This window comes from Candoia aspera, chromosome 1 (assembly GCF_035149785.1).
Source record: "Candoia aspera isolate rCanAsp1 chromosome 1, rCanAsp1.hap2, whole genome shotgun sequence".
Taxonomy (NCBI): Eukaryota; Metazoa; Chordata; class Lepidosauria; order Squamata; family Boidae; genus Candoia; species Candoia aspera.
This window is the reverse complement of record NC_086153.1, coordinates 109681589-109825767: the sequence shown is the minus strand read 5'-3', so window position 1 is coordinate 109825767 and position 144179 is coordinate 109681589. Positions and strand designations below refer to the sequence as shown.

Here is a 144179-nt window from a genome sequence, read left to right as displayed (position 1 = left end):
GACAAAAGGAGAATGCAAGAGGAAAGAACTTTGGAAAATGAGAGATTTTACATGGGAAGACAATGAGGAAAGCAAATAAAAAAATGTGGAGGTAAGAAGGGAATGTCCTGATTGTGTAATGTATTGACTTGAATCAAAGAACCATGATGTCACTTTTCTAACATTTAAGAGAATTGGGAAACTGTACTGGTGAATTAGTAGGCAAGCAGCATTAGCGTTTAGAAGGACTGGTAAGACAAGTGGATTTTCCATATAAGATCCTTAAACTGCCATAAACAATGAATTCATTCATTGGCTGTTGTTTGGCAAAATTTTCATAGTGTTTATTTTCAGCAAGGAATGCTGTTCTTCAGCAACCCCATTTAGGCATTTGATTTCAATTAAATAAAAGATGTAAAACATGCTTTTAAATCCATGAGGGCCAAATGTGACAGCAACTAAATAAGCCTGTAAACAAAGCAGTGCTGAGCTTAATTTTAGGATGAATCTTCATTAAAACCAACCTAAGTTAGTTGCAACTAAAATTCTCCCTAAATTTTCTCCCTAAAAGCAAATAAGCAACCTTTACCATCACAGACATATTGCTACAAGAAAAAGGGAAACGAGCAACACATGAATTACCTTAGGATGCAACTCAGCAAGATGGAAGAACATGCCAATTTATATTTTTCCACCATATTCCTATGGAAGACCATGTATGATCATCATACTTAGATTACAGAGTAATTTATAATAGCTACACCACAGTTTTCATCTGAAGAGAAATAAAGGCTGAACAAACATTGCTAAATTACTTTCTGTAAGAGTGTAAATTCATTCTGTAGTGAAATGAGCAATCTTCATTCACTCAGTTAAGTCATGACACATGTCCCCCACACCCACTCAGCCATTCACCCAACCCTGCCCTGCACATAGTCCAAGAACCTCAAACATCCCAACACACATATCCGAGACACCCAAGCAGACAGGAGAGCTCATATTGACTACAGAATCCCAGCTTCAAGGGGTGGGTGAAGAAAGAACCTTGCCTAGGTTTGTCCGACAGGTTCTCCTCACCCTGCCTTTCCAAGTGGAGACCTTTGTTTTGAGACAAAAGGGGAGTAGGTCGCTGAAAGGAAGCCTATCATCTGGGATGAGGCCTAGAAGATAGAGCACTTGGAAGAGACACTGCTGAAAGATGTAACTGAGGTGGAGACTGCAAACAATCACATGGTTTCAGTGAGCTAGGTTCCAGAAAAGAAGAGGAAAATAATGCTGAGTCAGGGGGGTGGGGCAGGCATGGTAGGAGCTCTTGGTTAACAGAGTGGTAGAGTGGCACATGAGTGACCTCAGAACCATGGCAAGACGGAAGCTAAGCTTCTCTGGGACTGGAGGTGAGAAAGGGCACCATGTGGAGCAAATAAATCTTCAGGGAGAAGAGAGAAGATCTGCTTGATCAAGGTGGTGAGGCAGTAACTTTTGGGGAACTGTGTGGACTCCTGAGGCTTTGAGAAGAGCTAAGTGACTCTGGGTTGGAGGTGACAGTAGGCACTGAACTGCAATCTAAACATCTCTTTGGAGCTAAAGGGAAGCGAATGAAGGTTGCAATCTATGGGAGTCAGGGGTTAGCCAGGACAGGCCTGCTGGAGCCACTCCTCTCTGAAGGTGAAGTAAAGGTTCTAGGCCAGGATATATGTTCTGATAACTTTGTTTCAAGATCTACTAGTCTGCTTATGGCTTCTGATATTTTGAATGTGTCTGTTAATTTTTTACAAGGAGTTTGCGTTGTGTTTTTGCAGCATAAATTTATTATCTTTATTGACACTGTTTGTGTATGTCTTCTATCATCTTAAGCTACAGTATCTGAGCCTCAGATCTCACTGATCAGAGCTGTGCCCCAGTCTTCCCATAGCATTCTATGGAAGGCTGATATTTGAGATGCTGTTTGTGATGTTTATCAGTGCTAAGTACCTTATTCCATCCAAAAGTAATTGATTCAGGTATTTGATCACCTAAAGCTAAAAGCTTCTTTCTTATAAAATTAATTTTTAAATGCTATGATTGCTGCCTGTGTTTCATCTCTTTCAAAGCAGAACAAGGCTGTGGCTCTCAGACCACACACCTGAAAACTATTAGGGCCAGGAAGCGATGAGTGGTGCTACAGAATTGTTGTCACTCTTCTTCTCCTTCCTATTGTGATTGTTTATTCCCAATTTATGGGTGTGCAAGTGCTCAGACCACGAGATCTGCTCCTCTCTACAAGCCAGCATTAAGGGGAGGAGCCTGGTCAGGACATTTCCTTTCCCCAGGAAGACGTGTGGTAGCCGCAAGAAGTACTAGATAACTAGTAACCTTGGTGCACCAAGTCAAGCAGGGAGGTGGGGGATGAAGGGCATGTTGAGAAGAAGGAAAATGAGGAGAACTCTCTTGTTACCTTTAGAGACAACTTCTCTAAGGAGTGCCAGAGAGAGAGAGAGAGAGATGAGGGAAAAAACAGTCTGGATTAAGAAAGAATGATGGTTCTTCGTGGTAAAGGATATCCTGCTATTTCTTGTAATAACAGAGGAACACTTTAAGAAATTACAACAATTTATGCAGTATGATTTCGGTATCTATTATAATGTTTCTCTCTATATGGAGAGAGAGAGGGATGAATTAAGGGAGGAGTGACATGGAGTATGATGGATTAAACTGCTGTAGAACATTCAAAACTTCAGCAAATAGCAGTTCTGTTCTATGGTCTTTCTATCAGATGGATTATCCCCAGTTAGAGAACATGGCCTGTTCATTCTAGCAAACTGGCTTCATCTGACTCTGTGAAATTGCTGCAATTTCTCATCTGAAGATTAAAGATTAATTACAGATTAAAAAGTGTGCCTTGGCGCCTCACTTTCAGGTTTGGAATGACATATTTGCCTGCTTGCAGGATTTCATCTGGGAAAAATCAAATATTTAAATCTTTTACTTTCCTTTTGTCTTGCTAGACAGGGCTATAATACTCAATATACCGCAATAATCAGATTAGATGACATTGCTGAAACAGTGTGTTTTCGATAAAACATTTAATATGCTGTAGCCTTACCTTACATGTTAAAAAAAAATACTGAGACTGCTTGAAAATGTAAAAACAAATCCTTGTTAAGAAAGACCTTCAACAAATATATACCTGTTTGTGTCCTTGAAAACCTCGTCTTCTTTCACCGATTTAAGACATTCCCTACTTGCTCTGACTGCGGTGAAGGATAGTTAGGAGGAATACAAGAAATAATCTACATTCTATGGTTTTATGTTACTATATTGCACCATATAGTATACCTACCTTACCTATTATACATCACTTGTATCTTCCATAACTTTCAATCTGGTCACCAGGTCAGTCTCAGAAATGAATCTATAATTATAAAAAGCTGAACTTGTTAGGCTAACGCAATTATATTTTAAGTGACTTGCAAATCAGCACATTACATTTTTTCTATTTATAATTTTCATATGACATCTGAAATGTTTTAGACTACAGAAACAAAATAAAACAAAAAGATCTGGTATTACACTTAGATATAAGCACATGCTGAATAAAAATACTATGAAATACTACATTTTATACTTGCTTACATAGAGAGTAAACTGTTGAATTCATGGGATCTTCCATTTGAATAGATAAGTTTAGCCTGAAAATGTACTTTATTGTCATTATACAGCACCTTGTGGCCCACTTTTGGCCTTTAGGTAGAATGTAAACAGTAAAAAAGATAAAGGGAGAGATATACTGTAACAAAGATAAACCCAAAATACTTCTGAAACCTAGATAAACCCCTTGTATTCTTCATCATTTGTATAAAGAGGATAGCTACAGTGGCTTGAGGTCTCAAGGTCAGACATCCAAATCTATAGCTGGAAGAACTAGAGCTATTCAATAGAGGATACCAAAGAGTGAGCCAGTCTCAGAGGGCCAGTATTCATGAAAAAGTCTGGGTCTTGGTCCAGTTGGGCAAAGTAGCTCACTGATCCAGGGAGACTAGAAATCCCGGGAAATCTCTTGAGTTCAGCTATGCTTATTTCCAGATATGTATATGTGTGTGTGTGTGTACATATACATATACATACATACACAAACATACATACATACATACGTACATGCATAAAAAAAATTCCCTTCTCACCCCTATGGGTGGTATGTGTCTTCTTCAACCTCGGGTCCTCAACCAGAAGCCTGGGAGTTTGAGGGTTCTGCGCAGTATCTTAGCTGTTCCTAGCACTGCACTCTTCTGGACAGAGAGCTCTGATGTTGTTCCTGGGATCTGTTGGAGCCACTCTCCCAGCTTGGGGGCCACAGCCCCAGGTGCCTCTGCCACCACTGGGACCACTTTGGCCTTCACTTTCCACATCCTCTCTAATTCCTCCTTCAGGCCCTGGTACTTCTCCAGCTTCTCATACTCCTTCCTGATGTTGCTTCCACTTGGCACTGCTACATCTATCACCACTGCTGTCTTCTGGTCCTTGTCTACTACCACGATGTCTGGCTGATTGGCCCATACCTGCCTGTCTGTCTGGATCTGGAAGTCCCACAGGATCTTAGCCTTGTCATTCTCCACGACTTTCTATGGAATCTCCCATCTGGACTTGGGAGGGTCTAGCCCATATGCTGTGCAGATCTTCCTTTACACAATGCCAGCTACTTGTTGTGCCGTTCAGTGTATGCTGTTCCTGCCAGCATCTTATAACCTGCCACTATGTGTTCGACTGCCTCTGAGGCCTCTCTGCACAGTCTGCACCTTGGGTCCTGTATAGTGTGGTAGACTGCTGCTTCTATGGATCTGGTGCTTAGTGCCTGTTCTTGTGCTATGATCAGTGCCTCAGTGCTGTCTTTTAGTCCAGCCCTTTCCAGCCATTGGTAGGATTTCCAAATGTCAGCCATCTCAGCTATCTGTCAATGGTATATCCCATGCAGGGTGTTATCTTGCCATGGCACTTCCTCTGCTTGATCTTCCTTCCATGTCTGCTGCTGCCTCAGGCATTCTCTCAACAGCTCATCTGTAGGTGCCATCTTACTGATGTACTCCTGGATGCTCTGGGTCTCGTCCAGGACAGTGGCTTGGACATTCACCAGACCCTGCCCTCCCTCTTTCCACCTGGTATGCAGTCTCTGGGTGTTGGACTTGGGGTGGAAGCCTCCGTACATTGTAAGGAGCTTCTGGGTCAGCTGCCTCCATGTCCTCCTTTGGCCAGCTCACTGTACCGGCAGGGTATCTGATGACTGGCAGGGCATACAAGTTGATTGCGTGGATCTTTTCTTCCCATTGAGCTGGCTCTTCAGGACCTGTCTTATCCTTTGGTGGTACTTGATTGTTGCTGTCTTCCTTGCCTCCTCATTGTGGTTCCCATGTGTCTGTGGGATACCAAGGTACTTGTAGTTGGTCTGTATGTCTGCTATGTGGCCTGCTGGTAGTTCCACCCCATCAGTCTTAACTACCTTGCCTCTCTTTACTACCATCCAGCCACACTTCTCCAGTCTGAATGACATCCCAATGTCCTCACTGTAGATCGGTGTCAAGTGGATCAGTGAGTCAATGTTTCATTCACTCTTAGCATACAGCTTGATGTCATCCATGTAGAGGAGGTGGCTGATGATAGTTCCACTCTTGAACTGGTTTCCATATCCAGTTCTTGTGATAATCTGGCTGAGGGGGTTCAAGCCCATGCAGAACAGCAGTGGGGACAGTGCATCCCCTTGGTATATGCCGCACTTGATGGCCACTTGTACAAGCTGCCTTGAGTTGACTTCCAGTGTTGTCTTCCACAGTCCCATTGAGTTCTTGAGGCAGGTCCTGAGTGTCCTGTTGACCTTGTATAGCACCAGGCATTCACAGATCCATGTATGTGGCATTGAGTCATAGGCTTTCCTGTAGTCAATCCAGGCTGTGCTCAGATTGGTCTGTCTAGACCTTGAGTCTTGGGCGACTGCTCTATCTATGAGCAACTGGTTGTTTGGAGCCTCTGGTGTTGTTCCCAGTGCCCTTCTGAGCTGTGCTCAGGTAATCACCTATATGTCCTGCAGCTTGGCAGCTATGATGCCTGATAGGATTTTCCATGTTGTGGGGAGGCAGGTTATTGGCCAGTAGTTGGATGGTGCTGTTCCCTTGTTGGGGTCTTTCCTGATCAGCACTATCCTACCTTGTGTTAGCCAGCCTTGGTGGGAGTCTGCTGCTAGTAGCTGGTTCATCTGTGCTGCTAGGCATCATGCACTGCTGTTAGTTTCTTTAGCCAGTAGGTGTGGATCATGCCGGGCCAGGTGCTGTCCAGCTCTTCATGTTCTTAACCCACTGTTGGATGTTTGCTACTGTGATGGTGACTGGTTCCTGCTCTGGGAGATTTCTGTGGTCTGCTCTCAGGTCCTGCAGCCACTTTGCACTGGTGTTATGTGTCTTCTCTTCCTCCTATATGTTCTTCCAGTACTGTTCAGTTTCTGCTGTTGGTGGCTCTGCTGTTACTGCGTTCTTGCACTGCAGTTGGGAGAACACCTTGGATAGTTCTTTGGAGAACAGGGCATTTATCTCCTTGTCCTCTGCTTCTCTAGTGTATCTCCTTAGCCTGGTAGGCAGTGCTGTTAGCCTTTGTTTAGCTGGGTTTAGAAAAGGCAGAGGAACTAGAGACCAAATTGCCAATATCCGCTGGATAATGGAAAAAGCCAGGGAGTTTCAGAAAAACATCTATTTCTGTTTTATTGACTATTCTAAAGCCTTTGACTGTGTGGACCATAACAAATTGCGGCAAGTTCTTAGTGGTATGGGGATACCAAGTCATCTTGTATGCCTCCTGAAGAATCTGTATAACGACCAAGTAGCAACAGTAAGAACAGACCACGGAACAACAGACTGGTTTAAGATTGGGAAAGGAGTACGGCAGGGCTGTATCCTCTCACCCTACCTATTCAACTTGTATGCAGAACACATCATGCGACAAGCTGGCCTTGAGGAATCCAAGGCTGGAGTTAAAATCTCTGGAAGAAACATTAACAATCTCAGATATGCAGATGATACCACTTTGATGGCTGAAAGTGAAGAGGAACTGAGGAGCCTTATGATGAAGGTGAAAGAAGAAAGTGCAAAAGCTGGTTTGCAGCTAAACCTCAAAAAAACCAAGATTATGGCAACCAGCTTGATTGATAACTGGCAAATAGAGGGAGAAAATGTAGAAGCAGTGAAAGACTTTGTATTCCTAGGTGCAAAGATTACTGCAGATGCTGACTGCAGTCAGGAAATCAGAAGACGCTTAATCCTTGGAAGAAGAGCAATGACAAATCTCGATAAAATAGTTAAGAGCAGAGACATCACACTGACAACAAAGGCCCGCATAGTTAAAGCAATGGTGTTCCCCGTAGTAACATATGGCTGCGAGAGCTGGACCATAAGGAAAGCTGAGCGAAGGAAGATCGATGCTTTTGAATTGTGGTGTTGGAGGAAAATTCTGAGAGTGCCTTGGACTGCAAGAAGATCCAACCAGTCCATCCTCCAGGAAATAAAGCCAGACTGCTCACTTGAGGGAATGATATTAAAGGCAAAACTGAAATACTTTGGCCACATAATGAGAAGACAGGACACCCTGGAGAAGATGCTGATGCTAGGGAGAGTGGAAGGCAAAAGGAAGAGGGGCCGACCAAGGGCAAGATGGATGGATGATATTCTAGAGGTGACGGACTCGTCCCTGGGGGAGCTGGGGGTGTTGACGACCGACAGGAAGCTCTGGCGTGGGCTGGTCCATGAAGTCACGAAGAGTCGGAAGCGACTAAACGAATAAACAACAACAAAGGGCTTCAGATGAAGTCAGGCCCTTGTATTTTTTCAGTAGCCAAGTCTTATCCTTAATCTCCACACCCTTCTGTAGTTCCACCAGCTGACTAACTTCTCTCTGAGTTGCCTTGATCTCCAACTTCATTTTCCGTGGGGGGGGGAGGCAGTATGTATTCCTGTTCTTCTTGATCATGTAGCCAAGCATCTCCAGGAGTACAGCAGCTGTAGCATATACTAGTTCATTGGTTTGAGGTATGGTGGTAGTAGGGATTGTCGTGAGGGCTCTGTTGGCATCTTCTAGCATACTATCTGATGGTAGTTCTCCACTGAGGCTTGGTGATTGGTCTCAAGGGTTGACTGTAGCTAGTTTATCCATGATCTTATACCTCATATCAGCTGCTCTGCTCTGTAATGGAGGGGGTGGCAGTGATGTTCCAGTTTCAGGTGTTGGCTGCACCTCCTGTTGTTCTTCTGGGTCTTTTTGATGTGTAGTTGGTCTATCTCAAGTTGTGAGAGCAGCTTCCTCTTCACTATGTGCTGTTTCTCAGTGTGGATGCAGGTCTTCGGTCCATCCATAGTTCCCTCATATGTTTCATATATCCCCTCTCATTAGGTCTGCTGTTGTAGTAGCATTCCATCAATTCCAGGTTCTCTTGTCTCGTCCATGTATGGTTTGTTCCAGTAGCCCACTTATCATCAGATTGTCCTGGTTCCCCAACATCTGACGCGGACCTTGTTAATCTGGGTGACGTCCAAGCTGGCATGACTCTCTTATGACATGACATTGTTCATATCACTCTCATATTTGATGTAGGCAGGTGAAGCATTAGGGGGTCTTTGCCCAAGGACCTCTACTGGTAAGGTAGGTACATCTGGGATTTGAACCCCCGTCTCCTGCTCCAAAGGTGGTGTTCTAACCACTACACTATCCAGCCGCTACATATACAAGTACATGTACATATATACACATACAGGATTGCAGCTTTCATGTGTAAAATGCTACTCAATATATGTGACTTTCTAATTGGGACTGAAAGATACAAAATCTTCATCAGGGTCCAGTTAAGCTCCCCCCGTTAGTGCATTCATGCTTCACATATAAAGTGATAGTTTTAAAAACCCCATTGCTACTGTTTCTCTTCTTTTCCCATTCTCTTAAAAACATGCTGTTGTTTTTATTAGTAATGAAAAGAAATATGCTGTAGTGTACTGGGACGGCCATCTTATGCATTTATTCAAATCTAAATCCCACTGGGTTCAAGGATGCTTATTTCCAGGTAAATGTATACAGGATTGCAGCTCTCTTGTGTAAAATGCCACTCGATACTCATCTTGTTCATTGCTGTAATATCCCTATGAAGTAATTTATTAAGATTATTTTGGAGATTGTTTAGGAATGTAATAATATTGACTGTAACAACCTTGTGAAGTAGTTCACTAATCTCCTTTTTACAGATAGTTTATAAATGTTTTGGGATATAATGAACATTCGTAGTACTGTTGTTAGTACTCTAGGGCCTGCAAGGCACATGTTCAAATGCTGTCTCATAAGAAATACTATAAAGACTAATAGAAATGCCTAGATTAGATACCTCTAGCTCATTTCTATTACGCTCAAGATATTCAGAGCTGGTCAGCTTCCAGCTGAAGATTTATTCTCAGCTTTCTGCAAGCTGCAAAGATGGACTAAAGGGCCCTGATGTATTTGAAAACATATAAGAGCTGGAATAGCTGAGATACTTAAGGATATCAACCATCAGGAAAAAAAAAATAATTGGCAATGCAGAGGCAGAAAAGCTCAAGGAACAAAAATTGCTTCCATTTTGTATTCACTTTCCATTTACTGCTCCTAGTTGAAAACTATTACTGTTATTTGTAGTTGTACTTGCATGCAAAGAACCATTTTCTACTATGGGAAGAAGCCATGAATGAACTTCTAGCTGGAGTTTGATATGTGTTCAATAACAGTTGTGTTAGTACAATGAATCCCTTTCTCCATTTTTGAATTATTGTACTAATCAAGGCTAATTCAGACCATTTCTGGCCATCACTTTGCATTATGTGGGATCACTTACATGTCTAAAGGACCACCTTATGCAGTGAATGTATGAATTATGCAAAAGTGGGTTGCCAAAGGAGACATCAAAGTAAAATGTATTTTATTATTTCTTTAGTACAAATATTCAAGAAGGTTCAGCTGCTAGCTATTTGGAATCACTAGGTTGGATTCAGACTACATAGATAGCATGTGGATCCAATGAAATCAAGATGCTTTTAATGGGATCTCAATTTGGCTACATTTACTGCACAACATAATTTAAGTGAGAGATATGGCCCAAATGCTATCCACCTATCTTTGAGTCAGCACATCAGCCTCTCCTATCTCTATTGTCTTTGTTCCCAGACCGGCCAGTCACCTGACTTCCCTCTGTGTCATTTAACAAGGTTGGAATAAGGAGAGAAATAGTACTTTAATATGAGTATAGCTAATGATTTTATAAGGCTGTCTTCACTCATGAGCTGGAGATGAGATTAAGGTAATATCATAGGGACAAGAGATGGTTAGGTACAAATGAGGACATGGCCTTCCTTACTGAGAAGACATGCACAGAATTGCACTGTGATCATTGGTTGCCATTCATAACCATGATGATGGCAACGATGATGCCAGAACTTGAATCCTGAGATCTTGACACAAGCTCCATCTTTTCATATGCTTATCATGACATTGCATGCAATTACTGTACATAAGGAACAGAGTTTGCATCACAAAATCACAATACATATTCTTCACCTTCCCTCCCTTGCCCCCTTCTGTAGATGTCCATGACTGTAATTGGCTTTAATTCATTATATGCTTATCTGGGAAGAAATCCATCTCAATGGGATTGCACTCTTAGTTTGGATTCTACCTACCACATTAAAATTTAGGGCATTCCAAATCTCAGTTATAGTCACTGTTAATTGCACATGCTATAAAATACTCCATCCTGCAGATCACAACTTTCCAGACTAAAATATGTGAGGAGAAAGGTGGGTCTATTCACTGATGCCATACATTGTAAGCGCTGACTGAGAAATATCAGTTAAATAATTTCCACAATGCTGCAGTACGAATGGCTGTTTGTTAGGCAGCTTCCAGACCTGGATATTGCTATGATCTTGTAGCAATTTCATTTGGTGATATGTGGGTCTCATTGCCACTGGGTTTGGAATGCTGAAATTTCTCCTAGTGCACTCTTGTATCATCTTTATGATACCAATAAAAAACAGAAGGGGATTGATGAGCCAATTGTCTGGGGAACCTAGAATATGAGAATCACTTTTCTATTCAGATACAGCAAAACAATTTATTTCCTAGTCATTTTTCTACAATGAAACTAAACAATAAACTGGTATTAACAGAAAAAGATCAGTCCTTTCAAACTCAGGATGGTGAGAGAGTAATTATGAAGTTGCCAGAATGCTGTGAAATTATGATAACATGCACTTAATAACACATTTTGCAAATTTAGCCATTCAGCTGATTTATGTGTACAGGTGCCTGATCAGAATGTAAACCTAGGCAACAGAGAGCAGAACCAACAAAAATATTTACTGCCTTACATCATTCTATGCTTACTTTTTTAAAGTAGGCACATTCGTACTTCAAATGGTCTGGACACTTATTCAATAAACTATTTACTTACTTACCAGTTACATCCATCATATATGCTGGCCATTCATCATATATAGTTAAACATTTCTACATGTTAATATATTTATAGGTGGTGTTGTGTACGTGTGTGTGTGCCTAATGCTTGTTTTGTACATTCTGTACAAAATGCCTTGATATGTAGCATAATCAAGGCTACAAATCTTCCCAGTGCCATCCCACCCACTTTGTGCCATCAAATGTATAATGGGGAAAAGGTAGATGATTCTTGGGTTCTCCTGTAAAGCCTGACAGAGAAAGGAAGCTGGCCAGTATATATTCCACTGATGTGACTGGAATAATATGCTTAAAGTAACAGATAATGAAAGAACAATCAACCAAAAAGTGATAGGGAAAGGAAAGAGCAAGCATTTCATGTTTCACTTTCACTTACGCTCCTGAAGTGATTGTACTGGTCCTCTTCTCCCTCTAATTAAGTTCTTTTGGCAGTTAGAAAAACCTGTAACTCATGACGGCTTCTGACTCTCAGGTTTCCTCCTGAAACCTGAGAGTTTACTGGTGCTGATTTTGTTATGATGATGGAAGATCTGACAGCAGGTCCTTTTCCTTGGAAAATCCCTTAACCCAGCATGAATGCTACTTAGTACAATAAACAACACTGTGTGAACTATTTTTGCAGGTGAGTTCTCCCACTGATGGCCCACCCATAAATCCCATGGCAAGAGAAATAACTAGAACTAGAAGTGTGGAGGGGAAGGAATGAGTTTTACATAGAACCCCCTACTGTTGAAAGGTCATCAGCCTGTAGAGACCAATTGTGTATTAGAATTTATTAGCACAGCATTTCTTATTTAAGCTGGCAGGAACCTCAAAACCTAAGCATATCAGTTCTGAAAAGCTGAGGGAGAACAGTCCTTCACAGAACTAGAGTGCATAAAGGAGAAGGAAGCATGGAATCACTAAAACTACGAGCCGCAGTATCCATTGCTTTCTCATTTTTTTTAATGTTGCTTTTTCTATAATAAGGATTATATACACAAGTATGTATGTATGTATGTATGTCCTAAAGTGATTCAGATGCTCCACAAATGTCATACTCCAATATGAACAATTTGATTCTTTCATGAAATCCAACCACCAAATCTTCTGCTCAGTAAACATAGTTCCAATTCATGTAACGGTAAGCAAGCTATTCCATTTTAATGACTTTTGATCCTCTAATCCTTGTGGGAGCTCAGAGGTGAGCTGACAATTTGTAGAGCTTTTCCACCTTACCAGCATTCTTTTGAAGCTAAAGTGCACACTATTATCAGCAGTGAATCCAAATTACTGAACTAGTATGAAACAATGTGTATAAAACAAACAAAACAACAAAAAGGGGTTCCAAAGATATTCATTAAGTATGCTGACTCATCTGATTTCTTACACTGATTTGCTTTATTTCTAGGACTAAAATGCCTTGAGCTAAAAAAAGAAAACCCTATATTTCTTATTTCAGCAGACACATACTAGCACCAAGATGGAATTTCATAAAGGGCAGAGATATCCATTTTGGAGACACATTCAGAGTTCAGCTAAAGTATGTAAAGCTACTTGTGCTTTGATCCTCAACATACCAATCTGAAAATAAGCCCTGAGTCCCATGTCTTGTTGAAGGCTGAACACTGAATATCAACAAGCCGTTCCTTTAAATGGAACTTCATTCTGAGTACAAATGCTTGGAATCATAGCCATACAGTATATTCTGATCTGATATATTCTGATCATGATTGAATGGGAGCTACAGTCTTTACGTTCATGGAATGCCCTTAACACTGGCTGATATGCTAACAGTGGCATTTGACTCCTGCCCTGGAATTGGCCCAACCAGTTCTATTGATGTTGTTGCCTCAATTTCCCTTTGCTCCATTCATGGTATAAAGGCAAATTGCATGATATTTTGCAGCAAGCTAGTATAGGGCAGAAGCACAGATGGCCAGTTGACTCTACATTTGTTCTTCTGTTAGAAAGATCATTTTATGGAAGGGTTGCCTGGCTGTTGATTTGGACTCCCTTGCCAGAGATCCAACACTACGGCTGTCCATGTGGTGCTTCAGCTGTCATGGCTTAAAAGGATTTTGCTGTGTGACCTCAACTCTTGAGCACACACTAACTTGGTTAGAAGTTCATATAAATTGTGAGGCTCCCTTCCAAGTGTATCAGAGAATAAATCAGCTTAAATCTAAATATTTTGACTTAGCAGGTTGTGGATCAGACTGTACATCTGTTCATGCCAATTCAAATGGTTTTTCTTTATTGGCTGATTTTTTGAGCTGCCCACAGAAATCTTAACATCTTATTTCTCTGTTACAAGGCAAAACATGTTATCATGTCAGATACTTTGGAACTCTGTTGTCACCTGTGTGATTTAAAAATTGATTATCTCCTTGATTATTATTAGCTGTGTTTAATTTCTTGACATTTAGTTTGTCAGGACTATCTATACAACAATCACATTTTAAAGTAAAGTACAGATAGGGCAACATACTTGCTACAATGCTGCCAAACTCCTGAAATTCACATATACACACACAGATTAAGCATGTGGTTAAAACAAAGCAGGGTGCCCTTTTGAGAATACATGGAAATCAGACCCAGAGAATTAATTTACTTAGCTGAAGTGGTTTGCATGCAGTGCCTACTGGATGTGGCAGAGGGAACTATCATAGGAATCATATATAGTCAAAGTGGTTAATGATGGCCACAAGTTTATGAGTTTGATGTGTCACAGAATATGGATCTAACTTTGGCCTGAATGCCTGCTGACAAATCCTAGCCCATGTCCTAGATAAATTCAGCCCCCCTGTCAATGTGCTGACTTGGCACTATTCATTAAGTCATCTCTCTCTCTCTCCCCATACAGATCCGCAAATATTTATATTTATTTATATGCGTATATGTATGTTGGGCTGGAGTCTTGACATTTCATCTCCAAGGTCCCCCATGTTTTGTGAATACAGTGACTCTCAATCCTCAAGTCCTTCTAGCTACAGATTGCCATCAGTGTGGAGAAGAATTCCAGGAAGGTAAATAATAAGGCCCACCCAGTAACTGGTTTAGTTCTTGATGGATCTGAAGCCACAGGAATGGACCCCAAATCTTAAGAAACTGGAGGGATCTACAATATTCTCCCAACCACCTCTTCTTGCAAAAAAAAAACCTGCTGCTGTAAGAAGATGCAGTTACAAATACCTCATTGTAGCATTAGCCTCCATGCTAGTATTAACTATTCAGAGGTTTAGGGTTATGGGCGAATGGGTGACCAAATGTACCCTTGCTCGGATTATGCTTATTAAATAACACCGTAAGTGCTATGTAAAAGAGACTCCCCCATTTTGATCATAGCCCCTGGTGACTGAATGTAGTTTTCTTTGCTACAAGAATTAGTTTGCCATTGCTTTCTTCTGGAATGTTTTTGTTTATTTATTTTGTTTAATTTCTCAATGTATCTTACAGCACTGGGAAATTCTAGTACTTTCCCATCCAAATACTAAGCAGGTGTGACCCTTTTTGCTTTTTTCTGAGACCAGGTCAGATACTGGTTGTCACCTGCTTAGGAAAATACTAAGTTTGGAAAGATCCTTTCTAGTCTCTTCTTTTCTCCATTTCTGTTTAATGATTATTACACCATAAGAAGTTCCTTCTTAATCTACAGTCTGAGAAGTTACATAGATTTAGCTAGGAACAAAGAATTTAACACTGTTAAATTAGTAAATGCAGTCTGAAAGAAAAAGACAAATTCACTTTTTGGAACAGGCATCATCGACTAAACATAGGAAATCCTTAGACAAGATGATATCATTGCAGACATGACAAATTGCTCCCACTTATGGAAGCTTTTCAAAGTATTATTTTATCTACTATATGTTTCATGCAATTGCCCATTGAAATAACAACCACTGTGTTATTGATGATGCTTGGGAAACTGTTCCCATCAGAAGCTTCTTGACACAGTCCACAAAATCACTTGTCTCCTGAAACTACCTCTTCATGTGCCCTGCCTGTAACCAATACTTTAGCCCTAAAAGGGCAATGTTAAAAAGTCATACAAGGCAGCCCTGTATAAACAGAAGTATTTGTATAAGTAACTCCTTCAGACTCTTATATACACACATCTGTCTACAAGGTGTGGGCTTCCTTACCACGGACTGGGAGATTTCAGCTAAAGACATCAGGAGTAAAGAAAGATTAATGCCAGGAAACTTCCACTTAAAAGTACTGTTTGTTTTGTGCTAATTTATTTTATTTTCACAAATTATAATCTGTGGCAGGAGCACTGTAGAAATCTTTGCATTACTACAATTAATTCTTTACATAGCCTTTGCAACAAGGCAGCTTAGAAAAGAAAAGTTGAAGTTTGCAGGTGTTTAAATTTAGACGTCCCAGGATTGCTCTCTAAAGGCAAGGTGGCTGGGAATGATTGGAGCTGAGGTCAAAAAGTTTGGAAGGGCACAAGGCTTGGAAAGGCTGGGCTATACTGATGTACCTTAACAAGAAGACTCACTGTACATATCTTTCTCTTGGGAAGGATTCAAGAATCCTCCCCAAGAATCCAGATGTGGGAGGAACACTTGTAGATCATCAAATCTTTTTCATCAAAGATACTGTTATCTTCTCGATGGTTTTAACAGATATTCCAGTAATTAAAATGCTTTATTATATAATTTATTCTGAGTTTCAGTCTGATTTTGCATTTGCAAAAATTTTCCAAGTGCCAAAATGCACTACCTAGTAAAGTTTTTTCTTTTAATGGGATTGAGACTTTTTTTAAGTTTCAGAAGTCTTTTCATAGATTTTGTTTTTGACATTATGAACCAGTTGTTAAGGCTGTGCATATCCAGCATCTCCCCCAAGTACATGAAGCCTGGATTTTTCTTGATTTGGCCAAATATTATCCTGGAGTATTATAAAACTTGACGAAAGGTGCTTTCAAGGATTTTCTGTGTTAAGCTCTCTGCTCTGTCTTGCAATTGTTTTGCAAATATATATTTGGGTTTGCTGGAGCAATATCAGGTCTTTCATTAAGTTTCCATGTAACTAGTGAAGTTTTGTGGAAGAAGCTCCTTTAGGGGAAAAATATGTAGTGCTATTGACGATCTGCCACTGTGATGTATTGCTGATTCCTTTCGGGGGATAAATTATCTTTTTTTTTTTAGCTGGAACAGTTGCTAACCAGAGAATCCTCCCACCTAAGTCCCACTAAAATGATCATTCATAAATTGCATGGGAATCATTCTTAGCATATGGCCTACTAGGCTTGTTTCCTTTACACTTTAAGCCAATAAATCAAATTCCCTAAAGAAAACTATTTAAGCGGGAACAGCAGATTTAAGAATACAAATGCAGCTAACAGGATCAACACCCTACTGTAATCAGACAATATTTTAAAGAAAGATGGGGCAAGGGTATTATTAACTATGCTGAATATATATCCCACATTTCCTTAGCGAGGTATTCTCCATAATCTTCTTAGTCTCCATTTTGGCAGGAATTATTAGAAGTTCTAATTGAACATACTTGGAGGGCACCAATTTGAGAAGGCTGTTGCAGACAGCACTGTCAGCTCTCATGAAATGCTCTAGAAATGCTCCCATAACTTGCAAAACAACATTTTTAAAAAGAACTACTACCTCCAATTATCTATTAGACTTATACTTAGTATATACACACATTTCAGAGAATCTTTCTGACTTGGTCTACAACTCAGACACAGACTCATACTTTGTATGTAAAAGAACTCAGGGTAATTAGGATAGGATGGGAAAAATCTCTAATGGAAGCCCCAGTTCAATGCAGATTAGAGACAGATAACCTCCAAGTGCTTTAGATTGCAACCCCTATAAGTATCTGACTTTGACCATGCTGCCTGAGGCTGATGACAACAGAATTCCAAAACATCTGGAAGACACCAGGCTGTTCATACCTGATATCGATGATGCTGAACCAAAGGTGGAATTGTCTCAATAAAATAAATGTGACTGCTCTGGAATAAATGGATCCAGAATAAATGGCCCTGATCTAAGCAATATACACAGACACACCTGTATGTGTATACCTATTCATAGACGTTATTTTGCCTGCAGTCTTTTCCATCCAGTTTGCTTAAGAGACCAAAAGGTTTAATTCACAAGACAAGACTAGCCAAGTAATCTCTCCCTCAGCCAGTAGCACGTGTTCAGAGATGACCTAAGCAGCTAGACAAAACTAGTTTTGAAGTTGTCACAACCCTGCTCAATAAACAACATCAACAAAAAGATGTGGTGGCCCAAGTGGAATCAGTACCATCATGATGAAGTTATAGGAACTTACCCATACCCATATCTTAATCATCTATACCCTCTTTGTGTGGGTGGGGGTGGGGGGCAGCAGCAAAAAGCAAGATGGGGACAGAGAGAGAATACTATACCTAGAGAAGTCCCTACAGATGTTGTGGTCATCTGTAGGACTTCATCTCCATTTCAGTAGCAGGAAGAGATGTTTTAATGCTCCATTAATCCTCCCAAACAAGTTTGCACAAAATGGTTGACCAGGAGGAATTAACTTTAGAGAGGCTAAAACCATTCATCTCTATTCTTGTCACTGACATGGTTTGCATGACACACCCATCCCTTGACCTAGCAAGCATATTTTGCCAACAGAAGCAATAAATGCAAGCAAAAAAATGTCTATTTGGATGATTCCTTCTACTGTATTTAACCATGGCACCTTTCTGAGCAGATAAATTTGATGCAGGCATCTGAATTCTTCCACAATAGAAATTCCTTCAAGGTCCAATCAGTATTTTTTTGGGGGGTGGGGGGGAGGCAGCAGTGCAAATTTATAAAATGATCATTTTCCACATAGACACCTCAGTCCCATACAACCTACAAGTCAATTTAATTCTGAAATTACTTTTCTATTTTCTCTATTTCCCAAGCTGCACCATAGCCCATAATCACTTTTTTGTACCATGCCTCTGAAATAGCTCACTCCATTCTTGGCTGTTGTTTTAATCCAGCCTGAAGTGGATGATTACTGAATATTTAAACAGACATAGTTTTCAGTGGTGTCTTTCAGCATTTTCTAATTCTCTTTATTTAACTTCTACAGATTCCTGACTGCCTGATTTGTATTTATAGTCAGATATGGTAATATTTTATAAATGTATCTCAAGAATGTACAGCCTTCCTTGGGTTAAAGGCCACACTTGGTTTTAAGTGGTGTGCCAGGCCCTGAACCCCAAGTGAGCAGGGCTAACAGCAAAACTGAGTTTTATTTTATTTTATTTTTTTTAAAAACCCTAAATACAATTCATATTAATTCCCATTTATGTAATAATTTTCTCCATCTCACCCATTAAAAATTGCAACCCAGGAGTAACTTGGGAAGGGGAGATTTGCATTCTAGGCTTCAGGGAGCTCACACAGCCTCCCCAGTTTATCACCATGAACACAGCCTTTTTGAAATAGAATTTTCATAGAATACTCTTTGTTCTGCTCCAACATGGCACCCATTCCCTTTAACAAATCCAACAGAATGTGGCCTAGGCCCACATAAACCATGAAACATGTTTCCATAAATATTTTCTGTCATGACATCCAATTTAACCTACTTTCCCCCTCTTCACAGGAGGACAAAAGAAGTGCAGCTCCCTCCTGACAAGGAAATCCAGATTTATAGGGTCCTGATAAATTATGTGCTCATCTCCCCTTTCTAATCTTAAAGGCATTGAAGCAACTGTGGTAACAAACATATGCCGATCCAGCAGGCTGGGAAGAGTAAGATATTTCATCCATTCTAAAGACGGGAGCATCATGAATCATTTTCTATGAACAAAACAGACCATGTCAAGACCAATGTGCCATTTGTTTTTCAGTAGACACAAATAGTTGCAGGATGGGATGCATTTCACCCTGGGGGTCATCTGGCTAGTTAGTTATATGAAATTTACATTTGTTTGTTTGTTGATACATTTGTTTTATTGATTAGATTTACACCTCACCTTTCCTCCAAGAGCTCAAGGCAATGCACATAGCACTCACTTGTCCAATTTTTCCCACAACAAGGAACCTGCAGGGTAGGTTAAGCTGAGAAATAGCTACTGGTTCAAGGTCACCCAGTGAGCTTCTGTAACTGAGATGGACTTGAATTGGATCTCTCTGGTTCTACTTCAGTACCCTTGATACTACACCACACAGGCTATATTCTGTATTTCTGTGAGGTTTGAGTCTGACCTTGACTCTGAAAACAAAACTTATCTTGAGCCAGAAGGGGAAAACGAAACTTACCAGGGAAGATCTGGGGAAATAGAAACTAGTAGTGACTCAGCAGAGCAGGAGAATTCAGAGACGTTGATTGGGCAGAATCCGGAGGGAGGTTTGAATCCTCCAATTAGTGCGCGAGAGAGGAGAGCAGAGAAGCGCGCGAAGCAGAAGGAAGCCTGACTGGCTACAGAGGAGAAACAGTGCGAAAAGGATCGCATAAAAAGGCACCAGCACCAGGAGCAAACTGCCAGAGACAACCGTTCTACTGCGCTAACAGCTTTGACAGGAGAATCCTTGCCAGGAAACGGAGCCTTGCCTGTAGCTGACACGGAATCAGTGCCAGCTCCCTCTACTGACGCGGACATACCTCCTTCGCACCCTGATCCAGCCGAGTCCAGCCTTGTCTCCAGACCAGGGCCTGGTCTTGTCACTCCAGCAGAGTCTTGCCTAGCTTCTGTCGCCAAGTCTAGCCTCACCTCTGTGCCGCGTCCTGCAATCAAACCTCAAGCTACCACCTTGCCACGCACTCTGGCCACACCCAGTCTTGCTGCTTCACTGAGAGAGTTAGCCAAGTTCTGTCTTGCTGTGTTGCCACAGTCTCCTTCTACGCTTGACCTGGCAGCCTTGCCCTGTGTTCCTCCATTGCCTGGGTGGACTTGATTGAATTATATTGCCTATTAATAAAGACTCTTTTCTGTTGTAAACAGTTGGTTGTTAATAAAGAACTTCCTTTTGTAATTCTGCCTGGCCGTCTCATAGTCCGAACAGGACAATTTCCACCAAAAAGTGGGGGAAAAGTGGCTTTCAGTAAAATATAAATAAAATAACAAAATCACAGTTAAAGTATTAAAACTCATCAAAAATGAGTTTAAAAATGCCAGAGAAATGAAGGAAAGAGAGAGTAAGAAAGAAAGAAAGAAACTTTTTGCAGACACAGAATGCTCTCATCACAGTATAAAGAGCCTAAGTAAAAGGAAAAAGATTAAAACCTGTCATTGCATTTTTAAAAAAGTTTAAAACTAGACAAGTGGACGCTCTAGGGAACAGTGAAAAGCTATTCTACTCTTGGCACTGCCCAGCTTGAATTTCAATAGTTTGAAATATTGGAACAATCTGATCTCAATAGCAGAGCTATCTCATGGCATTTTGGTCCTGAAAAAAAAAGCATGCAAAATGACAGTGCAAGGACCACTCTAAATTTATTTATTTATTTATTTATTTATTTATTTATTTATTTATTATTTATTTTCCCACCTTTATTATTTTTATAAATAACTCAAGGTGACAAACATACCTAACACGCCCTCCTCCTCCTCTTTTCCCCACAACAACCACCCTGTGAGGTGAATTGGGCTGAGAGAGAGGGACTGGCCCAAGGTCACCCAGACGCCTTTCATGCCTCAGGCGGGACTAGAACTCTCAGTCTCCTGGTTTCTAGCCCAGCACCTTAACCGCTAGACCAAACTGGCTCTCCCAAAAGAATCACTTTTTCCCCTAAAACAACAACAAAATAGAAATTGCAGCTGTGTTTAAGCCACCATGTTCTTTCCAGCTGAATTCTTCACTGATGTGACAATACTTGAGCTTCCAAAATAAGAATTCTCTATTGCACAATAAACACCTGGTATGGAAATGAAGCACAAAAAACTGTACCAAGTTGTCATGAGTGCCGTTGAGCTGAAGACATCAGCGCAATGGCACACATGACAATAACAAGGAAACAGGGGAAGGGGCTCAAGATAAGTAGCCATCAACTTACAAAGACTGAAGGACAAGAGACAATGGCTAAACGGATCACGAGGCACACCCAAGCTGTTAGCGCTAACGCAATGGAGATCGCCCAGCTGACAGCAATCACCAGAGGAATAGGGAAACCGATGATGGGCGATCCCGGAACGCCAGCGGGGCCTCGCAACCCCTCACCTACCGGCAGGACAGCGTGTTGGACAAAGGGGGGTGACGTAACCGCGAGTGAGGGGGCGCTGACCGGCGCGGGGTATTTAAACCCCGCACTGGCGCGCTCCTGTCACTCTCAGCTTTTTTCCTATACTGTATCTACGCTGCGAATAAACCAGAGCCTGTTTCACGGAATCAGCGTCTGTGTATTACTCGGAGGTAGGCAGCGCATGACATAAAGCTGAGAGTCATAAACTCAGCCTCGCCGAGCCCCACCGGACGATAACAAGCCGCGGGAGGAGTAGACGGTGAGAAGACCAGGAAGATGAGGCCGGCGCGACGTGGACAAGGGGGGCGAGCCGCACGGCAAGAAGCAGAGGAGGACCGATCGAGGCCAGAGGCACCGCGGACTCCCGGAGCCATGGACGCCCACCCGACCCAACCCGAGCCTCAGCTCCAACCCCAAGGGGAGATGGCGACGGAGGCAACCCGGCCACGGGAGGGAGCAACATACCTCCCGAGACCAGCGGAGAACCCCGCGCCCCACATCGCACCCCAGCAACGGGCGTGGAGTGGCAGCCCAACGGCGGTAAGCACGGGGGAGGACGAAGAAGCAACCCAGCAGACGGCGGAGGAAGCGGACCAACGGGCGAGAGAGACTGAACCCCACCGGCAACCAACCCCCGCCGACACACCGACGGAACCGGCCCCAGCGGCGGCGCGGATCGGAGACGAGGACGCACAAGCTAGACTCACGGCCATGGAGACCCAACTGAAGGAACTCCGGACCATGCTTCAGTCGCTGATGCCCCCCGCGCCGCCCAACGACGTCCCCGCACAGGTCCACACCCCGAGCGAAGCGCCGAACCCCCACGGGCCAAATGAAGGTCAACAAACGGCCCAGGTGGACGACACCACAGGCCGGGAAGCAAGAGGAAGGGGCGCACAAAACGCCCGGGCCCCAAAGGACTTCCCCATCTTCTTTGATGGGAACCCCGCGAAACTGTCGTTCTTTATCACGAACGCCAGGGAGTTCATGGGGAGGCACGGACACTCCTACGACTCCGAAGCGGACAAGATCGCCGCCGTGGCGATCAAACTACAGGACCGGGCGGCGGACTGGTACGTCCAACTGTACGAGTCCAGCTCCCCCGCCCTCGCCAACTTCCCCGCCTTCATCAACGAGATGAAAAGCTACTTCGAGGACCCACTAGCCAAAGTGAGGGCGAAAAGCGCACTCCAAAGACTTAAACAGGGCGCACGCACTGTCCCGGACTACGCCCTCGAGTTCAAAGCCCTCGCGGGGAAGGTCAACGACTGGTCCGAGACCACCCTGCTGGAAATGTTCAAAAGGGGGCTCAACCGTGACGTACTTCAATGGGCCCTCTACCGCGACGACCCAGAAACTCTACACGGGTGGATCCACCTCGCGGGGAAAGCAGAACACGCGCACCGCACCTTCCTCATGACAACTACGGAAGACACGAACGACACCTGCAAAAAGGTACCCGCACCACACGTGGGGACGGCCGGCCCCACATACCCAAGGAAGAAATTTATTCGTGGGCCCTGCGGGAGGTGTGGAAAACCAGGGCACAAAACGGCAGATTGCTTCGCCAACCGACCGCCGACCAGCGTGCCTAAACCCACCTCGAAAACTAGCCCCAAACCACCTAACCCGCCGCCGCCCCCTCACCGCCGAATGACCGGAGCCACAGCGACACCAGAGGAAGGCTGGGACGCCCACTGGGGGGAAGAGGACGCCGTAGACCCAGACCAGCCAGCGGGAAACGCTCCCCGCCTGCCCTGAAACGCGTTGCGAGGCAGGCGGTGGGACAGCAGCGTGGACCACCTCGACGGAACGGCGAAAGCTCCGTGATAATGGCGGCAATCAAACTCTCTGCCGGCAACGGAGCCACCACAGCCGCGGCACTCGTGGACTCGGGGTGCTCAAAAAACCTCATCCACCCCGACTTAGTCGCCAAACTCGACCTCCGCTGCTTCCCCCTCCCCACGCCGTTGGCATTCCACCAGCTGGACGGCTCAACAGCGGGAGGGAAACCAGCCACGATGCAAACCGAGCCGGTCACCCTGCAAATGGGCACTCACACCGAACGCACATCGTTCGTCGTCACCCACATCGGACGACCCATTGCAGTCCTGGGAATGCCATGGCTCGCGACAAACAACCGCGCATCGACTGGGAGACCCGCACCTTCACATTTGGCGACGGCGAGTATTGGGCACCAGTTCCGGCGGGCAGAACCAACCCCACTGTGGGACGAGCAGAGGCGACTACACAGGACAACGCAGCCACCACAGCAGACCTACCGGAACAATACGCCGACTTCTCCGAGGTCTTCGGAGAGGCGGAAGCTGACCAACTATCCCCCCACCGCAAGACGGACTGTCAGATCGACCTGCTGCCCGACGTCCCCTTACCTAGACCAAAGATCTACTCGATGACCCTGAAGGAGATGGCAACCCTCCGGGAGTTCATCGATAAAAACCTAGAGAGGGGATTCATAGAGCCAGCATGCTCACCGGTCGGAGCCCCCGTCTTATTCCGGGAGAAGAAAGACGGCACCCTACGGCTCTGCACCGACTACCGGGGCCTAAACGCGGCTTCCCTGTCCAACAAATACACCTTACCCCTGGTGAAAGACATGCTCGCCCACCTGTCCACAGGCAAAGTCTTCTCCAAACTGGACCTTCGCGAGGCATATTACCGCATCCGAATCAGGGAGGGGGACGAATGGAAGACTGCGTTCAACTGCCCCCTAGGCGCCTTCCAGTACAAAGTGCTGCCATTCGGACTCGCGGGGGCCCCCGGGGTGTTTATGCAGCTCATCAATGAGGTCCTGCATGAACACCTGTTCAAAGGGGTCCTTGTCTACATAGACGACGTCCTTATCTACACTAAAACGCACAAGGAACATGTGACCCTAGTCAGGCAAGTCCTCGACAAACTCAGAAGGGCGCAGCTCTATGCCAAACCCACAAAGTGCGAATTCCATAAAGCGCGCCTAGACTACCTGGGGTACCGAATCTCCGGAGACGGCATAGAAATGGACCCCACAAAAGTCGAGGCGGTGCTGAACTGGGAACGCCCCCGCAACAGACGCCAACTCCAGAGCTTCCTCGGCTTCGCGAATTTTTACAGGTCATTCGCCCGGGGGTTCGCAGAGATAGCCCTCCCCCTAACGGACCTCCTCAAAACCAAAGGGGTGGGGGACACCCGACGTGCCAAGAACCCGGGCACAGTATTGAATTGGACTCCCGCGTGCCAGACCGCATTCAACAACTGAAAGCGCTGTTCACCACGGAGCCAATCCTCGCGCACCCGGACCCAGAACGGCCGTTCGTGGTCCAAGCCGACGCCTCAGACTTCTCCCTGGGGGCCATCCTACTCCAAAAGGACCCCACAGGACTCCTGAAACCATGCGCCTACCTGTCGAGGAAATTTTCCGAGACAGAAAGGCGATGGCATGTCTGGGAGAAAGAAGCCTTCGCGGTAAAATCGGCGCTAGAAACATGGCGACACCTACTCGAGGGAGCCACCCAACCATTCGAGGTCTGGACCGACCACCGGAACCTCGAGGCCCTCCGAACGCCCAGACGCCTCAGCCCAAAACAGGTCCGATGGGCCCAATTCTTCAGCCGCTTCAACTTCCAGCTGAAGTTCATGCCGGGTAAAAAGAACTTCCTGGCCGACGCCCTTTCCCGACTGCCCCAAGACGAAGAGCCCGCCCCAGACACCATTGGGACGGTCCTATCCGCCTCGCAACTGGGGATGGCCGTGACCACCCGGAGCGGCGCTCGGAGGCAGCTCGACTCTACGGCGCAACCGACGGCGGGACAACCTGTGACCAGACGACGCCAACCGCAACTACCAGGGGGGATACGCACGGACCTCGCCGCCGCCCTCAAAACCGACCCCTGGTTCCTGGCAAACCCCGACAAGGTAACGATGGCACAGGACCTGGCATGGGGGGAAGGCAGAATCTATGTCCCGGACTCGCAACGCCAAGCGATCTTGCATAGATCACACGACGCCAAGCAAGTGGGACACTTTGGGTTCCTTAAGACCCTACACCTAACAAGGCATCAATTCTGGTGGCCCGCGCTAAGACGAGACGTGAAAGCATACGTAGCGTCCTGCCCAACGTGTGCTAGGGCCAAACGGGCACCAGGCAAACCCGCGGGGCTTTTACAACAGGTGGCAGAACCCTCCCGCCCATGGGAGGAAATCTCCATGGATTTTATAGTGGACCTCCCACCCAGCCAGAAGAAAATGGCCATTTGGGTGGTGAAGGATTATTTCTCGAAACAGGCCCACTTCATCCCCTGCACGTCGGTCCCGTCCGCACAACAACTAGCCAAACTCTTCCTCATCCACGTGTACAGGTTACACGGATGTCCCGCACGTGTGGTGACCGACAGGGGCACACAGTTCACTTCTAAATTCTGGCGGGCCTTCCTAAAGCTGACGGGGACCCAACAGGCCCTATCCACTGCCTGGCACCCCCAGACGGACGGAGCCACAGAGGTCCTCAATGCCACCCTAGAGCAATTCATACGCTCATATACCAACTATCATCAAGACGACTGGGCCGAACTGCTCCCGTTCGCCGAAGTCGCATACAACAACGCCGTCCACACGAGCACGGGGAAAACTCCGTTCGAGGTACTCTCGGGGCACGACTTCGTCCCCATACCGGAGCTACCACAACCCCCGGAACCCCAGGTGGACGCTAGCGACTGGGGACGGAAGATTGCGGAATCGTGGCCAATAATCATGGCAGCGCTGAAGGATGCACAGGGGGCCTACAAAGAGCAGGCCGACAAGCACCGGCGCCAACAACCGACGTTCCAGGCGGGGGATATGGTCTACCTATCCACCAAATTCCTAAAGTCACCCCAACCCTCGAAAAAACTGGGGCCTAAGTACATCGGGCCGTTCCAAGTCACGCAGATAGTGAACCCGGTGGCAATACGCTTGGACCTGCCACACAACCTACGGAGACTCCACCCGGTGTTCCACACCAGCCTCCTGAAACCGGCAACCACCTCTCGATGGCACCCAAGCACGCCACTGCCCTCACCGGTGATGATCGACGGGCAACATCACTTTGACGTAAGGGACATACTCGACTCTCGCAGGCAACGGGGAACTTTACACTATTTGGTCAGGTGGAAACACTTCCCCCACCCAGAATGGGTGGCAGCGCACAACGTTAACGCGCCTGACCTGACCCGGGCTTTTCACCGGGCATACCCCGACAAGCCAAAACCAAGACTAGCAAACCGTCACCTGCATAACCCCTCCCCCGCGGGGCCCCCCCGCCTACCGTGCCCCAAGGGAAAGGGCCCCCCCAAGCCCGCGACTTGGGTGGACCTCCCCCCCCGGGACTCACCCCCCCCGCCCCGGGCCCACGAGGCAGTAACAAGCGGTCGCCAGCACCCTCCCCCCGCCCCGGGCCCACGGGGGAGTGGCAAGCAAGTCAACAGGGCATCCTGGGGGCAACGCCCAGGAGCACACATAACAAAGGCGACGCACTTAGAATAAAAAAGAAGGGCCCTACCTGGAGCTGATAAGCACCCGACCAGCCACGCCTCTCTCCTCGTCGAACTGAGCCAAACAAACAGGGTGTGGCCGGAGCATGCGCACGCCCAGGGTGTGACCTGGGCATGCTCACTAAGAACACACCCTAGAGAGGCACGTGGTAGAGGGCGGAACAAAGGGAGGGGCGAAAAATACTCCGGCGGGAAATTCAAAAAAAAAAAAAAAAACCCATTTTGACAGCTCTCCTGGTAAAAAACCAGAAAACCAGGGGGGGGGCACTATTCGGACAGGGGGCAGTATGTCATGAGTGCCGTTGAGCTGAAGACATCAGCGCAATGGCACACATGACAATAACAAGGAAACAGGGGAAGGGGCTCAAGATAAGTAGCCATCAACTTACAAAGACTGAAGGACAAGAGACAATGGCTAAACGGATCGTGAGGCACACCCAAGCTGTTAGCGCTAACGCAACGGAGATCGCCCAGCTGACAGCAATCACCGGAGGAATAGGGAAACCGATGATGGGCGATCCCGGAACGCCAGCGGGGCCTCGCAACCCCTCACCTACCGGCAGGACAGCGTGTTGGACAAAGGGGGGTGACGTAACCACGAGTGAGGGGGCGCTGACCGGCGCGGGGTATTTAAACCCCGCACCGGCGCGCTCCTGTCACTCTCAGCTTTTTTCCTATACTGTATCTACGCTGCGAATAAACCAGAGCCTGTTTCACGGAATCAGCGTCTGTGTATTACTCGGAGGTAGGCAGCGCATGACACAAGTGAAGCAGAAGGCATTTTCCAAGTTCTGACCCAACTATCCACTACTACATTACTCAGCAGGATGGCACTGTCTTCAGTGAAGGTACATTATTACAGGAGCCTTGTGTGGACTTTCAAGAGCCTTGTTATGGTGGGGTGACGCTATTACAAAGATGCCATATATGAGAGAAGTTTCTAGAATACTGCCATGGTGTGTGTCATTGTAAAAGCTTTTGTGGGAATCCATGAAGTCACGTGAGTTGTGGCAATCATAACCGCATCCCTTCACACAGGCAGGTACCCCCATCTCTGGTCTCAAGTCCCGTGGCAGCTCCTTGTATGCTCCCAAGGCACTCACACAGAGAGAGGTATCTAATTCAGTACCTTAATCCGGAAGTTGTCTTAGATGCATTGTAAGAACTCTGGACACCTGCTCAAGAGCATGGATTTGTGAAAGGCCCCACTGTTCTGAATACAGGAAGAAAAGGAGGGATTCTGAGATTTTTCCATAGATGTAACTTAACATTGTCTCTGAGCATACTGAACTAACCAATTCATTTAGTGTGAATCCTCAGTATAGGATATATTTCTACATCATCTCCATCAGTTCCTGTCACTCCTGTATAATGTAGATGAGGATTCTCATGTGAATGCATAAATGGCTGAGAAAATATATGCTATTCTCAATATTCATTACACTCATCTCTATCCAGCCTCCTAACTCCTGGTGACATTCAAAGGTCTGTTGCTTTCACCTATCAGTGAACAACATCAAAGGGGTTAAACCAACCTTTAAAAAGGCAGGAGGGTTCACTGTCAGTAAGAGAATGGCATGACTGAAGTGTATACCATTATGGCGTGTGTGGACAAAGTGTCTAGGGAGACATTTGGCTCTCACACAGTACTAGAACAGTGAAGCTGAATGGTGGAAGGTTCAGCACAGAGAGAATACCTTCACAAAGCCCATACCAAAGCAATGAGATTTCCTACCATGAGATGTATGGATGATCACTGGCTTGGATAGCTTTAAAAGGAGATTACATACTGTACATTCAGGAAGAAGAAGGCTATCCCTGGCTGCTAGTGTGAAAAGCACGCCAGAGACAGTATGCCCCCAACTATCAACTGCTAAGAACAAGAGTGGGAAAGTACTATGCGTCTCATGTCCTGCTTGGAGGCTTCCTGGGGACCAGGATGCTGGGCTCAATTGCCTTTTCATGACCTTTTCATGGACTTTCTTATGGGTCATAGGGAAGGCAATTCAAAGTAATTAAATATCAATACTTCAGGGGAATGACTTTGTATAACCAGTGTGGGCATCACATAGTGTCTCAGCTATGCAGATATGAAACACTAGCCAATATACCAATATTGGTATAAGTCCAATATACCATTGGACTGGTCATTCTTCTTACTAATATCAATTTCTAGGAAGAACATGAATTGTGAGCATAAAAGTAAACTGTTTCACATTTGTCTTTGGTAGCATGCTTCTCAAGTGGGAGTTGGCCAAGCCATAATTCATTATGAATCACAGAGCAAGACAGGTGAGGCTGGGGATCTCTGAATCTGTTTACAATAGGATAGAACATGTATAATATAAATCAGTAAAGAGAAAATACATTGGTGGCATAAGGTAAGATGAGACACGACAAAGCAGAATAGCATGAGGAAGCAGAGAAAGGAAGTGAGCAATGAAGCTGAGCTGGCAACTGTGTTGGTGTGGTTCTAGAAAGAAGAGCCAAGCCATTGGAGGCAGAAGATGCCATCATCGAGTTTGACCAAGTCACCCTCACCCCAGATTAGTAGATCTTCACTGTGGACACATTATACCAGGATAGTGGATAGGGAAAATTTGTACATGCTCACCAGCATTTTTGCTTGATTATTGTGTCAAAGTCCCAGTCCTGAGATGTCCCATTGGAAATAATTACCAGAGTTACACCCTGGTGACCTATGGTTCCAATTAATCCCAGTATAAATCAGTGATAAATGCAGTAGAACTGCACCTTTTTGCTGCCTGCTGTGCCTGCTGCTGCCTGGCTAGAAATAGACATACGTTGGCATTGAGCCAAAGCCCCATGGGGTTGCTATACTCCATCTAAACAATTTCTCTTTAATGCTCACCACCCTCTGCAATGCAAGCGTCAGGTTTCTCCTGTTCATCCTAGGGCCTGAAGAAAATTGCTGCACAAGACTGTTTTCACTATGAATGTTCATGGGTATATCACACTGAATTTAAGTGGCAAGAACAAGTGGGATTTTTAAAAGATAGGTTATATATTGAGCACTTGAGGCACCACAAATATCAAGTTGCTTGTATAGAATGTTATACCATATATCATAGATTGGGTAAGTCTAGACTGACCAGTAGTGACTAGTGATTGCAAGCAGGACGTGTGAACATATAATTCTCTTCTTAAAATCAATGGGCTAAGAAAATTTATTCCAGAGCTGCTTTTCCTGGAGGTAGAGGAAAACCTTTAAAAACAGGCGTTTTGATGTGCACACACTTTGACCTAAAATAAAAGGACATTAAAATAATTAAACATTCAAAAGACAATAGCATATTTTTATGTATATCAGTGTACTGATTTACACTGATCCTCAGGGAAATACAGTCCTAATGATGGTAAAGTTCCACAAAAAGGTTATTAAACTACGCCAGTCCAAAATTATATTTCTAATTACACCATTTTAATTTGAAGTCTTAATGAGAGCTATAGGTTCAGCATACTTACATATTCTGATTTGGAGACTGAAAAATATTTGGGAGGTTGATAAATATTTACTTTCATTTTCAGAGAACTCTCTTCAGCACAAACTAGGAATAACATTTCTGTATAAAACAGAAGTACAGTATGAATTCAGGTTTTGAACTCACCAGCAAATTGCTGGTTAAGCATGAGTTACAAAACCCTCTTAATCCTATCCCCTTCCAACCTCTGAACTCCTTTGGTGCCTTGGAGCCCATCTTTTTTTTTTAATTGTATTTTTTATTTAACATTCTTAACATACATAATTAACAGAACAATCTTTAAACTTAATTTTTTAAAAATTAGAAAAGAGACAACCCCAAAAAAACTAAAAATGCAAACTATGAAAGAGAAGAAAAAAAAAGAGGGAAATCTACCATAAATCTGCTTATATACATCAAAAATATCCCCCCCAAAATCAAATGATCACATGACCATATAATATGGTCAGTGAACCCCCCTAATCCTAATCCTAACATAAGGAGTTATCTTGACTCCAGGTGACTGACTGGACAAGTCCATGCTGTTTCCTTGGCAAGATTTTTGGAAGTGGTTCACCAATGTGTTCTTCCTAGGGTTGAGGGAGAGTGACTGACTTAAAGTCACCCAGCTGTCTTTGCGCTTAAGGCAGGACTAGAACTCATGGACTCCTGACTTCTAGCCTGTTTAGTATAGCCACTATCCCAAACTGGCTCTCTCTGAATCACTACTAGGTCCTCTAAGACTGAAGTCACCATGATGATGTCACACTAGCAAACAGAGGAAATTAAGAGTTTGTTCCTCCTTCCAAGATCAGTCATAGGAATAGATGATTGTGTATCTGATCTGATTTCATGTTAAATCAGATTGGAGTCCCCCTGTTCGGGGGGAGATGGACAGTGATAGAAATTTGAACAACAAACAAACAAACAAACAAATAAATCCAAGAGGACAAGTAAAACTAATTGGTGGCAAAAGGAATACTTCCTAAATAGGTGAGTAGAAAACTATCATGATCCCTTCTCCTAAAAAAGACATTTTTAAAAATTGCTAAGTTGTGTACCTCTTCCAGCACTTCCAAAATATTCTTTTAATTTTGGTGGGAGTGGGAGTTGAGTATAGCTCCAACTGAACATCATTTTTCAGAATATTATCCCTCCAAGCATTTTGTACTTCTATTGTGTACCTTACTTTGTGTCAGTATATCTATATTGGTTATCGTCTGTGGAGTGATCTCTTTCCCTTTGTTGATCTTGCCCAGAGCCACTCCCTCTTTGACCTTTCTTCAGCTTTTCCCAGTATGTGCACAAACAGAGGGATACTTTTCATTTCATTCAGAGCAGCTTATGAAACACAAAGGCGAGAAATGCCTACTGGGAGGAGTGTCACAATTGAAAATAAAAGAAACCACATAAAAATGAAATCTTATGGAGGTCTGGAAAAGAAAACTTTAGCCTTCTTTCTTACTGTTTTCTGAATGACAAAAGATATGGATTAGCAAAGAGAATTATTTAAGGGGAAAGTGCCATAGCAGCCAGAAAGCAAACTAAAGAAAAACAAAGAGAAAGAACAATTGAATGGATGGGATGGGGGATGCGATGCTTTGCTAGCCAGGCAGAATAAATCCAGAACAAACAAAATTGTAGGGTAGTTGGGGTTGTTGGAACTAAAACTGCCTAATCAAAAAAGCAAACGAAACAGCTAACATTTGCATTTCAAAATAATGGTAGGTGGCAGTCATGGTGTGTATTGTCCCTAACCCATCCAGAAAGGAAGGCTGCAAATGGCATACTTGAGAGTCCAAATTCTTTCAGCATTTGAAAAACTGAAGACATTCTCTCCTAAGATGTTTGTTTTTCTTCTTTCTTTCTACATTGTTTTCCAGTAGTACCACACTTGAGGGCTCTTTTCTGCTCAAATGAGTTCTATAATGAAAGAGAGAGAGAAAGAGGGGGGAGGCTATACATAGCAGAATTATACCCTATTGTTGCCTCTAACAGATGCATGGTGCCAGAAGTCCAACAGTTGAAAATATTTTCCACCAATGCAGCACTATGATGGGAAAAAACAGTGCCTGCTTAATTTTGCCTGTTAGAGTGCCATTTCTACTACACAGAAGGTCACTTCTCCCCTGTCAGCTGTAGCCAAGTTTGCTTCAGCCCATTTTTTCATGGGAGGAAGATATGCAGACACTGGCTGGCACGATGCTATTGGCCAACAGCTTGGTTCATTTTAAAAGATATACTAGTCCAAAATCCAGCCATCTCAGGCTGAATCTCCTATTTCTTGGGCCAAGTAGGAGCTTAAGACTGAAGTTTTGTGAGCTTTATGCTTATGATCCAAATGGCTAGAAGAGTAGAACCCTGCTCTATTTTTGCTTCAAAAAGAAGGATGGGAAAGGAACCCACTCCCTCAACATAGACAGACCTGCTCATACAGGCATTTTTCCCTTATAGCATACTCATGGATAGATGGGGAACTCTCAAATGAAATTCCAAGATTGCAATAAAGTCCTTACTAATTGCATGCTTCAGAAGAATATCAGTGCCCATGTTTATCAATAAACTCTAATCTCTTCCTTACCAGTTCAAGATAGGTTATTTTAAGATTACAGTGCCATGAAACTGTTTTTGCAAAGCTGCCACAATTCCATCTAATAAAAACACCAATGTATTCCCAGCTATGCCATTACAATCTGACTGTGGTATCCTTGACTAATATTTCCCAGAAATCAATGATCACATGTGAATTCAGTGCATAATGAAAAAGGAGGAGTGAAAGAAGTCAAGCAATAGGACCATTTCTTTGGTCTAAATGCTGGAAGGAGGCACCTGGCACATTCACTTGCTGGGGTTATTAATCAGACTAAGAGTCCCCCCGTGAGGAGGAGATGGGTGGTGAATAAATTTATAAAATAAATTAAAGAGAGAAAATATAGGAATGGCTGCCCTTTCCCTGAGAACATGGGGTAAGGAAATACGTAGCTAGCATTCTTCAAAAAGTTGGTCAGTGGGGGAACCATCCCTTATCCTCCTCACCTTCTGAGGAGTGGGTAAGAACTCAGATTATGTCAGTGTTGCCTTTTATAGAATAAGGTGAAATACGTCTCATACCATCTATCTCCAGGGAAAAAAAAGATATGTCCTGGGCTATTTAATCAAAGTTGTATGTTTTCACCCACACTGACTTGCATCATGGTAAGGACAAATATCTTACTGTGATACTTACAACCGAAACATTACCCTGCCTGCACTTTGTTCAAATATCAGTAATCCGTTCCTATATTAGGCCACTAGCTGAACTCAATGGTGCAGATATACAGTACTTTGTATGCAGAACGTCCCACAATCAATCCTGGCATCTCTAGATGGGATAAGAAACCCCAAAAATTGCTGCTGGTTAGCATAGGCAGTACTGAACTCTATGGACCAGTGATGTGACTGGTATAAACTGTGTGAAACCTTTGTTGCTGTTAATGATGTTTTAAATTACACACTTTTCCATTTGACAAACTACACTTGTTAGCAGGAGAATGTGTTTAATGATAGCCTGCTCCTGAAACCACTTGAATGGAAGTGCGTGGGTTTAAACCAATTGGTGCCCAGATTCTGAGTACATTAGATGGAGACTGAAATACATCACACTTCCACACACAGTGCAGATAACTGGGCTATTAGTAGCATTATTGACTTCTGTTAGTTTTAATTGATTTAAATCTAAGTGGTGCTTGGACTAGGCACTAATGCAAGTATGTTTATATTCCAATCCTAAATACATTACTGAGACCACAGAAATTTCATTATTGGCTGCTAGAAGTTAAAGTTACAGCCAGGAATGGATTCTGTTTGTTGGAGTACAGATAGTATATTGGAATAAATCCTATGGATTGCAAAATCCTCCTGAATTTTGATATTATAGTTTATAGAGCTATTATGAAAGAAGCAATGAGAACCTTGGCAACCAAAATAATGACCCTAACCTGGTTTTTGAGGATATGGTATTAAGTGTGATTAGAAAGGATTTTACTTCTAAAAGTAAAGTCCTTACTAATTGCGTGCATCCATCAGCTTCAGAAGAATATCAATGCTCATGTTTATCAATAAACTCTAATCTCTTCCTTACCAGTTCAAGATAGGTTATTTTAAGATTACAGTGCCACAGAACTGTTTTTGCAAAGCTGCCACAATTCCGTCTAATAAAAACACAAATGTATTCCCAGCTATGCCGTTACAGTCTGACTATGGTATCCTTGACTAATATTTCCCAGACATCAATGATCACATGTGAATTCAGTGCATAATGAAAAAGGAGGAGTGAAAGAAGTCAAGCAACAGTACAAACAATGCTGCAGAAACAAGCAAGCTTTTTGCACCACCTTTTATATGTTAGCTGTAGAGGAATTTTTCAAGGTGGGGCTCCACAGTGCTTCTAGGATATTTGCCCCTGAGCTCAGACTTGATACTGAAATTGTAAGCTGCTGCCTCCAAGCAATCAGGGAACAGCACAAATCCTAGGATGGAAATTCTTCTTTTAAAATAGGAGTTAAAATTGGTGGTAACTAAAAAGAAAACATAATGACTTCTCTGCCTTTCCCACCTTTGAATCTCCTCCCAGAGGCTTAGAACATCTCCATATTTCTTGGCTCTTGGTTACTTTTTCTTTATATCTTTCTCTTAGAACCTTTCTGTATTGCTGCCTGAGTAAAACAACTCTGTGCACAAGGCTGTAAAAACAAAATGAAACCAAAAACCTTTGGAACTTGTAATTGATTGCCCAAACCTTTAGTTGTCTTAGTTCAAGGCAGGGCCTTGCAGAGATTTATATATGCATCTCTGACTTCATAGATCTGGAGTTATGACAATTTAAGCTGAGACTGGTTATCATGCTGGAGCATTACACAAGATATAGTCTGACAGCAGCCATAAAAAGGGGCATTTGTTACTGCATTCGGTGTTTTGTTCCAGCTAGTGGGGTGTCCACAAATAGTTGCAAACCAAAAATACCAATATTTTAATATGGTGTCAAATAAAAATGATGCCTCTTTTACAAGAAAATACGATCCAGAGCATAAGCAGTAGAATTTCAATGAAAGGTTTTAGGTTTTATAGAGAAAACTAGCATTCTTATTGGATATCTAGAGAGAGAGAGAGAAAGAGAAGTGTATGATCATATCTATTTTTGTAGGAGTTGTTTTCTGAGAAAATGTGATGAGTGGAACTATTAAATGTATGCATTGAAGTAATAGAGGTGTTACTATTTAGGTAGTAGGTCAACCCAATTAATAATTTTGGTCTCCAACTATCTTCCCTCTATGGAAGGCAACAATATCTTTTTTCAGAAAACTAAATGAGAAAGCGCTTAGTGGGAGGTGGGGTGAAGGCATGGAAAAAAAACAGGAAAATGGGGGAAAACACTTTTTTTTCCCCAAAAGGTCTTTTCTGTCTTTTTGTGAAAGGGTAAAGAAGCTTGCCTCAAATTTTCAGAAGTCCATCGAAATGATAAAAGTAAAGGAACAGGAGAAATAGAAATTGCTGATAGTACTTCAGGGTTAGAAAACAAAAACAAATAGAGACAGCAAAATGTATATACTAAACTTTGTTTTCCTCTTTCTTTTTGTCTGTTTCTTTTTGCTAGAGTAAAAGACAAGGATTCCACAACTTGTTTTACTATAGTGTTGATGGTGTCTTCTGTTCTTCTAATTATTATTGCCTGCCTGTTTCTCTTAAATAGACAACAATGAAGAGATTCTGCATTCTTTAGAATTTGGCAGCTTAGAGCTCATTTGAAACAAGAATTCAAACATTTGAAATGTGTTTATAATTCTTTCCTGAATAAATTATACTTTTAAAACTTATATATCAAATGTGTTTTCATGAGCAAACCAAATTATATGCAATACATTTTATAAGGTAACAGAGTGACTTTAGATATGCAAAAGGTACTAAAAATAATTATTTTGATTTTCCCCGTCTTATCGCCATTTTCTCCAAAATATATTTTTCTTTGCTTCAAAGTTTGCTAACCTTTTTACTTCTCTAGGTGTTGTATGCATGATCTCTTACTGTAAGTTCCAAGCAGTCATCAGATCTAAATATATACAACTTGTATGCCATAGCAAGGTTTCTTCTCATCCTGAGATAACCTTGTAAAATTTCATAGCAGGTGCTTATGAACACACAAGCTGTAATTGGTTCTTTCTCAGAAAGAATTGGGGAACCTTTTGCTGTTCAGTGAAAGACTCTCTTATGGATAATTTCTAGCATGCATTAAGGATGTAGCAAAAGGTGAGTGGGTGGAGACACTCATTCTGTCTTGCACATTCCCACTTCTCTCTCAGGACCCTCTTCTCTCTGGGGTAGAGGTAGAGAGCTTTTATCATAAATCTGCACTATTCTCTTGCACTAATAGTTTGAAATTAAGCCAAGCACTGCATGAAATTAATCTGAGGACCTATGTTGTCCAAGGGCTTACAGGTTACCCACCCTGGTAAAGCAGGTAAGAGGTCAGAAGCATGAATACAACCTGATCTAATGCCCTATTCTATATTTTTATTGGTTAATTTTAGAAGAATCCATATGACAATCCTTAGAAGAATCCTTCTAAGTAGCATGCAAATGGACCACCATTTTTTGGATTGCGCCCAATGGCAATGGGTGACCACAGGGAGATTTTTTAAAAAAAAATAAAAATGGCAGGCATGATTAAAACCCCACTTCCTTTTACAGTCTGTTGCATGGATATATAAAAAGGCCCACACTTTCATCACACAGTCCTGTCTACAATTTTGACCTCCACATGCAGATGGCCCTGCCAACAGTCCATGCCAATTAAAGTTAGATGTGCTTAAATCTACTGAAATCAGCTGAGCTAAAATTAATTGCTATTAACTCCTCCCTCTAATTTACATGGGACTTTAAATGGATTGGAGATTCAATCCATTTGAATTTGAATAGTTCTAATCCAGCCAAAAGTATACTGGTGCCATTATATTTATAGCACTCAATTACTTCAACCAACTCTTGTTCCATATTCTGGAACATCCAATAAATATATAAGAAAGTAAGTAAGTGAGATATTTAAGAGAGTCAGATCTCTCCAGAATGCTTGGAAGTTGTTCAAAACCACAATAATAGAAGTTTGCCTTGAACATATACTATCAAGTCCAAGAGACTGCCAATTTGTTTTAAAAAATGCCAAGGAAGTGCTTAGAAAGAAGTATTCCATTAGAAAACAGAAGTCTTGTCTGAGCAATGAATGCAATAAGAGACACAGAAGAAAAGCAAACAAGTGAGAAAACATGCTGAAGACTGGGGTAGAAGGAGACATTTAAGTGGCATATACTGTGGGAGTGGAGAATGTATGTTGGTCAAGGTTGAAATGTTGGGATCTTGGTGTTTGCTGAGCTGGGTTTTCTTGCAAATATTTCATCACCAAACTCAGTAACAGCATCAATGCTTTGACACAAGAGAGTGGGGTTTGTTGGCTTTTTATGTATGCTGGCTTGTCCTACCTGCCTAGATCAGTATTGTTGCAGTTCATGTGCCTGTTTCTGATTGGCCTGCCTGGCTTAGTTGACTGTAATCTATCCATCCATCTATCATATTTCTATAGCAGTCCATCTTACGTATTCTTTCAACTTAGATTGTTCCTGCCTATTGTGTTGGTTCTCCCTGGTCTATGTGTTAAATACTGGGTGTGTGATAAGGGAGGATGTGCCCCAGGTGGTCTGCTTCCTTCTTGGGCCTTTGTTTAGTGTATTACTAGCAATGTAAGGATCAACAATAGCAGGACTTTAAATGGGCTGGAATGGATAGCAAGGGATTTGGAAAGTGTATTACCGGAGGATAGAGCCACTTTCTTACAAGGTTGTTCACTTTCCCCAATAACCTAAATATCTGTAACAACAAAGTTGTTGGGAGTGAGGACCCACTTTCACCCCACCACCCAAGGCTTTGTCAGATTCCTTCCATTTCTCCATTCAGCTATCATGGTTGCAAGGGAACAATTTTCCTCCCAGAGCTACGAGCTCAGTGAACTGAACTAGTCCTCTTGACTTCTGTCCAACAAGCAAACAGTGTGAAATTCTATATCATGGACAGGGTACATAGTCCTGCTGGCATTCTAACTTATTTCTTTATTAAATTTGTATGCTGGCCAACTCCCAACAACTTCATCACTGTTTACCCCACCCCACCCCACCCCACCCCACCCCACCCCACCCCACCCCATTCTTTATTCAGTCAATTACCAGTTATTGGTAATTTTGCTACAGGGAGACTTAGTCTTGTGATATGTTGATAGAAGGAAAGATTTCTCCTGCTTTTTAAAAAAACAGGGATGAATATGCTATCTTCCCCTTCTGCCATCATTCTCCTTGCCCTCTCCACGAGGAGGGAGACTGGCTGCACCAAACAGCCACTGGGATCTCTGAAACCTCTTCTCTCCAACGTGGAGTCTTGCCTCTTCAGAGCAAGGCTAGCAAATCTAGTGGGGTCCATCTGCCAGCAGAATAGATTTCTGCTGCCCACTCTACCACTCACAGTCTTCAAATAGCTTGTCCAGAGGACTGGAAGATTCTCCAGAGCAGTGTTTCTCAACCTTGGCAACTTTAAGATGTGTAGACTTCAACTCCCAGAATTGCTGGCTGGGGAATTCTGGGAGCTGAAGTCCACACATCTTAAAGTTGCCAAAGTTGAGAAACACTGCTCTGGAGAATCTCAGGGCCTGTAGCAATTTGGGGGGCAGGGGAGCAAGCACGCCTCCTGAACAGAATGCTCTAGGTTTTGTTTCCCTGTTCTGCTGCAATTTGAGGTTTCACTCTGTGTTGGATTATAGCTACTGGACATCATCCAGCTAAAAATAAGAGCTTTTAAATTATCACTGGTTTCAATATGAAAGATTTAGTCATGCGGGCAATGCTATCATAAAATGTATTTTGGCTAGGTCATCTATCCATGATCTCTGCCAAATTAAATAAAAAATGAGGTTTGGAACAATAGATGGACAGCTGCAAACCAGAAAATTAAGATAAGAGCAAGATATGGTAGAATTGGAGACACACTACTTGTTTTATGTTTTGCCTTGGGAAATGGTAGAATATACATCCAAATAAAAGCATAAATATTCTTCTGTTGGTTCTTCCAGGCAGTCCCTTTGGCTTTGTTCCCTGAATAAATTTACATTCTCATACTAATATGTAACTCTCACACACGCTTGTAATATCAACATTTAAGAGTCCTCTGCTTCTGGCTTCAAAAGCAGCGGTCATTCTATTATAGTTCCCAAGTAATTCCATCACAATAATTCCCTTAGTACTTGTCATGGTGGAATTTTCCAATCCATTTCTCACAATATCACCTTCTACTGCTCCACTGAGGCTCCTAATTGCTTACTATATTTAAAGAGCTTCTTGAGAATTTGCCCAGAGACAATGAATGAGCCGATTTCTGACTTTTACATTAAGGGAAAGGTGGGGGGTGGGGGGAGAGAATATATGGGTGTGTGTGCTGCTTTTAAATTGTGGAAGTACTTTGAATGGATTTTTTTAAGCTTTGCCAAAATGGCTGGTTGCCATGATATATCATTTTCCCCCTTTCTTCCAGTACGAAAAACTGACCTTTTAAAAATTACCTTTTTGTGTCTTTCCTCAAGACACAGTCCTGCCAGTGATTTTATGGTTTAGCTTCCAACTCAGGTAAACATGACCATGTATGAATTTTCTCCTTGAGGGATGAATCAATTATGATCTACACATGAGGCACTGGGAAATTTAGGAGATTTTCAAAGGAACAAATTCCATTTGAAAATTTTATTCCTATGCCAAGTTGAAATGACTGTAGTCTTTTAAATTGCTTTTCTACTGAAAGGTTTCTTTTTCACTGTTGAGCAGCAATATTTCACTAAATATCAATGTTGTCCTCTGCTCTGTGAAACTAAAAAATGAGGCATTCAGCCAGTTTGGTTATATTGATTTTAAAAGACTGAAACATTCTAGATGCAGAAATATTAGCTTTGTACAGCTGCAAATAAATCTACCAGAAGGAGGGCTGTAATTTTATATAGGAATCTTTATGTGTGGACATAAATACACTGTAATCAATTCTGTTAATGTGGTATTAGCTATGTAATAGAATATATTTTGCTTTGTTACAGAAAAATATGTAACAAGGACTATATTTGCAAGGAATATTGCTTTATCCATTCTTCCGTCACCATGTTTTGTTTTTTCAGGAGAGGAAGAGGGATCCTATCAACCTTGCTTCCTTTCCAGTCTTGGCAGATTATTCCTACAAATCACTTCACGATATTGTTAATTGCCCTGATGCTGAGTAGTATTATTAAAACAAATGGGTATCCCCAATCTCTAATCAGAGCAAAATGGCCAAGACTAAGACTGTTGGTTGTTGACACGAACTACTACTCAACATTAAAGTCTTTTACTTTTGGTTAGATATTTCATATCCATGAATTAGCAGGTGTTGGATTTTTCTGGATGGAAATTAAGTTCCATTTAGTTTAGCAGAAACTGTGTAGGCATGTGAATGTTGATGTATGTTATGGAGAAAAATGTGAAGTTTTAGGATTGCAGACCATTCTTTTAAATTCTGGGATTTTCATTGGACAGAATTGTTTGTTTGGCTAGCAGTTAATGTCTTGAATTAGGACAGGAGATACAGCTGATGAGCACACTATATACTGTATGTAACTAGTGATCTAGTATAAAGGACCTCCAGTAGCCAAATATTGACATTATCAACCAATACTAAACTTCTGTAAGATAGGAAATCCAACACCTGCAGAAGTGTAGCATGGGGATCCAAGATAGTTTCAAAAATGTCAGCAATATCATTATCGCAGCTAGATAAATATTACATGAGGAACACATGGCCATAAACTTAGTAAGATCTCTATTTACGAAGATTAAAGGGGTGGGTAGGAAACATTTGGGTGGAAAAGTAGTTATCTAAAGTCCAAGGGGCTATCTTTCCCCAGCTGGGGAAGTCAATACAAACAGAAGAAAAAGAAAAAAAGGTACAGGGAATAGTGTGATGTTCTAAGGAATTACAAAAATAACTTGGAGCAAAACTCAGCCAATTTTTACTAACTTTCCTCTGCTGTGGCCTATTATTAAAGCTCTTCAAGAAGTGGATTTCAGGTTTGTACTAAATTTACTTTTCAAGATTTCTGTTAAAAACAAGGAGGGTCAAGTGAGCACTTTGTTGTATATATGTAAAAAAAGAGGAGAATTTTCTAAGGTTATCTTAAACAGCCACAGCTCATGTTATTGAAAACAGTATCACTTCCAGCACATTCTTTCAATTCTAAGTAAAACTAAGTAAAAGCACTTTTATTTATGTCTGAGAGTTCCCCGTTTCAAAATCTTACTATATGGATGCTTTCGGAATTAGAAATTCAAACACATTGAAACGATGAACATGACAGATACTAATACACATTTTAAGTGAAACTTGTACCCAGCAAAGGAACTATTCTCTGTAAAATCACATTTTCTTTCATAACAAATGAGTGACAAAGGAAAATTCAAAATTCTCCCCAGGGTGCAGGAAAGACCCAATAGAAGTGTTTGAATGTGTTCAGGCTAGGCTAAAATGGGACTGGGGAGTTTGTGGGCCAGAGTGTTGAAGTAACCCAAACCTTATCTTAGCATATTGAGTGAACTGGGCCATTATATTAAGCCCTAATATAGTTGATTTGAGGGTAGCGTGTTAGCATAACAATTGTTTTGTTATCCCAGGATTAGGGTTTTGCATATTCTATGGACCCAGCCACTGTTTGCTTCTCTCTGCTTTGCATTACCCTAGTGATAAATCTTGGTGCTCAATTGCAACTCGAGGTTTTATTGTTTAGTTGAGAACCCAATTAGAGTCCTGTAAGTACATGGGAGATAACAATAGGACAGAGCTCCTCCATGGCCATTTAAATGTGCAAACCTCAGGGCTGTGTGCTGAACTCAGCATGGATCAAATTTTGTTTTGGGTTTTTACTCAAGAATAACCAGGCAATCTGAAGCAGTAAGATTGAATTCCAGACCTGGAGCTCAATTCCACAGACGAAATCAAGTTTCACAAGAAAAAATGCCAGGGCTGACTACTGAGTCATGTCTGTGCTATTGGACCATAAGACTGCTTCCTGACACAGTATATTCCAATTCTCATAGAAAAGTGCTTTTAAATACTATTGAATTTTTCACTGATAATACTTTCCTTGGTTGGTGACTGGAATATCTGTTATGTATGATACCTCTTTTAATGTAATATAAACTATAAATGGGTTCATGCATATTTTAGATTTTTTTTTTCATGTTACAGTACTACAGTGTTTACTTACTGATTAGGTAAAATTTAGTAAAATGGGACAACTAGTTTGTCTACCCTCTTGGAGTATTGGTTACGTTCTACATGGCTCAACCTTTAAAGTACCTAATAACTTTATTTAAAAAGCGCTTTATGGAAAATAAGAAAAGCTCAAAGTTCAGATGTGTAATATCCCCATCTCTGATGAAAATCTAAGAACAGTTGTAAAAAATGAATCAGTCTTTCAAGGTCCCTACCAAATTAATAGCAGAATTTGAATTGAGCAAGTGTAATGCATGTCTATCAAGTTATGTATGTTGTTTCTACATCATAAAACCAAATGCGCTCATTGCAGAAATTTGTTGACTGAAATATCTAGTCCTAGTTACTGAATAGAACCCCTACTTCTGTTCTCATATAATGAGTCATTTGTTTCCAAATACTCCCATTTATAACATCTTGCTCCACAATAAAAGCATATTTATTTGTCTACTGATAGTATATTTAGCTATATCTCACCTGCCCCTGCATTCCCAGTGAATATAACGAAGTTTCTTTCTGGTTCAAATATTATTCCCTTGCTGCTTTCTCACTGGAAGAGAAGGGGTGTGCCCATCATCCCCCATTCCCCTATGTCAAGGAACCAAGGAGTCTTCTAATTTTAACACTGTGGGTTGCAATTATCCATGCTAGCATGAGAAACATAAGAATGTTGATATGATTATTATTAATGCCCACACATACACAGATTATAAATCAGTTAAGTGATTTTTTCCTCCAAACTTTTTAATTTATCAGCCCAGTATTAAGTGCGGTTTACACAGAACCTCCAGATTTAAATGAAAGTGGTTTTAAAGGTCCAGGTTATTCTAATATAATCTAACCTAATCTAATTTCTAATCTCTAGTTATGGGCAGACAATAAAGAAGTAATCAAGTGATTATTTGTTGGAAATCCTTTCCTAGCAGGGATGGCCTCCTTCGTGGTAACCATCTACGTGCCAACTCTTTAGCTGATTGGGGCACATGGAGAGGATCTCGAGTTCTCAATAATTTTATATAATAAATTTAAGTTCAGCCTAGAAAACATGTAGGATTCAATGCTAATGAAGAAGCATCACCATAATATGATCAAAATGCTCAGTCCCAGTTAACAATCTTCCAGTCATATTTTGGATGAACCAACATGTTCAGACTATTTTTAGAGCCCAATACTATACTGCAACAGTCTAATTCTGAAAATAGTAGTAGTTTTCCCATCTGTAGAATTGATGATAGAATAGCATAGAAAGACCTTGTGAGTTGTAAGGTAATTTGGTAATCAAAACCAGGCATATTGATCTCCCTTATAGAATATCTTCCCTTGAAAGCAGCAAATCAGTTTTGGAAAATACAAAGGATATAGCCACCACCCACAAATACTCAATATTACGGAGATTTTACACAAGCTCTGGAGGAAAGACTGGACAGAACCACCCACAAATGTTCAATGTTATATATATTTTACACAGCTCATCCAATAGGAAACTCACAGAGCAAATAGAGCACATTCAACATGCAAGAAGACATAAGGCCAGCAGCTGTGCTGAATGTTACAGCTAGAAAGTTATAAAAATCCAGCTGATGAGCTTTATAGTCACTTGGCTCTGTGAGCTCAGCTCGGCAGTTTTACTAACTGTAGTATTTCAGTGATGACTGAAGAATGACATAAGACTGATTTATTTTGCTGACACCCCCCTCCCTGTTACTTAAAATCCAGACTCTCCTTGGATATAGTTATGCTACGCCAAACAAGATTTTAAGAAGGAATCTTATGAGAGTGTGCCCCATTGAACTCAATGCTTTTTTTTTAAAATAAAGAAGCATAAAATTTCAGTGAAGACATTCCCCTGGATAAAGAAAATAAAGTCATGCTCTAAAGCTAAAATTCTATGGGCTATGTCTTTATGATCATCTATATATTGCCCAGTTAGTTTAAGTGCTTTAGCAATAATAGGAATAATCTAAAACTGATAATATTTTGAAATTCCTGCAGCAATCTAAAACTTACAGTAAATGCATTCAGGTCTTTTTATCTGAAATATTTTTCAACTTTAAATCCATTAAGTAACTAATAAGCAACTAATGTATGTATGCAATAAACTTAACAGGGTCAAACTGCATACCTAGACGCGTGGTAGCTATGCTCTTTCTTTTTCAAATCAAAACCAGCTAGCAAGACCAGTTTAAATGTTTTATTTCTGAAGGTTGAGGTCCAGAGAACATGTACTACTCTGAGATTACACATTTGCTCTGGCAAGCCCCAACCTCACTGCTGGTTGCCACCTGTGTACACATTTCAGATCCTAGCCACGTATCTTTGCAGCCTTGGAGAATGACTGCTCTTTGAGCAGAAACACATGAGGTCAGAACTTTAACTTTTTCCAACAGTTATGTCTCCCTGTACAGGTCACCTTTTTTCCCTTTCAGCCGAAGTCCATTGTTGCTATATCCTTTTACAAATAAAGGAGGAATGTTCTGAAAGTTCCAAGTGGAACTTTTCCCACATACTTGTGAGAGTGGGAGAAGCAAAAGAAAGGGCAAAAAAGAAGCAGGGGCCTTATATTAGCAGTCAGGAGCATAACAGCAGAGTCAGATTTATATCAGGATAGATCCAGAAATAGCATAATGTGGATAGGGGTCTTTTCCAACACTAGCAGGAGTTCTGTAATAGCTGATGGAGGTGATCTTTGGCCATTCTTTCCATGAGTTCTAGTCCCGCCTTAGGCATGAAAGCCGGCTGGGTGATCCTGGGCCAGTCACTCTCCCTCAGCCCAACTTACCTCACAGGGTGGTTGTTGTGGGGAAAGGAGGAGGAGGAAGGAGTATTAGGTATGTTTGCCACCTTGAGTTATTTATAAAAATAATAAAGGCAGGATAGAAAATAAATAAATAAATAAATAAAGAAAGAAAGAAAGAAAGAAAGAAAGAAAGCTGGCTGGGTAATCTTGGGCCAGTCACTCTGTCTCAGCCCATCTCACCCCACAGGGACGTTGTTGTGGGGAAAAGAGGAGGAGGAGGGAGTATTAGGTATGTTTGCCACCTTGAGTTGATAGATAAATGATGGATGGATGATAGATGGATAGATTGATAGATAATAATAATAATACCCTAGTCACTGTGCAGCTCCTCATGGGACAGGTGTTCTGGGGACTACAGTGGAAGGCGGCTTGGTGGGAATTAGTTTCTCCTTTGCACACTGATACAAGCAATCTGTCTGAAATTCTGTTCAAGAATATTTTGGACAGTGGTAAAAAGGGGTCCAGGGCTTTACTTCCAGCTTCCTAATGTTTCCAGCTTCCTAATGTCAGGTATCTGACCAATTTCTGGTTTGGGGGCAATCAGTTACAAAGCTTTGGATACCACACTGAAGGGTATTTTATCCATGTCGTTGATGAAAGACTGCCAGTGGCCCACAAAGCAATTGAGCCGTTGCTAAATCCTGAACGTTTCTGAATGTTTATAAGTGTGTATCTCTCTCTCTTTCGATCTCTCTCTCTCTCAAGAGCAAAGAGATAACGGAAATGAAAACTTCAACTGAGATCTAGAACCCCCCCCCTTCAAGTTATATCCTTTTTAAAAGGCCAGTATGTGCAAAATAAAAACAAAAAGACAAAGGTTTTTTGTTCAATCTCTAGGCTTTGTCCTCAATAAACTATACTGTGTGCTCACGTTGATATCTGAGCACTTGTTTCCCTTTCCGTTCTCTTTCACCCCTACATCCAGAGCAGATCAGGAGTCACTGAATGTGGGAACAGGAAGAGGAGAAGCAGAGAACATCTGCTGCACCCTTAGAACCTGCTCACAGAGTAGGATGGGTATGACCTAATGCCTGTAGCTCTTGTTGCAATTGGCTAAATGGTTAAAATATGAGCAACTGGAGGTGTGATCACTCTTACTTCTTATACTAGGTGGGAAGACCCCTGATTTGGTAAGTCAAAGAAAGACATTTGGAAGGTATTAAGCTATTGGGCGGGAGAGGTTTGAAATAAAAGTTGCTTGCCAAACACTGCATGTTTTGGCTGCTTTTTAAAACCCATCGTTGTCAGAGAGGTTAACGTTATGATGTTTTCAATTAGTTTAAAAGCTTTTTTTATGGTCCATTTTTATTCTAGTTATTTAGCTATTTTGTAACTCCTATTTGGAATAACTTGAAATGCATTTGATAGTTTTGAAAATACTCAGTATTCTTTTTAGGCAGCTAAAATGGTTGTATGGGATTTTTACAGGGACTAAAGCGTGGGTGTGTATATGTATATGTGAGAGATCTCTATCAACTTTCTCTATCTCTATCTATCTATCTATCTATCTATCATCTATCTATCTATCAAGTATCTTTCTATCACCATTCATCATTTAGCAAAATTGAACCCACTGAGTCTCACTGAGAATTCATTGAATGAATAATTGTTTAAAGTTGAATTTGAATGTTAATCTTAGAATGGATTATTCATTAATTATAAGCCAATTCACCCCTTACTGAATATGTACCACCTAAACTAATACCAAGTCTAATAGGATTTTGGCAAGATATATACTTATCTTAAAAACGTAGCTAGCAGTTTAGCGAAAATTCTGGACCCTGATCCAGTTGGAAGTCAAATGTGGTTGGAAGAAACTTTATCTTTGCCACTTTCTATAATTCCAGTCTGGTTTTGGCTCTTTCACACTTGTGATTTCCTTTGGCCAAAACTTGGTTAATTTATTGCATAGATTATTGGCAATATAGTATGAGGGCCTATATTGTCAATAAGGAGGAATCAAGTAGATCTTTGTCCCATTGTCTTCCTGTCTAGATCTTGTCCTCATGTTTAAATAGCAACAACTTTAAGCAACCCCATCTTTTTCTGGGATCACACAGTTGCCTTCTGCAGCAGCTACAAATTCCCAAGAAAAGATGCTTGAAAAAGTTGCAGACAGCTGTTCATAGACCTGTGCACTTCAAAGCACCTTTTTGGAAATGAATCTGAAGCACTGCACAGTCCTAAGCCTTAATGTAACTGACCTATGGAGATCATTACATAGCACAGATTTTCATAAGTTTGGATACTGAATTAACTTTAACAACTTACTTTTATATTTCACCTAATGAGACACCCATTATTATTTACTTATTTATTCTTCCCAGCCAAGTTTTAGGAGAGTCCTTAGAACAGCCTAACATGACTTCAATACCAACCTAATCAGATCTAATTTGCATGACTGCAGACCAGTTCCATATTCAGTTTTTATTAGAAACTGGAAAAATATACATTCCAATTGAAATTTTTCATTTAAAAATAAAAGAAGACTTCTGTGGAAAATGGCATAGGATTTGCAAAGCAGTCATCTATCATGAGCTAAAAAAAAAAACATTCTGAGCCATCTAGTCATGTGTTGTAGAATCATCATTAGTTTAAATACATCTGAAAAGGATGCAAGGGGAAGAAGTGGTAAAGTCTAGGGTAGTGTTTTTCAAACTGGGCAACTTTAAGATGTGTGGGCTTCAACTCCCAGAATTCTGGGTTTGAAAAACACTGCTGTAGAGCATCCTCAAGCCCCCTTCATTTTTAGTGGTTGATTGGCTGGCTGGCTGGATTTATTTATTTATTTAAAGCCATGAAGGCAGCTTTTTGTCTCTTCAGTGGTGGCTGGGTGATGCTATGAAGATGCTACACATAACCAGTAGGAAAATGGCCTATCTGCTACATTCTTTCCATCTTCTGCAAGATACTGCCACCCAGAGTCACATTGTCATTGCTCAGAGTCATGTTGTTGAATTGATAACCTTATAAATCCAGTAATAAAATAAATACAAATAAAATATCAGCAAAGAGCCCAGCGTTGCTTCTTGGTTTATGCTTTATTGATGTCCTGCTGTTCTTGGAAAGGGGGGAATGATGATGGGATATATTTATTGGTGGCCTTCCATCAGAAGAGCAGTTCCTTAAGTACATCCCAAGTCTGCTGCAGGGGGGCTATCAAGCAAATATGGGAGGCAGGATGAGGTCTGAAGGGCAAAGAGAAGGGGAATGATGCCCACATCTATAAAGTTGGATTGAGCCTGAAGCCAATATTAGCTCTATTTCCTAACAGAAACTCTCACCATAAAATGTAAAAGAAGAAAAAAGTAACAAGGAATGTTTGCTTTACCTAACTAAATAAATCCATCCATTAAAAATGAAGGAGGCCTGAGGATGCACTAGGACAGTTATTATTGCTATCAACTAAGTTTGCCTTTTTGAAAATAATATGTAAAATCCATTGTCAAAAATACAGAACACTATTAATAGTCCAGTGATTCAGAAAATAAAAGGAGGGAGGGAGCCATTCATATCACAGTTATTCTTAAATTGTTAAATTGTTTAGCACGCTTTTTTTACCCCCAGAGAATAAAACATCCATTTGCAGGGCAAAAAATTCCCAAAGGGAGGGGGAGGGAAAAAAGCAAAGGAAGTGGGAAGGGAGAAAGGCCATTACTAAGGAAAGCCATGTGCCATTAATTCAGTTATAAATTATTAGCTGAAAGCAACCTCTCAGCATTTGTATTTGATGGACAAAAATTGATTTTTTCCAAGGGCATTTAAATCCTTTTGATGTTTCCATTTTTTAGTCCACCATGAATCTGAATCCTTAACAAAATGATTATAGCATTATACTAATCCTAAGGGCCAATATTAAAGGATTTGGAAAAGCAACAGAGATCAATAGCTGAAAAAAGAATGTTGTTTTGAGTTGACAGAGCTGTCTAGCCTGATAGCAAAACTGGAAAAATAAGTGGGAACTAAAGTACACAAGCAATCAAGAACTTGGACTAGGAGGAGGGGATGAACCATTTCTCCAAAGGGTTGAAAATGCCATGCAATTTGCACTATTTCCATTGGATTTAAATACAACTAAGGACAACCAAAAGATATTTCACCAACATTCCTTCCTCCATTCTTTTCAGAAATATTTGGAAGTGGAGGGGGAGGCAAAGCTCTTATATATTATTCTGAAAGTTGGGAAGGGAGAGGGTTGCCCAGCAAGGTCAACATTTGTGTTTTGGTATAAAGCCTGAGATTATTTGAACTGGGATTTGAGGTAACATCATTGTCTTCCTTTTTAACTGCTTTTAAATCTCTTATATGGGCCATATTCCAACCCAGAGAAAAAAGTCCCATGCGTTCATCAGCTGGAACATATGCATGATATACTTAGAAGAAATGATAATTTTTACTACGTTACATCTCCAAGAATCAAAGAAATGGCTAGACTTAATAAGCTATCAGTGAGGACTATAGAGTGGTTATTTTGACTGCAGAGGTCTGAGCTAATGTAAATGTCCCTCCAGCAGCTTAAGGATTACCATAAAATTATGTTGTAGAGGCCAAAGTAACAACCATGCAATGTGGAGGATTATTAAAGAAGGATTGCTGCATTAGAGCAAAGAAAGATTTCTTCCTCACTTCCTCAAATATCTAAAAAGAAAACTGGGCTCCTGTAAAGTTTAGCAGACAGTTAACAATTCCCTCAGTGTCCTAAACAACAGATTAACTTGGTAGTATGCCAGTAAAAAATTCAGAGAACTTCATATGCAACATCTGGGCAGCATCCGAAGCAAATGGTGAATGAATGAATAAGTAGTCTTTTTCTTTGGTGAGACATGGGATGATAATTTACAGCATTTAACAAGAGTAGAGAACTAACCATTGACTAATTTTAATCAGTAACTTTCTAAAAATTATATATAAGATAAATTCATAATTCTCAGAAAGCACATGTTTAGTGAAAAGCATACCACAAGCACATCCAGTTAGAGAAGATGTATATAGCAATAAACATTTTTAAGGGCTTTAAAAGTCCTCATAATTCTCAGCAAAAGAACCAGCAAAAAGCACATACTGTACTTTTTAACCTATTGCAGATGATTCTTTTTCTGGCCCATAGTTCTTCTTTTTAAACTTGGCTTAAGTTTTCACATCTGAAAGAGTGGCACAAATTAAATGCACATTAAGACACCATTTCTGAACATTGTGTCAGAACAGACTTAACCCATTTATTTTGAGGCTGTGCATGATAACATATGATCTTTAAACTTGACCTTTATCTCAGGCTATTTAAAATGTTTTGTAACACCTCTTGTCCAAATGAATAAAAAGGAGGATAAGCAGAGGCTTAGATAAATAATAGGTGCTTTTAAATAGGCAGAGAAATGGATAACTCTACAAATGGTAGCCACCTGTAGGAATAAGCTAACAGAAAGGACAAATATTATTTGCAAGGAATGACTGGGAAATTGATGCTAAGAAAAAACATAGGCTTTCCTGGTGCAATCACTAAAATACCACTTATGACACCCCCCCCAAAAAAACCCTGAGAAGTAATACCATAGAACAATACATCCTATATCTCTAGAATTCTTAGATTGTCTCCCAAATATATTTCTAAGAATTTTTAAAGGGAAGACATCCCGAATCAGGAGTAGGCACCAGGTTCATTCTCCCATCTGACTTCCTTTTTTCCCACCTGGATTCTTTTAAGATGATGATGATGATGATGATGATGATGATGATGATGATGATGATAGAATGTTGTCATGCTGCAAAGTGCCAACCTTTAGCATCACCATTATTTACAAGAGTGCCTCTGGATCATACATAGGCCTGATAGATATTCTCAGAAAATTTTAAATGGTGGCCATCCCGTGCTTTGAAAAATAAAAAGCCATCCTGCATCCTGAGAGACAAGAACAAATGCAAGTAGTGAGCAGCAATTGCAAGGTTAGCCTTCATTTGATGAACAGCAGGCCACCATTTATGGGAGTATCCATATATGCACTCTGGGTTCCAAAAGTGTCCACTTATGATCACAAATTATAACTCTGTCCTAAACCAATATCCCATGGGTCCTCTTTCTTTCCAGTTTTTGCTACTGCATCAGATAGTAAGCAATGAAAAGAAGCTGCATTCTCTTTATATTAATAGTGTATAATACATTAATTAACCCGTGTCCCAGCATACAGAGCTCAACCATCCTAAGTATACTGTATGTCAAAGCTAGTATTAGAAATAGAGAGCATTGTAGTAAGGAATTGCTTTCCTTGTAGCAGAGTTTCCAAAAAGGCATGAAAATAAGCCTTTGCCAGAACGTGGTTGAAATGATAGTCCATACTGGTCCATTTTCTATACAGAAGTTTAAGATTCTTTCATCTTGGAGCTTCATTTAGTCAGAACAGGAGTGACGAACAGAATCTACCAGTATAAAAATGGCGCTGAAGGTAGAGCTGGAGGCAGCCAAGTTAAATCATGGATTATCTGAAGAGACTGGAAGAAGTGCCAGTTTCCCCAGTGACACCATTGATGAGGAAACTGGCTTCCCATTTTGGGCCGTGATGATGTCATTCAGCTCACTGTGTGTTAAATGGCTTTTCAGGTGTAATGGCAAATATCAAGGCTGGCTCATTCAGCATTTTCCAGGGGAAAAGAATCACATGTACAGTTGTGTGAGTCTTCTTTATATTGAATGTCCACTGAAATGGTATTTACGGTGTGCATTGCCAATGCTTATGTGTCTCATTTGACATTAACGTTCACAAAATGATGTTTATGAGATACATGTTTCTTCCAAATACACAGACAAGTTGAGGTGTAAGCCTTATAGGGCAGAATGACTTTGGGGATTAGCAATGTTCACGCAGAGTTAAACTAAGAGACATCCTGGCTGCTTCTCACCCATGCCAGAGGCTCCATCCTCTATTTCCTGTAATGTCCAGTTCATACAGTGCATTGTATTCCATCATTCAACATTGCACCTTTTCAGCTATACTTCCTATAACTGCTTGGCAGAGAATCTATAAAAACATGCAGGATGGTAATATTAAGTTGCATGCTGTAAGCAAAAGGAAGCATAGCATCGGTAACAACTATGTGAATCTTTCAGGGGACAGCTAGCAGAAATATGTCAAGCTGCATCTTTATAACACAGCTTTCTGAATTGGCTTAAATGATCATTTTACTGATTTAATAATAATTGCTTATGTATTTATCTTTTTAGTATTCATAATACTATTTGGTTAGTATTTTGGTCAGCCAGCTTGGCTGTCAGTATACAGCATATTTTCAATCCCTTTCCTGGCCAGTTGTAATAAGAGTTTGTAATTGCTGCATTGTATTGATTTTTTCAGTGGGCTATGTACCAGTGTCCTAAGATTTCTTTCAAGGTTAATAATTTCAGCCCCAATTATGCATCTGTGGTTAGTTTTTGTTCATACATTTGTTTATCCTAAGGCAAATCCAATTTTTTAAAAAATAATTCCTCTAAATTTCATATATTACTTTATTGTTTTATCCATGTTCTTTTTCAGAGTTCTTTTTCATCATAAATAAAAATTGCATTTGGAGATGTAACAGTCAAATGAATTATTCTAAAAAACTGTAATATTCCTTTCATGAGATTCTTTTGTTACTGAACATCTGCTGTTGAAAATTGTTTGATATTTGCACTTCTGCTATTTTCTGTTTGAGTTTTCTAAAACTGAGCAATATTTTGAAATATCTGTTCTCCTGGAATGCAGTGCAGATAATTTTTCTGGACCTTATGGTAACAATTTTAAATTTTATATTTAGATTTGGAGATAAAAGCATGTTTCTCTTATATCTAAAAAATACTTCATATAGCAACACATCCGGAAATCAAATATACTACAAAATGCAAAAATTGTGCTCTCAGAGAGCAACTAATTAACAATAGAAACATGCATCTACCCTCTTTGATCTGGGTCAGCAGAGCCTGGTTCTATTTTTATTGGGGGAAATCAGACACCACAGCAATCAGAAGACCTCACAAGTTTTCCCTTTGAACAAACAGAACATCTTATTATCCTATATTTATAGTTATAAAACACTTCTTGCCAATCACAAGTAATGATCCATAATGGCCAAACTGTAAATCAACAGTTTACATTTGAGTCATCAGCAAGATTGATGTTAATAATACCCTTTAAAAACCCATGAAACTTAAAGAACAGAAATAGTGTTGCAGATCTTCTCTTTTAACACAGGGAGATTGGTGAGGTGAGGCCAGACAGTTCCATACTTACTCTGTAATACCCTAAAAAAGTTCAACTTACACACCCACACATTAACTTTCTTATCTCTCTACAGTTGTTCCTTGCAAAACAGACATTCCACCCATAACAGTGGACATTTGGCAAGTTAATATATGGTAGGGTTTGTTTAAAAAAAAACAACCAAATATAAAAGGGGGAAGAATCACAAATCAGTATTGGCACAACCTGATTCATTTTAGTATCCCTGTAAAATTGCTATACATAAATTTTTGTGACAGAGTTAACGTTTTCTAAAAAAATATACCAGTTTTCAGAACTGGGTATCTAGATCTCACTTAGGAATACAAAAGTGCATCACTAAAATTAGGGATAGTTTTGAGGGAGTAGAGTTATTCCAGGAACTGGGATCTCTGTGTGACCATGCAAATTGCAGACAACTGGTGTAGCTCAGTTGACTTATTTGAGAGTAAGTTTCTTTAAATTACTTTAACAAAGCTGGACTCTTAAGTTGGGCTTTTTCAACCTCTCACAATATTTTAAATCAAATCTTCAGTGTTGTGGTAGTTCCAATTCAGAGAGGAAGTATCCACAATTATATTATGAAAATCCTCTGATTTTTATCCAGTAAACTAACGAGGGACTGGAAACAGTTCTACACTAGCTAGTTTTTTCTTTCCTTTCGGGAAATGATGCAGAAGGAGGCTTTCTTGTGGTATATTAATATTCTTTTCCTGGCCAAACAATAGGAAGTGGAAATTAGAACACTGATCCATTCTAGACCTCAAAGAAAACTGAACTTTGGGGAAAAATTTAGTTATATGTGTTTTCTTCCAAATATTTTTTCCCCTAGCATTATTCTATATGTTGAATTTGCTAAAATTGAAATATATGTTATATATACAGGTATGTGCTTCACTTCCAAACAGTGAAAATTTGGATGATGGCATTGTTTATAGTTTGGTGATATGTAGCTTATATACACATGTTTCAGATCTGGGAGGAAAGATTATTTTCTGCTTTAGTACAACTCTTTTTCTAAACATTATACAATTAGTTGTTTGCATTGGTCAGGTTGAACCTTCAGCACACTCTACTCTGTTCAGCTGGGATCTCTTCACCCTTCTACCACCCCAACAATAGGGAAAAAAGGAAGAGAGATGCTTTGAATGATCTTGTCCAAACCCCAGAAAAACAAAATTGAGTGGAACTTTTTGAAAATCCTAAAAACACAGAGGGTAGCTGCATAACATGAAGTTACGGATGTTAGCAAGCCTTCTGTGGAATTCCTTTTTAAAAATGATTCAGTCTAAATGTACAGATGTAAAAAGTAATTTAAGGAGAAAATAGGAAACACAACAACTTCATTCTCACAGAATTTCAAATGCAATCAGTGAAGTCCATTTAGTTTTGCTATTATAAATTATCTCTTTAACCGGATTTTGGATTCAGATCATATTGGGAAGTTTTGTTTCTGAGAAAATGAACTTGTTTTGATGATGCTGGATAGGCTTTGCCTGTAAGCAGAAATCTTGTGTTTTTAGAGAAAATTGACTTCAGTGAAAGTTAGCTCTTAATCAACAGTGACTATTGTTTTGCCCAGTAGCGTGATTACGATAAACTCCAGTTTTGATATTAGAGGTCTAGCCAATAAATCACAAAATCATTTAAAGTAGCTGAGCCTACCTTCTTAACTACCCAACTAGAATTAGAAATGTGGTGATTAATATTACCAGGGCAACTATTTTATATAAGAATTTACATTTTAGGTGGTGGAGGGAAGATGGTGCTGATGAGCTGACAGGACAATCTATCTGCTCTGTGTCTTATTTTATTTTAAAATGTGTATTGGGGAAGAAAAATAAGACCTGGTGTCTGGAAGCATGGGCATCCCCTTATACCATTGTTATAATGCCAGATATTCTAGGGCCTGATGTTGACCTACATCAAGTTGCAGGAGCTTGTTCTAAGACATTCAAGTTAAGCATAAGTTGAACCGTCATAACTGAGGGTCACAAAATGCAGTCAATTCCCTGTTCTCCATCAGATTTTAGGAGAAGCAGTAGTCCCATAGAATTTCCTGTGGGAAAATTAGATCTCTCTCTCTCTCTCTCTCTGCAGATTCAATACAAACTGACTTCCTGCTATGCATTCACTTCACTCACCCGATCTCCATCTGTAGCTTGCCATTCTGGTTCCTATTGAAAACATAATACTGAACTGTTACTGGCAATTAAGTACGCTCTGTCACAAGTTCCAGTATACTGAGGGCCCAAATGAATAATTTAATCCAACAACATGGAATTCTGAAAAAACAAGAGCCAACGTAAGTGTATTTACTGTATCTCTCTCCTTTTCTATGTGTATCTCTCATCAAAGCCATCTATCTAATTTTCTCCAGATTTGGTATTAATAGCATTAAAATTCACAAGAATAATTTGACCAATTAGAACCATCTGTGGTCTGATTTATAACTGCTGTTCCATATTTCAGGCTCAGCATATATTTGCTGTGGTCAAAAGTTTTCTTATTGACATCATGAGGGCTACGGAGTCAAAGCAATTAAAGAATTTCAATGACTTCAGAAGGTGAAGCAGTTCAAGACTTTACTTTCTAAACTCATTAGAATTACTCAGGTATTAAAAATAACAGCATTTTTATCCATTTATTTGGTCAAAGTAAACTCTAGCAACCAAACTGTTATCTTTATGATTACTTTATTACTTTATGATTACTTTTAAGTATGCAATGACCCAGGAGGCATGACTGAGAAATACTTACAATCCTAGTGCTAACACCACGAAATACCACAAAACACAAGAAGTAAAATGTATTGACTTCTCCTTCAGTTGGACATTCTTTTATGGCACTTCATGTACATCTACTCAAGATACATTAAAGCAATAATCCCAGGTATTTAACCTAAAGCTGTCAAATAATGAAACTGACTTTAATAGTTTATCTGATGTCACCTGTAAGATGCAAGTGAGATTTATGAATAGCTGACTAGGGTGTTGCACTGCTGTTCCTAATTAAGTGGGGAAATTTATTTAAATAGATAACATCCAAGCTCTGGATTTCTCAAACCCCCAAACCCTCAAATCTCAGCCTCCTAGTTTATATTCATCATTAGTTTGTGCAGGCTGCCTGTAAATGTCAAATCACTGAGCTGGGTACAAGTAACTTCTCATTTCCTCTAGTGTGCAGCGAACTCTATAATTTATAGTATTGTACAGATGCTAAAGGATATGGATCACCATTCTGTTGCACATAACTTGCACTGTCTGTGGCGAATAAAAAGATAAGTGCAATCCATATTGCAAAAACATCACAGCATGATGGATTTGCAGGCTTTCTCCAGATTATGCATCATTCTGCAGAATTTATATTGGTGTTACAATAATGTCTGGTGGTGTGCACCATGAATAACTTTGTGCTAATTACAGTTGGATTCTGAAGCTGTGACAGTTTATGAAGACAACATTATGGGACCCTTGATTATAACACTAAAATAAATACCTTAAGTGCAGAATCTGGTGAATGATTGCAAAAGCAAATGAAAGCATAAGAATAAAATGAGGCTATCACAACAAGATACATTCATAAAACTTTCTCATCTGCCTTTCACACAACTTCTTTAAAGCAGTATGTTCTGTTAGCAATAAACTAACCAAGCTGAAAACCAATATAATTAAAAAAAAAAAAAAAAAGCACAAACTCTGTAAAAGGAAAACGTACCCATGGAATAACATGGGTTGGGAAAAGCCACAAATCTAGTCATTTGGGCAGTGTTAGGTTGTGGTACTGAATTACATAACAGACCATCTTGGCCCAGAGCCAGCCCACCCTGTTCGATCAAGAGAAGGCAACATAAAGTGACTAAGTGATGGGCCAAAAGGCAAGCCTTCTTGGCTGTGGCCCCAACTCTACGGAACATGTTGTCCTTGGAGATATGCTTGACCTTCATGCCTAACTTATAGAAAACATCTTTAAACTTTCCTTAAATGGGCCTTTGATGTTTTTGTTGCCTAGTAATGAACGATGTCATCTAGTTTTTATTGTTTTATATTAAGTGAAGTATTGTATATTGAAATTGCTTGTCAAGGTTCTTTATACTGCCCAGGATCATGAGATTGGGGCAGGATAGAGGAAGGAAGGAAGGAGTACATACACTCACACTGGGTGTAATTTCTGCTGAATATAGGAGGGTAGACTTCTGAATAAATATTGATTGCATCTCAATATTTGTATGTGCTCAAAAGTTTTGTTGTTGGTTTTGACTTCTTTAAACAGGAATCTTATGCTATGTTCCAATATGTTTTGAAATTCTCCCAAACAGCAACTGAATTGGTATTGCTATGCTTTACAAAATTAATTGGTTTAATGAAGAACATTCTGCATGCTACTTCTGTCCTATCAAATTTTTGGAATTTTATTTTTAGACAAGTATTCGTATTCTGTATGAATACTTGCTTAGAGGTAGAATCTGATGTATATGTATTATGAATTAAATGATGTAACCAACAGAGTGGTCTACAAGCACACACATCATATAAACACTTAAATAATTACTATTGCTGTTGCTGCTGCATCCATTTATTTCAAATGTCTGTATGCCATCTTTAAAGGACAAAACAATTGTAGCAGGTTTACAACTTTACTAAGTACCAGCTAAAAACAAAAATATCCTGTTAGTAATTATAAAATCCCCATAAATAGATAACAGTAGCTGAAATTAAAGATGTGTACTGACAAGCTGATGGTGTTGAAAATATCCAGATGAGGTACGGGACTGTTCCTAAGTTATCCAGCTGGTCTTGAGTTCAAGCCAAACGTTTGTACCTCTTAGCGACTAGCATGGGATATCCAAAAGTGGGAGGACTGTTGCCTTTCTGAGAGAGAGAGAACACAACAATATCAGACTTGTTACTTACCTCTTGGGATTGGAATGACAGTACTCTTTGAAATTCTTTAGTAAGGACAGACAGATCTGGTGCCAATACTGTGGACTGAAACAGGCTGACATTGATGCAGTTCATATCTAGAGACAGGATTGGTGGAATGTGCTCCATGAAGTCCCATCCTTACCATCCCTTAGTATGGTATTCAGATAGTAAAAACTTTTGGTGATCTCATGGAGGTAGTGATGAAGTTGTCTTCACAGCAGTATGGCTACAGTTTGCCATTTGCCTTTTTCTGGGATTTTTTTTCAACTTTCCAGTCTAGTCTACAGCCCTGGAGTTCCCTGCTAGTCTCCCATGCAAATCATCACCAACCCTACCCTGCTTACCTTTTTCTGAGAAGATTCCTAAATGCTACCTCATCTTGTTCATTCAGAAGTCTTGAAAAAATGACAATGCAAGACACCATACTACAGATCCTATACTTGGAACGAGCTCCTTTTGCATCTACAGGTGATAGTGGTAAGTAATAGTTGGGAGAGAGTCATAATATAATCCTTTGGTAGATATAATCAAGAATAATAATGCCGGTTCTGTTTATATTTCAGGAATTGAGGTCAATGCAGTGCTCTTCCAAACCAAATCTTTCCAGTTTATGAGAAAAGGTAATGATAGTGATGAATATGTAATATAACTATGCATAGGTGTCTGTACTGTATGTATGCAACAGTGGTTACTCTAGTATCATCCAGTAATGGTTTAGTATAGTAACAAACAAGACTGGGAAACAGAGTCTCAGTTCATACACTTTCAGAGTACATATGGTACGCTCTCACATAAAATCCCACCCCTGTGCATACTTGCCAGAGAATCAGTCACAGTGAAACAGGGCTGATTTCTAAGTAAAGTAGCATAAAATCACACTGTTAGGGATCCTTTAGCATTCATGAATGCATGATATTTTTCAGAATGAATCTAAAAGCTGGACTAGGGAATAAACAGCTAATTAAAAAGAGGTAGTAAAACTAATTGGTTAAGTCTTTTTTAAAAGTACTTAAGAAGTACTTAAGCAGACTGACATAAAGGAATATGTATTTAAAGAGGGAAAATGAATAATTATAGTCCTAATACTGCATACCAGACCAGCCAATCTGGTCAAGGATGGCCACTCTACCTTCCCCTAGCTCTGTCCCTTCCACAAAGCTCACAGTGCTGAACATCCCACAGAGTTGTACCAATAGATCCATCTCCAAGGTCCAGCTTCTGAATTGAATCTAATTTTCCACCCTTGATTTTAAAACATACAACAAAAGCCAGCAGAGGAAGTGTATACTAGATCCTGTAGGGTATATTGATAACACACATGTACCTATATCAATCCAAATCTATTTTATCTCATTTTGAATTGTAATTGTGCTAATAGAACCAATGTGCAAAATTTAAGAAGGCCCATAGAAATGAAATGACACTTTTTGTGCTTTTGGAAACAATGCTATGATCAATCTATGAGTATCATCCAAATCTTCAACTAAATAATTAAATGGTGGCAATTAACCATGCCTACCATCATATACCCTTTTCTACCTTCTATTTACATTTTAACAATAATGTATTCTAGTTTCTCATTTCATACTTCACACTCAGAAAGAGTGGTACAGGGTATATTTAAACCACAAAGTATACTGCAATTTGCTCTGCTTTATATACTTCCTGTAACTAAAGCCACTGACAAGAGTTTAATCAAATTTTACCTTATATGAAAACAACATGGCAATCTAGGATTTAATTCCTAGAGTGCTGTGTTATGTGTGTAAATAGGTTGCATTAAAAAGTAGAACTTGAGCCCTGTCAGCTGGAACATCTTGTGATCATGACACTTGACATCCTAAGTAACCAATAAGGACAATGTTCTTCTCTTTGTAAACTTTTTAGCTCTTAAGAATAGTGATGCCAACAAAGGCTGTATTAACACAGACAGTGATGTTCTTAAGAAAAGACTTTTAGAGAGATGTCCTGGGCCTTATCAAAGACCTCTAAATGACAGCACCAGGGGTAGCCTCCTCTATTTGCAAGGTGTGTCCATGAGCTATTGTTGATCTAAATTTAATAGAACATTGTTTGTCACCTGCATTTTCCAGAGTTCTTGTGTATCCAGTACAGGCTCCAGAATGTAGTACTCTGAGAAATTAAGACAGTAGACACATTTATTTTTCTTTCTAGATAGCCACTGGAAATGTCATGTAGTGCCTAGGAAGATGGGCTATATAATATCTGACATGATGGCTGGACCCTGGACATAAGACAGGGAACATTTTCCTTCATTGGAGAAAGCAACAGTCAATCTTTCAAAAAAAAAAAAAATCCTGCCTTTCAGTTATCTCCCACATTTGATAGAAATGAGGACAGTACTAAAAGAAAGGAAGAAACAGAAAGAAGGAAAACCTGTTTATGACTATCTAAGCAAGAAGCCCAGATGATCTGTATTCAATAATATGCTCTGCAGCGAATCTTGAACATGGGCTGAAACCCAATTTCATATTCAAGGAGATAATTAGTAACTTGTTCACTAGGCTAAGTGCATTGATTTTGTTTGGAAATCTTGATGTTCTTGTCCTCCCTTATTTTGTTCTGTTTTTCCTTCTATATTTCCTTTTCCCCAATAAATTCCTTTTAAATAAATTCCTTCCTTTCAGCTACACTGACTTAATAAGGGACTTTCTAATTAATTTTTTCTCTATATACAAGAATGGTTAAACAGCTACCCCTTGTGTTTCACAAGTTGCAGAAGATTATGGTAAAGTTCTTTAAAAATTAGGGCTTTGGGTAGGAAGGTCCAAAACATTGTCCTTTTATTTTCCTAAAGGCCAAGTCTAAGATGAAGGAGAAGGCCTTGGTAGACAGGCTAAGAACTCCTCAGGGGGCCAGGAGGGTCAACTTGCCTGCAGAACTCTTCAAATAATGGACTTGCCAGTGAAGTTTTTAATTATATCACCCCCTGGTTGGTAACATCAACCCCATTTGGCTGTTCTAGCTATTTTCTCTTCAGGTCCAAACCATAAGGGGGAAACGTCTGTAGCAAAAAACAAGGCCTTGGGTAAAAGTTTCTCCGTCCTCATTTCTGACCTAACAGCTGGCAACTGCGGCTGGCAGAAAAGAAAAATCAGCTCTGTCAGAGGCCTCGAAGGTTGAAGCGCTCCACTGAAGCTAGGATTATGCTGCCGAAACATTTCAGCAATTAGTGAAGTTAAATTGGTTTAACTTTTTACTAGCTCCTTGATTTATCTCCTGAAGATTCATTATTAAATTGTGCTTTTGACCTTCCCTAACGTTGTATTGCTTTTCTGCTCTATCATTTATGATTAGAGATCCTCTGGCAGAGGTGTTAGAATGAATCTGTGAAAAATGTTAACGTGAAAAGAATTTGACCTTCGTGGATAGAAATGTACACGTGACTTTACAATCTTGGCATGGACAACTAGGTCCATTTTGTGACTTACACAAATCCTGCCTTGCCATTGAGTTTCACACTGAGCAGGGCATTATAGCCACTCACTCTCCATACAATACAAATATAAATGTAGACTTTACTGGAAATTAAAATAAATTCTACCCAGAATCCTTACAGAAGGGAATGTGGACTTTTCTCTTGTGAATCCTGATTTGGATTGGTATTCTAGACAGCATTCCAATTTCCCCTCAGAAAATTTCATGGCTGGGGCTCTATGGGAACTGAGATTATTTTATGAACTCCACAATATCCTGAATGTTGCTTGTGTTGGATACCATGCTGCTGATATAATAAGCTGTCTTCTTTACCTTTTCCCAAATGCACTCTGAAGCCACTAAATTTTGTTTTAAAGGAATAGGATCTAGAAAAGACAAATACACTAAAGAAACCACCAGAAATCCCCACAAAAAAACTGAAAATGGTTTCCTGATGAAATGATACAGTACATTTTGCCAGATCCTTTTGAAAGTTAATTGTGGAATATGTTTAAACCAAACTGTCATATGGAATTACTCCGTGTGATATACATGTGGAGATACACACAGACAGATTCCTCAACCACAGAAGACATATTTGAGTATCTCCCAGACTTGGTATATGATTCCAAAGTAAATATGTAGTTCTGTTCGTGGTGGAGAATCATGAAATAACTAATACCTAACTCACGGTTGACTATTCTGACAACACTACAAAGCAGAAACATATTGTGTTATTCGGATTCCAGATGCCTTAAAGCTTGTTGACATTTGCAGTTTAGCATATTTACTATTGTGCTTTGGAAGACTGATCACAAGAAACAAAGGCTGGTCATTCGAATCAGCTGTTTTTCTTCAATCTGGATGAGCATCCAAAAGATAATCCAGGTACTTGGTTTGTTCTAGATGCGTTTTTTGCACTGGGGGACAAAAAGGCTCAGATGAGATAACCATGAGTTGCTTCCATTTTTGTCATTAGTAATAATCAGATATTAATTCATAATTAGCAATAATCAAGATGGAAAACTACTAGGGATTCTTCCTTCCTTGCCAGCCATGAGCTGCTACTGGAACTATGTCAGATTTTGCTTTAGCATTTCTAAGCCATTCTCAGTTGTTGTTTTCTTAAAAAACAACAGATAAAACAGCTTCTCAAATTCCTCTTAATAGAGTGGGGGGTGCTTTCATTGGCTGTGAGGGGCTGTATCTTCTCCTGTCCAGTAGTTGGCAGCCTCTCTTCCTTCTTAGTCTCAGTGATATCCCAAGGGAAGATAACATGCATTACCAAATAAAATGAAAAGCCTTACCTGTTTAGCATTATGGCTGAAATGCAAATTCTTGTTTGTGTATGCATCACAACTGTACTATAGTGGGATAGCTGCACATGTTTACTCAGTTCAACTGTCACCAAGTAGGCTTCAGGATCAAAACAGATTACTTAGAAATGCTTATTACATTGATTAACTCTCCTGAGTCATACTGGTTGAGCTCCAAATATTTTTTGAGGTCTTGTGATTTGTTGATTTATCAGAACGAATGAATAGCCTTTGGACTACCTCAATGAAGTATGATTGGAATGAAATGAGGTACAGTTAATTCATCCATTGGCATTATCACCTATTCAAATATATGTTATTACTTTGTAAGCTCAAGTGTAGAGGAAAAGCACTGTATGAGGTGTTCATGTGTATCCATTACTGCAATTAACACGATTCTTAGGATTACTTCTATAGCAAGTCATGGGAATCACTGTAATTGTAATCTGAAGCCATCACTCCATTTTGGCCCAAAGTGAAATTTCAAAGCTGTCAGGTTCAGAATGTCCAAGGATTTTGAAGGAGGATTTGTCCTTCATGTCCAAGGATTTTGTCCAAGGATTTTGAAGTGTTTGAATAAGGTACACACTTTCTCAGAAGTGTTTACAGTCATTCAAAGACTTCTGCTCATGCAAGATGATTTTCCCATCCTTAATACTGCATATCCTCCAGATGTTTCCACCCAAAACCTCCAGAAGGCAGGAGAGAACAAGGAGAACTTTGTCTCTGTTATTGTTGTCTATTTTACCAGTAGACCAGCACTTCTGGATAAAACCCAGGATTGTCACATCTTTTCATAATTCTTTAAACAGCTTCTTGGCTTCTAAGGAAGAGCTCATGGTATTGGAAATGCCTAGGCATGAAGGATAAGCTTTTAATTGTGAACAGAATCAAGAGACCAGATTCAGGCTACATACCAATAGCTGTATTTTTTAAAGAAAAAAAAATCTTCACATAATAAATACATCTTATACACACTGACTTCAAATTTACTTCAGAAATCTATGTACAATATAAATAATTATAAATGGGAACAAATTTCAAGATATTAGCAACAAAGCTAAATTGAATTTCCTACATTACATTCCAAAGGAAAACTTGAAATTACAGATGTAACTTGACAAGGGCATTAGAACCCACACATTGCATGTCATTTGTTATGCTGTCAATTTCATATTTTTGTCACTTAGCCGTATCACCACTTTCAGCTTCTGACATACATGGGCTCCAGTCTCACAAGCTGCACAGATATTCTGAAGAGCTGGCATTAGTTTTCCCATCTATTTCAATGCAGAAGGTGTATATGCTCCTTTATGTATGCTCAGATCAGTCCCTTCTATTGAAGTGAAAGGCATGTCTGTGCATGCAAGAGCACTGGAGCACCAAAAGAACAGAGATTATTAATAGGACTTCTCTCTAATTTATTTCCACATAAATAACCTCATATACTGATTCTAAACATGCTTATCTGGAAATAATTCCCTTTAGAATTCATGGGTCCTGTGAGATCAATTAATTTAGAAAGAGACGGTCTGCATTTCAGTAAAAAAGCAAACATAAATGATACCATGGGAAAAGAGAGTGTTCTTAAGTACAGAAATACAATTTAGGCCTTAAAAAAACTTTAATAGCCTTTAGGGAAAAATAAGGAAGTGTCAATACTTAACATAAAAGAACTGTGCATAATTTCTTTTTTTTTTATAATGTAAAACACTGTTCATTTATAATCAGCTTACATATTTGGGTTTTAGGACATTTTTTTCATTTGAAACCTAAGTTACGTGCATTAAAAATAAATAATAGTTTCTTTTTTTAAATAGATTAAATGACTACAATAATAAATGAGCACATTTGCTTTTACTGTTTGAGAAAAGAAGTTAGTGAACAGAGCTGAAAATTTTGATTATTAACCAAATCCTATGCAAACTGAAAGCTATTGATTTCAACAGGTGAAGTATACCTAATTTGGATAGGAGCAGATTCTTTGGTCTGTACTGGACACAGAGTAGAGTTTTCCTATCTTCAGCTTCCCCTGCAGCTCCTGCACACACAGACACCACCAAACCCACTCCTAAAGTTTAGGGGATCTTATGAAATAGAATGGAAATAGAAAGCAGGCTGCCGGAGGAAGAAGGATCCTCATCTACCACCAGCTTTAGCTCTACTTTGCTATCTCTAAGTCAGCTTTCCCCAACATAGTTTCCTCCACATGGGCTGGACTACAATTCCCAAAACTTTCAGTCAAGGCCATGTTAGGTTGGGAGAATTTAGGAGATTATAACTGCAACACAACTCTAGGGCAACGGTTTGGAGCAAGCTGGTCTATATTCCAATGTTGCTCCTTCCAGCCATGAGTAGCACAAGTATGACAAATGCACCAACTTCTTTCACCAATGAGTATATTTCTCCCACCCAAAAGTCCAACAATATATCTTATTTGAGGAAAGCATAGCAAAACTACTTAGGGAAATGGATAGAAATATGGAAAGAATTGCATTCAAGTTCAAGATCCGCAGGAAAACTGAATTTTGAATGTCCTGTTTTAAATTCAAGCTTGAGAGACAGAGATTAATGTGAGGGTCAAAGTTCAACCCATCTATCAATCAAATACAGCAAGGATCCAAAACTCAAATATTCGTTTTGATCTGCCCCTAACATCTCTGGATGAAGACAGTATCATGCTCATGGTTATCCTGCAAAACTTAAGTGCTCCAGAATGGCAGCAGATATTAAAACCAATTGGGAGGGATGAAATCTTAGTGTCAGCACCCAGTTTTTGACAATACACAAAAGTCCATACCAGATGTTTAAAATACAAATTAAAAACAAAGCTCTGAGAACAGGACCAAGCATTTCTACACAAATCCAGTTGAGTCAAGATTCCCTGTATTTTGCAAAAATGCTAGACAGCTGCATATAGTCTGCATTTAGAATTCAACACAAAAGCCTAACTACTGTATGTCAGATTAATGGTTGTTAGTGATCATAATCAGGGAAAGATATTATCTGAACACTTCATTGTGAAGAGATCTAGCTGAGTATTAAGCATGGAGGATTTCCTGAACAACATGAACAGCATTTCAGCTCTCATGCAGATCTGATGGTATGCTACTAAACCTTGACAACTCTTGTGGGATTCTTAGTCTCTGCTTTCATTTTAAAAATCCTTATACTGCAATCAAAATTGTTTATACTTGGAAGTAATAGGTTTAGAATGGGTGTGTTTTACTATCTGGCTGTACATGCAGAATATTTAGATATTGGCAACACACTACACAGAACAGATCCATGCAAGCATAATTGCCTTACCTAGTAGTTATTTATGCAAGCTGAGTAAGAAGGCTGCAGCCTGTAGTTGTACCACATAGAATACAATTCGTTCCATAGTAGCCAAATGTGACAATCTGGACATAAGCTTCTTCTATTTGAGAAATTCGTGATGAGTCTTATTTTGTGTCTGATGCAGACACAATATAATATCGTCTGGAATTTCAATTTCAGAACGTAAAATTATTTTTATTTTTTAATCTTTATAATCATTTTAAGCCTTGCTTTTGGAATGGGGCTGGAAATTATTTTTATTAATTTATACATTAACTCTGAGTAATATTTTCATTATCAGTGCATCAATATGTTGGTGAATGTTGGTGAACTTATGCTACACCAACATTTGCCCTAAAATGTCTTTATTTTCACCATAGGTTCATCTTAAATGTATGCAACATATTGAAACTATGACTTTTCTGCAGAACGTTGTTCTCCACCACACACACAAGTATACATCCTAAGTACAATATTTATGATGAGGTTTTTAATCTTAGTGAGGTCTCAATCTATATTAAATATAGTTAGATTGGCTAGGCCAGCGGGCATGGTTGACTTGCTGTTCCACATTTATTTATTTATTTATTTATTTGGGTAACTGTTTCTCATCTTTGCTGTATATTCCTGCACTGACTGGAGGGTTGGACTTCATGGCCTACATGACCCCTATAGTGTTGTAATTCTTTGAAAATCAGTGAAAAAGCAGGAAAAGTAGCTGAAGATATTATTCTATTCTTGGAGGATACTCCACCTCTGAACAAGTACGTTATTGATTATTAGCTATCAATTCTTGTACTTGGAATCCAAGAGCCATAGGGTACTTCCTGGAAGCAAAGCATTTTTCAACACTCCCAATAGCCTGAGATTAGACCTATGAGACATTTGAGGACTGTTCACACAAGATCAAGCACTGGTCCACATATTGCATTAAGCTTCTCTGTAAAAATTCATCATTGTTCCTATTAGGGGCAGATAGGTGGGAAATGAAGCACAAATATAAATAAATAAATAAAAATAAAATATGGAACAATTTTACTTAGCTTAATTACATCTTAGATTTAAAAAAAAAAAATGGGGTGGGGAAAATATCCAATACAGTACTTTCACAATGTACTGTTATTGTCTTGAGAGGAACCCGTAGGGATTTTCACATTATGCACATTTCTAAATTAAGAGTTCAGGAGGAAAACACTGTTCCTAGAAACAGTGGCAAGAGAGGCAGGATAGGGATTAGCAATGGGGATAATAAATTTTATGTTAGAATGGTTTTCTGTCAACTCAGAGATGGTCAGAGAGCATCCTTGCTTGGTGGGGAAAGACCACAGGTAGTAGCATTGGTCTTAGATCCAGCTTTCTGTCCAAAAAACTATTTAAACTATAACTAAATATTTAAAGTTTTCTATATGCTTCTAGCTACTTAACTTTATGCTGTTCTATGCTGGATCCACATGTTTATCACTTCATTACATAGTCCTTATTTAACTGTGTAATTAAACTAATAATTCCATGTAAACACAGTTTGCAGTAAGTCGTGTTGATTTTAGTAAGACCAACTTCCAACCTTGTGGTTTGGAATGATAACTACAAAGCTAGCCTTCTTCCAGAAGTTTCACTGATTACAACTCATCTTGCTCTTAAATACCTGCTTCTGCAGATACAAAGTTCTACCCTGCTATCACTGAGATTTAGGAAAAACAGATTGGAAGGATTTCATTTTCCTTTGAATAATTCCACATACAAACTTCAAGTTGGAGAACTCTAATCAAGCTGGGATGCAACAACTCTAACAAATAACCTTTGTCAAATACATAGGCATCCGTTCCGAGCCATGAGGATATCAAAATTATGAAATCTGCAATTTCACATCACAAGCTCTGCCTTTTTGTACTTCTGTCACATCACACACAAGTGCATAAAGGATGCAATTTGCATCACAAAGTTGTGGTGCACATTTCATCAATTGCCTCCTTGCAGATGCTTATGCAACCTAGTTTTCTATTAATTTTCTTCTAGCCCATTACATCTCTCTGACAAAGAGTTTTTTAAATTCTTTGTGGAATATCACTCTGTTTTCTTTGGTATTTCCCTCTGGTCAATTTTTCTTTTTTTCTCAAGGGATTCATATATACTTCTGTGTGTGCTAATTTCCAGGTTTCCTTTAGAGCTATAGCAATAATTAACCAAACTTACATGCAGCATTCTATCCTAAAACCTGGATGGGCTAGCAGTGCAGTAAACCTATATTGCCCTTGACCCTTAGACTGGAGAACAAAATGCTGTGGCTCTCCAAATGTTGCTGCATCACTGTGGCTAGCAGATTCACCTAGCATGGCCATTGTTGAGAGTTCAGTGGTACTGTAGTTCAGCAACACTTGGACCTCCACCAGCCTGTGTCCTCCATCACTGTGAAAAATTGCATTAAGTCTTTCCTGTGAGTTACATCCAATTTAACAGATCAATATCTTTTGCAACATGAAGCAAAATGCTGCAATTTAAATACTAAGAGAATGTGACAGCACTGAAAAAGAAGACTATTGTAAGAGGAATACATGAATCCCCTACATAACTGAGTAGCTATAGCACATTTATCAATTACAATATATTTTCTAATTGAATTCCATAAATTTATGTTTACTGATCCCATGGTTATGTCACAAGAGTAAATTACTTGTAACCTTTCAGGCAATCCTGGATTTCAGTTCCAATAAGCCTCAGCTAGCTCATCCATTTGTTGGAGAAGGAAATTTAGTCCAACATCTAGTTCCCCATATCTGTACCATTCATACTGTTATATCTTGTGAAATACACAGCCCAATATAACTGAACAGGTTCTCATGGAGCCTACGCATATTCAACCCTTAGTCTTACCTCACATTACTTTGGAGCAAGCACCACTGAATGACCTTGCCTTTGAGAAGCACACTGAGCACTATGACTTGCAATTCTTATCTTAAGTCTTCATCAAAATCAGTCCTAACCAATTTCCTGAGATCCCTTTGGTGTATTTTCAGATTATTTTGAAACTGAGCATACCAACTCCTGTGTATTATTCTGTTAGCTTTTCCTCCTCTTTTGCTTTTCATTTATAGCATTCTATCTCCTGATGTTTTTCATAACAAGTTGCTCAAGGAAATCTCATCTGGGTTTTTAACCATTTCAACCTATCTACCACTTCTTCACTAGGACTTTCCTAGTTTACCAACAGACAGAACTTCAAAAGTGATCACCTTTCAAAAGTGCCCTTTCCTCTAAACCTATGCAGTTATATCACTTCCAATACACACATTCTCTGCTGATGTTGTTTCTCCCTTGAAATATGGCCTCTACAAACAGCCTTCTTGACAACCTATGTTTGTTGTACAGCATACAAACCTTCACATTCAGCACTTCTATAATTCCATATTAACAGCCTAACTTTTGGCTAGCATTCTTTATAGCCAATGGGGAACTATTAGGGAACATTAAATAACTCAAAATGCTTTGCATTCTCCTTTGTGTGTATGTGTGTGTATTTTACACATGCACATACATACAGTATATATATATATATATATACATACACACACACACACGTACAGTGTGCATATATATATATATAGAGAGAGAGAGAGAGAGTCTGTGTGTGTGTGTGTGCATAGTGGTCTTGTTTTATTAAGGCCTGAAAGACACCAGCAACTTATAAAGATTGTCCTCAGCTATTTCATTATGCATGTCCATGCAAGCAAAACTACTAATTTTGCATAGCAAGAGTGCTCCCAACTTAGATCTCCTTCACAATGTGGTGCTAGCTTTATGGTTTGATTTTGTTTTCTTTACCATAACCTTGAGGGCAATGCATTTGAAACAGTAATTGGGATAAACCAACACTCAACACTGTAAGAACTCTTTCTAGTGCATTGTAACTTATCAAATGCTGGTTGCAACAAGAATTTAAAAATGTATGAGTCTGTGGTTATTACTGCAAAGGTACTTTTCCTAGGACAACCTTAAAAAGGAGTGGGGTGGGGTGGGGAAGAGGCAAAGACCCATCAGCTTCCATTGGTTATTATAACAGATGTCCCCTTGTGTCCCTGTGCTGGATCTTGCTGCATCCGTAGGTGAGATGTCACATCAAAGTGTGATCCATTGCAACCCAAAGAATAGTTCCTAATAGTTTCACTGTCATAAAGGTGCTCCAGAGCAAATCCTGTCAACGTGTAGGCATGCTTATCAAAGTATTGCCTATGGGAAGTGTAATAATTTGGAGAACCTGTGGGATGATGATCCCCTGGAGTCTCATGAGGCGACACTTCTGAATGAAAATAGTCTTTAGCCAAGATCAAGCCTGATTTAGACATTCGATCAGAATTGGGGCTGTTTATTCTAGATAGCGTTGTGGGGCTGTTGTCATAGTCATTCTCCTGGGGGGTCATCAGTTTCCCATCCCGTTGTTGCTGTGTGTGTTCACAAGGAGGTGTAGTGGTGATGCTGGGGACTCGGCAGACTTCTCTCAGCTGTTGCTGTTGGTGCTGGTGGTAGTTCGTGAAACAAACTGAGTGCTTTTTCCCAGCTCCATTAATGGAAACCAGCTGATCAGGAGTGGATTTTCGTAGCTGTAGCCTGTTCTCTTCTTCTTTAATCATTTGCTGAGTTGCTCTAATTAGAGTTTCGATTTTGCTGGGCTCATGGGGGCTGCCCTGATACTGCTCAGAGTGGTATCGGTCCCCTGACTCACTAGCCGAACCAGGATCTGGGGAACTAACCACACTTTCTTCATCCCAGTGCCCTCTTCCTAAAAAGTGAGCAAAACAGAGTATAAATAATGAACACCAAATTGTAAGCAGAGTCCAGCAGATCATTCAGAACTGATGCACTCCTAAAGAGAAAAGAACAATGTTAAGAATTTCAAGCCATTTACAACCACATCAAGCTCCAGCATATAATGTATCTTGGCCCTCATTGACTTATTGCCAATTCTATGTTAGCAGGATTCTCTTGTCAAGTTCAGGGTTAGAGCCGAGGAACCTCTGTCTCCTGATTTTCAGCCTTTTCACTTCGGATTTCTGAGTTCACTCAAAGCCCCACTCCTTCCCCGTTCCTGTTCTGGGATGTCTCTGCATATCGTTACATCTTCCTACTTTGTATACCAATTATAATGCTTACAGAGAAAACCATATGTTACTTGAGAAAGGAGAATGAATATATGTAAATATATGTTTAAAAATATATGCACAGCAGCTAAGGCAAAAGTGACATCTGTAACTCCACATCCGGCATCATCTGCTACTATAATGTAAACCAAGCTAAGATGGGCCTTGGCAGGAAAAGTGTTCCTCATCTCTAATTTAGTCTCTAAGACCTATGGTCTCCTTATCTGTTCACTTCCTTCTTGAAAATATTTCACAGCCTAGATATGATTTTCTCTCTGATATTTCCTTTCTTGAACTCCATGTCTTCACTACCCATCACTTCTTCAAGTTCCTGGGTTTCAAGCCACTAAAAATTTTGGCTCTCTTTCTCTAGATTATCTCTTGATCAGTTTTCCTAGCATTCCTTTCAACCTTCTCCCATAGCAATGAGTCCTTCTAGACTGAAAGCTCTTTTTTGTTTCTGCTTCTCTCTTCATATCTCATTATCCACCACTCCTTCCTTCAGATTCATTGCTTCATTTGCTGCTCATGCAACACCTTTGGTTCTAAATCTGTGATTGCTTTCCAGTCCTCTACCAGTGATAAATTGTCAGTTCGTTTTCCCTTCATTTGCAATGGCTGGATTTGCAAAGTCTTTTCTTCTTCTTTGGGCAACCAAACACTATCATACCATCTCCCTGACTCAGCCAATCCATATCAAAACTTCATCTTCAAATTACAACACAGGACAAAAAGTTAACAGTAAATGCAGTGAGGAATCTGCATTAGGATACGTTCCATGGAATTTAGCTTATGTATCTATCAGGGTGGTTCAATATGAAGCAAACAAAAATGTGTTTTTTTGTCATTGTCATCACTGTTATATTATTATCATTTCTCTGTTTAATTAGAAAAGACAACAGTTCAACTTATAGGAAGATTCAGATTTGCAAACTTTCATCCCCTCTTAGCTCCCAACTGGTCCATGGTTAGCAGGGGCCAGCATAATCTGTGAACTCTCTGCAGCTGGATTCTTGCACAAAGCATAGGAAGAATCATCCCAATCATCTCATCTGCGTTTCCGGTTCCTACATTACTGCCTGTATATCACAGCATGCACAATGCTTCTAGATTTTTTTCCAGTTTTTCCAAGAGTAGCATGCAGTTCAAATAAATATTAGAGTGCTGTTATCCTATGCCATGGGTTAATAAACTGCCTAGTACAAATTCTCCAAAATATATCCTCAATCCCAAAGAAAAGAAAATATTTTCCAACATCTTGCAACATCCCAATATCTCTTAAGATGTTGGCAATCCCACACAAGATCTCATGAGATCTCACATGGGAATATGAAAAGATCACACTATTTCAGGTCTCTGTTAGGAGAGTCTTATGATCTTGCACATGATCTTACGTGTCATGGTTCCTGTTCCAATGTTCCTGGCAAACATCGTAACAGGTTCCCATGCCATGGGGCTGACACGAGTTGCTGTATGGGAGGGGGCTGCTCCTGTTCCTTGTACCAGGCTGTGATGCGAGGAGTGAAGAATGAGGAATGCATGTTTGGGTTATCTCGCCCTGTCAAGGACGTTTCCCGCAGACCGGCAGGAACAGTTAGGGGCACCTGGGGCATGGAATTGTACTGACTTTGTGGGGAGGGATTGGGAGTTGCTTGGGGATTTATTGGGAGACATCCCGCACTTTCACTATTCTCAGCTTTGCTTGTGATCCTGCATACTATTCATTATTAAATCAGATATCCATGAAAGCCTTGTGTGAGTCTGATAGTGATTTTGAATAGGCAATCATTACATTACGTGATTTCTTGACATTTCAGCCTTTTTTTTCTGGTGGCTAGGTAACCACATTGTTGTGTGCTGGTGTATAGGGTCAAAAATATTGCTGACTCCTATACTAATTACCATACAGTTGCATAGTGCACAAAGCACAAATGTGAATAGTGCACAAAGCACAAATGCACTCACATCACAAAAGCACATAAGAAACATAAAAAAGAAATTCAAGTCAAGTGATGTCAGTTAATTTTGTTTGAAATGCTTCTTCATAAGACAGGCAGAGATGCAATATATCTTGTCAACATATATCAGCATTTGCATTCAAAATCAAATGAGAAAAGTTTGTCTACTCATGTTCAGTGTCTCATGGACTGCACAATCAATTGTTGTGGTTGAATAATATTTGGATTGTCCAGTAACCTTTACCAATGAAATTCATTTTTGTAACTTAAATTAATTCATTCTAATTAATTTCCAAAGCCTAATGATATAAAACCTAATGGATCTTAAGAAAAAAAAACCCTGCTAAACTGGATCTACCAACTGTCCATAACAAAATTGGTAGTTCAGGCATTCTAATAGCACCTGAAGCTGATTTTGCAGCCATATAACAAAACTGCTGTACCTTAATCAGAAGGTATAGGGTTATAATGATACAGGGATCACAGTACTTTTTCCTGGCCACTGGTTTTCTGGCACAATATCTCTAATGAAACAGACACTAAATGCTGGAATGTTTTCTATTTTAAAGATATTTAATGCTGCACTTGTAAACATCGAACTCAGTAAAACACGTTGACCAGTGTGTGACTGCTGTGAATGGGGGAAAATTCCACCTTGGGATAGTAACACAAAATTATTAACACTGTAATAATATACAATAAATCTTTTATAAATAAGAGTATCTACCTAACAATAGGTTAAGTAGATTAAAGTTAAATAGGTTAGCATCTACCTAACAATCCTCTGGATATGATAAGACCTTGCTTTTTCTAAGAAGGTCAATCAGGGTCAGGTTCAAAGATTACCCTATTTATTTGTGATTCCCTTAGCAGTTTCTTTCAGTGGACTGGATGCCTACTTATATTGTGCAGCTTTCCATATTACGCAGTGTTTCTACAGTTTTCCAGGTCCCTTATACCAAATGATTGTGCCTGGTGTTTTCAACTCTCTTGAGGGCTCCTTGAAGCTTGCTGTCTAACATCAGTTATGATGCTGGCCTGGCATTAATCAGAGCATCCAAGCCCTTTCTTAATAGGGAGCAATGGCAGCAATTGTCACAGGCCCCATACACGGACAGGACTTCATCAGAACCAAGGTCCAGTCTTGGATTTCTCCATGTACCCTATTGACTTTAATGGACAAAAAATAATTGACATAGGATCCAGTAAAAAGAAGGGAGGGGTCAACAACATTCTTGGCACTTGGTGCCTTTGAAAAAATCCTGAAAGCACCATATATGCAGGGAAAATGAACAGCAATAGTGTTACAATACTTGGGTGCTATTCCATTTTCTCCATGCTTTTTATTCATTCATTCCCCTCTTCTCCACTATGTTGCCATTCATTTGTTAAGGCATCCTATTCATTTTGCAGTTTCATTTCATCCAGTTATATAGCGCACACATCTTGCTCTTTAATTATACATGTTCACCCAGTCTCTGCAGCATAACCCATAAACCTCAACCCAAGTCATTGTTTCTGATGTGGAGACACTGGTTATCATTTCACAAGTATGCCTGTCACTCTCTTTTTTCAAATTTCCTGAATTTTTGTGGGTCTCTGTATAGAATACTTCCCAAAGATCAGTCTTTCAAACTTCTCCATTCTACAGTTCTGTTGTCTCCAGGATTATATACGTCTGAACGACTTTCTGTTCCCTCCTCAACATCTCTCATCTTTCTTGGATTTGGTCAATAATTTTGCCACTAGATTTAGGACTTCTTAGCTGAGTATTTGTATAATCCCATATAGACTACTGCAATGCGCTCTACATGGGGCTACCCTTGAAGAGTATCCGGAAGCTTCAGCTGGTCCAGAATGTGGCTGCACAGGCAGTTATTGGTGCCCCAAGAGTGGCACATGTGACAGCTCTGCTCTACAAGCTGCACCGGCTCCCAGTTTGCTTCCAGGTCCAATTCAAGGTGTTGGTTATGACCTTTAAAGCCCTACATGGCATGGGGCCAGGCTACCTGAGGGACCGCCTCATCCCCAGAACATCGACCCGCCCCACTCGGCAGAGAGGGCATGCTACGGACCCCATCAGCAAAGGAATTTCATCTAGCGGGGTCCAGGAGGCGGCCCTTCTCTACAATGGAATATTCTGCCCCCTGAGGTGAGGTGGACCCTTTTGCTCCCAGCCTTCCAGAAAAATTTGAAGACCTGGCTCTGCCGCCCCGCCTGGGATGGGAAGGGCAATAGTTCTTCCTGGGGGTGCCTGGTGCCGTAGAGTCCTCCCCATTGAATTAGATCTTATCGCTGCTTGGCTTTTATACCTATTTCTATTCTGTATTTATATTTGGCTGTTGGTATTGTATTTATATGTTTATGGTTTTTAATTTTCAATTTTATTGTAAACTGCCCAGAGTCCCCGTTTTGGGGGAGATGGCCGGTGATAAAAATTTGAAAAATAAAATAAAATAAATAAATAATCAATCCAATAAGTAAAGGTACATTTTGAAAATAACATTTCCTAAATTCTGTTCTGTTATTCTCAGAAGGCCAATACAACAGTTCTTAGTTTTACCTGGTTGAGAGGCAATGTGTGTACAGAGCTTCTGATCTGCAAGTAATCCCTGCAACTACATTTTAAAGCATCAAGAACTTATTAACTCTTAGCTGATCCCCAGTGCTTATAAAATCAATTTTATATAGGTTAAAACTGAGGACTAGTGCTAAAAGCTCCACCTAGCTTTTAAAGAATTTCTGGTAGTCATGAAAAAAGAGAACATATATCTGCAACAATATGAGGCCTAAAAACCCTGCTTATAAATGCAGCAATCATAGAACAAATATCTCTGAATTGCATGCAAGCTGAAAAAAATGCCAACAATTTTTTAAAATCTCTGGCTCAGAGTTGCTTTCACAAGCAATAGCTCAGGTTGTTTTACAACTTACCATGAATCCTGTGAATGGATGTTATGTGCGGCATGTTGCTTTCATAGGCTTCTCGGCTCTCAGGAGAAGATTTGGTTAATGGAAGGCCAGATCGAGAACCCCACCATGCTTCCCTTCCAGGCTGTGGTGTGCCAAGGAAGTACCGACCTGCCTCGCACCTGCCCCCTTCACAGGCTTGGGTATGGAAGTGTCTATCATCAGCTAACCTAGAATGCTCAAGTGCAAAACCATAGCAGAGGGCACCACGATCCGAATATTGTCTATAGGCACAGGAAACATCATGATGCTGAGAGTTTGGTCTTTCAGTGGGATCCATTAATTGTGGAGATGCAGTGTCAGTCAGTGGACTTCCACCCCACTGGCTTTCATGATCAGATTCAGATCTTTCTGTATGAAACCCAGAATACTGCTGGATAAAAGAAAGGGGGGAAGAGAAGAAGAAATTAAGGGTAGATAAGAGCTGATCATTAATCTGATTTTCAGGGTGTTTAAGACCAGGTACCAATCAGTGTGGCTAAATTAAGAAAACTAAATCCAGTTATGTGTAATATCACACAAATGGCTTGTGAATCAGGAGGTTTGTTTTCTGATTGTCTGCTCAGTGCATATCCACCTCTATTTCATTCTTCCTGCAAATACTGCAAGTACTTATTATGGAAATCAAATGGAGCTACATTCTCTTTTCAGTTGTAACCTCACTGGAAAAAAAAATCTAACATCTCTTTGCATGCCATCTCCAGCCTTTTTTCTGAATTTTGCAATGGCTTTTCATTACAAAGTGACGATTATCTTGTGAAGCTGCCATGATACATACCAGTGTGTATTCACTTCTGCTGCAGCAAGTTGACTTCTTTAAGTAGCTTACTGTGTCATTAAAGCATTTCATTCTAACTTTCATCAACTGGATGCTTTCAAGATTTGCTGGTCTGCATTTGCCATCATTCTCATTCATGGGAATTTTAGACCAACACATCTCAGGGCACTGAGCTGATGAAGGCATCGTCACTGGAATTATATCCACCAACAAACATCCTGCTTAGTCTGATCTCCCCTTTAGTACAGAAGAACAGATCAGCCTATCCATTCATCAATCCATTCCATCCATTTTACTTGCAACTGAAAACGATCTACAAATATGTTTGTGTGTATGTGTCTGTTTCTAATATACATCTTCTGAAAACATGCATCTCTTACCATATTTTAGCCTAATATGTGCAGTTCTTGTTTGTTTGTTTGTTTTAGAGACTTACATGGCCACCTATCTTATGTGCCATAACGCTGGGCAGCTCCCTCCAACAGCAATAAAAACATAAAATAAAAAAATAAAAACCAGCATCCAAAAAACAACTCCTGGTGCCCTGAAACAACCCTTCCCAATACATAAACAATCACAGTCACTGGGCTTCAGTCGCACCCTATCCCAACAGCTGGGGGGAAAGCCAGCTTTTTAAGGCCTTCAGGAAGGCTAGAAGCGTGGGGACCTGCCAGATCTCAGCAGAGAGGAGGGTGTTCCACAGGTCAGGGGCCATGGAGAACTCCAGGGCCAGGATGGATGGGATCTGTCCATGGCAAGGGACTGATGTTAACATCCCCCAACCCCAGATCACAACACCACTGCACTGAGACAAAAAACAGATCCCTTTAAGCATGTCTGATGTTTTAAAATAACTGCATCACAAAATTCAGAGCAGTGTGAAATCTAAAATATTCCAATCTGCATATTAGTTTGGGAAGTCTGAGTCAAATCTGTTCGTACTGGAATTCATGAATAATGATCAATAATGCTGGTCCAGTGACTTATAAGTTTAGGCTCCTCAAATTAAATATCAGCAAATTAAGATGGTGTTTCCCATCCCAAGCATTAATATATAAACCAGGAACATATTTTGGGACACATTCCGGACTTCTCACGTGCAAGTAATCATTTCTAAATTCCTTTTGTCATACTATGTCTCAGCTTCCATAATGATTAACGAAAAGGTCACTCACTCCAAACGTTCTTCAGGACAAATATTTAGAATTACCTATTTTTAGATTCTAGCATCACTTAATGTTATAGAGCAGTCCTATATATGTACAGTATCTATTCCAATGTTAAGTGCTACTTAATTCATGGTGTTTACTTTTTTGTAGGTGTGTTTAGAACTGCAACTTTAATACCTGCTAGGGGGAGAGGCTGTCAAAAAGTCAGAATAGTGGTTCCAACTGCATGATTGACATCTTGGGGTTCTGACTGTGTGGCTGCAACCACCATTTTGACCTTTTCCCCCCTCCCCTGTGGATGTCCCCTGTGGACATCTCTGCTACTGGGTTGCATCCACTGAAAATGGATCCCTTAAATATTTGCTCTACATACCTGGAAGAAACTTCTCTCTCCACCCAGTGTTTTCACAATTTAGATGGATTTTGCTTTCTTCTGTCAATGAAATACTGACTTATTCTCAAGCAACTCTAGAGGCAGCACATCTATATGGCCACCTTGTTACCAGATATAAGCTGATTTTTATACTGCCTTTGCCTGATTTTCAGTATTTGTCCTATCTTCCCTCAAGTGAAACTGTCTGAATCAGAAACCATTAACACAGGAACAATTCGTTAGGATTTTCACCTCCACAAGCCCACTGAAATTAAAATGTGCAAAAAACAAGCCTTGCTTTGGTTTTTGTGACATTGTGTTACATTTAATAAGTCTTATCTTGACAGGCCTTCTCTAAGAAGAAAGGATGGAGGTACAATACTGAGGAAGAAGAAGACTAAACCAGATGTTTTGAAAAAAGGAGTAACATGAGAACCCAAAATGAATGAACTTAAATTAGAAAGTTGATCTTTGGTCAAAGGACAAACACAAAGAGGTTACCACTCAGCTTCAGATGACATTTGGCAGAGGGGATGCATGGAGACAGGGAAGCTTTTCCAACCATATTTGGAAGTTGCTTCATTTCATTTTTTTTCCCACATCATAATTCCTACAAATTTTAATGTAGCTTGTCTAGTCAAATTACAAGACAAGGGCTGGGGCAAACACTAAGAGTTTACTTGGCCAGGAATTATGCCTGAAATCAATTAGTGCCTTCCCAAACTGAAAGGGCCTCTAGCACTCAAGGAGTTCATATAATCTATTTCTGACCATGTTTAGTCACCAAGTGCTTCCCGGTGCACGAAGATTCCAACAAAGATGGATTTCTAGATGCTGACAAAGATGGACGGACAATTCCCAAAAGATGGGCTGACATTCAGTGCCGATGTCCTAACAGCCAGGAACCACGCTGAGACAAGGAACTGGTCTCTAATGTTTTATTGCTTGTACATAACAGGAATCCTAACAAACTGAAGAAGTGTGGGAAAAACCCAGACATATAAACCCCAAAGGTTAAGGCGGTCCCGATCTGTGTCTCTTTGAATGGCTGCCCAATTCCTCAGTGCTACGCATGCGCTTGACAGCCTGGATGGGAGCCCCCTCCTGCTCGCCATCCTTACTCATGACAGCCATTATTAGAATCCTTAAAGTTCCATTAATCCAAGAAAAACTTCAAGAAGACTTAATTTTAGGGACAAGCTGAAGATAGATCCTAGACTGTATATTTTTTTCTCATTGGTCATGCAAACAGAACCTGTCATTAATAGCTCTGGATAGAATAGATTCTATTCAGTGTATGTAAGTGGCAGTTCATAACCCTCAGGGAAGTTAGTTATGAATTCAAATAAGTGTTTTTAATCCATCCACTTTTGTTTTGAGAAAAAGAAGCCACAGAACTCCGGAATCCATTTGCAGAAAGCAGGTCTTGGGGGCAGCAGCTGAATAGTAGGATTGTCAAAACTTTAGAAGGATTGTCTCAATTTGATGAAGCTTCGATCAAATTACTTTATCAGACAGATCCATGAACCAAAGTGGGGACCTGGTTCAAATCAGCAAAATGAATCACTTAGCTTGGAAGTACTTGGTAGATTTTTTATTTAATGGGGTTTCTGCTGTTTCTGGTATTGTGACAGGCAATGTATAAAGTTGCAACATAGAAGTATTGCATGGCAGCTGCCAACAGGTGTATCAGAGCACCCAACATCCTCTGAAGCTCCCTTTTCCCTTCAACAGGAAACTGCTGCATGACCCTAGTAGGCCTCATTCTCTTGGCAAAGAATAAATGGGGGACAGGCCAAGATAAGCACTGGCTCAAAAGTTCATTGTTTTTAGAATAGTGTGATAAAGTCTATCAATTATACTTGTTCTGTGCCAATCTCTATAACATTGTATCCAATTGTGCCAGTCTGTTTCTGCTGTTTTCCTGCCTCTACTAATTAATCAGATAAGACAGCATTACCAGCAAGTCCTAATCTGGACACATCCGAGTTCTGCCACGGATTATATGATCCTACCCCAAAGAGGCCAAGCTTTACCATGGTGCCCTGCCCAGCCTGGCATCATATCAAAGCCAGTAAGGAAGAGGTTCTTCCCAGACAAAGCCAAGCTTACAAACTTTCTCATCTCCCAGCCCACCCACTCCCCAAGATCCAAAATTCAGACACAGCAAAACTACGCTATCCCACGGGCAATCTTCGGCATTTGACTCTCTAGAAGAGCAAATGGAAAAGTAAGTGCTTACCTTTTTTTTACCAGTTTTTAAACATTTTTATTTTTAAATTGGGTTAGGGCACTTGCTGCATTAATTCAATCAGCTCATCTTAGGCTCTTTTCTGGATAATTTGGAGATTGCTGTGCTGTTCTTTCTTCATCCCTGCTATCTCTGCCTTAAAAGAATGCAGTGGGGATATTTCAAAAATGTAGTACATGAAACCCTTGAAGGTATGCAGATGAAACTTGAGTTATTTTCATCCCATTGTCCAAAAAAAAAAAAAAAATGAAGCAGCCGAAAGCATTTTGATGTTTCCCCCTTATAGCATATGAACTTCTTTTAAAAAAATCAAATCTCAAGGTGGGTGAAATTGAATTGGTTTCCCCTTGGAGCTTGAATCATAAACTTGAATTAAATCATGCTATCTTTAAATCTTGATCTGGAATCAAATCAGATCTGATCTGCGCAGGCCTAGTTTATAGCAATCTGGTGGGAATAAATTCAAGCAAAAGAACCCAAACCCAGGCTCTTGAAACAAATTCTAAATTAATTCCTCACAGCAACTTTTTACTAGGTAAAGGTAAAGGTTTCCCTTGACTTAAAGTCCAGTCGTGTCCGACTCTAGGGGGCGGTGCTCATCTCCGTTTCTAAGCCTTGGAGCCGGCGTTGTCATAGACACTTCCGGGTCATGTGGCCAGCATGACGACTCGGAACGCCGTTACCTTCCCGCCGAAGCAGTACCTATTGATCTACTCACATTTGCATGTTTTCGAACTGCTAGGTGAGCAGGAGCTGGGACGAGCAACGGGAGCTCACCCCGCCGCACGGTTTCAAACCGCCGACCTTCTGATCGGCAGCTCAGCGGTTTAACCCGCAGCGCCACCGCGTCCCTAACTTTTTACTAAGCAGGTTTAATATGCATTATATTGATATGTCCCTCCCTTCTTCCAACAGTTTATAATTGCACACACAGTTCTCCCTCCTCCAGTTTAACCTCATAACAACCCTGTTTGATTGAAAAATAACAACTGACCTGAATCACCAAATGTGTCTCCTAAGTGACGGTGGGTGCCCATAGTTTTTAAATCAACATTTGAGATACCATCACACTAGCTAACTACTAGGAGAGTTCTTATTCAAACCCAAAGTTCCTTCCTAACCATCATTTTTAATGGAGCCATTCTGAAGATTCCTTTTGCCTGTATACCGAACCGGGAAGCTTTGCCTTCACTCTCAGATGCATAATGTCTGATAATTAATTTCTGTGAAACAAAGGCAAAAAAATAATAAGTTGGGCCTACTTACAAATACCCATTCTGGGTAAAATGGATCAGTATCATCAGGGTTGACAGCAGGTTTTGTAACCGTGCCTGCTAATTAAGGCCTACATTATCAATTCTTCTTTAAAAGAAATACCAGATTCTTTCTAAATAAATTTGGCATGGTGGTTAGAATAAAACAAATGGTCACAGAACTCTTTAAACAGTTTCTTGACTGCATTTAAAATGAGGTAAAGTCTCTCATTACCTAAGCTTTATATAAGTAAATTATGGATTACTGCAACATGCTCTACATGGAGTTGCCCTTGACGGCCACCCAGAAGTTACAACTGGTCGAAAATACAGCGACACAAGTAGTGTGGGACGTCCCTAGGTTTACCCACATTACACCCCAGTTGCATGAGCTGCACTGGCTCCAAATTTTCTTTCAGGTTCAATTTAAGGTGGTAGTTATTACTATTTATTTATTTATTTATTTATTAATCAAATTTATCACCGCCCATCTCCCCCTGAGGAGGGACTCTGGGAGGTTAGGGTTTTATAGTACTTACTTGTCTAGTTGCCTACTTTTAAAGCCCTACATGGCATGGGGCCAGGTTAACTGTATGACCAGGTTAACTGTAGGACTGCCTCTCCCTGAGGATAGAGTAGATAGGGTGGGCACACTCCTGGTGCTTTCCCTTAAACATTGGAAGTGTGCCGTTTCCACTGCAGCCCCTGCCCTATGGAACACGCTCCTGCCTGAGACCTGGCAGGCCCCTACCCTTTTATCCTTCCAGACACCACTTAAAAACTGGCTCTTCCCTCAGATATTGGGATAGTTACTTGTGCCCTGGTCACCTCCCAAATGGACTACTGTAACACACTCCACTTGGGGCTGCCCTTGAAGAGTATCCGGAAGCTTCAACTGGTGCAAAGTGTGGTGGCATGGGCAGTTATGTGTACCCCTAGAATGGCACATGTTAAACCTCTGCTCCACGAACCGCACTGGTTACCAGTTTGCTTCCAGGTTCAATTCAAGGTGCTGGTTCTGACCTTAAAGCTCTATGTGGCATGGAGCCAGGTTGTTTGAGGGACCGCCTCTCCCCAGTTACATCTACCTGTCTCATCAGGTGTGGCAGGAGGGGCAATGTTACGGGTCCCGTCTGCTAAAGATTTCCCTCTGACAGGACCTAAGAGATGAATTTTTTCTGAGGTAGCACCCCCTCTTTGGAACACCATTCCCCCTGAGGTGAGATTAGCCCCAACCCTATGAACTTCCAGAAATCTCTTAAAATGTGTTCTTTTTAGCAGGCTTGGGGATTCCATGGTAATAGGGAGACCGTGAGAATGTTGTATTGTTTGTAAGTTTTTGGTGCATTCTCCCATGATCTTATTTATATTTTAATTGTTTTAATGCTTATTTAAGATTTGTTTTAATTGTTTGATTGTACGCCACCCAGAGTCACATTAGTGAGATAAGTAGCTATATAAATATGATAAATAAAGTAATATAATATGTAGGTTAATGAAGAAAGGCTGAAAAAATAGATGGCATGCAGTAGCTTTCAGCTTAGATAGTTAAGTATCAGCTATGTCAGAGTTTATTAAGTACTAAGCATCAGCCTATTTCAGATGTTGGTGTTACTTCACAGATTGTGACATTTGTACTACCTATTGCTATTCCTCCAGCTCCTGATGGGTAAACAATTAGCAGTCTTTATCTCAGTTCCCAAAACATGTCTGGTTATACAAGAGAATCCTTTTATAGCAAAATCTCTCCTGCCATCAAAAACGTCTGTTGCATTGGGCATCTGCAACGTACTTCTTGATTAAACAAGTAGGGGATCACAGATGCAATCTACTTTACCCAGAGAACATATGTGTGCTTTTAAATCACTTTTATCTTTCTTTTTTAACTAATGTAACCCTGAAATATAAAGTATGTTCTGTTATAGGCGGAACAGATGGTGAAAGGCTTCGATTAAAGTAATGCAGCATAACCATTAAAATAACCTCTGCTAATGGTGATTCTGTACCAGTTTTGGATTTGCCTTCAGAATTTTTGTTTAAAAGTTTTCCCCCTTTCTTTCACTTTCAAAGTTGGCAAAGTTTGATGTATGATATGAGAACTAATATATTAAATATTTTATTCAATCTATTTAATTAATGAGACAATGCATCAATTAAGGAAACATAGCTCAATATAGTTTGCTTTTATTTATTTAAAATATTTCTGTCCTCTTTGCTACTAACAAAAATAACTGAAATAAAAACAAACTATCAATATTCATTAACTAGTAATAGCAATTAAATAGTAATAGCATTATTTCAGTGGTACTCATAAGCAGTGCAGTAATTGTCCTTGAAAAACTTGGAGGTTTATTTGTGCAAACAACACTAAAACCACCACTGAACCCAAGTTTAGCAAAGGTGATAGACTTGAATTATAGCTGTTGTTCAAAAGTTGAATCTAATGCAAACCAAATGTTTTATCATAGAAATAGTACTTTTCATGATGTGATCATTTTAAGGAAAGATAAAACTCAGTTGATCTGATCAACAATGCTGCTTATCAATGTGGATTTTGTGGGGGTGTCAATTTTTTAAAAAAAATGTTAGGAGAATAGTTTCCCATGTTTTATATCTTTTCTTTCTGATAATAGATAAAGAATTCATGCTACTTTCCAATTATTTTAAGAGGATGGAAATATATACCATGTTGTAAACAAATGTGCTATCATTGTTTGAGAAAGTGGATCAATCTCCCTTTGCTTACTTCAGAATGATATTCATTGATGTATGCACTTGAGGTCTTTTTTAGAGTGCCCTTATGAAGAATGACAATCCGCATAAATAATGAAGTGGTAGATTACTGTAGATTAGCTTTGTTGCACTGTATTATCCTAAGAAGAAAAATAGAGGTTTGATTTGATGATGATGATGATGAATGATGAATGATATTTAGCACATAGCTCTGAAAAAATGCTCTGATGTGTCATTAACATCATTAACATCATTCGAGTTAAAAAGGAGCATAAGCACTACCAATTGTATCACAATGCTGCAATAAATATTAATAATTACATAGGCTTATGTGCTAGCAAAATATTGATTGATTAGATCATCCAACACTCTACATGGAAAGGGGGATGCCAGATGTTCAAGATGGCTTTAGAGAAGGCTAAGGAACAAGAAACAGTATTGCTGATATATACTGGGTACTTAAGAAAGCCAAACAATACCAAAAAGAAGTCAATATGTACTTTATTGATTATAGAAAAATATTTGATTATGTCAACCATGGCAAGCTATAGAATGTTCTTAGAAAAATGGGAGTCCCAGTACATCTCATTGTCCTCATATAAACCCTAACACAGGACAGGAAGCCACAATCCCAATTAAACATGGCAAAACAGACTGGCTCCAGTTTGGCAATATTGAGGGAGGCTGGATTAGAAGATGAATGTGGTTTTAAAACTGGAGGAAGAAATACCAATAACTTGCACCATGCTGATGACACTATTCTGATAGCCAAAAATGCAAATGAACTGCAAGCTCTAGTAAGGAAAATCAAGGAGCACAGTGAAAAAATGGGATTAAGTTTATACATAAAGAAGACCAAACAAATGGAAACAAAGATAGCAAACTTAGAACTGATAATGAAGTAATGGATAGCTCCTGCTTTTTAGAATCAATGAACAGTAAAGGAACCCGCAGCTGAGAAATATGCCACAAATTAGCACTTGGCAACGTCATAATTAAGAACTTGGAAAAGATGCCATGACATCTCTATACCTACAAAGATCAGAACTGTACAGTCAATGTTTGTTTCTGTGACACTCTGTGGAAGTAAAAGTTGGACTTTGAGGAAGCAACTTTTGAAGAAAGAATATTGACACTTTTGACCTTCGCATTGGAGAAGAGTCCTAAGAATGCTATGGATAACCAAGAAAACAAACAATGGATCACAGAACAAATCAATCCAGAGATCTCACTCAAGGAACATAATCAAAATTATGTAAGCATATGATTTCTGTGAGAGTAAGGATGGTCTGATATGAATAGAGTTACCTCTAGTTTCAAAGTTATGTAATTCTGTAACATGCATAAATTAAGGCTGCATCAAATCTTGAGAAGCAAACTCATGAATTGCTGTACATTTTGTTTATATTCTAGTTGACTTCTTTCCTTTTAGCTTACGGTTTCCACCTCTCACCCCAGAATGTCCAGCTTTTTCTAACCTGGTATTCCTCCATAAATGTTGGACTACAATTCCCATTGTCTTCAAGAGCATAGTCACTGCTTATGCTTGCTGGGAATAGTGAGAATTGTGCAATACATCTAGAGCTATCAAGTTGGGGAAGACCAACATAATCAATCAGGTTGACAACAATATGATTCTGAAGTCACAGAATCCAATTTAGATTGAATGAAATCTTATGAACTGCACATGTGAATGCACAAAAGCCAAGAATTACCTATAGACATAAAATTTAACTTTCTCTTTTTCCTTTGACTATATTCTTTATGTGTGTCATTGATAAGCATTTGCAGTTTTGATTGCTACAAGATTTGCACTATGTCTTCAAAGTAATATAAAATAGCTTCTGGCATGTGGCATATAATAATTAAAATCCTGATGCTATATACATTTCCTTGGACATTCCCTTATTTCAGTACAATTATGTTGCCTAGTATTATCACAGACTAAAAACAATGCCAGCAATTATACAGTTATGCTTCATTGCAAAATATTTTAAGAGAAAACTCATGAATCTCTTCTAAGTGACCTATATGAAATCATGTTGCTCTTACCTGCGGATATGGTGATGTCCTAGATTTGGACTTTGTGCTAGAGAGCCGTGATTTGCTTCCTTTTCTATTGTCAGTTATAGTTGGAATAGAGTTTGCATACGGGAAGGTTGGTTTTGTAGCTGAAACCTGATCAAGGGAGAGTTGAAGTCCTTTGTATTCTGTATCCCTGAATGAAAAGTATAAATTATATTTAATATCATCCCAAACTACTCGTGATTAATTTATACAGCTTTCAGTTCATTCAATATTTAAAATATATATCAAATATGTGCCTTTTTCCAGATAAAAAATTTAAAAAGGAGGAACCAGTACAGGAATAGTAAGTAGAAAACAAACAACCCCTCTACAATTACATTTGAGTGGTTTACTAAGAACCAATGAATTTTGAAATGGAAGATTCAACTTTGGGGCAACTGAAAAAGACCCTACCCAACACATTGCTTCATCTTGAAAGTTTCCTCTTACTGCTCTTCTTTTCCAAGCTGCAGCCAGGAACAATTTTTTATACAAATAGCTGAGATTTCCAAAGCTGCATTATATATTACAGTCTGTGTAAAGTCTGAACTATGCATCCAGATTTGTTCGTACTTTGTAGTGGACTAATATTTAAACTCAGGAAACATGATAAATAAGTGATAAGATGGCAATGAGACTATTTCAGCCATATGAAAGAACCTTTTGTGACGCGTTTCAGTATTATACATTTACTGTTTAAAACGATAAACCATTACTTTCTGAAATATACATCTGCTTTCAGCTTAAAGGCAGAAGTAACATAAGTCACAAAACTGCCCCATAAGTAATTTGATGTTTGAACTTCAAACAGCTTTTGTAATACTCATGTGATAAGCATATCCAGTGGATTTAAGGATTTTTTTTTTCCTAAAAAGAAGGCACCATCACCAACAGTTGTCTTGAGACATGTAACTTCTTGTAAAACAAGCAAGATTATGCTTTTAGTCCAATATCCCATTTCACGAAGTGAGTACCATGCCTACCATTCATAAAGTGAATGTTATAGTATTCTGTGAAGCAGGTACTGGAGGCATGAGTTGTTCACCCTACCCTGATATGGAATTCCTACTGAACCAAGTATATAAATGTCAACAACCAAGAAAAAGGAAAATCAAATCATTTTTAGAGACATGGTAATGATAGCCATTAGAATATAATATCAGATGGACACCAAGGGGAAAATATAACTTGACAGCATTTCTAGCTCAGGTACATTGTACTAATTTTGACCAAGGGCTACTGCAACTTTCCAAAATAAATTTTACAATGAAATGAAAGATTCAGTTGCAAAGTGAAAAGAGTGAACAAAAAAACCAAGGAATATATTAGTTACAACAAGGGGTTTGTTAAAATAAAAGTAACACTATCATAATTAACTGCTACACCTCAAATGATTTCTCCATGAAATCTTGTGGTTTCTAAAGAAGAAAAAACCCTTATGGGTCACATAAGCATCAGTATCAGATAGTAGTAAGCAGAAATTTCATAAAAGAGAAGGACACCAAGAAATTGAAAGACTATAATGTGAGAGATCTTCCACTTGGGAGCTCCATAAATGCAGACACTCTTGTCAAGAGAATCTTCTTCTATCAGCCATCAGTCATAGCAATTGGTGTGGTTTTAAAAGAGAAATAACTGCAAAAGGCTATTGATGGTGGAGAAATACAGTAGTCAGTTAAGGAGCTCTGCTGCTGCTTCTTTTTTTAGTACTAGGAGGAAAAATAATTAGTCTTATCAAACAAGTTGTCTTAATTAAAAAGCTATTCTCAGCATTAATAAATAGATCTGCTACAATAAGGAAGAGAGATTGGCTGGAGATCTGCTACAATGAATTTGGGCCCAAATTAGTTATAACATCTCATAATCTAATCTTTACAGTTTTGAGGTATAACAGAACACATATTTAGCAAGTGACTGCAATATCTTTCCATTTCTGCAGATGTTTGAGTGTGGCATCATGTGTGCAGACTCTAATTGGAGGGAACCCAAATGCTGTCTAAATCAAAGGTAAGGCCCAAGGTGCCCTCAGGATTGGGGCTTTCATCAAAATGATGAAAGTAGCATTGTGCCTTCACGATACAAGCTTTGCCCCCTTTCATACAAGCACATAACATCACAACACCTGCACAAAAGTGAGAGAGCTTGCACCATAACACCACAACTCTGCTTTCATCATTTGTTCCCCCCACCATGGATACTCTAGATAAAGTTATGCCCCTTCTGTTTCTCATGAGGAAAACAACCTTACAAAATAGGTCTTTCCTACACATCTGAATGCATCAAACTAGATGAGGTTTGGGGCAGGGTGGGCTATGTGACCTACACAGGCCTATCCTTCAAGAGTGGGAAATAGGGGATGGAACCTCCAGGAGAAATGCCTGGGAACTGCTCCTGCTTCTTGCTGCCTAGGGCAGCTGCCTTATTCTGCTTAATGGGACTCAGTCCTGACATGGAAGCATAATTAATTGTAAAGAAACATCCTTTCTTATGGTACCTACTTTTGCAGTCTGAAAACTTCCAGAGCAACATAAGTCTCTGGCAAAGGAGGTGAATTACCACTTTATTATTAAAACTTTTAGGGCAGAATGGACTCTTAAGGAAATTCTCTTCTGGCAATGATATTTTAGTATAGCACCTATCATTCTGGAAATTACAGATTTCTGTTTTGTCACATAAGCCTTCCAATAAAGTGTCACACTGAAATATATACCAAGATGTTTAGAAGTAGCATTGATGAATAGCTGGTTGACACAGTGTGGATCTCATGTAAAAAAAAGAACAGCAGCATGTTAGGGATAATGAGAAATGGTATTGAAAAAAGAGATGCCATAATGCCCTTATACAAATCAATGCTGCTACCACATCTGGAATACTGTGCACAGTTGTGGTTGCCGCTTCTCAGAAGGGACGTAGTGGAGCTGGAGAAGATTCAGAGGATGGCAACTAAGATGATCAAGGGTATGGAGCAGCTTCCCTATGAGGAAAGGTTGCAACACTTGGGGCTTTTTAGTCTAGAAAGGAAGCAAATGTGAGGGGACATGGCTGAGATGTACAAATTATGCATGGTGTGAATAAAGTGGACAAGAAGCAGTTATTTTCCCCTTCCCCAAATACTACAACCAGAGGTCACCCAATGAAACTGAATCTTGGAAGAATCAGGATAGACAAAAGGATTTTTTGAAATACTGAACGGTAATTGCATGGGATTGGATTAGTATCCTTAAATGTTGGAAAGTATCCTTGTTTCCACCATTCGGAAATATATCCAGCCAGTTAGTGTCACTGTCCATTAATTAGACGAGAGGAAATAACAAGGTCTTTAGTCCTCCTGTTGGACCTACATGTAAAGAAGAGCTCTCTTCACATTCAAAGACAAAGAAGATAAAATAGGTATACCAAGCCTTTGCAGATGGCTGTGAGTCTATTGGGAACTGGCATTATTTAAGCTAGATAATGAAACAAAGGCCTTGGGATTCCTTTTACTTCCATAACAGCTAGCACTAAATCTTTCTCTCTTACCTAGCAAATGCAATTTATAGGATGAGGATAAGACCAAGTGGACAGGTGAATGCTTGTCACAATTCTATGCAGTTGCTGAAAATATTTTCTTGAAGGTATTCCTTTTTAGCATTTTGACACTCATAATCATTCCAAACATGTAATGGTATTTTCTGGATTAAATTGTCATAATCAAGCTTGAAAACAAGCTTGAAAACCTCACATTTTGTTAATTGTCTGCATTTCCCATATTGCTTTACCCAATTCTTAGTCCATGACTCCAATTACAATACATTATACCAAGATATTTTACTCTGTCCAAGTATTCCCTTTATATCCTCTCTACTAGAAGCAGAATGGTACAGACAAAGTAATAAAAGGGTTAGTAAGTAAAATTTATAAAATATTGATAGAATGTAATTCAGCACAAGAAGGAATGAAATTTAGTTGGAAGAGTGATTTAGGTATTACTATTACAGAAGAGGAATGGTCAAAGATTTGGATGCAAAGAATTATGAAAAAATATGTCTGTTAGAATTAAAGAGAATTGTTATAAGACAATTTGGAAATGGTAAATGACTCCAATAATGTTAGACTACTATAATAGAAGTAACTTAAAAATTGTTGGAAGTATAAAAAAGAAATTGGGAGTTATTTACATTTATGGTGGGAATGTGAAAAGATTAAAAAAAATTGGGAAAAGATTTTTGCTGAGATTAATGAAATACTATCTATTAATTTGCAAATAAGTCCAAAAATTGCATTATTGTTAAATTTTGGAAATATGAAATTAGAGTGGCAAAAGAAAGAGATGATGATAATTTTTGTTACTGCCTTAAGATTAATAATAGTTAAAACATGGAAAGTGGATTATGAGTATGAACTTGAAGATTGGTTTAAAGAAGTATGGAATATTGCTATTAATGATAAATTGTCATGTGAACTAAAATACAAAAACGGTTTGGTGAAGAGGAATGATTTTGATGTTATATGGGGTGAATTTCTGGAATATGTTTTTGTTAAAGGGAAGGGAGTAAAACCAGATCAATATATATTATCTTTTTGGAGAAGAGGGCTTATTAAGAATAAAATTAATAATAAAATTGTGTGATAATAAAAAGTAAAGAGATAAGGAGGGTTATAGGTCCCACGGTGATGGATGCATGTAGGGGGTAAGTTATAAAGTTAAATGTGTTATGTTTTGTTTGTTTGATTGAATTATTTTATGGTTTGTTTGTTACTATTGGTTGTGTGTTTTATAATTTGTATTTTAAATAAAATTAAAAACAAGAAAACAAGTTTGAAAACAATTTATCAACCTCTGTATTTCTGGATTTAAAAAAATACAACAACTTAAGATATAACTCTCAAGTGCCTCACTGATAAATAAATGTAGCTGAACAGGCCATGAATTTTCCTTTCTCCTACTGAAACCCATCTAAAAAAAACAGGGCAAGGGAGTGAGATTAGAAAGGCAAACACTAGGAAATCTGGTTAATAAAATCAGTGACCAGTGATTGCTTTTACATATTCAGCTAACTTCAAAATTGAGAGTACCAGGCAAAGAGAATTAGACTCAGGGGTTCTTGCACCATGAGTCCCATAAAGATATAGCATTTGACATAAGAACAGGAATTCTGAATATATCATATGAAGTTTATTTTGCCTGGAATGTTTGACTCAGCTTTTGTATGTAGAACATATATAACATAGTCTGTATTTTAGCCTTAAATCAACTGAAGAAAAGAATAAATCACCTACCTCCTCCTTTCATGTAGATTTTAACTACACAGATGATAGAAACTGACATAGCCTTGAAGAAAAGGCCTTGACTCTTGAGACCAAGTTTCTAGCAAGCAGAAAATACCATATTTTTCCAGATAAGTTAAAATTCCACATTTCCTTTCCTTTCTGGGAAAGCAGCTGTAGTTGTCTTTATTGGTCTTGGAAAGCGAAAAATGAATGAGTCTCTCATTCCATTTGGTTTTATGAGTGCAACTAATGAGGCTCAAAAAAAAAAGCTTGAATGTCCCAATTCTGCTTCAAGCAGAGGGTCCTGAGATGGCTACTTAAAATTGCATTCTTTATATAACAAATCCTTCTCACAATCTAAAAGGGGTACTTTACAAATTATGCTTTCCAAATGGCACCATCATACCTATTTTATTTCATGAGGGAAAAAATCCTGAAATACATTGTCAGGTAATACCATTAAAAAGTCAGTTTTTAAATTGTTCAGAACTCGACAGAATTGTTCTACCATGAAAGATGCTATAAGAAACAATAGATGAGAAGGAGAAAAGTTAAACAAAGACTTTTCATCTTAGATATAACATATTTTTAGTTTGTGAATTGAGAGTGACTGGATATTATCTCCTACACTTAGGGAGAATATACTTTTTCTTAACACAGTCTTTTCCAGCCTGATGCCCACTCAATATGCACTACATTGCAGTCCTTCACACAGCCATTGTGACCATCTCATGCTGCTTGAGGATATCAGAGTTTATTAAACACTTCAGAGAATATCAGATTGGAGAAGGCTCATCTGGAAAGTACTGCCAGTTTTTATGTTTTGCCATGATCAAGGTTCACTTGATAAGAATAGTATCTGGTCCCATTTTCAGATACTGTACATAAAACTGAAGTTCCAAACAACCAGTTTCAACTACACTCACATACAAGTTGAACTGAATAAATACATTAAGGAACAGAGCATTATACTGTACTAGAGCTGTGTTAGATTAAGTTAAACTTTATCACTTAGAGGAAGTATTGAACAAAGCATTGCCTTGCACCATTTTGCTTCCCTTTGGTCAACATCAGCTTGTTGCACCTGAGGAGAAGACTGAGAGGAGTCTTTTAGGTGAGTGCTGTGGGAGAAGACAGAGGAGCCTCCTCCTGCATCACTTATTGAGGGACCTCTCAGGCTGGGTGGCTCTGGTGTAGATTGTGGGGAATCTTGCAACACATTCCAGAGATGGCCAGCTTGAAGCTCCCTTGGACCAAGGACTTTTCCAGGCTGGGCACCTCTGGTTCAGGCTGTGCACCAAAGGTGGCCATCCCCAAGCCCCTTGGAAAGGTACTAAAGGGACTTTGGGCTACGCCCTTTCAATACATGTTGTGAGAATGCTAGGAATTGTACTCTATCAATATCTAAGAGCAGTATCTTGCTCTAATGCATCAATTCTATAAATAAATAGAAAAATGCACTTAGTAGTGACTCACAAAAAGCATTTAAATGTTAGAAAATGAAATCATTTAATAATGAGAAAGTTGGCTAAGATTAAAAGAAGCTTCCATAAGAACACTTAATAGCATCCTGGATAGATACCAAAATATTAAAAGGAGAAGTTGATTCAGTGTTTTATTTTAAAAGAATAGAGTTTAATCAATGCTGAATCCCATGACATGATCATGTAATGTCAACATTCTGGACATGTTAGTATGTTGATTTATTCCTGATAATATCATTTCTCATTACTTAAAAGTCATAGCTTTTTTTTTAGCAGCATATTGGCCGAGAATGTGCTGAAAACCTATTAGATGAGAGGTAAAACAGCTTGTTTCTCTCCCCCAACTTTTAAAAATGCATCTTCTCAAAGCCAGCCTTTGGACTACATTTCCTCGTTAATATCAGAGCATTTATGCAAAAACAGTATCTCTTATTTATATTAATAGCACAGAAATATAAATCCTCTCATATCAGTAGGACAGCATCTCCCACTATATGCAAAGTTAATAGGGACCCCCGACTGTTTCTCAGACTAGACATTTTCACCTCAATCTTCCATGCAATCTTTTTTACATATTGAAAAAATTGAAACCATTAATGCCAGCAATGTTGGATTTAGTGTCAGAAGAGCCAAGTTCAATTTCTCACTCTACTACAAAAAGTATTTCAGACAACCTTGGGCGTTATTCTCTGTGAAATTTCCAAAAGTACTTGACACAGGAGTCCAGGTTAGTTCTCTCATACTTGATGGTTAAAGCTACTAGCGGGATTTCTAGCATTGTCCTAGATAAAAAATGAACTGAGAGAGAATCCTACATGAAGCATTTCCACTTTATGAAAATATACTGTAAATTGTGAACTCATTTGGAAGCTGCAGCTAAGAAATCTACCTCAGTAATCCTTTTGAAAATATAACTTTTACTATTTATTACATAAAATAACCAGAATAAATCTGCTCACCAGAGATGGATTAAATCTGCAAGTGTAATGAAGTAGATCAGAGCCAGATCTTTCTGTTGTATCATCTAATCTAGAGAGGACTTAAGCTGGGACATTTAAATTGAAAAATAATGCAATACAGTGGCTATATTATTCTTTTAGGAGGATTTTTCAATGGATTGCCTGAGCCTGAGCTTCATTTCCACCTCAGTGAACATCACTATCTCTTGCCAAGTGAGCAGAGGAAATACTGTACCTATCTACCCTGAATACCCTCCATGTTTCCAACATCTGCTCATCCACTAACTGGTCATTTTTGAACTAGCTTCTATTCATCTGTAATATTCATAACTGTAAGTGATTTGTCCTATGCTTAGACTGATGTTGGAATAAGTACATGGTTAGCATCATGTAGTCTGTCCGGACCCTGAACTACGGCAGCATAGATCTGAAAAATATAACCATTAGTCTAATGTCATTGTGTTCAATAAGGCTTTCTCCCCAGTAAGTATATACAGAAGCACTGAAGCTTGGATACCATGATGTTCAAAGAACTTCCCTCGTAAAAAGTATATCAAGCAATTGACCACTAGAAGTGCTGCTTTCCTCAAACTGAAAGAAAGCCAGGAAAGAAAACAAATTTAAAATATTTCGGAGCAAGGGTACCTGCTCTGGAAGTGATAATGCTGGACTACAGTTTTAAAGTCTTTGTCTTTAAAAAAAGGGTAAAAAGGTTGCTTTTTCCACATTGCTCAGTGGCACAGCACATGCTTGGCTTTGCATGCCAAAATACCAAAGGACCTGGATCCATTCTCAGCATCTTCAGATAGGGCTGGAAAAGATTTCTGCTTGAATCCCTGAAGCTGATGGCAGTCAGTGCTAAGTGCTGAGCTAGAAAGAGTGAAGATCTGATGCAGGTAGCTCTTATACAGTACTCCTAATAGTGGAAGATATGGATGAACAGTTCAGCCAATGGCAAGAATATTACATGAGAAAAGTGTAGCTTTTCCCTCAGAACCAGCTTAGTTACAGGATTTTCACATCTCTCAGCCTCAAATGTTCACTGGAGCTCAAGAGTCATCAGCATCATAACATTAAGCCCATTTGTTTGTGTATATTCAAAAATAAGCAGATGATACTTGATATGAATTCAAAATCTTTTTCTATTTAACTTAAACATTGTTTCATTCCCTCTTACACATGTGAAACATGGTTAAACATATTTTGGGTGGTAGTCATTTCTGAAGTTTGTTATTATTACTGTGCAGATATTTCACTACTGCCTATCAGATTCACAGACTGACATTCACGCACAGTACCCGGCATTTCATTGGAGTCATTCAGTTCTAATGTGCTTAAACTATTGATGTAGTAATGGTTGATTAAATAGTTTACAGCTCAGTGGCTTTATTCAAATACAGAGATAAATGAAAGGTGCTTTCTCTGAATATATGTACATGTCACACCATTTTATTATTTTGTGTTTTTTTTATTTATTTATTTTATTTATCAAATTTTATCACTGCCCATCTCCCCCCAAAAGGGGGACTATGGGCGGTTTACAACAAGAACAAAGTTTAAAATTCAGTACCATTAAATACAATAAATATAAATATAATAAAAAGTAAAAAATATAGTTTTTATATTGTTCTTTGATTTTAAATTTTTAAACAATTGTAAACCACCCAGAGTCACTAGGAGTTGGACAGCATATAAATGTAATTTTTATATCTTTGTTGATTGATTGATCGATCGATCATTACCTAATCATGGAGGAAGGAATAATAAATATTACTGGGGGGAATCGACACCTGGTGTTTCCCCAAAGAGGAATTAGCATGAAGGAATTCCATAACAATAAAACATTAAAATATTTAACAGAGTATAGTGTTGTGACAAGGTTTGGACCTGGAGGTCAATGGAAGGAATAACTTAGTACACTTAACTTATACAAAAGAGAACCCAAGAAGCTACAGGAAGAGGTAAGACACATTGTGATGCCAAAGCAGAAAATATATTCCTAAAAGCTTAAAGACAAAAAGATGAATGTAGCTTTCAACACAAGTATCAGGATAGCTAGGATGAGGACCTTGGACAACAAGGACATGAAAAGGCTGAACACAGACCTTCAATGTCAAGGGAGAAAGGACAAGAGAAGGCATCTCAACTGAAAAAAAGAAGAATCATTTTAAGGAGTCCAAAGAAATTACAGGGATAATCATAGAAGATATCCCAAAGAGGTAAAGAAGGTTAAAGAAAGACTGTAGGAAAACCCTTAATAAATATAAATTATGTATGCATTATTTAAACTATCTATAGAGCTGGCCATATCATAGCAGTGACTCAGGGCAGGGAAATTATAGAATGACAGAAATATTTGTAGCGAGAGAAAATATTCGGGACTAACTGCACTAGAAAGTGAGGTATGAGGGGCAATAAACCAGCTGTCAAACAGAAAAACACTAGATACAAATGAAATACCCATAAACTGTTTAAAGCTGCAGAAGAAGCAATTAAAATGTTAACAGCTCTATATACTTTTATAATGAGTTTCTTCTGTTATTAGACTAGGATGACATAGAAATGTTGTTAATAAATACATAAAGATCAACAAATGGAACAAGACTGTATGACTAAGAGAGCAGAAAAGCTCAGTGTATATACCCATAGCAAAGAAGGAAGACATAACATGCCAATTGTCTGACCACTGCACTAATTTCTCACTGAAGCAAAGTTTTGCTGAACATCTTACAAAGAAAAATAGATGCATGGAAAGGGAAATAACAAAGGAACAGGGTGGGTTTTAGAAAAGGTAGAGGGACACAAAATCCAGTAGCTATCATAAGATGGAGAATGAAGAGAATTCAAGAAAGTTTACCTTTGCCTAATTACTACAGCAAGCCTTTTGATTTTATAGATCATGTCAAAATATAAAATATATTAAAGCTAGTGGGAGCCAGAACATCTTATTCTTCTTCTGTGGGTCATTTACAATGAAGAAGAAGCTAACATATAAACTGAGCATGGAGAAACAGAATGGTTCAGAATAAAAAAAGGAGTGAGATAAGGATCCATAATCTCATCATATCTCTTTAACCTATAGAGTCAATACTGTATATTGTAAGAATGGCAGGACTGAAAGAGATGACAGGTGGAATCAAAATGGAAAGTTGAAACAGTAACCATCTGAGATCTGGAGATGATACTCCCTTGTTAGCTGAAAGTAAAGAAGACTGATCATTATGGAAGTAAAAATAGAAAGTAAAAGATCTGGATTAATATTAAATATTAAAAAGAGAAAGGCTACGTCAAACAGCATGCTTGGTGACCAAACAGTTGACAGTAAAGAAATAAATGGGCTGAATCGTTCTGTTTATTTGGGCTCAAGAATACATAAGGGTGCCCATTGTGTTGGAGAAATAAAGAGAACACCTCGGGAGAAATGCAATGACAAGCTTAGAGAAGATTGTGAAGGATAAATATATGTCAGCAGCAACAAAGTTCAGAATAGTTCAAGTAATGAACTTGCTAATCTTAATTTAAAGCTGTGAAAGTTGGCCCCTGAGAAAGAACAAAAGAAAGATGACAGATATATTTGAAATCTGGACTTGGGGATGGTGACTAAAAGTACCATGAACCACAAGAACAAATTAATTACTTTTAGCCAAATAAAGGTGATGGTCAGCAAACAGAAATTTACATAATTTGGGCATGTAATATAAGTGAATGATAAATTAGAAAGGACAATTATGCTTGGCAAGGCTAGGGGATACAGAAGAATGGGAAGACAACAGATGGACATAAGTGGTTGGATGCAGTCAAAGAGATTACATAACATCCTTGAATACTATCACTGGAGACAGTTCAAGATGTGGCATTTGTCCCTACACCAGACAATAATGCTAGAATATAATTCTTTAGCATCAGTTAAGTTTCTTAACATCAGTAAAGGGTCCTTATCATTGGGATAGTAATCATAAAACACACTGAAAGTTCCTCCAGACCAACATTACTAGTAAGGTTATGCATGCATTGAAAATGATTCTGTGCAAGTTTGGAATCTGTGGCCCCAGGCACTTGTTTAAAAAGGTTGATGTAAATATTGCTTAATAGTGATCTTAAAAATAGGGCTTATTTCAAGAAGATATGGCTTCACTGTGTAAGACAGTTACAATACACTGAAAATGTTAACCTTGTGCCTGTAAATAAGTAAACAGATACTAATTTAATAATTGATGCATATCAAGGCACTTCAGTTGGTCCTCAACAGTAACCTAACAGGATGATCTCAGTTGCTCTGATCAAATGTTTTTTCTCTTTTCTATGAAATAAAAGTACTGTGGATCTTATAAACTGTATCTGTACCAGCAATTTGAAGAAAACAGTTGGGACTTTCATTTATGGTATTATGAGTGAGACTTTAATCCATTAAGAACTACTTCCATGTGTTTGTATGTATTAATACTGAACCTATTGGTGTACTTGAATGTGTGTGTGTGTGTGTAGGTATTCTTTATTTATTTGGTTAATAAACAGTTTTTAAGCATTCTTTCATACTGTTATAGAGAACTGGAAAAAGGCATATATAGATGAAGGGAAGAGGCTATACAATTAGGAATGGGGAAACTGCTATGGGAAAAAGAAATCATCGGAAGTATTTCTAAGTAGGGAAACAAGTGAGTATGATTAAATACTGGGGAAAATGTTGGAATTTCATCAGTGTTCACAAATATATGTTTTCCTCAACTGAAAGTTAATAGCTGCCTCCATGGACATATACTGTATGTGGATAATAGCTACTAAGTGGGACAGAACAGGCCCTCAATACTTCAAAATAAAATATTTAGAATCAAAACAGGTCTCATCAAAGTGCTTAGAGTAAATAGAATAGTAACCAGATAGTACTGTAAGGACAGCAGCTCTTCCAAAGAAATCTTAGTCAATTAATTGTATGAGGTTATACTCTATTCATTTACAGTATTAAACTTGCATGGAATGGAAAATATATTTATAAAATCACACTTTTATTAAATTTATCTGGATAAATACAAATAACTTTCTGGCTCTTCAAGCCAACCAACAAAACAGTTGATGTCCTGGTGAAATAATGATCTGTCAAATTGCAGTGGTGGTTTATTTTTTACCAGTGGGGTTTCTGAGATAATTGGATACCATTGAAGGGAGGGAGGGAGGGAGGGAGGAAGAAATGTGGGCAGGCATCCCAGGAGTTTTTTCATACATAACAGTACACTTTGGCTTACAATCTACTGGACATCAATTAGTATTCCGGGCTCTCATTTGAGTATATGCATGGTATTCCCTTTCTTTGACACATACCAGTCATGTTAACACTTAAGATTTTATAAAGACATACATATTGCAATATTTCTCATTCCAGAGTTGCCACAGCCTCTTGATAATTTTGCTAACCCCTTCTGGCACCTCTTACAGTTCTATCACATTCCTTTCAAGATATGATGACTGGAATTGCAAACTGTATTCTAAGTGTAGAATATCTTTGCTTACCATAGCCATTGTAATGCCTATTCCCACAATTTGATTTAAAAAAACCTAAACAACTCTCCACTGTTCCTTTTCATTTTAATGATCCTAATGCTAGATACTTCTAGGATAATCAGCAAAAAAAAATGTAATTAGCTGGGCAACATTAATGAACCAGCATTATTCAGTGTCTTTGCAATCTGAAATTACTCATTCAGTCTAGTAATGGCTGCAGTATCAATGAAGATATATTATTTGCTTTAATCATACAGGTTAGACAGAATTATTCCTCAAAGTCCAGTAAGTAACATGAAGGACTGTATACACTTTATAACAAAGGGGAAAACACAATCCATTCAGAACAATAATGTAATTCTATATACATTTATTGGGAATATGTTCTACTGGGAAAAAATGGAATATATTTCTCAGTAGATACAAAATATATTGTGATGTACGTTTTTGTGTCTTATAAATAATTTCCTGGAGTGTCTCTTGCTAAAAAATCCCCAGTCCAAGCCAGCATGTAGTCCATATGAGAGAATGTTTTCTTAATTTTGAGACTGTACAGAGACAAGGCAATTCCACATCAACAGAATACCTTAGCTGAATTGTTTACCTGCGTTAGCAATTGAGGGGATTTAGGGAGTGACAATGGTGGAAGGAGTTCATTTAAATATATTCCAAATTGGCAAATCCAAATGTCAGGGCTTGGTTGGGAGATCTGACTGAGGAAGGGGCAATTTTATTGGACTCACAAAAGGTTACACAATGCCCAAAAATGCCTATTGAAGAAATAAAAGAGAGGCAAGATCAATGCAAATTCAACCTGAATTGGACAAACTCTGGCCCATCAGCTATGTATGTCCCCTAAATCCCTCTTTCAGCATTCAAGGGTCCCACAAAATCATGCCATTCTAAATTGATGGCAAACTGAATGAGAATAGTGGGATTTTCTCCTGATTCTTAGCAGGAAATCAAAGAAAATAAATGCTTTAATCCTCCAAGAGGTTTAACTCACCAAATACACCAAACTGTTTCACTGCCTGCCCTTTGGAATAACATCCCCAGAGGTCCACACTAACCTGACTCTACAAATTTTTAAACGATCTTTAAAAATTTGGCTCTGGGACAGACTGGTGTCATTCCCATTGGTGTATATTCTGTTATGTTCAATGTTATCCATTTTTCCCTAGTTTTTTAAAGATCTTTTATCATTTTTAACTGTACAGTACCCAGAATCTGTGCTGAGTTGGTCAGCTTTAATAAATCTAAATAAATACATCTGAATGAATGAATGAATGAATGAATGAATGAATGAATGAATGAATGAATAAATAAATAAATAAATAAATAAATAACCCCTAAATTCTATATGCGTTGCCCTCTGGGGCTTTCAACTGCTGATAAATATCATTTTTTTTAAAAATTGGACTCTCCATCTGCAAAGACCTTGCACGCTCCTGGAAAGGAAGTTCATAAATGTTCTTTACCATAGTTCCTGTCATTCCTTACCAATCTTATCTCCATACTAATGTGGGAAAGATGGGAACTGAATATAGCATCACAACTGCAACCGATTAAGCAGGAGGCTTTTTACTTCCCCAATGACTTGAACTACAAATCAATGCTGTAAAGTTGATTTAGTCTCTGTCATTCACTGATATGTACAATATAAAATTCAGCAACAGGACATCACATCCACAAGTTCAGTTAGAGTAACAGAACGCCCACAAGGGATAACAAGAGAACCAAAGAAGTCACTTATATATTTGCACCCCTTGACATACTGTACATACTTTTCAAAAGAGAGCAGATTCTTTACAATTCCAACAAAGAATCAATACCCAAAACTATTTAACTAGGTGTACAAGTTAAACTGCCAACAACCTGCATTCTACTCTAAACCAGGTTTCTTCAAAGTGGTCGATACTGACCCCCAAGCGTTGATGGGACTACCCAAGGGGTTGATGTTGTTGTTGCTGTTATTCATAGTACTATTAGTTAAAGTAGTATTTATTAAATTATTTTCATATAATAAATATTTGGGGTTCAATGAACAACCTGAAACTTCATGAAGAGGACCCCTGCTCTAAACACTTGTTTGAATCACGCCAATAGTATTTTTCATTTAACAGGTAGTTGAACTTATTCACTTATTTTCAATGCTGAAGATGCTTAACCTGGATTGATCAACTGTGAGTAATTATAATTCTAAGAATTTGTAGTATTCAGATATACTGTAGTGAATTGGTCTGCAGCAATCAATAAAAGAAAAATGGGAACAGAAAGAGGAAATCCTCTGGTTTTAAGTAGAAATATTTGATTGTTAAAACAAGTTGTATAGGACAAAAGAAGATTAAATTTATAGGTGTGGTTTGGATAACAACTAGAGAGTGATGTGAAACGTCCCCTGGGCAAGCACCGAGTCATGTCTGACCCTTTGGGGGGACGCCGCTTTTGCAACATTTTCTTGGCAGACTATAGCAGGGTGGTTTGCCATTGCCTTCCCCAGTCGTCACCTTCCCCAGCAAGCCGGGTACTCTTTTTACTGATCTCAGAAGGATGGAAGGCTGAGTCGACCTGAGCTGGCTACCCGAGAATCCAGTTTCTGCTGGGATCGAACTTGGGTCGTGGGGAGAGTTTTTGGTTGCAATACTGCCGTTTACCACTCTGTGCTCTAACTAGAGAACTTTGTGCTATAAAAGGAACAGGACCTTCCCATTTGAAATCTACTGTACTCAATCTTTTGATATCCCCATATTCAGTCAACCCCATTTTGTTCTGCTGCTACTACTTAACCAAGAGTCATTCTGATGCAACTAATGATACAGATTTCCAAATGGGACAGCTTGCATCTATGAATACTAAAATTTAGGACAGGGATGCACAGTTTTATGGGATAAAGAATCCATACACTCCATAGAAAGGATGTAAGGCCAGGCCAAAAAGCCTAAATTTGATTTCTAAATAAATTGAACTAATATTAAAGGGTTAGAGTTAGGGTTAGCATTCTGGCTCCCAGTAGCTTATAACCAAGTTCTTATGATGTTCTCTGCTCATGCATTTAATCCTATTCCCCTTCTATGATGTTAAAAATGACAATTTGATAATGACTTTGAGAGATCTCTGGGGAATCACAACTAAAGCCCTGGGGATGATCCTGAGGCCATCTCTGCCCTGAGATACATCTTCTGTGATAGCTGACTATGCTTGAGACTGCTGCAGTTCTCATTTCTCCTATTTTTAGTTAAAAGTATCCAAGCTATGAAAGTAACAGAAGCTGATGATATCATAGGGTATAAACAGGCAAAGGTGCAGCAGAGTTTTGCTGATATTGGGTAGCTAGTCTGTTTTTCTTTACTCCACTACACATGAAACATCAATCAAGACAGACAATTGGAAGATTAGCAGACATGATGGCTGTCTCTGACAACACCATTAAGCCAGTTACTAAATTAATCCAGGGGAGAGGGCAGGGGAAGGTTTGCCCAAAACATTAGAACATATTTCTCCAATCTCTGCACTAATAATCTGGTTAAGTGAGAAAAGATGGGAGAGTTAAGGAAATCTACAAACTTTACTCTGATTCCACTCAGTTTCAGGTACAACATTTCCTCCTCCACCAGTTGCTGAGAATCTTGCACAGACAGATGCCGTGGTGCTGTCAAGCCTTCTCACCCCTGGAACAGCTTTCCCCCCAGATATCTGGACCGCCCTTTCTTATACAGTTTTTGATTAGCCATAAAAGTGTCGCTCTTCCAGGAGGCATTTGGGAATGAGAGGGAAGATCATGCAGGATAAGCAGGTTGAGTTGGATGCTCTCAGTTCTGTTTGATGGTTTCTCTGTTTTTAATCCTACTTGTATCAGTTGCTGTAAGCCACTCAGACTCTAGAGTGGAGCAGCATATAAGTAAATGTTTGTTTGTTTGTTCGTCATATTTATATAGCTGCCCATCTCACAATCAAGTGACTCTGGGTGGCGTACAACAAAGTTAAAAATGATATATACAAATTAATATTAATATTAAAAACTTTAAAATTATAAAAAGCACAAAACTAAAACAGAATAAAAAAGAGATTGGGCAAAGAGCAGGTGTTAATTACACAGGAGCCATCTCAATATTTCACCAGTCCCCTGGGGTCCCCAGGCCTGCTGACACAACCAGGTCTTGAGGGACCTCTGGAAAGCTAAAAGGGATGAGGCCAGCCTCACTTCAGGAGGAAAGCTGTTCCATAAAGCGGGGGCCACAGCAGAGAAGGCCCGCCACCTAGAACCTGCCAAATGAAGCTCCCTAGATGACAAGACCCACAGCATGCCCTCTCTGCTGGATCTTGTGGCACGGGTAGATGTAATGCCTCAAATAACCTGGTCCCACGCCATGTAGGGCTTTAAAGGTCAAAAACAGCACCTTGGATTGGATCTGGAAACAGACTAGTAACCAGTGTAGCTTGCAGAGCAGAGGTATAATGTGTGTTCTGCTAGAAACATACATAAATGCCCACACTGCTACATTCTCTACCAGCTGAAGCATCCAGATACTCTTCAAGGGTAGGCCCATGTACAGCGCATTACAGTATCCAACCAGGAGGTGACTAGGGCATGAGTGACTGTGAGTAGAGCCCCTGAACTAGGAACAGGCACAACTGTATAAATAACTACTGTAACTAAAGGTCTAACACAAAGTGTGGAGGAGAGGGATTGTGACCATATGGTTACCAGTAACTGAAATCCTGATTAAGATAGAGTACAAAAGCATCAATCAACAAAAAAGTGGATATAATACATGAAAGCAGTTTGGTTGCCACACCAGCCTATATCCCTATGCTCACCTTCCAGGCTGCACTAGCAGAATATCCCCACACACAAATAAACTGAACCACACAAGGACTTTCTGTACCAATTCTATCTTAGTCCTAAGGTGGCAGCAGATCTGGCAAACAATATTCATGTTATAGTGCTGATCTACATAATAGATCTAGAGATGGAAAATTATTATTTTTGTCAGCATCTATGAAGACAAAGATTTCTTTGAGTTGGGCTTGATTGTTGATGACTTCGTGGAGATAACCATATAGCTTTCACAGCAGCACTGCTGCCTTCTAGAATAAATCTTTAGCTTTCCAGGCTAGCTTAAAATCCTAGGGTTTCCTGATGCCTTCCCATCTAAGTACTAATCATTATGAGCCTGCCTTTTGAGGATAAGCCAAGGTCAGCCAGGCTGAGTTTTAGTGACATGTTATAGCACAGTCAGCATCTTTTTCAGACAATGATCATCTGTACAATTTCTCACAGTGCCTGGGCATCAAACTATTAAAAATAAAACTTTTAAAGGAAATACTTTTAATTAAAAGAGTACAAAATGCCCATTTTCTCTTGAAACCTTATGCAAGAACATGGAGGTCTTTGAGATTAAGTTATCCCATGAGGTATGGGCTATTTTTGCTTTTTCAACATATAGTCAGGTGGAGTTTTAATTTGGGGTATCAGTGAGTATCTAGTAGTATCATAGCTGCCATGGTGCCATGGATTATGTGTTGTTGACTCCTACTATATTGTCTGGCTCTCTGTTCACCAACCTGCTTTCAAATCAGAAGTCATGAGTTAGAAAGAAAAAGGGAATCTGGTGTGTTCATTGATCTTTAACAACCTGGATCCAGGGAACAAAGGAGCAATGATGGTTATATAAGAGAGACTTTTGAGAGGGAGAATGTGTGTGTGTGTGAGAGAGAGCTGGGGGGGGGGGGGAGAATTGCATATAATTTCACATTCTTTCTGTAAGTACAACTATGCAGACATTCACTTCTAGCACTGCCTAAGTATTAATAATGATAGGATAGGGAGTATGGGACAAAAATCAACATTTTCATTGCTCTTTCCTCCCCCTGCTTATATTTTTCTCTTACATGTTATGATTTGGCTAACTGAACCCCTTCTAGTCACCCCAACCCTTTCCCTACCCCTTTCTCTCTCCATATAAAGCTCCATCCCTTTGAACAAGAAAGAAATCACAAAGCTTTGATAGATACTCTGGATAAAATTAAGAACTTCAAACTCCCAGGTTCTGACCCCCTTTTTCAGAGAAAAAGAAAAACAGATGTCCTGTTTGTTAAGTATAAATAACTCCGTCCGTTGAAACCTTTCTTTTACGCTGCATTAGATTTTATTTAATGCAGGGTGCCCCTTCAGCTATAAGAAGGCAGAAAGTGAGCAAACATGAGGGGTGACAAAGCCCTAAATCTTGCTCATTTCCCTCTAGGGGAAGAGAAGAAGACAGGAAAGCAAAGCTTTCAGGCAGATGAAAGAACTCCAGATATCCTGGCCAAACTCATAGAAAGGACAGTACTCATGAACTAAAAACTTCAGCCAAAGTGGATTTTGGTGGGAGGGGAGGATTGAAATATTGGTCCTTTTTATGGCCCCGCTTAAAGTGTTCCCATGACAGGCAAAAGAAAAGTAGTTCATTTTTTACGCAATCCAGCTCTGAAGCAACTGCCCCACATGAACTTAATGCCTTCTCAAAACTGGATGCCCAGTGCCTCCGTGCTTCTGCTAGCTGTCAAGTGCCCTCTTTTGAGAAGTATCATGAAGTTTCCAGGACAGGCACTTACGTGAGCACATAGTTGACGCTGACGATGCAATGGGGCCGGGAGGACCGGCTGTTGTGAACGATGGTGGCGTAGCTCTGCACCCAGACCCAGCCACCTTGTTTGGCCAGGAAACGGTAATATTTAGTGGTGACTTGCCCTTTCACTAGCACTGAAAAAGAAAATAGTAGCAGATTTAATTAAGGAAGGGGTGTTGCAGAGTCTGTTCTCTCAAGGCAGAATACCAGCATATAGATCATGATAATTATGATGATTTATATCTTGTTTTTAGGAACATATATTATATTCCTTTCTACAGATTGACCAAATCACCCAGTGAGCTTCCATGACTGAAAGTGGACTTGTGTCTGAATCTACACAGTCCTAGTCCTGTCCCACTACATTATATTGTAAAGGCTCCACTTTATCAATGTTTCATTGACATTTTACTAATATTCAGGACAGCTTGGAGACCTCCAGTTCAAGCCAACTTTTGCTTCTCTGAATCCCTTCACAAGCTTCCACCCAACCAGTCAATAACAGGCTTCATGAAGATAAAAACATTCAGTGTTATCATCTCAATGTTACTCTGGTGCTTCTCCCCAACTACTTAATTACACTGTCACAGGAACCCATTATGGAAAGACCATCAATGCATTCTATACAGCACATAAACTAATATGTTTTTCCAAAAGAGATACTTCTCCAGCTTATTACAACAACCTGTTGTCTGCCTATTTCATATACAGACATGCCCTTTACAATTGCTATCATAGGGATTCTAGGAAGTTAATTCGTTCCATGAAGAGCATGGGAACCAAAAGCACATCCATTATTATTAACAATGTGATCCTACACATGCCTGCTCAGAAGTAAGCCACAGTGGGCTCAATGGGACTCAATCTCATATTTAAAGCAGTACCCACCCCTCAACTTGGTGCTTACCAATTCACTGAGAGTTGCAATCCAATAATACATCTGGAGGGCTCCAAATTCAAGAAGCTAGTATGTAGATGACTGCCTATAGTAGAAGTCTATGTGTCTACTCAAAAATAAATCCCAGCAAGTCTGGTGGAATTTAGTTATATATAATTGGCTATAAGATTGCAGCACCTGACTGCTTTCCAGCTAGATTATTAACCAGTTATGTTACAGAATGCAGTTACTAGAGTTATAGAAATGACAGTTAATTTAAGTATTCAAAGAGCTTTTTTTAAAAAAATCTATTTTTCGTTAATCAATATCATGACTTCAGATTTTATGGTGTCTACAGAACTAAATGGTACTTGACTTTCTTCAGCATGGAACATCAAGACAATAATTTCTATAAGCAGGTGATGTATTTTTTTAATCCTCAATTTTACAGGGTCTTACATGTATAATATAAATATGGACAATCTATCCTGGCCCCAAATTTAATTATAAAATGAAGTATTCAAATGAACCTGGTCTTGCATGATATTTGAAAGGACTAAAATAAGAGTATTTTACAAGTCACTTTGAATCTTCAATACTTAAAACATGATTGAGAGGCATGTACATAGGACTTCAACAATTAAAGCTACAACATACGCATAAAGCAAAAAACCTTGGATGAATTAGTAGTGGCTTCAAACTTGAAGCCTCCTTGTTAATTCTTACATGTGATCACTTTTCCCACATTTGGAGCTGAAACATTAGAAGAGGTTTTACCTTATGCTTATGTTTCTGCTTATGGCAGAAGACAGAAGACACAGAACTCAAGAAGGGTCCAGCAAATTATGGAAAGTAGTGATGCAACTTTCTTTGGAAAAATATATTCTAAGTTTGCTTGAAAAACTATCCTGGACTCATTTACCAGGAGGTTAAGATGAAATCAGTGGTATTATTCTATGTATATGTAGTTATAAAATAGGTTTTAGTCATCAGAGTGAGTTGTAGGAAGGTAAAAATGATCAAAATCCCAAACCTCCCTTGATTTGAATAGTTGTGGACCAACAAAGGATTTCACTGTTGATGTAAATGCCCATTTAGAATTGAGATGTGATTCCATACAGGCCACTTTCAAATCAGTCTTGTGCATTACCCTTAACACATCATAGAACAGAATGAAATCAGGGGCAGGAGAACACATACGTTTATTGCTTGCTAAAATATAAACATTTCTAAGAGGTGGAGTTGATTATTCCATTTCCTTAATAGGCCTCAGGTACTTTTGGGAAACATGTTAAGAAATCCCCTTGGAAATACAGTCTGCCTGCCTGCCTGCCTTTCTTTCTTTCATCTAAAATTCACACTAAGTATTCCTAAAGTCAATCTGTCAGAGATGCTTTCTGAAATATTGCAGAGTGAAATGCAATGTGAGGAAAAACATTCCCCCTGAACTGTATAAACTTTCCCAAATTGGCACCCTCCAGAGATGAATTGGAATTGCAGATTTTCCTGCCACCGAGCATCACCTACCAATGGGAAAAAGAATCAAAGATTGCTTTCTTTAACATGTGCTGGGGGAGGGTTGGGTGAGTAAGTGGGTGCTTTGAATGTGAATTAAGTCACATAGCAAGTTGCCCAACTAACAGGTTAGAGGTACAGAGGTGCCCCTCATCTAAAAACCTGTCAATTGGACTATTTTGGAACACAGTCTAGCATTCTTTTGAAAAAGCATTAAACCCATATCCAAAAATAACCCTGCGGACAAGTTGTAGATATAGAGGAGGGGTAGAGGATGAAGAGGAAGGAGCAACCAATAAGAAGCAAGCTCCATCCTTGACTCGCCAACTGAGTAAGCAGAAATGATGCCTCTGATCTACCACCACCAGTTATAAAAACAGTAAAAAACATGGCCATGCAACCCCCCTTGTGGCCAATTTAAATTGTGCACCACAGAATTAGCACTCCCAAGTTAAAGTATAAAGTATAGCACACTTTCAAAAAAGTGCTACTCTTGTAAATATAAGGATTGAACGGATAGCACCATCATCATCACGTAAAACCCAACAAAGCTTTGGAAAATAGCAGTTAGAAATTACATGGGTATCTGGAGAAGCCAGGTGTCTGGTCTCTCTTACAACATAAACCAAAACTGTGAGCTGCAGATGAGACAAAGAGTCCCCCTTTTGGGGGAGATGGAGATGGGCGGTAGCAAAATTTGAATAATAAATAAATGTCACAAAGACGTGGCATATGAAAATGGTTACTAAAACACTGCTAGGCCACATTTAGGGGATATGACAATGATCCCTCAGTAGCTTTTTGTAGTCAGTCAGAAAACCAATTTGTTGCTAAGATCACTACCTCACAATTGTACATACATACTGTACACATAGGGTATACTGCATACGGCTAGAAGTGAGTCTCATTGAATTCAGTGAGGTTAACTCCCAAGTAAACATTAGATTACTGCTTTTGTCATTTCTGTGGTTGTTAGTTCCCTACTGGTGACTTACAGCATCTTCTAGAGTCATCCATTTGTGTCAAAATAATAGACATGAGGTTAGGCTTTCTGCAGAGGTGCTCCTCATCTATAAACCTGTCAATTGGACTATGTTGTTGGACTTAGCCTTCAACAATGACTGGATGATGCTATGAAGTCAGTATCCCAATGTTCACTGCAGATAGAGAAAAATGGAAGCAAGGGCAAGTCCTAGCATCTACTGCTAGTAACACTACTGGGGAAACATTGTGTAGAAAAGGTAATGTTTCATAGTCATAGAATTGCTTGTTTAATGATTGTGATCACAGCAACACCATTCTTAGAAGATCAAACAGTGCTCCCCTAGACTAAGAACTCATGACTCCTCACTTCTTGTACAAAATATCCTTAAGAGCTGGTGCTTTTCTCCTACAAGATTGCATCTTCAGCCTCTGTTGCCATTCACTCAAAGTGTGGAAGAATGACAAGAGGATATACTCTTTTATAACATATATTGGAAACCGCAGTGTCTACTGAAGAAGGAGGTTTAAAAAGCTGGGAGTCTTAAAGTCCCACCTTGCTGAATGTGCATGCAACATCAAGAGACAAATAAAAGGGACAGGGCTTCACTCGTGTGGTCATGACAACCATCTTGACTTTCTGACTCCCCCCAAGATGCCCCTGATTAGAACCATAGGAGCTATTAGACCATGAAAAGGGCTAGTTATTTGCCTTTTGCAATGTATCCCTTTCTTTCTTTTTTTTCCCTCCCCTCCCTTTTTTCATCAACCTCTTGAAAAATGTATCTTGATTTTGTTATCGCTCTCCTTTCAACTATGTGCTGAGACTGCCTTACTAGCAAAGGTGAGTTCAATTGCTCTTCTGCTTGGAAAAGTCCCAGCTAGCCAGCCCACTTTACTTTGGGAGTAAGTCCCTCTGAACTCAGTGTGACTTACTTCTGAGTAAACAGGGCTCAGCTGAGGGCTTCAAAGGCTCAAAGGGAAGAGGCTCCTTACGCAGGTGGTGAGCGCAGCGCAAATGGAAAGTGTCGCAGCCATGGACATGGTGGTACAGTGTCTTCTCAATCAAGTCCTGAGGTTCATAACCAGTCAGCTCAGCTACCCTGCCAGAAAAAAGAAAAAAGAGACAGAGAGAAAGAGACAGAGAGAGAAAGAGAATGAGATTGGCTTCACACATCATGCCAAGCCAGGTTTTAATCATGGTTTGTTAATAAGCCTCAATAGGCTTGATTTACCAGCAGACTAGATCAAAATCAAAGCAAACCAACCCTATGATGTATTAGAGTGATATGGAAGCCCAGACAGATTAGGAAAAGAAAAGGATAGTCAGCTACCTTATCTTGGTTGTGCTACTGCTGGTCAAAAGGAAGCCTAATTGATGACTTACCGTGAATCGAGGAAGATGAGCTTCATATCCAGGCTGGCCCGAAACATAAACATATTGCTGTGCAGCTTAATCTCCGTCACAGCACTGGGGGGTAGGGAGTGGCCCACCGCCACCAGTCCAACATTTTGGTAGCAGCCATCAAAGGGAGACATGTCCAGGCTGTACTGGCGGATCTTTAGGTAGCCACTGCAGTGAATCACCTGTCAGAGCAAGGAGACAAGAGGCAAAGAGTCAAGTCAATGGGACAAGGGCTCACATCCAAAGTTGAACCTGCCAGTAGGTTCACTCACCAGGACTGTGATCTAAACACATCTACACAATAGCAAGCCCCCTTGCAGGCTTGTGCCACGGCAAATATGCAGAGTATGGTGCTATCAGCACCACATCACAGGGGGATGGTTAACCAGACTTTCCACATGTTGGGCACACTGGCATGACATGCATGTCTGAATGAGGGAATTCCAAAAGGAACATGGATGTCATCTCCTCCCCACACTTTGACACTTCTCAGTGAAAACACCCTGTAGTCTCTTTTATACTTTTTCATTGGTCCTCCCTTCATATATCTATTTATATTTCCAAAGGATCACCTTAATTCTTTGTCCCCCTTGAATGACATTAAATTATATTCACTGCCAGTCTTCATCAATATAGTAACAATCAAGTGGTATGCATCCATGTTCCAGCAGTCCTAATAATGAGCCCTCCACAAGTATGATTTTATCTTCAAGCATGGAATAAGACAATTATCTCTAGTGATAATTCACTGCACAACCCTATGTACACTGACTTGGAAATAAATCCAAATGTTCCATGGAATTTGTATGTAGAATTGCAGCCTTCAACAGTTTCCTTTCTTGGGAACCACAGTGTGTAATAGTGTCATCTCGCCATCACTATAGAAATTCATTGGCTGGATGGTGCTAACGGCACTTCCTCACTAGCAATTTATAGCTCTTCTAAAATCACCCAGCCATTGTTCTGGTAATATAAAGCCTGCTTTCATTCCTGTTGTAACAGCACAGTGATGGTTGGATGATGCTACAAATTGCTATTAATTTCTAATGAAGGAATGGCCTATAAGATGCTATAAATCACTAATGTGAGAATAGTCTTAGGCATACTTCAGCCACAGTGAATGTAAACTGCCTGGAAGGATTTTTCCTATCAGTGGAGAAAGGCATGTTAATATGCAGGAATTCAAAAGGATTACAGCTTTGCAACAGCCTTGTGGACTACACGGGTTTTGAGGCAGGCTACATTAATGGCTGGAAGGACAACATGAAGCAAGAGGAGAGATCCTGGCTCCACAAATAAAAATGTCCCAAACAAGGTTGGCACACAAGCGATCCCAAGAAATGCTGTAGAGCAGACTTCCTCTGTTCCTTTGGAGACAATTCAATTATTTTCATTCAACAAGTAAATTCACTAAGGCCCCTTGAAGCCTTATCTTTTTGTCTGGAAGTATTTCATAGGCTTATTTTCAGATATGAATGTCCTGAAATCAAGGAGGCTGTGAAAAAAAATCTCTTCAGGAATCCTTTTGAAGCTCAACCCTCTATACCTCTACTCAGAAACAAGTCCCACCAAGTAGTGTGACGTTACTGACTACATAATGCATATCAGGTTGTAAAGGTAAAGGTTTCCCTTGACATTAAGTCCAGTCGTGTCCGACTCCAGGGGCCGGTGCTCATCTCCGTTTCAAAGCCGAAGAGCTGGCATTTGTCCGTAGACACTTCCGTGGTCACGTGGCCGGCATGACTACACGGAACTGTTACCTGCCCTCCAAAGTGTTAAGCAAAACCCTAATTTTCCGTTTGCACTGAAAAAAATCCCACCAACAGCATAATTTTCAGCCTTTGCAATTATCTGAGAATATCTGATTTGGAATTCTATAGGAACTCACTTCCAAATAAGGGTCCCTGAAACTGATTCCAATGATTCCAACAGCCAATGATTCTTAGTGTGCAAGCTACACCCATTCAGTGTATTGGGACTTCCTCCATAATTGTAATAAAGAAGGCAAACTTGTTTTCTGTATGCTGGGGATGCATAGATTCCTTTGAATTTAAGCTGAGTGAAATCACAGGGGCTTAAGTGGATTTCAGGGGGCTCGCTCCCAAGTATGCAGAGGATTGCTGCTTTACAAACTAATCTTATGCATGTTTACTCAGCTATAAATTTCACAGTGTGGGACTTCCTCCTAAATAAGTGTGGGTGGCATCGCTGTCTTAATTGGCATTCAGCCTCGGAGGAACGAGCCTCCTGTCCGCAAAACAAGAGCGCAGCCACTGCCATGACCAACAACTTCAAGCCACGTAAGGCAGACGGCTCCAATCTGACCCTTTCCACGTACGTTGGGATTGCAATTCTCGGAGCTGCCAAACTCCAAAGACTGGGATTTGCAATTTCAACGCGAGTGGAGGGCGCCAAGCTGGGGAAGCGGGCGATACTTGAAGTTTTGAGGGCGCCTTTATTTTCACCTTCAGCCCGCCGGGACTCCGGCAGTTCTCAGCCGGCCACGAGTTGGCGCTCGCGCCACCACCTACCTTGTAGCCTCCGCAGGTGAGGCCTGCGTTCCTCTTGGCCAAGACGCACTTCATCCTTAGGAAGAAGGAGCGCTCGATCTCGTACTCTAGGAGAGAAGGGACACAGTGCGCATGTCAGGGAAGGGGCTGCTCGCCCCCGCCGCCGGCTCCCTTCCCTCCCACTCGCCTTCTGCGAGGACGTTACCCTGAACGAAGTGGGAATGATAGGGCTGATGAGCGGTGAGGACGGCGGTCATCTCGTCGTGATCGGCCGGGTGGATGTATTCGTAAATGCTGTTGCCGGTCAGCTCTACCTGAAAGAAAGGAAGCCGAGCGCGGGGAGAAGAGCGCTGCTGCGTCTTGAGGAGCAGGGCTTCCGGTTCGGAGGGGTTTAGCCACCTCGGGTCCGAGACCCAGAGAAGAGGCTTTGACTGGGAAGCACCCAACCCAGGAAGACCCGGATCCGCACAAGGGATAATGAATGGCGCGACGGGTTCCATTCACCCAAAGACTGGATTCGCAGCTCGTGCTCTTTGGTTAGGGTGTAACTGTATTGTGCGAACCCAGCTCCTGTGAACCAGAGTGTGTGCGGAACGCAATGAATGGCCATTGGGCATTTGTTTGCTTTGCGGAGGCATGCAACTAGCAAGCTAACCAACCTTCAGCAACTTGTGGCTCTCCAGACTATGATCCTCAACTTGCTTTGAGGGATGATGGGATGGGATGAGGGATCCCTCCCGATGAAGGGCCACAGCTACAGAAGGCTGTCTTAGACGGAAAGCTTTGGATGGAAACTTAAATGGGAATTTATCCCAGGGTAAAATCCCAGGGTAAGCCATCAAACTAAATGGCTAATCTTGCCATCCCTCTGCTTGGGGGTGGGGGGAGGGGAGGGGAGGGGAGTATCTTTTCACCTAGAGAGCAAGCCGGTCAGGAAAAGACTGGGCCAAAAGACTTGCCTCGCATCAGGTTTTCTGTGTAGAGACAACTTGGTGGAGCAGGAGGGTGGTGGAGTCCTAGCCTCATTTCACTGCTTGTCAGGGGGACCTGAGAAGAAGGCTGTGTGGCCAGAATAGCAGCACTCCTGAGGTTGCAGTTTAGGGGTGTTAAATCAAAACCAACAAATCCCAGTGAGCAGAATGGAATGCACCGTGAAGCTTCAATTCTGCATATTTTCCTGGAGTAACTACCACTGAATCCAAGGCAGCTTCCAAATTGGAGCAGACTGTTAGGACAGCACAATGAAAGAGGCTGAAACTGAAACTCAGACATAATAGTTTCAGCCACCCACCTGCCAGGCATCCTGCATTATCATATATAGGTCCCCAAATGGCAACCTAACCCTGTTGGTGCCCTTCTGGTCATTCTGCTGAGAAGAACCAAAGTCAACCCTGATGGCCTCACCCCACTGGAGTCACCTTCAAGGGGATTTGAAAACATGCCCTTTGGCTTGATTTGGAAGCAGATGGCTTCAAGGCATTCACAAAATGCACATGTCCTACCTAGGAAAGACTTTCAGAAATCACGGCCACTGAACTAATGGGGGGTGAAAACCACCCTATCTTTCTCTTTACTGAATAACCATGTTTTTAATGGGGGTACCTCCCAGGAATCTGTATGCTGGGTTTGATTGATTTGACTAGTAAATGTTCAAGATGGGGTATTTAAAGGGGAGGGGGGAAGCCCAAAACACTGTGTGGTCAACCTAGCTTTGAATGCTGCAAAGAAGCTGGCTGCCCTGTTGACCTCAATTCCGGGATCCTTAACTTACCTGCGACAAACCCAAGTGCACCGAGGCAGTCTCCGAGATATACATGATCTTGCCATCAGGAGCTACCACAAAAATGAAACCGTCCAAAGTCTGAAAGAAAAGGAGAGCAAAGAGCAATCAACTTTCTCTGACCAGTTGGGAGTTCTCCTCCTGGCCCCTTCCGGATTGCTTTGTTAACGGGGAAGAGGGGAACTGCAGGCTCCACCTTTGGCCATTCCCTCCCTGGCAGTTTCTATCTTTACCCACCAATCTCTGTGGAGGTATAAAACCTGTCTATGATTGTCCTGTCTTACCCCAGCAGTGGCTGGATGCTGCTAAAAATTGCAAATGTGGAACAACTTGGTAAGACTAATTCCTCACGACTGATTTTAGGGCACCCAATAAGAGAATGTAGCACCCCATATAACAGTAATGAGACTGGCTTTAGAGTGCTACAAGGGTGGCTGGGTGGCAGTATAACCACTACTAAGAATCTGCATGCAAAGAAGAGGCCCAAGAATGGGTTTATTCCAGGAAAGGGCAAGAGACTGCCTTCTCCTTGCCAAACTAAATCCTAACCACTGAGGGGGCAACTGCAGCCTCAAAGAAGGCTGAAAAACAGGCCCTTCCTTCCGATGGAAAAGGTTGCAATCCTACACCACTAGTCTTTCAGAGTCTGGCCCCCTTCTGTCCGAAGCATCATCATTGCTGAGAATTATCGAGATTAGAGTCCAAAATACCTGGAAGGCACAAAACTGGAGAAGGTGGCTGCCAACAAGTTCCAAGTGAGTAAGGTGGGAGTTTTCCCTTTTTAACAATTAAGTGTATACTTCACTTTTCCATCTAAGATTGTTACCCAACTAGCCAATACAAAAAATAAAATACACCTGAGGGCACTCTATCCTGCCTGCACCTGTGTGAATAGTTAACCCCTGGTCTGTTGATCTTTCATTTCTTGGGGGTTTCTGGAGTCCATGTATGTTTCTTCTGAGGCTGTGATGGTGTTGGATTGTAAGCACATTTTATAAAATGCATACAAATTATTTACACAGTAGTTCCACCAAGTCCGGAGGTTCTACCACCTGATGCTCTCCAGATGGATCAGGCTTCAGCATGGTTCAGAAAAACCACAGACAGTTGGAAAGGTGATGCATCTGCCATCAAGATGCCTGCTTCCCAGATCCTACATGAGGCCACCTGAAACCTCACCGGGCTGAACTGATCCCGCTTGTCCAGCTCGTGAAAGGCTCCTCCGGGTGGCAAAGCCTCCAGCTCCAGTCACTGCTCCTTCGATGCTAGAGAGTCTGTCCTTCAGGCCTGTCCCACCCACCCTGAAGCCTGGCTGGAAAGAGCTGCCCACTCCCCCGCTGCATTCCTACCTGAAGCAGGTGAGATCCCAGCTCCCGCCCCACATTGTCCAGAGGGCTGGCTCGACTTGAGTGGCCCCAGGCCTCCCCGAGTCCTGTGGAGACAAAACGCATCAAAAAAGAGAGATGTGGAGGGAGCCCAAGGCTGTTCCACACCTTTGACAGACCCTAGACATCCAGGGTTGCGGGGTGGGGAAGAATTGCGAAGTTTGGTCAGTGGTTAAAGGAACAGGCTAGAAACCAGACTAGAAACCGGGAGACTGAGAGTTCTAGTCCCGCCTTAGGCAAGGGAGACTGTGAGTTCTAGTCCCACCTTAGGCATGAAAGCCGGCTGGGTGACCTTGAGCCAGTCCCTCTCTCTCAGCCCAACTCACCTCACAGGGTTGTTGTTGTGGGGAAAATTGGAGGAGGAAGCAGTATTAGGTATGTTCGCCACCTTGAGTTACTTATAAAAATAATAAAGGTGAGATAGGAAATAAATTAAATAAATAAAAATAAAATGCTAACAGCGTTTTTCGAGGGACTGTAGTTTGCAACTCAAAGAACAGAAAAGTTTTATAGCATCAATCCTCTTTCTCTTCTCTTTTTAACCTCCTCTCCTCAGTACTACTGTGCATATCTATGCGCTACTTCTCTCTCGGGACTCTATCCCGCGTATCTGAGGAGGAGAACAGTAATCCTCGGCAACCGCTGCTCCAATAAACGCCTTCGCCTTCTAGGTGCCGCAGGCTTCCTTCTCGTCGTAATTTAAGAGAGCGTTTCTGAAATTAGCGGTCCCGGTCGGATCGAACAGACAACTTCTATCGTCCACAGACAGACCGATAGCTGGGGGCGATGGGGATTGTCCCCCTACCCGTTCAGCAGATCCGTCGGCTGGGGAAAATAGTGTTTCCGACGTATGTCATCCTGGTAAACTGCAATCCTTCCACCACCTCAGTCTACAAAAGAACAGATAGTCCCACCCAAACCGCTTCCTTGAAATCCAGGCGGTTTTATTACTGTTTACTCAATAAACTAAGGGTCGACCCTCCCTAGACTAGAATTAATTAATATTTCAAAGAATCGAAACATCTTAGCCACTTGCTCATTTGACAGCTGAAGTCTTAACCGTCCACTTATCCCGAACCAAATCTTTGTGCCACCCTGAATTAGCGTCTGCCGAAACTATACCAAACGAGCCGTTGCGACCCGAAGGCCCTGCAAGCACAACAGGTCTGCAGCGAGGTAGTACCTCAGTTTTCAAGTTCAGGCAAGGCCAGCCAGAGTCGGCTTGGAAAGTTAACCAGCCCGCTTGAAGTCCGAGGGCTCAGGGCTTTGCGGCGCGCATTGCTGATTCCTCGGCTCTAAGCTCCGAAGAGCTGTCCAGCGATTTCCTTAAGCAGCATCCCTGATTCGATTGTTTTCGCTTCAGATCTCTAAAGGGGTTCTCTCGCTGGGGGACGAAAAACTGAGCACGGGGGGGGGGGGGGGCGCCAAAATGAGCGCTGGGGGGTGGGCGCCAAAATGGGCGAGGACTCCATGTTTGCCCCGGGTGACACAGACCCTAGTTGCGGGCCTGCCTATCTGGGGAATAATTCATAAACAACATTGGCCCCAGCCTGCAAGATCCAGGGCAGGCCAATCAGACACCTTTTTGTGGCATCCGCCCCTCACGTCCTCTCCGTTCTTCGCCCCAGTAAAGAAAAGGAGGGATGTGAAAGAATGCAGTTTTGTGCAGTGCCTTTTCTACTGACCGACTTTAACCGAAGAACTTGGACACAACCAGGTACAACTGACTCCGAAGCAGCCTCTAGGGACAATCAACGGGGCTGCTCCCCAAATAAAAAAAGGCGACTTTTAATCTTACTACTAGGGGACAAGGGCAAGAGAGAGGTAGGTGGAGGAAACGGCTACGTTTCGGGAACATCGCGGGGAAGAGGGAGTTTCAAAACGAGTGGAGCCGAGGAGCAGGCTGAGGAATCGGCCTGGACAAGGAGCCGGCCACCCGGCTTCGCCACGCCTCTCCTCGCCTCCTCCTCCACCGGCGTCTCACCTACGTTCTCTCTGAAAGCAGCGCGTCACCCGGACTCGCAGACAAGATCCGCGCTTCCGCTTGTGCCGGCGCAGCTCCATCTCTCCAGCGGCGTTACGCCTGCTCTTCCCGACCGCCGGGCATTCCTATCAGCCGCCACCGCCGCCTTTTCCTTCTTCTCATCCGTGTGTGGATCTCCACCGTTGGTGGCTCACAACTCTTACCAAACTACACTCGCTCCGCCCGTTTCTTTCTCTGGGATCACGCAGTCTAGAAACGGGTATTTTAAAGACTGGTCTAGCGTTGGCTCGCTGCTCATACAGCCGTAGGAAAGGCTGCATGAGTATGAAAACCTTTCTGAAACACACCAACTCTGTATACATCTTTCTCCTCCAACCTCCCATATTCAGGAGTGTCAGCAGAGTAGGTCAAAAAAGTGTGTGACCAAAGCCCTGCCTGGTTTTTATGTGCCTCACTTTGATCACATTGTGGCAGTCACCCACTTGACTTTTTTGCCCAAGCTCAGTTAACACTCCATCCACTTCCTCAGGTACCAGGATGGGATGAATCTGCTTTACTGTCCCTTAGCTGTCCCTTCAGAACAGCCCGGTCTGAAACCCTGATCTTCTAAATGAATGTAGATCTGAGGTGTCTTGCAGACCCACCAGCAAATAAGCTTCAGACTGCAATCCTAAATCCATTTTCCTGGCAGCCAGTCAGTGGAACTTACTTCTGAGTAAGCATGCACACCATCCATGATTTTTATCTGGACATTCCAATGGATAATATTCAAGGTTAGGGAATAACTGTTTTGAAATCTTGGACTGGGTTGTGCAATCAAGGCTTTAGCTTTTCTGCATGCCTTCCTAAGTGGTCTCCAAATGCTGGTACTAGATCCCACTTAGATCTTGCTAGAGCCTAGGAAGTCCAGCAGAAGCTTTGTTTTTTACCATTTCTGGATGATGCTCCCAGGATTCATCCCCCTTTTCCCCAGGAAAACCTTGAAACAGCAAAAATTAGAAGACTGAGAACAAACAATGGTTCATCTGACTTGACTGTATGCAGAACTACTGAGGGTGAACTACTGAAGTACTAGATGTAAATTAGCACTTTCCGTGTATTAGGCAGGGAAGGATAAAAAAACAGGGCATACTGGTTGGAATGTTGAACAGTGCCCCCCTGAGCTGTAAAGCACGCTGGGGAATTTGAGACACTCATTTTAGCTGGGCTTCACCTCTCTCACAGGATTGGTGTGAGGAAGGCTAACATGGAATTGAAGAACAAGGTATGTTACTTTGAGTCCCCTAGAAACAAAGCATATGAATGTAAGAAACAAAGATAGGGGTCTTCCTTCCACACTTGCCCCTAACATGCCTTGTCAGTCTCTTTTCTGCCAACCTCATTGACCCCGCTTTTGTCTCATCCCCAGCCTATAGTTGAGGCAACCTGAAGTCATCCTTAGCTGCTCTGGTTTTAAGCTTAGGCTTTCCCTCTTGTCCTGACACATTTTTGCAATGGATGGGATCTGGCATGCTTCAACCATTTGTCTGCTCAATTCCTGTTTAAGTTGCTGCAGGTGGGCCCCAATCCTCTGGTCACTGGGAACTATCTTGCTTGGGCTGCAGGAACAATCTGACACCCAGAGAGGCATCTGCCAGTGCTTGTCTGATCTTATGCAGGATTCTTACAAACATGAGCTTAGTGCATTTTTGTAAGAATAATAGGCTTGTTTTTTAACAGGGGTTTAGTCTCTTCTGAAAGAGCTCTACTCTTGTGCTGCACAAAAGATCAATTTAAATTGGGAGAGATGGGTTCTGCAGCTATGTGTTGCCAGTTCTGTCTCCACTGGATTCATTACAAGTTTTCCACTCTTCTGTTGAAAGAGGTTTCGCACAGCCATGTTGCTGCTGCTGCTGCTGCTGTTTCTGAAGACCTGCAAATGCCTCTGCAACTGTCTCCCTGACTAGCCAACTGTCCCAGAACCAGACTCATGGAGTTGCAGTGTCTGCAGCTCTTTATGCAACACATCACACTTTTGGTGGTACTGAGCACCATGTTGATAACTGTGCAGGCTGATCACAATTGTGTCAGTCTGGAAGTCTGCTCTAGTGTATTTGTTCTCCGTGGCTTTTCATCAGTACTTCCTGGCTTCCCACCATAAGGTCAGAAATGAATGTATTGGCCACTCCCTGCCAGCACCCTTGCAGCTCTAGTCAATAGCTCCTGTCTTTGGGGTTCCTTGTTTATTCCTAGACTAAAGCCCCATTCCTCTATGCCTGGGATCTGTCAGTTGGCTACTTCTGAACATGGATTTAGCTCTCTTTCAGAAGAGTGTCACAACCTTGCTCAGAAGTAGCCAAATACACACAGAGGAAGGGTTGTGAGGAACATAGAAAAAGCTCCCTCCCACTTCATCTTGTACCCACAACCTGTTAATCAAGAAGCTTGAAAGATGCCTAATCTGCTGTTCTAAGTATCCCAGATGAGAGAGAATGATTGAGAAATCCACCAATCCCTTTCCTTCATTTGACTTGCAATTGGTAGGTAAGGTCAGGGTCATTCACTGACCTCATTACTGTAACAGAACAGGAACCAGCTATAGGGAGGGCATAATTTATGCAGGCATATTTTTCTGCCAGCTGAAGTAATTAGTAGTTTGAGTCAGCTATGAAGAAAAGGCCTTGGGAAATAAGTAAGTGAATAAACACTAAATGGTTCTCTGTGCCTTATCCATACTTTCTTCACATAATACACTTAATCATAAATAAAGGCTAAGATCACCCCATACATTAGGCTAATATTGTGGTTAGCTGTTTGAGGTTCAGGGTGTTGTGACAACTGCTCAGCAACTGTTCTCCAAGGTTTCAACCGGAGGACTTCTCCAGCCCTATCCAGATATTCCATGGCCAGATTGTAGGATCTGCAAGTGGGAAATTCAGTGTCTGATTTTAGATAGGGGTCCTGAGTTCACAAACAGGAAGTGAGCAATACAGCCCCTATGGACTCTATTTCTATGGAAGATGTCTAGGGTGATTTGTGACATTGAGAAGAAAAGATGCCCTTTTTCAGGGAAAATCCAACAGAATGCAGGTATTCTATTGGTATTTCTTCTATGTATCCAAACATCTATGTATCAAACTCATTCTTATACAGAAGTAAGATAATGTTCTCAAGAGATTACTTTTGTAGACTGGAGGAAATTGTCTCACTGACTTGTGTTACACATTGCTCTAAATCACTGCTGAATAAACCATGATCAGCTGGCTCATGTATTATGCTAAGCCAAGCTACAATAGAAAGTTGCAGTCATAATAGCTCCTACAGACTGACCTGAAGCAAAAATCATACATATCACATTGTGGCTTAGCTAGTTGTGAGAACTAGAGCTCTAAGTCCAAGAACACTTAGCCTTCTGAAAGCCAAATGCAAGGTTGTCAGTCTGGTCCAAGTTTCCTTGAAAGGAAATTCTCTATTTGCTCTATCAGAGATCCAGAGTAACCTGGAATACGTCAAGCTTTTGATAAAAATGATTTGATTAAAAAAGCAAAGGAAGGCAAAATAAGGAGGGATAATTGTAATTTGAAAGGAAGCCAGTGTGATATAAGGCACTGGACAAGGAGTAAAGGGTGACAGGTTCAAGTCCATCCTTAGATGTACTGTAGAAACTCAACAAGCAGGAGAAACTAGTCTCTCTCTCAGCCCAATCTATCACATGGGGTTTTGTTGTGGTTTAAAATGGAGATTTCTACTTAAAGTTGCCTTGGAAATGGAAATCAGCATATACATCTACCAAACAAAGAAACACAAGATTCTAAATCTGAGCTTGCCCTCAACCTTGAGACTTAGGCCAAATGTTTCTTTTGATCCCCCAGAGGCCCTGCCTCTGTCTCAGTTGAGGTTATTCTGAGTGGAAGATAGGGTGAAGATGAGTGAAGTCAAGTGAAATCATATACAGCGGGAATGTGCAGAAAGTATGTACAGATCTAATAGATCACATAACTAGATCTCTGGGTGATTCTCAGCATACCTTCAGTCACACCCTAACTTCCCCAAAAGGAATGATAGAGCACCCTTACTGGTTGCTATGGCTGGACCCCAGCCATTTCAGAAGAGTGATTTACAGCATCTTATAGCATCATGTAGTCATTGCTGTGGCACTGTATTGCTAATAAAGATAGGCTTTCTTTGCCACAGCAAAAGCTAGGCTGACACCATTGTTCAGTCACTTCCATCTATTATAACTTACCATTTTGTCAGGACTGTCTGACAGTAACTGTTCCTTTGAGTTCTTACGAACTCAAGTTTGTGTCACCTGTGCCTTCCATAGGCCTCTTTTTCAACTGTCTTCAATATTCTTAAGCATTAGAGTCCTCTCCAGTGACTCTTGCCTTCACATTATGTGTTCCAAGTATTTTAGCTTTAGCTTTAGTATTATGCTTCCAGGGAGCAGTCTGGTTTGACTTCATTTAGTATTGAACAATTTGTTCTTCCTGTGGTTCATGATATTCTCAACCATTTTCTTCAGCACTGCAATCCAAAAGCATCCTTTTTAATTTATTCAGTCTTTATGATAGTCCAGCTTTCATAATTGTAAACATTATGGTTGGGAAGACCATGACCTTGACAATATGTACCTTTGTTGTCACTGTGATGTCTCTGCCCTTCAAAATATTATCTAAAGCTATCATATTCTTTCTCTTAACTAGCAGTCACCATCCCTGTGAATTTTCGAGCCTAGGGAGATAAATATTGTTATTGCCAACTTGTTCTCTGCCTATTGGCATTGAGTGGTGCTACCTGCTGAATTGTTTTTAATATTGAAGAGTGAACCAGCTATGATAGTAGAAAGCCTATCTTCATAAGTGATATACTGCTACAGGGCTAGTGGATGACATAATTTGATGTTGTCAATCCCTACTAATGACTTTATAGCATCTTCTAACATTACCCAGTCATTGTTGTGGCAATGTAAATCTGTCTTCATTACAACGATGGTAGGAAATATCATAAGTCACTAGTAGGGATCCTGTCCTCCTATGGGCACAGTTTTAGCACCCCTCTTTAATATGCTTTTCTCCTGTCCAGGAGGCAGCACAAACACATGCCAGTATAATTTTCCTCATTGCTGGTCTCTATTCTGCCTCAATAACACGGCCAGTATATGGGGTGTCCCAACAGTTTAAAACAGGGCCAATTAAAATGCATCTATTTGTAGCTGAATTTCTCTTCCTCCCAAAATTCCCACTCCCACCTGCCAAGTAGGAAAACCAACCATCAATTACACTCCTTAACACAGTGGGGTGGGGTGGGGCAACGGGAGTCTTCAAATCAGAGACCTGGCTCTGTCTTCCACCAGCAGCTCCTGTACTGTGAAAGTTTAACAGTCATATGGAAAGCAAAATAAACTCCTTGGGCCATCTTCCAAGCGGTCCTGCTGTTGGTCTCTGTAGCTGCTGCTTTAAAGCAGTTTTTTGAGGGTGGGGTTTTAGAGAGGTCTATTGTTTTCACTAGTGATCTTGTAATTGATGCCATGTCACTCCAGGCAGCACAGACCATATATGCTGCAATTAGACATGGCCAATAGGAATTGGGCAGATCTTAGTCCCTGACTAAGCATGACCACTCCTGAACCACCAGAAATGATGCAAACAGTAAGCCTCGCATCAGAGAAAATGGAAAGCAACACAAAACCATTAGATAAATACAAAGTTAGACGGCCTCAGCTATGGGCTGGTGTTGAGACAAAGCCTCACTGGTGCAGCATGGTAATGAACAAAAACTTTGTATCACCACACCAATGGCTGGGTGATGCTGTAAATCACTGACGTAGAAATGGCCAGAGCCACTGGATGGATTCACACCTCAAACTAAGGCATGGCTTGTTTTAGCCATAGTTTGCCAAATAACCAAAGACACACATAATGCTAACCCCTAAGCTAAACCGCTGAGCTGCTGAGCTTGCCGATCGGAAGGTCAGCGGTTCGAATCCGCGTGACGGGGTGAGCTCCCGTTGCTAGTCCCAGCTCCTGCCAACCTAGCAGTTCGAAAACATGCAAATGCGAGTAGATTAATAGGTACCGCCTCGGCGGGCAGGTAACGGCGTTCCGTGTAGTCATGCCGGCCACATGACCACGGAAGCGTCTATGGACAAACGCCGGCTCTTCAGCTTTGAAACGGAGATGAGCACTGCCCCCTAGAGTCGGACACAACTGGACTTAATGTCAAGGGAAACCTTTACCTTTAAGCTGTGATTTACAAACCCAAATAAATGGGCATGCACAACAGCCCAAGCCCAAACCAAACAAACCACATTATGCTTTCATGTGATGTGTGAACACGCCCTCTGTTTTGTAGGCTTGTGTATACATCCAGATGCACATGCACATTGGCAATAATCACACAATGCACTAAGGCATGACTTTCTTAACTATGGCTTATTGGCTAACCATCACTGGCCGGGTTCAGAGAACATGCTAAACCACAAACAGGAAAACCACGTTATGGCCCAGTGTGTTATGAGAATCATCTCTCCCTGGTATGTTGTCAGGATGTGAACAATCCAGGGACTCCTATTCCAATCTCTACACATTCCCTGGAAGCTTTTGTCAGTTGCTGATTAATCCAAAGATAGAAGTGCACCCAAGACTGGGAAGGAGTGGGCTGTTTCCTTAGGCCCCTGAAAAGGGAGAAACTGACAGGTTAATGAATAGCCCATCTGCATTTACAGGTTAACTTTGGGGCAGAAATTAACTCTCTCTCTTGTGTTCTTGCAATTGGACTTTTTTTTTCCTGCTAGAGATGCCATTTTCTTTCCTACCTAATCAGGTCAAGTTAATATTTTCTAAATTGACGGCATATGCGTGGAACCCCAGCTTTCACTGTTCTCTTTGACAGGGAGAGATGGGAGTTGTAGTCCAACATTTCTGGGAGACATTAAGTTGAAGAATGCCCTGGTGAACTAATGCTTTAATGTTCAAAAGTGACATGTCACAAAGCCTCAGTAAGAAATAACCTCATAGCTTTAGCAGTCATTTGCTTTCCAGATCTCTTGAAAATCTGGGTAGGAATTTTGCCAGAAATGCACCAGTCAACTATTTTCATTCTCCAGTGAAGAAAAATATTTAAAATATTTCTAAGTACAGTACTTCAGTCTGGCCTGAGTGAGTCCCACTTGTTGTACATATACACAGTTTTTAGGCATATGTTCTCAAAGGAGGCCTAATATGGTCAGCTAAACTTGTTCTGTGCCTACAACTATTATACTTGCCTACTCAGAAGTAAATCCAGTGTAGGAGAATTCCAGCAAAATCAAGTATGGTTTCCTTGGAAACAAGGTAGTAGACATTTACTCTGAAGTAAATTGCATATCATTGCAATCTTCATCAGGAATGCTTGGAATGACTCCCCCTTTTTTTTTTTTGAAGAATTTCCACATTCTTTTGCATCTCCCTTCTTTAGAAAGAGGGTGGGTGGATTTATTTATTTATACAGCAATAAAAACAAAAAAACATAAATCATAAAACCAACACAGGAGAGGGGGGGGATGGATGGAGATGGATGGAGATGGGGGAGGGGAGGGGGATGGATGGATGGATAGATATAGATGGAGATAAAGGAAAAGGAAAAAGAAGAAAGGAAGGGAGGGAGGGAGGGATAGATAGTTATGGACGGACAGATAGATCTTTTCAGTTCTCTGACTCCCATTTTTTGATCCAGTTGAAATTTTAAGAAGTGTATAAAACTTTTCAAGTAATCTTGTGCCATTTTCCTGTGGAAGGATTAAGCATCTTTGAATTTAGGAGTTTTCTTCTGAGTAGACATTCTTTATATATTATAAGCAACAGTAAACACTTCCAAGCAAATGGAGGTATGTGTACAAATCTCTAGGATCAGCCTAATTCAAATGTATGCAGATTTATTGAGAAGTACATTAAGTGCAGTAAAACTGTACTCTCCTGATAGTGCAACTGGAATTCCTGCCAGTTTATTTTTTATTATTATATTCTGCTTTATTTTTTAAAACAGTCATGGGCTTGTTTCCCAAGGATGTTTTTTTAAGCTTTCAGCGCACCAATGTCTATTTTACTTTTCTTTTTGCACCTGACATACCATAGCAAAATTTTTACAAATCCTGTAATTGCCTTTTAAGGGAAAAAAAAGGCTAGATGGATCAGATTGAGGGGGGGGGGATAAAAGCTAGCCCAGAAATCTAAAGATTACTCTTGTAAATTGGAGTGCCCCGGAGAAGGAGAAAGGAAAACTAGAAAAAGGAATCACTCGGGGATTTGGAATCTGAAGGGGGATTTTCTCGGCTAAAGCGTCCAAAAGAGAAAGAAAGCAAACCTAATCTCTTTTAGAAAATTTCCAAGCTGCGCTACATTAACTTTCTTGTTTTTTGTTTGTCTTGCCTTGAGTCGTGGGCTTTTTAAAAAACCGTTCCACGCCTCACTTCCTTCTTGTCGCATTTACGGGGGGGGGGGGGGGGGGGGGGGAGACGCCGCACCGGCTGAGGATGTATCTATTACGGATCTAAGGAGGCGACAGTCCCTGGTTTTCTTCCAATCTCCTCCCCTGCCCCCTCCCTGGATTACCTTCGCGGCCTGCCCACGGAGGCGTTGTTCTTCCCCGAAAATGAGATTTCGATTTCTAAAGCGAGAACCCAATTAGGAAGCAAATGAGGCGGAGAAGATCCACTCCAAGGGACCTCATCCCACCGGCAGCGTTGACAAGGCAGACGGGACGAGCAGCCACCAACAGCTCCCCGCGCTACCGGCGGCTGGCAGGCATTCGAAGAGCAGCACCAGCTTCCTCGCGTGGAGAGGCCGGGAGGGGGTCGCTCTCCCGCCGGGCCAGGCTCGATCTTTCAACTCTCGGCCGGCAGCTGCTCCGGATTAACACCTTTCCCAGCAATCCCAACCCCGCTTGATTCTACACTTCCCGAGCACGCCGCATCGGGCCACGTGGTCCTGCGCGCGCAGTCCCAGAAACATACTGGGACGGAGGGCCAGGAATTGCTGGGCTGAGTTCTGGTGTGGCCTCCGCGGGACTTCCTCTGCAACCGCGAAATAAGCTAGATGGACCCCCTCGCTTGTTTTTCGTTCCAGGAGCCATCAGTTCCGACAAGTGCACTCCTCCTCCTTGACCGCACCGAGCTGGCCTTGTCTTGCGCAGTCTTTCTGGTTCCGGAAAACAAATGAATTAATCGGCAGGCTACCGCTACAAGATTTTCAAAATATCGCCTTCGGTCATCTTTTCCGAGAGGCGAAGTCAGGCGACCTGTTCTGAAGGAACCAGAAATGGGTCTTGGGCCTTTGCCAAGGTGTGGCTGCACCCTCTCCGGGGAGTCACCAGCTGGTGGAATGTCCAGCCACGCCATTGAACAGACAGTGACCAGTCGCCAGCCTGAAAACATGGGCACCCAAGACGATGAGGCATTTGGTTAGCAAGAGAATAAAAATTGCCATCTGAACAATCCAATTTATGACTACTGTTCTTTTTACCAATATAATATAGTGAGGAATGGATCATGTGGACACCAGTAGTGAGGAAAAACCAGAGAAATCTTGATCTCTCCTGCTGGAATATTCTCACTATATTTCACACAAGTTAACCACACATACATATCAGTAGTAACATCCACAATTGAGAATTAAGAAAGATCCCCACTGAATTTTGAGCTGTCTCAATGAAAGCTGCTTTGGAATTCTTACACCAAGTTCATTCCACTTACGGAAAATGGAGCAAATCTTTCCCAGAGTGATCTTAAAGTGCGTTATGAAGCAATGCCATACAATGGATGCCATAGAATAGATGTGGTAATTCAGCTAGACCCCACAATAAATAAATATGCCCTCCCTAAAATCTCATATCACCAGATGCATTAGGCCAGAACAGTACCAAAAGAAAGATCCAGAAAGAGTTTGGTACCACCTTTTCAGAAGCTTCACAAAGGCTGATGCCTTTTAATAAAATTTTAGTCTAAAAAAGTGCTACTAGACTCCTGATTTTTGGATACCATAAATTAAGACAACTCTCTTCCTACAATGCCTATTAAAGGAAAGTTGATTCTGATCAAGACAAGACCAAACAGAGAGGGCAATGAGCATTTATTGGGCCTTCGGTGTTTTTTCTCTAAATTGTTCTAATTCCACTAGCCTCAAATGTGCAAGCCTCCCTTTAAAGAGGAAGCTACCTTAGTAAAAGGAGGAATAGGATTTGTTTTACTCTAGTGTATGCACTGTGGTGGATTTTTACTAGAAAAGTGCATGTATATGTGTTATTGAAGTTACCAGCAGAAGCAAAATGTTTCCTTACAGTGTAATATGTAGTTTCTACTCTAAGAAAGGGTTACTATTACTACAGAAATATGCACACTAGTTGCAGAACACACTACAGTCTAATCCCAACAATAAATATCTTGATGAAAAGCAAGTGTCCTTTGTAATATTAGAATCTGGAAGAAAAGAGTAGAGGAATAGTGATAATGAGAGCTTTTTAGGTCTAGTCTACTATTAAATAATACTTATTTGGGCATCATTGTCTTTGGTGGCAGGACAGAAATAAAATAAATAACTCAGAATTTACCACTACATCAAATTCTATAAAGTAGGTATGTTATCAGGGTTGTACCCACCAATGCCACCCTTAGCCCTTGTTAGGCTTCTTTACCCCACCACTTTTTATCTTACTTGTTTGGATCAGCAGCAGCCATCACCATCAGTGAAGCAAAGTCTAAAAAGATCCTTGTGGATCCTTACTCTATTGTGTAAAAATTTAGTAACAATTTTTAGCAACAGTAAAAGGAAACTGTTCACACATATCTCCAACTTGTTCTATAATGGCAAGGATGGTAGTAATTGCAGCTGTAACACCAGAATACAGTCTCCTTGTCAAATCAATAGGCTCATTTATACTGTATCAGGGAAATTCCTTTCTGTTTGCTTTCTTGCTTGCTTAATTTAAAGAACCTGGGTGATTATGCCTTCCCTATCCTAAGGTAGCCCAAAGTAACAGATAAGGATGAAATGCTTATCTTAAGTAATAAGTACGTGTGACATGTTGATCATCCATTCTTTTGCCTCACATGCCTTTTCATCTAACAGCTTTGTTTCAGGAATCAGTCTGATGAATTTGTAACTTGGTGAGTTTTGAAAACTAAAATTACATTTGTCAACTCCAGCATATGAAGAATAAAACTCTGGAATTGTAGCTGCATATCCTTAGTTATTCCTTAACAGTGCTTCGATCAGTGTATTTTTTATATCTGCTCAAGAGAGGTGATAAATTCTATGGGGCTTACTCCCATGTAAGAAGATACAGGACTACAGCCTTAGAGGTTGCTTCAATTGTGTTGGTTGGCCTAAAGTTCCATCCAAATCCAAATTAAGTCCAGTTTCCCTCTTTAAGATGGACCTTAACCAGGTCCTAGATACATTGCCCTGGCTCATACAATACACTAAGCCCTAATGTAATTTGTTTGGTTTAGGCTCAGTGTGTGATATGAATTGAGCAGAAGAGCTGTTGTGGTTTACTCAATAAATTACAGCTGAAGCGATTGTGGCTTAACGTGACTGAATGAAATCCCCCTGGTTCAGTAAATAGTGGGCGTGGATATTTGGAAACGGACAGTCATCTTTCCGGCAATGCATCCACTGCAAGAGTGGCTGTTCCCACTTTTTAGTCTAGCTGTATGAGATTAGCCCCTGTAGTCCTTTATGGTTCAGAGTATCCAAAGAAGCCAGAAAATAAGGTTAATTGAGAAAATCATGGTTAAGTAAATCATGGTTAAGCATGTCTCAAGAACACAGTCCTCCAATAAACTAACAGGAAAGCAGTCCTGGAGGCTTAGCAGAAACCTGACCCTTTATTTGTTTCCCTTCTTTCACAGGAGGACTGGGAAAAAAACCTGCTTTGAAAGAAATGATCCAAGACTACAGCCCCAACAGGAGAAGCCTCTTTTGAACTCAGCAACTTCTCAGTGAACTTGCAAAGGATGGGGCTGTTGACCCAGAAAGTAAATTTATTTATTTTATTTACTTTATTTTCTATCCTGCCTTTATTATTTTTATAAATAACTCAAGGCGGCCAACATACCAAATACTCCTTCCTCCTCCTATTTTGCCCACAACAGCAACCCTGTGAGGTGAGTTGGGCTGAGAGAGAGGGACTGGCCCAAGGTCACCCAGCTGGCTTTCATGCCTAAGGCGGGACTAGAACTCACGGTCTCCCACTTTCTAGCCCGTTGCCCTAACCTTTTCAGGAATTGCTCTATACAAAAATAGAACAATTTCCGTTTTCAAACATAATCTAAAAAGTGGGGGGGGACACCCAGGCCTTTGAAGGAGTTAACTTTTAAAGGGTGAGCAGCTATGGCCAAATTAATTTAAAGAGGAGTGGGCTTTGAGTCTTACATGTTTGGGGCATTTCAGAGATCAGCTCCTCCTCCTCTATTCCTATAGTGCTTTTTGTATGTTCAAAGTGCTAGTGAAAATGCTTTAAGAACAGCCAGCATGTAGGAAGGCCACCTAGTCTATGCAGACAGACAGATTCCCATCCTTCTTTCTCCTTGAACTGGGGGAAGAACATCCCACGATACACTGAAGTACAAACAGCCAACCAGTTTCAACTTAGCCTGCAGTACTAATTCAACCAGAGATTTTGCAGACCTCCCCATGATAGCAGGAATGGAGGATGGGCCTTTCTTTTGCAGCCAACCACAGGATTTTGTAGAGTCAAGCATATGAAATGTGAGTTTAAAAGAAAACCCTGGGGCTGCTGAGAAGAGCTGGCCGCAACTGGAATTGCTATTCATGGTCATCAATCCATCACTTCAGGCAGAAATTATTCTACAAATACTTTCTTTGAAAACTTCCCGTAAGCTACAGCACTTGTGTCCTGGATCTTTTACACCTGTTAAAGGCCTTAGAAGTGATCTGGGGCTGAATTTGCACATGTTAAATGCACAACATGGTTTGATTCTGGCTTGGCATATTGTGTGAACCAAGTCAATGGTGGTTTATTCAATAATCTATAGTTAGATAAGGCTTGGGTCAGTGTGATATGTGAATCTAGCCATTTTAATGCTTAGGATTGGTTGTCAAGAAGTGATAAACAAGGCTGGGGCTGTCCATTTCAGATTCTCATGCATGCAATCCTGACAAACCTTATCTTCAGCTAGAAGGCTTAGTATCAAGGAAGGAAAAGAGAGAAATCCTTTCTATAGGCAGCAGAAAGTTTCCTCTTAGAAAAAAGAAGACAGGAGAACATCTAATGGGCAGCCTGAAGGGGAACGGACACACTTCAGTGAGAAACAAGCCGCCTCTATCGATTTCACTGATCATGAATGTGCCTCATATTGTATAACTAGCAGAAGATCTCCCATGGGATTCAGCTGTAGTTAAAGGCTCTCACTCGGATCTCCCACCTCCTGTGAATACTGAAATGGGGCCTTTGCCTGTCACTTTCTCCTGCCAGTCAGCTCTCCTACTATCCGAGTGACTTCAGCTTAAGGAAGTTATGGATCAAGGGACAGCCTTGCTCTTGGTTCCTTCCCACGTGAGTCCACCAGCCTGCTGGAGCCTCTCAATAAGGCTCACCCGCTTCCAGTCCTGGGCCCCTTTCCTGCTGGGCTGAAGTAAAAACCTGCTCTGAGCAACTGGGACAATCTTAAGCATGCTCAGAAGAATCAGGAAGATTTTCGGACAGCCTTGGTCTTATTTTCTCAGCTGGAATGTTGTTTGAAGGAGGATCTGCAGGGTGAACCTTCCCTGTCCATGATTCGCAGTGTCTTATAGAAGTAGCCAATTCTCTGTGTACTGATGCCTCAATAATGAAGACAGGCAGTCTTAATATGCTGATATATAGTTTGGGGGAATGCTAGAGTAGAAACGGCCTGATCATAGAAGCACAAAGTTGGAAGGGATCTTAGAGGTCATTTAGTCCAACCCCTTGCTTGGTGCAGGATCCAATGGAGCATCTTTGATGGATGACTATCCAGCCATTGTTTAAAGACCTCAGCAAGAGAGAACTCATTTTGTGTGGCAGCTAATTCCACTGGCTGATAGCTCATACATTCAGGAAGTGCTTCCTGACATCTACCCTTGTAGTTTTAAGCCCTGTTTTCTGGCCCAGCCAACTCCCCTCCAGTCAGGTGGTGCCAGTTAGCTTTCACAGCCCACTGAAACATGTGGCTGTTGGTCTGCTCTTTTAGCCTGGAACTGCATCAGCTTTCCTTTTAAAGACCTGGTAGGCAATTGGCTGCTTCTCTGGTTTTGGAGGATTTCCACACCAGATTTATAGTATGGTCCAGTCATTGCCCTGGCAATCTATCATTAATGCAGACAGGATTTCTATTGCCACAGCAAGGGCTGGGTGATGCTATAAATCGCTAGTGAGGAAACCCTCCCTCTCACTGACCTTTCCTCTTAATTCTTATTTGACCCACGAGGATTTCATTCTTCCCAGGTGAAAGAAGAGAAATTGGTGACTTTTTTTGAGCAAATTGGAGAAATCCAAGTACCTCTAGAGTGTGGCCCCCTTCCAAAAAGCACCTCAGCCCAATCTACTTCTGATCCACAGCTATAGGCATCTGGCACAAGTTCCGATGGCTTCACATTCAGGGAAAGCAAATTACCTAATATTTGTCATTTGCCCATTGATGCCACTTGCCACCTCTTACAGATGCCCATGACATCAGCCTCTGCAATTGGGACCGAATCTCAAACACTGAGTGCCCCTTTCATTTCAGAGAAGGGGCTCCATTGGTTTGACATGAGAATATAAGAGATCACAAGCACCCTCAGCAGGGGTGTCTGCCTAGGACAGCCAAAAAAAGCAGTGCTGCCTATTTTTTATGTGCACACTCTGGTAGCCACCATCTTGACTTTTTTGACCATGCTCTATGGACATCCCTGGTCCTCAGGCACCTACCTCTGCTGAAGCATGGGAGGAAAGAAATAGAAGCAAGAAGATGGTCTCTGTAAACCCCAGGCGAAGCAGCCAGATCTGGAGTAAAACTAAGAAAGGTTTATGCCATGCAATTATTCCCTTTGGGTTGTTTGCTTAATTAAATGTGTTTTTACTCTAGTTTGAAAATAGTCTTCATATCAATAAATGAAGAGTGGCCTTTTAAAAAGGGGGGGAGCTTTTAAAGAAATAAGTCCTAAGCCCCTGCCACTGTGGGGGTCGCCAAACAAAATGCTGTTTTGATGATTCCCTGTCCTGCAGTTCAGTCTTCTTATCCAATTCTCACAGCACCTGGCTTAGGCATCGGTGCTACCAAAGGCGACTAAGTGCTGTGGTAGAGAAAACCTGCCATTTTTTCCCCAAAATGTAAATAATTGTAAATTATTTCAGTTATAAATTAAATTATAAAATATTTATTTATTACAATTGTAATTGTAAATAATTAGACTTTCTAGTGTACGTCTATAAAAATAAAAATTAATTTACTTTTATCTGTCAATAAACACACACACACACACACAAATCATGCAGTTTGGTTTTTCTTATCCAGAAATCAGTTGAGCATCATGGTTTAGCATTCCTGGTGAAAACAAAAACAGAAACAAGTTCTGCAAAAGCAGTTTTCTCCAAATAAAGACTGCTGTTAGTAGAATCATGGGCTATTATTAGAGAGCAGAATCATATTTTACCAGGACAATGTATAAACCGGTTTTATTGGGCTGTAAAATGCTATGACTAGTCAGATTTTTCATGCAAGCAGCAACAAAGAAAAAGACATTTTTTATATTTCAGCCAAACATCCATCAAGGGAAAAACAGAGGCAAAGGCATTATATCACCACGTGGTATTATTCACATGACCGATGATCTGCCACCTTGATTATGAATATAATTATGATTTTAAAGGCTTATTCTGGGGAAAGACAGGCTCGGTCCCTACACACAGACAGACAGACAGACAGACACACAGACACACACACACGGACACGGACACGGACTTTGCCAATCAGTCTGATCTCTGTTTTCCTTGGCCATAAATCTACCTTTGGAGCAGTTATGTGAGGGCTTTCGTTCTGCACTTCACATTTCAAGTCCACATCAAAACTGAAATTAAACAAAGGTAAGCTTAAATGAGAAAAACGTCTGTAAGAAAATAAACACTGAAACCCAAGGCTCAATCATTTCTCTGAGCAGCAAGAAAAACAACATTCAATCACTGATCCACGTGGGAAATGAATTTTGTTTCCCCTTTCTTCTGCCTCTGAAAATGATGCCTTCAGTGCTGAAAAACTAAGCAACTCTCATTAATTAATTTCAGAAAATAATTTTAAATGGTGTAGACTTAAGTGACCGAAGAGAGCTAAACGAGAGCTTCTCCCCACTTCCTCGGGAGACAGACTCCTCCAAGGAAGTGAGATTCATTTCTGAGCATATGTGCAAATGAGATGTGCTACAATTATCAGTAATTTCAGGAATCAAGTCTCTTCCAATTTTTCTTCTTAAGAAGAATAGTAACTAAACATGATGTCAGCTGCCTGTTTAATTATTCGTTTTCAGAGACGATAGGATGATTTTGGCAAGGTTTTATTATTTCTGGACTAGGGGGCATATTAGCATCAGGAGAAGAGCGACCACAACTGTAAAAACGAGACAAAACCGGAAATCCGACCACCGCGTCCATTGACTTAAATGGGAATTATATTTATAGATTATATTCATTGAAAATCGCACGGAAAATAGCTTCAGGAGTTGTTGTTTCACCGTAAATTGTGCTTTTTATTTCTGAAAAACCTCAGAAGCAATCGCACGAATAACTTCATTCTGTATTCCGCAGTTTCTCTCAGCACCCCGGAGCAGTGTTGACGCTAGCCGACTCTGTGTTGTTGTTGTTAATATTGTTATTGTTATTTCTTTACTAGAACCTCGAGATCCAGCAACGATCTGCACTTAGAAGGAAGGAAAGAATTCTGGGCGCAGACGTTTGAGTCCCAGGACCGGGTGAAGAAGGAAGCGGTTCACTGTTCCTGCCTGCCCGAGCTTTCCTCGTCTCAGCAGCACAATCGGGGCCGAGGGGTCCCTCCCTTTTTATTTCTACCCTGGCCAAACTGGACTGACTCACACATCCTTGCCCCCCTCCTGCAGATCATCCCAGTGGGCTTCTGCTCTGGGAAAGCAAAGGTTCCCTTCGGAAACGAGCGTTCTCGGCTAAGGGCTGCGATGTGGCTTCGGAGAGGCTCCCGCCGCGGTCGAGGCCTCCCTCCTTTCTAGGCAGCCCTGTGCTTTCGGGTCCAGTATCTTTCCCCCACCCCCCACCCCCACCCCCACTTCTGCCCTCTGCTCCTGCTGCTTGGATCCGAAAGCCTTCCGGATCTCCAGAGGGCGTTCGTGTTAGCTCTCCGCGGTGGAAGCAGCAGACGCGACGCAAGCTCCACACGTTATTGCGGGGAGGAAGGAAATAGCATTTTGTTAACTTTTTGTTCCTCAGTTGAGCGATGAAAATAAAGCAGCCCTCCCTCTCTTTCTCTCTAGCTCTTTCCCACAACAGCAGCCAACCGACGACCGCTCTTTCAACCCTTCAGACTCCTTCGATCCCTCCACCTCCCTGCTCCCTCGGGGTTATCACCCGAAAGAGGGGCTTTGTCAAGGATCTCTGTGCGCACTCTACCTCATCCTTTGTCAATCTGGCGCCCTTCAGATACGACTACAGCTCCCATCATCCCCAACCGGTGCGGAACCAACCCGCGCACTTTGGCCCCGCCGATTAGGGATCCTGGGATTTGACCTCCGCGCACATTTGCACGACAGCAGGCTGAGGGAGCCTGTTCTACGACTTCGACCAGGTTACATTTTAAACAAGGAAAAGTTGCCGCTAACTCCCCTTTAAATCAACCCAGCGCTCTGTAAGAGAGGAGACAAGCGAAGGATGACACTATATTCGCCTCTTAAAGCAGATTAATAACTTTCTGCGTTGAATTGTCACGTTTTAATTTTTAGAAAAGGATAACCCAGGGGGTCTACATGCATACCTATCAGTATTAAACCGCGTCTTCCTAGCAGGCAAATGGACAATGGAATTTCTGTGCGACGGTTGACTTGTCCGTCCGAAACAATCGTTAAATGACTTCAAACGCTGCTTAGCAGAAAATCCTAGGAGTCCTTTCCCAGTACAATGAGTGCTGTGCATTTTCAGAGAACGAATGTACAGCTTGGGGGTACCAATTATATTGAACTGGACTTGCTCCACGGAAGATTATGGCAAAATAAAATCGGGAGGTCTTAAAAGGAGCCACAGATTTCTTTCCGTTTTTTAAAAAGCTATTTTCGGCTTCACCTTTGTGGATGCGATGATGATGATGACGACGACGACGACGATTACGATGAAGACGATGCCTTCTACCACACAGCAGTGATTAAGCCCCAGTAGAGCTAGGTGGCCTTCTAATTCACGAGAACTCCTCTCGGATCCGCTGGCGTTGCACCCCTTTCAAATCGCCCTTTTCCCACGCTAACGGCCGAAGAACTCTCGGATCCCCGAGGCAGTTTGATGAGCCATGACCCGAGTCAGGGGCTGACGTCGAGAGGCGAACCCAGCTCGGCTTTTGCGTGACAGCCCCGTCTAACCTATGACTTTCAGCCCACCTTTCAGCCGATGCTTTTCGCTGGGAAGCGATCAGCCCGGCTCCTTCCTTTCAAACGTACCCATCTTCTCCTTACGCACAGTTGGCGATTTCCCCGTGATTTCAGCATCGGTGGGAATTCAAAATCCGAAAGTCCCCTAGGGAGCTGTTTCGTCGATCACGAAATGTCACCCCATGTTAGAGAGTAGATAAAAGTCCCAATTTTGGGAGCGGGGATCATGAAAGAGGAGATTCTTATGAGTAACCGCAATCCACCATTGCCTGGCCTGGAGCTCCTTCTTCTCCGAGTGATCCCGGCCACCAGCTTCTCGCCCATTTCAGGCGAGCGAAGCCCAAAACCGAGAAAATGCGACCCCCACCCCCCGCGCCCGCTTCCTTGCCAAAGGGCTGGCTTTCGTAGAGCGAGGGCTGAACAAAGAGCGAAGGACAGCGAAGGGCTTCGAAATCGGTCGGCATTGCCCAGTGACTTAGGAGCGACTAGCTGGACCTGAATGACAAGGAAAGAAGGCGACGGCCTTGAATCACCATCTCCCCAAGAGTGAAGCCAAGAATTTTAAACTAAAGCTGCCACCGCGCCTTCTTCGAAAATTAGTGGCGTTGGATTGATACCTAACCCACCCTTCCCCCGATTTCTTTTTCTTCTCATTTAGTTGTGTGGGATCCGGAAGGGGCTTGCTCTCTTCCCGAGGTAAGTTCAAAGCGAGTGGGTTTACTGCACAGGTAAATAGGTGAGGCCCTTACAAACAAGCCGGAAGGCAACTGCCACTCAGACCCTCCTTGGAAATAAGTAGGCTTCACTGAAATCGATGGGACTTAGCACTGAGCAAATACCGGGAGGCCCAGTCCGGGAGGCGAGGATCCGCTTGCTGAAAGCAAGGAAGCTGCCTGGAAATCAATGGGATTTAGGCCCGGATGCGTGTCTAGAATCCAATATCTCGCAGCTCGGGGTGTAGCTTTTTCTCCTCGCCCAATTCTGGCCTGCATCGATTCTCAACAACCCGCTGTCCCAACCCACCGCCTTTTCTTCTCTACTCCTCGACGTTTCCTCCAGGCTGGCGCCGAGTTCCCTGCCGGCTGGGGATGGCTTAGTCTAGCATCTGGGGAGGACCTCGGGTTAAGAAGCCTGCCGTGAGGAGGAGAGGGGTGAGGAGGAGAGGGCTACCAGGACAATTCTCTCTTAAGAACAAGGGAGCCACGAGGCAAATACGGGGTCAAATCGCGTTTGGGTCGGAAGAAGAATCAGAACGGAGGCAGACTGCAGGAGAGCTTGCCCAGGAAGGTGCAACTACCTGGGGGAAACAGAAGCCACCTCCGGCGATTGCTTTCCGAGCAGGGGACTTGTTCAGGGCGGCGGTGCCGGGATTGATTCCGGGGAATCCGAATGGTTTAAAAGCCGGAGGCGCCTTCTGAAAACTCGACTGTGTACACGGCAAGCCCTCTTAGGAAAGTACCGCAAGAAATCAATTTATCTTTAGTCATCCTCGTCCCGCCAAGCGCCTCACGCGTCGCAACGGCCCGCCGGCCGCCCCAACACAACGGCTCCAGGCCCGGGGGCGCTGAGCCCAGCGGCTTCAGCTGGCTCGTACTTGGCCGCCGTTAATCCCCCCCCCCCGAGGCTTAACCTCTCCTCCCCACCCCATTTCACCCCCTTCCTGTCCAGATATTCGGCGGCTTTCCAAGTCAGGAGGAGCTGGGACGGGGGACCCCTTCTCCTCTGTCCGTTCTGATTACTTGCAGGCTACAAGCCACACCATATGCTTCTTCTGATCGAACAAGCCCGCCAGGGAGGTGCGGGTAATTGAGCAGATCCGCCGCGAAGCACGCACCCGAGGTAGCCCGCCGAGATCGCAGAAGCGGGCAAAGCGCGGCTAATCATCTTGGAGAAGCTGCACGGGGCGTCACCAGTTGGCTCAATTCCATCCGTTCCTCTCCAGATGATGATGATGATGATGATGATGATAGTCACAACAATAACATCCCGCTTACATTCTCCAGAAAGGTAACCTCCAGCAAAGCTCTCCGAAGGATGCAAGAATATTAAAAAAAAAAAAATCTCCAACGCCTTTGCCTCCGCTCTCTCTCAAAGGTGTTTCCAGACAGAGGGAGCTTAACGCTAAAACTCCCGAGCCCGCTCTTTTTAAAATGCCGCGTTACTGTATTGCTTTCCCCTGGCGACAGCACAATTCAGTCACTGCTGAGCGGGTTTCGGTCTCTGGGTAAGCGCATCAGGCACTCCGCGGAGGAATGCTACATTTTCCCTGGAGCGCGCCCACAGGTAGCTGCAGACAAGTCCCACTGAAAGCAAGACGTTTCCTTGCGAATAAATGGTTTTCTTCTATATCCCTCTGATCCCCGCGCTGTAAACCTCTTAGGTTAATACACCAATTCTCGAAATCTTTGGCTACCTCATACAAAAACTGCTGGAATGCAAATGGAAATCTTACTCCAAAATGTCCCAGTACATAGCAAGCCTATCACAATAACAGCACTTTCAATTATCTTTCGCAGAGGATGGTCACGATCCAGCCCAAATCAAGCACTTTGGCCCTCCCCACTTTCCTTTTGGAATGGTTGCTTAAGCAAGCGGTTAACGCTGCTGCTCTTGAAATCAATATGACTTAAAGGAACATAACCTGGATCTCCTGCCGTTAAACAGCTTGATTTCCATGCTAATACACTGTATTGGGCATTGTCAAACGGGTAACAACTAAAATCCCAATTCCCAGAGTAGTTACTTTGTTCTAATTATTTCCAATGAAGCCAAAATTTATTTCTAAGTATGTTCTATCTTTACATCACAAGCTTCCTTGGAAAGAAGTTCCATTTAAAAAGATTTGTAAAAACTTACTTCAAAGCAAATAGGATAAGGATTGGGTTTCTATTAAATCGCAGCCTGCCAAATTGATTGACAATTCATTTCCATTAACAGATGTGGAAAAACAAATATCTTTCCACTATTTCCTACTCTAGTTCATAATGACAACAGCAACAACCTGTGAATTCAATCAATGCGTTTTATATCAATAATATTACCTGTGCCCATAAATTCCACTGGGAAAACAAACTTCAATAGGCGAGACCATCTTTGCTGATTTTTCCAATCCCTTGCTAGAATAAAATTCTAAAGTAGTTACAGATCCCATTACCCAAAACAAATCTTCTGGAGAATTAAATCCATTGAGAATAAATTTAGCTGCCAATCCTATGTCAACCCTCCTGATAAATCTACATAGGATTGCCTGGTTAGACTATTCCCAGTGTGGATAAATTCTAAAAGTCTTTTTTGGTTTTACAGAACTACCTGGGCCTTTACTCCAAGTAACAGTTTAAACCACCCAACTTTAGTTCACAGAATTAAGGTCCACTTCACCGAGGATTCCCCTCAAGTTAGGCTACATAGGATTTCAGTCCAGAGATAGTTAGGATTTGGGCTCTTCAGAGGAAATTCTCTTGCTCACATTTCACTAGAAATACTGATTAAAAATCCTTAGGCTTTATGCTCTACCTACTTGTAAGGATTTTTTTCTTTAAAGGCCACGTCAGAGACCAAAAGAGAAACTCATATTCCTGTTTCTGGCTCATTTTCTTCAGTATGGAGTTCACTGACTCTTTCTCACTCTGGTTTTGATTTCCATCCTATGCCAGACAGGGCAGGAGCTTTTTCCCACCCTAATGATAAGGATATTTTCCTTTGAGGGATGGAGATGTCTTTCCTGGACAAAGCGGCCTTCTCAAACAGAACAGTGACAAAGACTGTGGCTTCTATTGGGTCTCCAAATGGGGATCATGGACATCTGATCCAGATGTGCCACATTCATACATATTCACATTTGAGATTTCTTTCGTGTGCATCTCTTTCTTCCCTCCCTTGCAGTTGTGTCACCTTGGTCCACACAATAGAAGCCAGGGCTTAGGATCTGGATCAATATTTAGTTTGGTATTAATTCATTGCCTTCCTCCCAATTTTTTCTATCTAAATATGAGAGAGTTGCCCTTTGGGGCAATCCACGTGGCTTGACCAGGGAGGGGGGTAGAGGGGATGGCTTGTTTGTTTTAGTCACTGGAAGTGGCAGCTGCGCTTCCAGCTTCAGCATGTTGACAAAGGTGCCTCTGCTTCCCCCAACCAAACAGGTCCTATGTACCAAAGGGGAAAGGGTTGGAGGAGGAAGAGGAGGAGGAGGAGGAAGTACCAGGCAAAGAGGAAAGTCTCCAGAGAACTTTCTGCCAAATCCACACAACTCCTGTCCTGAGAGCAGTTTTCATTGGTCTGCCTAGTTAGTCGCTCTGGAAGTTCTCCTGAGCGGACAAAAGAGGCAGAAGACAAGGCTGGCCCAGGCCGGAAGAATAACCCCGACTGGTTCCACTCTCCCTGGGGCACTAGGGAGCTGACAGGCTCAGGAGGGGTGCCACATACCTTCCGGGAAGACCACCCTCATTTTTAAGTAGCTGGTAGTGAGCCGGATGATGGAGGCTTTGTCCAGCTGCGAGGTGATGGCCGAAGGCAAAGGCAGCAGCTTGGCCAGTTCGTAAAATTCGCTGTTTTCTTTCTCCCGCCTAGTCCGGGCAGCATTTTTGGACTTCTCTTTCATGGTGATTTCTTCTCCCTTCTCTGCGACCAGGACAGCTCCGCAGACGCATCCAAGAAGAAAGGTCACTCCCAGCAAAGCATCGCCAGCTCCGCTCGGCTTGGCGTCCCTCTAAGCCATCTCCGCCAAAACCTCCGGCGCTGTCGTTCAAGGGGGTGGGGGGGTGGGGGGGAGCGCAGAGCTGCCCTACCAGCTGAGAAGCAGCATTATGAAACCCTCACTTTCAACAAATCAGCGGACAAACAACCAAGTGGCGAATCCGGCGGAAAGAACCCCAAAGCACCTGGCAGGGAGGCCCGCGTGGGATTGGATCTCAGCAATCTAGCCCCGGGACCCTGGCGTTTCTGCTCCTCCTCTGTTGGCTAAAGTAATTCCTCCGCCAAGGAGGCATCATAGCGCCTCTCCTTTGCGCATCCTTCCTCTTTCGCAAAATCTCCAGACTTTGGGGCGCAGGCCCAGGCCCCCTTCCTTCGAGCAGCTGTGAAGACAACAGCGGCGGGACGGGGAGACAGAAAGAGCCAAAGGTTAATATTCTGACGCGTTCTCGTCCTCTTTTGATCAAGTCTCCGAAGCGGGAATCCCCTGCCCATTTATTAAGCCCACGGACACATTGTCGCGACTTACTTTTGTAGGACTCTGGATAGGATTCCGCCATAGGCGCAGGGCGGGGTTGCGAGGGGAAGACCGAAGGGAACTTTTAAGCAACGGCTGGAAAGGAAGAAAGTTGGGGGAACTGAAAGGCCGTTGGAGTCTCCCGTAAGGAACTGCCGTCGGGAATGGATACCGGGATGGCGGGAAATGCGGTATCTGTCCACTTCGGCTTCGGATCCGGATGACTCCAAATAACCTTCAGCATCGCTCCAGAGTTTTAGAAAGAATGTTCACGACAATAATTCCTGGGGAGAGGGCACCCCCTCCGGACTTTCTCCACTTATGAACCCAGAGCTAAGAGTTTGGCCTCTTTTCGTGCGATATGGAATTTACACCAAAGAAGTTATAGGGAGACAAAGGGCTCATTCGAACGACCAGGCACGCCT

General features: G+C 40.9%; 1 protein-coding gene across 1 annotated transcript; it reads right to left on the bottom strand.

Annotated features, from left to right (window-relative positions):
* Positions 1 to 71061: 71061 nt before the first annotated feature.
* On the bottom strand, positions 71062 to 143241 carry SIM1 (SIM bHLH transcription factor 1). The gene is made up of 11 exons (XM_063291004.1): positions 142971 to 143241; positions 117957 to 118039; positions 116599 to 116688; positions 115033 to 115141; positions 114849 to 114934; positions 112300 to 112499; positions 111909 to 112015; positions 107526 to 107673; positions 87725 to 87890; positions 77080 to 77485; positions 71062 to 71829 (listed from the first exon to the last, which is right to left on the bottom strand). Exons 1-11 carry the CDS (start codon positions 143143 to 143145, stop codon positions 71087 to 71089), a joined length of 2313 nt encoding a protein of 770 aa, XP_063147074.1. The 5' UTR covers positions 143146 to 143241; the 3' UTR covers positions 71062 to 71086.
* Positions 143242 to 144179: the final 938 nt, after the last annotated feature.

Bases quoted from the DNA above. Each gene is read 5' to 3' on its own strand.
- SIM1 (XM_063291004.1), bottom strand. From the start codon at position 143,145: ATGAAAGAGAAGTCCAAAAATGCTGCCCGGACTAGGCGGGAGAAAGAA. The intron at 114,935-115,032 runs GTAACGTCCTCG...CTTCTCTCCTAG, and splicing joins TCATTCCCACTTCGTTCAGG to AGTACGAGATCGAGCGCTCC. The intron at 107,674-111,908 runs GTAAGGAGCCTC...TTTCTTTTTCAG, and splicing joins GCGCTGCGCTCACCACCTGC to TGCTAGTGAAAGGGCAAGTC.